The sequence below is a fragment of the Coregonus clupeaformis genome, unplaced genomic scaffold (genome assembly GCF_020615455.1).
Source record: "Coregonus clupeaformis isolate EN_2021a unplaced genomic scaffold, ASM2061545v1 scaf0032, whole genome shotgun sequence".
In the NCBI taxonomy this organism is placed as follows: Eukaryota; Metazoa; Chordata; class Actinopteri; order Salmoniformes; family Salmonidae; genus Coregonus; species Coregonus clupeaformis.
Window position 1 is genome coordinate 1,082,815 of NW_025533487.1, and position 144,179 is coordinate 1,226,993.

At 46.0% G+C, this 144,179-nt stretch overlaps 1 protein-coding gene and 2 long non-coding RNA genes across 3 annotated transcripts; 1 reads left to right on the forward strand and 2 right to left on the reverse strand.

Annotated features, from left to right (window-relative positions):
* The first annotated feature begins 22,426 nt into the window (after window positions 1–22,426).
* LOC121544574 (N-lysine methyltransferase SMYD2-A) lies at window positions 22,427–91,135 on the forward strand. Its single transcript, XM_041854531.2, has 12 exons — window positions 22,427–22,961; window positions 25,034–25,097; window positions 50,665–50,775; window positions 51,079–51,139; window positions 63,169–63,293; window positions 71,142–71,209; window positions 71,355–71,457; window positions 82,375–82,485; window positions 83,829–83,949; window positions 89,167–89,341; window positions 90,371–90,479; window positions 91,000–91,135. Exons 1-12 carry the CDS (start codon window positions 22,777–22,779, stop codon window positions 91,081–91,083), a joined length of 1,317 nt encoding a protein of 438 aa, XP_041710465.1. The 5' UTR covers window positions 22,427–22,776; the 3' UTR covers window positions 91,084–91,135.
* On the reverse strand, window positions 84,004–85,538 carry LOC121544575. The gene is made up of 2 exons (XR_006658083.1): window positions 84,889–85,538; window positions 84,004–84,728 (listed from the first exon to the last, which is right to left on the reverse strand). It is a non-coding gene; the product is annotated as an uncharacterized LOC121544575 (long non-coding RNA).
* LOC121544576 lies at window positions 85,864–89,148 on the reverse strand. Its single transcript, XR_006658082.1, has 2 exons — window positions 86,044–89,148; window positions 85,864–86,011 (listed from the first exon to the last, which is right to left on the reverse strand). It is a non-coding gene; the product is annotated as an uncharacterized LOC121544576 (long non-coding RNA).
* Window positions 91,136–144,179: the final 53,044 nt, after the last annotated feature.

Genomic DNA, 144,179 nt, shown 5'->3' on the forward strand with positions numbered 1-144,179 from the left:
ACCGGGCTGGGCCCATTCCAGAACCGCCCTAACCTTCTCCTGGTCCATCCTGATCTCTCCCCTGGAGATGATGTACCCGAGGAAGGATGTAGTGTGGGCGTGAAATTCGCACTTCTCGGCCTTCACAAACAGGCGATTCTCCAACAATCGCTGCAGAACCTGCCTGACATGCTGGACGTGGCTGGAAGGTTCCTTCGAGAAGATAAGAATGTCATCCAGGTAAACAAACACAAAGAGACCGATCATATCTCTCAGGACGTCATTCACCATACTCTGGAACACTGCTGGAGCATTGGTCAGTCCAAACGGCATCACCTGATACTCGAAGTGACCCATCGGTGTATTGAAACCCGTCAACCACTCGTCCCCCTCTCTGATCCAGACCAGGTGATACGCATTGCGTAGGTCTAGCTTGGTGAACACAGTAGCACCCTGTAAGGAGTCGAAGGCAGAGCTCATCAAGGGCAGGGGATACTTGTTCTTGACCGTGATATCATTCAACCCCCGATAATCAATACACGGTCGAAGAGAGCCATCCTTCTTACCCACAAAGAAGAATCCTGCCCCCAGGGGTGATGATGAAGGACAAATGAGACCAGCCGCTAGGGACTCCTTGATGTAGGTCTCCAAAGCCTCACGTTCAGGTCGGGAGATGCTGTATAACCATCCCTTGGGATAGACAGCTCCAGGGAACAGGTGTATGGCACAGTCATATGGTCGGTGGGGAGGGAGTGACAGAGCCCTCTGCTTACTGAACACTTCCCCCAAATCGTGATATGTCTCGGGAACCAGGGACAAATCTGGGGGTCTAGCCTCAATCACCTGACTGGGAACAGAATGGGAACAGGCAGTCTTGAGGCAGTTAGCATGACACTCAAGGCTCCAACTAGTTACCTTGCCAGTCACCCAATCGAACGTGGGATTGTGTTCTTTCAGCCAGGGGTATCCAAGGACCAGAGGAACATGGGAAGAAGGCAGAATGAAGAATGAGATCACCTCAGAATGATTCCCTGACAACAGCATCTTAACCGGTTCAGTCCTCATCGTGATACGTGCCAGACTACTGCCGTTCAGAGTGGTAGCTTCAATGGCTTCCGGTAATCGCTCCTTGGAAAGCCCCAGCTGTTCCACCACTTCGGCATCAATAAAGCTTCCATCGGCACCTGAATCGACAAAAGCGTTAATCGCTAGACTCTGATTCCTGTTCATGAGGGTAGCCGGGAAACGGGGTCTGACAGAGGTATTGAGAGGTTGAAACTGGCTCGCTAAAAGTCCTCCCAACCTTAGCGAGCCGAGCAGTTTGACGACCGCCGGGAACAAGTGGACGGGACCCATTGCTTCTCCCTCCTTCTCTCTCGAACTCGGTTATCCACCCGAATAGACAAGGCTACCAAGCTGTCCAGGTCACTAGGCTCCGGATAGGAGATCAACTCATCCTTGAGCTGCTCCGACAGCCCCTGGTAAAAGGCCGCTTGCAGAGACTCCTCATTCCACCCACTCTCCACGGCCAAAGTCCTGAACTCGATCACGAAGTCGGCAACGCTGCGAGTTCCTTGGCGAAGCGAAAACAGGCGCCTAGCTGCGTCCATACCTCGGACGGGATGGTCAAATAGCTTCCTCATCTCGGCCGTGAACTCCTGGTATGAGGCCATGCAGGTGTCCTGTTGTTCCCAAATGGCTGAAGCCCACTCCAGAGCTCGACCACGCAGCAACTCAATGACAAAGGCTATCCTAGCCTTGTCTGTGGCATAAGAGTGGGGCTGTAGATCGAACACTAATCCACACTGCATAAGGAAAGAACGGCATCTTCCCAACTCCCCCTCATATTTATCAGGCGTCGGAACCTCGGGCTCACGGAAGGGCACAGCTCCAGAAGCGGCAGGCGAGATGGGTGAAACCGGTCGTGGATTCTCCACCGGCAACCTGAGCTGAGCCTGGATCTTCGTCAGACTGGTAGAAAAGTTCAGAACGGACAAAGCTATCTCCTGTAGCGCCGTGCTATGTTGTCCCAACATCTTCTCCTGATGGGTAATGGCATGGCGAACAGAGTCCAGGTCCGCTGGGTTCATTTCAGGCCGGATCGTTCTGTCACGGTTTACTAAGCCAGAACCCAGAAGCAGACCAGGACAAGGTGAGTTGAAACGAAGGTGAGTATTTATTTAACAGATTCAAAAAAACAATGTAGAATAATCCAGGGGACAGAGCGGACGGCGGAGATGAGTTGGTGGAGGTGCAGTGGTAGATCCAAGAATGGCTCGGCAGCCGCCGACAACCAGGCAGGGGTTGGGTGAAGGTTCCGGGGGATTGACTGCAGATAGAAACAAAACGGAGGTAAGTACACGGCAAGCCAACAAGGTGCAAAACAACAAAACTAACGCTAGAAACTCCAAGGCTGATACACTGACAAACATACTGTTCATGGCTAACGATCCGGCAGGGAATGGATGTCAGGTCAGGGCTTAAGAAGGGTGATGATCAGGACCAGGTGTGCAGACCGCTGATGAGATGCAGGTGCGGTTAATCGGGAGATCTCCCGCCTAGCAACGTCGCCCGGCAACCAGGCCGGGAGTGTTCACGAACCCTCAGGAAACTGGAGATTCCGAACAGAAAAATGGCAACACAGGCAGGAACCGACTCAGGATGCAGGGTTCATGACAAAAGCTTTATTTACACACAGTAACCCATAATATCCAAGTGGAAAAACAAATCTCTGAAAATTTATTACAATTCTAACAGCAAAATACCCTGTTTGGGTAGCAGGTTAGGAGACTTAACATAGCAGGTCCTCTGTAGCTCAATTGGTAGAACATGGCGCTTGTAACGCCAGGGTAGTGGGTTCGATTTTCCAGATTGACTGACCTTCATGTCTTAAGTACTGATGGACTGTCGTTTCTCTTTGCTTATTTGAGCTGTTCTTGCCATAATATGGACTTGGTCTTTTACCAAATAGGGCTATCTTCTGTATATCTTCTCTCTATTCGGTCTCCTCTCCCTTCCCCCCCTCTATTCGGTCTCCTCTCCCTTCCCCCCCCTCTATTCGGTCTCCTCCTCTCTATGTTGACTCCCTCCCCCCTCTATTCGGGTCTCCTCTCCCTCCCCCCTCTATTCGGTCTCCTCTCCCCCCTCTATTCGGTCTCCTCTCCCCCCTCTATTCGGTCTCCTCTCCCTTCCCCCCTCTATTCGGTCTCCTCTCCTCTCCCCCCCTCTATTCGGTCTCCTCTCCCCCTCTATTCGGTCTCCTCTCCCTTCCCCCCTCTATTCGGTCTCCTCTCCCTTCCGCCCCTCTATTCGGTCTCCTCTCCCCCCTCTATTCGGTCTCCTCTCCCCCCTCTATTCGGTCTCCTCTCCCTTCCCCCTCTATTCGGTCTCCTCTCCCTTCCCCCCTCTATTCGGTCTCCTCCCCCTCTATTCGGTCTCCTCTCCCCCCTCTATTCGGGTCTCCTCTCCCCCTCTATTCGGGTCTCCTCTCCCCCCTCTATTCGGTCTCCTCTCCCCCCTCTATTCGGTCTCCTCTCCCCCCTCTATTCGGTCTCCTCTCCCCCCCTCTATTCGGTCTCCTCTCCCCCTCTATTCGGTCTCCTCTCCCCCCTCTATTCGGTCTCCTCTCCCCCTCTATTCGGTCTCCTCTCCCCCCCTCTATTCGGTCTCCTCTCCCCCCTCTATTCGGTCTCCTCCCCCCCTCTATTCGGTCTCCTCCTCTCTATGTTGACTCCCCTCCCCCCTCTATTCGGTCTCCTCTCCCTCCCCCCTCTATTCGGTCTCCTCTCCCCCCCTCTATTCGGTCTCCTCTCCCCCCTCTATTCGGTCTCCTCTCCCTTCCCCCCCTCTATTCGGTCTCCTCTCCTCCCCCCCCTCTATTCGGTCTCCTCTCCCCCCCTCTATTCGGTCTCCTCTCCCTTCCCCCCCTCTATTCGGTCTCCTCTCCCTTCCCCCCTCTATTCGGTCTCCTCTCCCCCCTCTATTCGGTCTCCTCTCCCCCTCTATTCGGGTCTCCTCTCCTTCCCCCCTCTATTCGGTCTCCTCTCCCTTCCCCCCTCTATTCGGTCTCCTCTCCCCCCTCTATTCGGTCTCCTCTCCCCCCTCTATTCGGTCTCCTCTCCCCCCTCTATTCGGTCTCCTCTCCCCCCTCTATTCGGTCTCCTCTCCCCCCTCTATTCGGTCCCCTCTCCCCCCCTCTATTCGGTCTCCTCTCCCCCTCTATTCGGTCTCCTCTCCCCCCCTCTATTCGGTCTCCTCCCCCCCTCTATTCGGTCTCCTCCTCTCTATGTTGACTCCCCTCCCCCCTCTATTCGGTCTCCTCCCCCCTCTATTCGGTCTCCTCTCCCCCCCTCTATTCGGTCTCCTCTCCCCCTCTATTCGGTCTCCTCTCCCTTCCCCCCTCTATTCGGTCTCCTCTCCCCCTCTATTCGGTCTCCTCTCCCCCCTCTATTCGGTCCCCTCTCCCCCCTCTATTCGGTCTCCTCTCCCCCCTCTATTCGGTCTCCTCTCCCCCCCTCTATTCGGTCTCCTCTCCCCCTCTATTCGGTCTCCTCTCCCCCCTCTATTCGGTCTCCTCTCCCCCCCTCTATTCGGTCTCCTCTCCCCCCTCTATTCGGTCTCCTCTCCCCCCCTCTATTCGGTCTCCTCTCCCCCTCTATTCGGTCTCTTCTCCCCCCCTCTATTCGGTCTCCTCCTCTCTATGTTGACTCCCCTCCCCCTCTCTATTCGGTCTCCTCTCCCCCCAGGCAGCAGCGATTTCATGTTCTTTTTCAAGAGGGGAGTTATGCAGCTATTCTTTTTTAAAATAAGTTCTGGTCTGTATAGCTTCCAATTGGTGTGTCGATCTCGTCATACTTGTATTAATAATCGTATCGGTTTTATCATACTTATCCATGGAACTGAGTGGACAAAACATTAAGAACTCTTTCCATGACATAGACTGACCAGGTGAAAGCTATGATCTCTTATTGATGTCACTTGTTCAATCCACTTCAATCATTGTAGATGAAGGGGAGGAGACCGGTTAAAGAAGGATTTTTAAGCCTTTGTGTATGTGTGCCTTTCAGAGGATGCTGGGTTTTTCATGCTCAACAGTTTCCCGTGTTTTAAAAAAGGTCCACCACCCAAAGCAAACTTGAAACAACTGTGGGAAGCATTGGCGTCAACGAGGGCCAGCATCCCTGTGGAACGCTTTCGACACCTTGTAGAGTCCATGCCCCAATGAATTGAGGGTGTTCTGAGGGCAAAAGGGGGTGCAACTCAATAATGTTTTGTACACTCAGTGTACTTGTACTGGTGTAAAGGGTTAAAGGAGCAGTTCACTCTTTTAGAACCAAATCTGTATTTTGGATGTATATGTTTAAGAAATGTCCAGACACTTTTTTTATTTTTATTTTAACTTTTTTTGTGATTTGACTTCCTCACACTCAGTATGGGGGCTTGAATAAAACGTGAACAAAAGCTCCAAAAACGTTCCCTGCATGTTGTTTTGAGTGACGTCTTCGTCAACATCGCAGAACGTTTCCTGTAATGTTTTCACCTCGTCAGACGGCAACAGCCTAGCAGGCTGCAGACACTCAAACAAGGAGATGATGTGATCCAGAAACTGCCTAGCAACCACTGGTCCTCACTAGACAGGTGCTCTGCATGTCTATTCTTTCATTAGCGTTTTTTTTTTTCTCTCCAGGTTTTGAAGCGATATCTTTGTTTGTGGGGCCACATAGTGCTGGAATGAGGTGTCTGTTTTGTTCTCAATTCTATCAGAAATTGTGGCCCTCATTTGAAGGTCCTGTGTCAAGGTCCTCACTGTTATAGGAAGACTGGTGTGTGTGTGGACAGCTGCAGAATAATTGGCCCACACATGACACGGTCTCCTCTCCCCCCCCTCTATTCGGTCTCCTCTCCCCCCCTCTATTCGGTCTCCTCTCCCCCCCCTCTATTCGGGTCTCCTCTCCCCCCTCTATTCGGTCTCCTCTCCCCCCTCTATTCGGTCTCTTCTCCCCCCTCTATTCGGTCTCCTCCTCTCTATGTTGACTCCCCTCCCCCTCTCTATTCGGTCTCCTCTCCCCCCCTCTATTTTGACTCTTCTCCTTCGCTAATGCTATTTTTCTCTTGTGTCCCTCCTTTCCGGCCTCTCTCCTTCTCCCTCTTTTGTGTCCCTCTCTTCCCATTCCCCTAATTGCTTTTGTAATATTTGTTACCAGTATTTTGTTGGACCATGTTTATTTGTTTTAATCTTTCATTTGTTTGCGATTGGGTTTGAAGATAACGACTCCTCAACCCAAGAGGCCCCTGGAGCAGCTGTGAGAAGGCGGCAGTGTGGCATCATTTGGTCATATTTAAAGGCCTAAAGAAGGTTCACAACAAAAACAGATTGTCTGTTATCCTTTCAGCTGCTGCTCAATGCTCGACATGTTCCAACCAACAGTTCTTTGTCTGTGTTGTGACAGTAGGCTGTTGACATGTTCAAACCAACGTAGCTCTTTGTCTGTGTTGTGACAGTAGGCTGTTGACATGTCCGAACCAACGTAGCTCTTTGTCTGTGTTGTGACAGTAGGCTGTTGACATGTCCGAACCAACGTAGCTCTTTGTCTGTGTTGTGACAGTAGGCTGTTGACATGTCCGAACCAACGTAGCTCTTTGTCTGTGTTGTGACAGTAGGCTGTTGACATGTCCGAACCAACGTAGCTCTTTGTCTGTGTTGTGACAGTAGGCTGTTGACATGTCCGAACCAACGTAGCTCTTTGTCTGTGTTGTGACAGTAGGCTGTTGACATGTCCGAACCAACGTAGCTCTTTGTCTGTGTTGTGACAGTAGGCTGTTGACATGTCCGAACCAACGTAGCTCTTTGTCTGTGTTGTGACAGTAGGCTGTTGACATGTCCGAACCAACGTTGCTCTTTGTCTGTGTTGTGACAGTAGGCTGTTGACATGTCCGAACCAACGTAGCTCTTTGTCTGTGTTGTGACAGTAGGCTGTTGACATGTCAGAACCAACGTAGCTCTTTGTCTGTGTTGTGACAGTAGGCTGTTGACATGTTCCAACCAACAGTTCTTTGTCTGTGTTGTGACAGTAGGCTGTTGACATGTTCGAACCAAAGTTGCTCTTTGTCTGTGTTGTGACAGTAGGCTGTTGACATGTCCGAACCAACGTTGCTCTTTGTCTGTGTTGTGACAGTAGGCTGTTGACATGTCCGAACCAACGTAGCTCTTTGTCTGTGTTGTGACAGTAGGCTGTTGACATGTCCGAACCAACGTCGCTCTTTGTCTGTGTTGTGACAGTAGGCTGTTGTCATGTCCGAATCAACGTAGCTCTTTGTCTGTGTTGTGACAGTAGGCTGTTGTCATGTCCGAACCAACGTCGCTCTTTGTCTGTGTTGTGACAGTAGGCTGTATAACATAAGCATGGCACAAACAGGCAGCAGCGATTTCATGTTCTTTTTTCAAGAGGGGAGTTATGCAGCTATTCTTTTTTAAAATAAGTTCTGGTCTGTATAGCTTCCAATTGGTGTGTCGATCTCGTCATACTTGTATTAATAATCGTATCGGTTTTATCATACTTATCCATGGAACTGAGTGGACAAAACATTAAGAACTCTTTCCATGACATAGACTGACCAGGTGAAAGCTATGATCTCTTATTGATGTCACTTGTTCAATCCACTTCAATCATTGTAGATGAAGGGGAGGAGACCGGTTAAAGAAGGATTTTTAAGCCTTTGTGTATGTGTGCCTTTCAGAGGATGCTGGGTTTTTCATGCTCAACAGTTTCCCGTGTTTTAAAAAGGTCCACCACCCAAAGCAAACTTGAAACAACTGTGGGAAGCATTGGCGTCAACGAGGGCCAGCATCCCTGTGGGAACGCTTCGACACCTTGTAGAGTCCATGCCCCAATGAATTGAGGGTGTTCTGAGGGCAAAAGGGGGTGCAACTCAATAATGTTTTGTACACTCAGTGTACTTGTACTGGTGTAAAGGGTTAAAGGAGCAGTTCACTCTTTTAGAACCAAATCTGTATTTTGGATGTATATGTTTAAGAAATGTCCAGACACTTTTTTTATTTTTATTTTAACTTTTTTTGTGATTTGACTTCCTCACACTCAGTATGGGGCTTGAATAAAACGTGAACAAAAGCTCCAAAAACGTTCCCTGCATGTTGTTTTGAGTGACGTCTTCGTCAACATCGCAGAACGTTTCCTGTAATGTTTTCACCTCGTCAGACGGCAACAGCCTAGCAGGCTGCAGACACTCAAACAAGGAGATGATGTGATCCAGAAACTGCCTAGCAACCACTGGTCCTCACTAGACAGGTGCTCTGCATGTCTATTCTTTCATTAGCGTTTTTTTTTTTCTCTCCAGGTTTTGAAGCGATATCTTTGTTTGTGGGGCCACATAGTGCTGGAATGAGGTGTCTGTTTTGTTCTCAATTCTATCAGAAATTGTGGCCCTCATTTGAAGGTCCTGTGTCAAGGTCCTCACTGTTATAGGAAGACTGGTGTGTGTGTGGACAGCTGCAGAATAATTGGCCCACACATGACACGCATAGAGAGAGACACTTCAGGCCGCTTTAAGGCGTGGTCTACTGCTGCCCTATTGTTACAGTAGGGGCCAAGGTATTTCATTTATCAGGACATGGATACATCTAGAAGAGTCCTCTTCACAAAAATAGCTATAAAATTACTATCTGGTCTACTCAAGAACAGACACACACACACACACACACACACAGAGAGAGAGAGAGAGAGAGAGAGAGAGAGAGAGAGAGAGAGAGAGAGAGAGAGAGAGAGAGAGAGAGAGAGAGAGAGAGAGAGAGAGAGAGAGAGAGAGAGAGAGAGAGAGGAAGTTATTTTTGTTTAAAGCCTATCCCAAACCTTAACTCTTCGCCTTAACCATTCGCCGTTAATGCCTAAACTCAAACCTTCAACAATTTGAAATTTGACGTTTGGAAGAACTTTGAAATTTGAGAAACTTGGATGAACGTCTAATTCTGACGCGAGACTGTGAGAGCCAGTTGCACCTGATGTTGGTCCATGTAGCATCACACACACAGACAAACATACAGTCAAGAAACATACCAATACACACACACACACCTACACACACACCTGCACACACACACACACACACACACACACAAAGATGTTTCATTAAGGTACATCATAAACTCATTTATAAAGGTAATCTGATGAGGCTTACACAGATATAATCCCCCCAAAAACTCCCTCCTCATCTTCAGGCCCAGTCAATCACACAAACACCAGCTCCTAACTCTCTCTCACACAAACACCAGCTCCTAACTCTCTCTCACACAAACACCAGCTCCTAACTCTCTCTCACACAAACACCAGCTCCTAACTCTCTCACACAAACAGGTCTGGATAGTTGAAGGAGAAAAATAATAAAATAATAATATCTGATCAAGAAGACAGGGTGGTGCTTTTCTTGATGAAGTGGTTTAGGGCCAAGCTAAGCCCAGTGCACTTGTTTGTCGGGGGGAGGGATTTTCTTCATTTCTTATCATTTTCTTTATTCCAAAGATGCTGGACCATCTAATCCATCTCAGAGTTCTCCTCCTGTCCATACGCTACTGCCCTCCAAATCACAGTCATCATCTAGGGGTTGGAACCAGACTCTATGGGACTTTAAGTAGAGAAGGGAGGAGGGGGGAGGAGAAGAGAGGGGAGGAGCGGAGCGGAGCGAGAACTCAGGTTTCAAAGAAACTCTTATTAATTAAGACAAGGAATAAAACGATCACACACGCACAAGTGCACTCACACACACACACACACAAACACACACTGCTCCTGAAATAATACCAAGTACAGAAAAATAACTGTCTATCCTCATCAGCTCAACCATCAACTAAAACAACTGACAACTACACATCTAAGATGTGTGCTCCTTCAGGATGTGTCGTTTTCTGTCTTAGTCCAACAAAAATTGCTGCAATGGGACAACGAACGCTCCAATCTACGACTGTAACATCCCGTCTGCCCAGAAGGTGGCAGCAGATAGCTTTGTTATAAGAAGGTGAAGGACATTCGATCCTGCAGGAGTGCATTTCTTTTATTTAAACTGTATTTAAGCAGGGAGTCCCCCTGAGCCCAAAGCCTCTTGTGTGTCTCTGTGTGTGTAGTTGCGCATCATTAGTTTACTCTGTGCTGTTTATGTACTGTTGTGTGTCCTGCTGGATTTGAGCTTAAACAATCACAATGTGATGTCAACTTCTTATCTCCTCGCATCCAAAAAATAAAATGTCCTAAATAATATTCCATCATATTTTCCTGTTTTGGCCTGAGATGAAAGATGGCATCTTGAGAGCTTTGGACGATAAGGTTCTATCTACCTTGTCCTGTTTAATGTTCTCTACCAGTCGCTTTGGATAAAAGCGTCTGCTAAATGGCATATTATTATTATTATTATATAGTACTCTAAATACCACAATTCATGTTGTTAAGTTCAAAAGAATACAAGATGAAAATGGTGTGTGTGTGTTTTTGGTTTTTCTGTCCTTGTGGGGACCAGAAGTCCTCAGGAGGATAGTAAAACAAGGAACATTTGGACAAGTGGGGACATTTTACTGGTCCCCACAAGGAAAGACACTATTTTAGACTTAGAGGTTAAGGGTTACAATTAGGGTTAGAGGTTAGGAGTTAGGGTTAAGGTTGGTGTTAGAGTTAGAGATTACAGTTAGGTTTAGGGTTAGGGTTAGGAGTTAGGGTTAAGGTTGGTGTTAGGGTTAGAGATTACAGTTAGGTTTAGGGTTAGAGGTTAGGAGTTAGGGTTAAGGTTGGTGTTAGGGTTAGAGATTACAGTTAGGTTTAGGGTTAGAGGTTAGGAGTTAGGGTTAAGGTTGGTGTTAGGGTTAGAGATTACAGTTAGGTTTAGGGTTAGAGGTTAGGAGTTAGGGTTAAGGTTGGTGTTAGGGTTAGAGATTACAGTTAGGTTTAGGGTTAGGGTTAGGAGTTAGGGTTAAGGTTGGTGTTAGGGTTAGAGATTACAGTTAGGTTTAGGGTTAGGGTTAGGAGTTAGGGTTAAGGTTGGTGTTAGGGTTAGAGATTACAGTTAGGTTTAGGGTTAGGGTTAGGAGTTAGGGTTAAGGTTGGTGTTAGGGTTAGAGATTACAGTTAGGTTTAGGGTTAGGGTTAGGAGTTAGGGTTAAGGTTGGTGTTAGGGTTAGAGATTACAGTTAGGTTTAGGGTTAGGGTTAGGAGTTAGGGTTAAGGTTGGTGTTAGGGTTAGAGATTACAGTTAGGTTTAGGGTTAGGGTTAGGAGTTAGGGTTAAGGTTGGTGTTAGGGTTAGAGATTACAGTTAGGTTTAGGGTTAGGGTTAGGAGTTAGGGTTAAGGTTGGTGTTAGGGTTAGAGATTACAGTTAGGTTTAGGGTTAGGGTTAGGAGTTAGGGTTAGGTATAGTTTTAGGGTTAGGGGTTAGGGTTAGGCTTATGGTTCAGTTTAGGGTTATGGTTAGGTTAAGGGTTTGGGTTAATAGGATTTTGGAAGGGAATCAATGATTTGGTCCCCACGAGGATAGCAATACAAGAGTGTTCAAAGCTGTCATCAAGGCAAAGGGTGGCTACTTTGTAGAATCTCAAATATAAAATGCATTTTGATTTGTTTAACACTTTTTTGGTTACGACATGATTCCATATGGGCTATTTCATAGTTTTGATGTCTTCACTATTATTCTACAATCTAGGAAATAGTCAAAATAAAGAAAAACCCTTGAATAAGTAGGTGTGTCCAAACTTTTGACTGGTACTGTATATCTTACATAACCACGTTTTCACAAATTTGATGATACACTACATGGCCAAAAGTAGGTAGTAGTGAATTCGGCTATTTCAGCCACACCCTGTGATGCGTGATTTGAAGGAGTCAGGCGCAGGAGGGTAAATCACAGTATACAGAGTTTATTCCGTAATACAGCGTTAACCAGTCCAGTGCGCAAAACAGGCGCACTGGAACAAACAGGCACACGGGGAAAATACCCCGGCAATACAAAATAAACTGAGCTCAACTAAGCTACTATTTTCTCACAATAAACAATCACCCACAAGGACAAGGGGGCAGAGGGAACACTTATACACGTACTAATGATAGGATATGAACCAGGTGTGTGTAATAGACAAGACAAGACAAATGGAATGATGAGATATGGAGCAGTGGCTAGAAGGCCTGTGACGACGAACGCTGAAGCCTGCCTGAACAAGGAGAGGAGGCAGCGTCGGAGGAAATCCTGCCAGTACACCCCCACTTGACGCGCAGCTCCAGCAGCACGCCGACACCGGCCTCGGGGACAGCCAGGAGGACGCGGAGCAGGGCGAGCCGGATCCTCAGGATCCCGCAACAGGGAGGGATTGAGGATATCCCTCACCGGGACCCAGCACCGTTCCTCCGGACCGTACCCCTCCATGAGGTACTGAAGGCCCCCCACCCGACGCCTCAAATCCAGGATGGAACGGACGGAGTACGCCGGGGCCCCCTCGATGTCCAGAGGAGGCTGAGGGACCACCCGCACCTCAGACTCCTGGAGCGGACCAGCCACCACCGGCCTGAGGCGAGACACATGAAACGAGGGGTTAATACGATAATCATGGGGGAGTAATAACCTATAGGTAACCTCGTTGATTCTCCTCAGGACTGAATGGCCCCACATACCGCGGGCTCAGCTTCCGGCAGCAGGGCAGGCGGCGGGGCAGATTCCAGGTCGAGAGCCAGACCCAATCACCCGGTATGAAGACCGGGGCCTCACTGCGGTGGCGGTCAGCGTTGGCCTTCTGACGATGCACGGCGCGTTGGAGGTGGATGTGATCAGCGTCCCACCTCTCCTCTGCAAACCGAAACCAGTCATCCATCGCAGGAGCCTCGGTCTGGCTCTGATACCACAGTGCCAGAACAGGCTGATAACCTAAAACACATTGGAATGGCGATAGGTTAGTGGAGGAGTGACGGAGAGAGTTCTGGGCATATTCGGCCCATGGCAAGAATACCGACCAGTCCCCCGGCCGGTCCTGGCAGTAGGACCACAGGAACCTCCCCACATCCTGATTTACCCGTTCCACCTGCCCATTAGACTCGGGGTGGAAACCAGAGATCAGGCTGACCGAGACCCCCAGACGCTCCATGAACGCCTTCCAGACCTTGGACGTGAACTGGGGACCCCGGTCAGACACTATATCGTCTGGTACCCCGTAGTGCCGGAAGACGTGAGTAAACAGGACCTCTGCAGCTTGCAGGGCCGTGGGGAGACCGGGCAGAGGAAGGAGGCGGCAGGCCTTGGAAAAGCGGTCCACAACGACCAGGATGGTGGTGTTACCTTGAGAGAGGGGAAGATCGGTAAGGAAATCAACACTCAGGTGAGACCATAGTCGTTGTGGAACTGGTAAAGGCTGTAACTTACCCGCTGGGAGGTGCCTAGGTGCCTTACTCTGGGCGCACACTGAGCAGGAGGAGACGTACACCCTCACGTCCTTAGCCAAGGTAGGCCACCAGTACTTTCCGGTCAGGCAGCGCACTGTACGACCGATACCTGGGTGACCAGAGGAGGGTGACGTGTGTGCCCAGTAGATCAGACGGTCACGGATAAGAGCAGGCACGTACTGCAGCCCAGCTGGACACTGAGGTGGAGATGGATCTGTGCGTAACGCCTGCTCTATATCCGTGTCCATCGCCCATACTACCGGCACCACAATGCAGGAGGCCAGGAGTATGGGGGTGTTGTCTCTGGGCCTCTCCTCTGTGTCATACAGCCGTGACAATGCGTCTGCCTTCACGTTCTTAGTACCCGGGATGTATGATAGTGTGAAATCAAACCGGGTGAAGAATAGGGCCCACCTGGCCTGGCGAGGATTCAGCCTCCTCACTGCCCGGATGTACTCCAGGTTACGGTGGTCCGTCCAGACGAGGAAAGGGTGTTTCGCCCCTTCGAGCCAATGCCTCCACACGGTTAGGGCTCTGACAACAGCCAACAGCTCCCGATCACCAACGTCGTAGTTCTGCTCCGCCGGGCTGAGCTTCTTGGAGAAGAAGGCAAAGGGGCGGAGCTTGGGTGGCATTATGCCTTGGCATAAAGGTCATTTTCCAACAGTCGGGCCAGCACTTTGCGAACCAGGGACACATGCTCGGCACGCGTAGTGGAATACACCAGAAAAGTCATCAATGTAGACCACTACACTGCGACCAAGCATGTCCCGAAACACCTCGTTCACAAAGGACTGGAAGACGGATGGAGCATTCATCAAACCGTAGGGCATCACCAGGTATTCATAATACCCAGAGGTTTATCGCGCAATCCCCTGCCCGATGAGGTGGTAACTTGGTCGCCTGCGTTTTGGAAAACGCGTGCGACAAATAGAGGTATTCGAGGGGAATGCGCACGGTGGAAGTACTGTCTGGACCAGTTGCCCAGCTGGTCTCGACAGATCGGGTCCTCTCCTCTCCAGGCGTTGGACGACCTGGAGAACCCGATCCATCGCTTCTCCCAAGCTGGCTAGCATTGTTGAATGCTCCTGGACCCGTGCCACGACTCCAGGTATGCGCTCCTCTCCCGCTGATGGGTGATTATGTGATGTGTGATTTGAAGGAGTCAGGTGCAGGAGGGTAAATCACAGAATACGGAGTTTATTCCGTAATACAGCGTTAACCAGACCAGTGTGCAAAACAGGCCCACTGGAACAAACAGGCACACGGGGAAAATACCCTGGCAATACAAAATACACTGATCTCAACCGAGCTACTATCTCCTCACAATAAACAATCACCCACAAGGACAAGGGGGCAGAGGGAACACTTATACACGTACTAATGAGGGGATATGAACCAGGTGTGTGTAATAGACAAGACAAGACAAATGGAATGATGAGATATGGAGCAGTGGCTAGAAGGCCTGTGACGACGAACGCCAAAGCCTGCCCGAACAAGGAGAGGAGGCAGCTTCGGAGGAAGTCGTGACACACCCATTGCTGACAGGTGTATAAAATCAAGCACACAGCCATGCAATCTCCATAGACAAACATTGGCAGTAGAATGGCCTCACTGAGAGCTCAGTGACTTTCAACGTGGCACCGTCAATCCTACAATGTGATTTTCTGGATTTTTTTTCTCAATTTGTCTGTCATAGTTGACGTGTACCTATGATGAAAATTACAGGCCTCTCTCATCTTTTTAAGTGGGAGAACTTGAACAATTGGTGGCTGACTAAATACTTTTTTCCCCCACTGGACTACTCTGGCTCCGGAGTGAAGCAGCTGACCAGAGCTGGACTAGGCACCGGTAGAGCGGACTGCTCTGGCTCCGGAGTGAAGCAGCTGACCGGAGCTGGACTAGGCACCGGTGGAGCGGACTCCTCTGGCACTGGAACGGGCCGTACCGGGCTGGGGACACGCACCACTGGTTTGGTGCGAGGAGCAGGTACGGGCCGTACCGGGCTGGGGACACGCACCACTGGTTTGGTGCGAGGAGCAACAATGGGCCGTACTGGTCTGTGAAGGCGCACTGGCGGCACAGTGCGTAAAGCCGGCGCATAGCCTGGTGCCTGCACGGTCACACGCTCCTCAAAGCGAGTGCGGGAAGTTGGCTCTGCTAAACCTGGCTCCGCCAGCCTCTGCTCTAAGGCAAGAGCTCTCTGCTGCTGGGGGATTAACTCCTCTCTCAGCTCCTCCTGTTGCCTGGCCAGCTCCTCTCTCCGTGCATCCACTGACTCCTTCTCCCTGTGGGCCTCCTGCAGCGCCTCCTTCTGAAGGGAGAGCTTCTGCTCCCTCTTCTCTATCAGCCCCCGTAAGGTGGTGGTCTCCTCTCTCAGAGTGCTGAGCTGCAGGTCTTTCAGGGCCTCCTGCTGCTTCGCCCACCACCCCCTGTGCCCCCCCCCCCAAAATGGTTTAATTGGGGCTGCCTCTCGGACTTCCTTAGTGATCGGGACCTTTTGAGTCACCGTTCTTTCTCCCTCGCTGTCTCCGTCTGCTCCCAAGGAAGGCGAACCATACCTGCCTGGATCTCCTCCCACGTCCATGATCCTTTTCCGTCTAATATCTCCTCCCATGTCCATGATGTCTGCTCCTCCTGTTCGCGCTGCTTGGTCCGTTGGTGGTGGGATCTTCTGTCACGTCCGTTGAGTACAGGATTGGACCAAGGTGCACCGTGGTATGCGTACATGTTCATTTATTAAATAAACATTGAACAAAACAACAAAAGCAACGTAACGTGAAGTTCTAAAGGCTAACATCAAACAAGCCAAAACACACAGAAACAAGATCCCACAACATAGGTAGGCAACATGGCTGCCTAAGTATGATCCCCAATTAGAGACAACGATCGACAGCTGCCTCTGATTGGGAACCACACCCGGCCAACATAGAAATATTTAACATAGATATGTCAACATTCACACCCTGACCAAACTAACTAGAGAATTACAGGGTTCTCAAGGTCAGGGCGTGACACAGACAGAAATACTTCTCAGTTTCATCAGCTGTCCAGGTGGCTAGTCTCAGACGATCCAGCAGGTGAAGAAACCAGATGTGGAGGTCCTGAGCTGGCGTGGTTACACATGGTGTGCGGTTGTGAGGCCGGTTGGACGGACTGCCAAATTCTCTAAAACGACGTTGGAGGCGACTTATGGTAGAGAAATTAACATTAAATTCTCTGGCAGCAGCTCTGTTGGACATTCCTGCAGTCAGCATGCCAATGTCACGCTCCCTCAAAACTAGAGACATCTGTGGCATTGTGTTGTGAGACAAAACTGCACATTTTAGAGTGGCCTTTTATTGTCCCCAGCACAAGGTGCACCTGTGTAATAATCATGCTTTTTAATCAGCTTCTTGATATGCCACACCTCTCAGGTGGAGGGCAAAGGCGAAATGCTCACTAACAGGGATGTAAATAAATTTGTTGAAAAAATGAGAGACATACGTTTTTTTTGTATGTATGGAAATTATCTGGGACGAGTTGTTGTTCAGTATTTAGTTAATCAATAGATTTTTGGTTTATATGTCCTGCCTTGGTATAGGCTCCGAGATCAGGCAATGATCTTGAACTCCTAATATCACACAGCAATACCATAGCCTACCCATACTGTCAAATATTTTACATAAACTACCAGTCTATTTATTGTGTTGGCAGGATGTTTTAATCTTTAGCAGTAATGTATGCTGTATTTGGAAAAGGACTGTGTCAGTTTCTAAAAGAGAAAAGTATGGCTAATGTTGTGGACCTGTCAGCAGAACGTTTGATTTCAACAATGTTAAACATCGACTTTTCACCAACCCAAATATGATTGACTGGCCGCGATTCTGAAACGTTGTCTAAGGCAGGCAAAAAATTTTTTATTCAATTACAGTACTTACAGTAGGTTACTAAAGCCTAATTCAATGTAAATTATCAACTGTTCACCTGCTAAATTCAACTGTATACCGGTATTATAAACCGCGCTACCTATGATATTGCAAAACTTGAAATATAGCCTATCTATTTACTAGGCTACTAGGTCCAATTAAATGAGATGCGCATGGTCATTTGTTGTATGGCTCCTACGGGAATATGAACCAATCACGGCCAGAAAAGGTGCAACATTTATTCTGCAATGGTTATGAGCATTTAAAAAAAAAATGTTTAATTATTTTAGATTGTAAAAACAAAACATTGATTTTCAATCTTCTCACTAACGGCAAACGACTGCATTCTTGTTAGTATGTTTTCCTGTTTTTTTGTTTTTTTTATGAATAAGCTTTTCATCATATCCCCCATTTGCACAAAATACTTACAGTCGTGGTTAAAAGTATTGAGAATGACACAAGTATTGGTCTTCACAAAATTTGCTGCTTCAGTGTTTTTAGATATTTTTGTCAGATGTTACTATGGTATACTGAAGTATAATTACAAGCATTCCATAAGTGTCAAAGGCTTTTATTGACAATTACATTAAGTTTATGCAAAGAGTCAATATTTGCAGTGTTGACCATTCTTTTTCAAGACCTCTGCAATCCGCCCTGGCATGCTGTCAATTAACTTCTGGGCCACATCCTACATTTTACATTACATTTTAGTCATTTAGCAGACGCTCTTATCCAGAGCGACTTACAGGAGCAATTAGGGTTAAGTGCCTTGCTCAAGGGCACATTTACGTCATTTAGCAGACGCTCTTATCCAGAGCGACTTACATCCTGACTGATGGCAGCCCATTCTTGCATAATCAATACTTGGAGTTTGTCAGAAGTTGTGGTTTTTTGTTCGTCCACCCGCCTCTTGAGGATCGACCACAAGTTCTCAATGGGATTAAGGTCTGGGGAGTTTCCTGGCCATGGACCCAAAATGTCGATATTTTGTTCCCCGAGCCACTTAGTTATCACTTTTGCCTTTTGGCAAGGTTCTCCATCATGCTGGAAAAGGCATTGTTTGTCACCAAACTGTTCTTGGATGGTTGGGAGAAGTTGCTCTCTGAGGATGTGTTGGTGCCATTCTTTATTCATGGCTGTGTTCTTAGGCAAAATTGTGAGTGAGCCCACTCCCTTGGCTGAGAAGCAACCCCACACATGAATGGTCTCAGGATGCTTTACTGTTGGCATGACACAGGACTGATGGTAGCGCTCACCTTGTCTTCTCCGGACAAGCTTTTTTCCGGATGCCCCAAACAATCGGAAAGGGGATTCATCAGAGAAAATGACTTTACCCCAGTCCCCAGCAGTCCAATCTCTGTACCTTTGCAGAATATCAGTCTGTCCCTGATGTTTTTCCTGGAGAGAAGTGGCTTCCTCGCTGCCCTTCTTGACACCAGGCCATCCTCCAAAAGTATTTGCCTCACTGTGCGTGCAGATGCACTCACACCTGCCTGCTGCCATTCCTGAGCAAGCTCTACACTGGTGGTGCCCCGATCCCTTAGCTGAATCAATTTTAGGAGACGGTCCTGGCGCTTGCTGGACTTTATTGGGCGCCCTGACACCTTCTTCACAGCAATTGAACCTCTCTACTTGAAGTTCTTGATGATCCGATACATGGTTGATTTAGGTGCAACCTTACTAGCAGCAATATCCTTGCCTGTGAAGCACTTTTTGTGCAAAGCAATGATGATGGCACGTGTTTCCTTGCAGGTAACCATGGTTAACAGAGGAAGAACAATGATTTCAAGCACCACCCTCCTTTTAAAGCTTCCAGTCTGTTATTCTAACTCAATCAGCATGACAGAGTGATCTCCAGCCTTGTCCTCGTCAACACACTCACCAGTGTTAACGAGAGAATCACTGACATGATGTCAGCTGGTCCTTTTGCGGCAGGGCTGAAATGCAGTGGAAATGTTTTTTGGGGATTAAGTTCATTTTCATGGCAAAGAGGGACTTTGCAATTAATTGCAATTCATCTGATCACTCTTCATAACATTCTGGAGTATATGAAAATTGCCATAATAAAAACAGAGGCAGCAGACTGTGAAAATTAATATTTGTGTCATTCTCAAAAGTTTTGACCACGACTGTACTTTCCAGCTTGCAATACAATATTTCAACCACTAGCAGATATGCGTACATATGGTCTAAAGTTTGCGGGGAGGTGAGCACATTCTATCGTCAAGTTAAAATTTTTATAAATGGCAACTTTTCTGTGAAAACTGGCACACACACGTTTTGGGGTAAATTTTGTGCATACACACCATTTATAAATGAGGCCCCTGGTGCTATGGGTAGCTACAGCTCAATCAAGGGGCCAGGGTTCAGGTATAGACGCAGGGTTTCCACTGCACCTACAGTTGTCCTTCGCTACTGCAGTTTAACTGACACCCGGCCCAGAAAGACAATTTCCATAGATGGCCACATAGAGAAGTCAGATTTGATTAGCCTTTAGAACTTCACGTTACGTTGCTTTTGTTGTTTTGTTCAATGTTTATTTAATAAATGAACATGTATGCATACCACGCTGCACCTTGGTCCAATCCTGTACACAACGGACGTGACAGTTACATTAGAAGTGCCCATCCAAGGAGGCTCAAGGTCATTGGCCACAGATAAAATGACGTCAAATCACTTTATATCTACCATAGCTTTGATTGGATTGATCATGTCAACATCTTACTTTCAAAATCGTAGCTAGCAAGCTAGACAAGCAGTCATCATCATGAATCACTTCGACAATCTACTGGCAAATCCTTTTCATGTGAAGAGAAATTATAGATAAAATGTATCGGTGCTCATCAGCCATTGGACATAAACATTACACAACAAGTTGGACATCGCAAATTCAACAATGAGTGGTTTGGAGGGAATCAGTGGCTAACTGCAAGCATTGCAATGCAATCACTAGTCTGCTATTCAGTGGAGTGGGTGTGTGGACAAGTCTGGGTTTAAGGGTATCTTTTTCCAAGCTTTAAAGGATAAACATTAATGCTGTCAATCTAGCATGACTTCTGCCGTGTTCAAAACAACTGGAAACTCGGAACTGGGTAATCTCAGACAACTAGGAACTCTGAAAAAAACGAGCTCCGACTGGGAAAATAAGTTTTGAACGGTCATCCAACTCGGAATTCCAAGTCGGGAACTCTGGCCTGTTTTCAAGAGCTCCGACCTGAAGATCACTGACGTCATGATTCAACCTTGTTTTTTTTCGTGTTCCCAGTTGTCTTGAAAGAACCATAAATCCAGAGAATGCCAGACTTTGATGATAAAGTTTGATGACAAAATTTGCCCACAAGGACCGCCACGCCAACTTCCTGTTCAGGTGAGCGCAGCACAACAAGGTGAGTCCAAAAATGTATTGTATGCTGCTGCATAAATGATGTAATATGCCAGGGAGATATGTATACTGTAGCTAAGAAATTAATACTAAGTGTATGTTGTGTAGTAAGCTGTTAGTAGCCCATGTGCCTCACCCTAATAATTTGGTCCCTTTCCCCCTCATAACTTAGCCTACTGTTCTGACTTGGTGGTGCACATGTAGCCTATAGCCCGTTTTAGCTTATATGCCCCCGTTATTTATCCTACAGTTCTGACTTGGTGTACAGGGAGAATGCTGTAAGAATGACCCATGTTCTGAATTTTGTCACTGTACATTCCAAAAGTGCTGAACAAAATTGTTATATTGACTAAGTCCATCCTAGCTCGCTCATGAATGTCTTAATCGAAATTACGGATTGCCTCTTATCCGCTCATCTTCCCCTTATGCCGACACTGTCAGCTACCGTTCACCAGCGCGATCAGAGACCTTTGTGCCCAGAAACCTTCTGTGCCCAATCCATGAATTTGTGTCCCCTTTCTCAGTCTTAGCTAGCCACTCACTACACTTTAGCTAGCTAGTTAGCAGAGCAGTAGATCAAAAAAATAGTTTTGTTTTACTTAGCCTCCTAGATCATTGTTTGTACAGTATGTTGACTTTGATGTCTACTTCAGGCCTTATGGCATTCTTCAAGGATGAGCATCAGCACATTAAAAGGGGGAGAAGCCCACTAGAAGTCTGGCCATGTGGAGAAGTGCAGCTACAGTGAGGAGCAATTTACCGGTTTGGTCAGGGCCACCGTGAGGGGTAAAGTTTATCCTGTGTCGGTGAGCGTAGCTATTAAGTTTAAGCATCTTAGCAATACAATGTTTTCTATACAGAGGTCCACATTCGACAAGGAAAGAGCCACTTAAGTAATTATATAATCATTAACCAGATTACCCCGGATAGCAGACTTAGATGAGTGATAACTCAGTTCTAGAATGTTGTCATTGAAGAGAATGAATCTAAAAATCTATTGACGTTCAGAATTTACTTAGTTTAGACATCCGGCCTGTATTGTAGTTTTATGACCAGAGACAAATCTTCAAAGGCACAGTATTTATTTATTTATTTATTTATTCGGAGTGGTACATGCATTCACACAGTCTTGATTTACAGGATCCTTCCCACTATATGATTGATATGTCAAGAGATAAAATCCAAAGTTATCAATAAAAGTTTTTGGAAAAACTGCACTTGTCCTCATGCGAAAATGACAGTTTATTAAATATTCTACAGCTATAATATCATCAATCTAATCAGGGCTTTTGACACTTTAAAACGGTGTTTTGGCATTGGGCCATTTATCAAAATGTCTTGTTAACAGGAAGCAGCGACAGCATCATTTTCAACTTAAGTTTTAGGAATATAAATGTAACTTTCAACATTAATTTCCAATGGTATTGTGCTGCTGAATGAGTCCAAAAAAATCACTCAAACTGGGTTGCCCTGCCTACCAAGATAGACCACACCATGTCGTTTCCAATGGTAGGCTAGTGAAAGTGTGATAATACCACAGATAGATAGAACAATGAGCTAGTTATAAAACATATTTGGTATTATCTCCAGCAACGTCTGAAGCTATACGGACATTATGCCGCTTTCATCTTCTAGTCGTAAATAGGAAACTCCGATTTACTAACGAGTTGAACACGGCACGTGTATAAGTACAACCCGTTAGCAAGTCTGCAATATCCGAGTTTCCTAGTTCCGACTAGCACTTGAACGTAGCATTAGGACCTCGGTATGCTGTAGCTCTGTCGTAGTCAATGACTGGTCGTAGTACTGACAAGCTAAGCATATGATGCTAGGCTAGCTAGCTGATGATAGCTTTTCTGTTTGGTATTGGTGAGAGGCTGTAGTCAGTGTGTGTGTGTAGCCAAAGCCAGCTAGCCGCAGACAGACAAGCAACGACGCTAGCAAGTCTGATAATTGTATTTTTGCAATAGGACACAGCCAACGTTATCTAGCTCGCTGTCTTGCAAACGTCAGCACGCTCGGGTAGTCAACAAGCAAGTGAAAAGTAGCGTAGCTAGTCACCTAGCTCAACAGACCACGGCATTAAAGATGAGTGGCATAACGAAGAACGAGGGGATAGCGGGGACAGAGAGGTTCGCTAGCCCGGGGAAGGGCAGGGGACTGCGGGCTGTGAAACACTTTGCTGTCGGAGACCTCGTGTTCGCCTGTCCTGCCTATTCCTACGTGCTGACGGTGAACGAGAGAGGAGCGCACTGTGAATACTGCTTCACCAGGTATGGCACCGGACAACTGTCAGAACATGACGGGTTTGGGTTCTAGAATAGAAATGAGATTAAGAGTTTTATTTGTGTTTCTCTCCAACTACTGGCCGAACTCATTCTGCACGAATAGGATCTTTCGCTCTCTTGTCACTTGATTATTGGGGCTGTTATGTTGTCGATTTTTCTACAGTAAGGTGTTCTCAAACCATAACGTTGTAGCAATAATTCGACATCCTTGAAGGCATTGTGACTGGAAGTGGTTGTCACTCCCTACCATGTGGGTTCAGCATGACTTTCAGCAGCTGACAAAACACAGTTGTTTCTTCTGAGCAGGCCCATTCAGTATCATGTCGCGTTCACGTACTAGTCGGAAAAAAGGGGCATAACTCAGGCGGACAGATTTTGGGTGGAGTAAATCCTTTCGCTTCGCAGCTTCCTCCCTGTTTACACTCAGTTGAAGTCAAAGGACACACACACAGTTTGCTTGCACTTGGGTTTGAAAATAAATGGATGAAAGACGATCTTAAACCCAGCCCAGTTCTTTCACGTCAGTGGAGAGGGGAGGTGGTGGAGAGCCTGAGGAGAGGAGGAGACCACTGATAGAGGACTGGAGAGAGGAGGAGACCACTGATAGAGGACTGGAGAGAGGAGGAGACCACTGATAGAGAACATCGAGGAGAGGACTGGAGAGAGGAGGAGACCACTGATAGAGAACATCAAGGAGAGGACTGGAGAGAGGAGACCACTGATGGAGAACATCGAGGAGAGGACTGGAGAGAGGAGGAGACCACTGATGGAGAACATCAAGGAGAGGACTGGAGAGAGGAGGAGACCACTGATAGAGAACATCGAGGAGAGGACTGGAGAGAGGAGGAGACCACTGATAGAGAACATCAAGGAGAGGACTGGAGACACAGGACTGCTGCAGCTGCATTGCAGGGACAGACACACCCCCTGTCTCTCTCTCTCTGACACTCACACACCTCTCTCAGCACCTGCATCACTATTGAAGCAATTTTGAGTTTCATTACAGGACTGATAAAATCAGTCACAGGCTCACTCAGAAATGCTAAATAGATGTGAGGTCTTGTTCAGGGTTGGGGTCAAATCAGTAAGTACACTGAAATTCAAATTCTCTTCAATGGTTCTCAATGAGGAAGATTTGGAATTGCATTTGGAATTTGATTTAGTTTCTGAATTTATTGGAATTATATTGACCCAACCCTGGTCTTGTTTAGTCTGAAGGCTACAGGCTGAGACCGAGATTGGAGTGGAAACCACTTTAGTTTGTTGGGACACACCGTGAGGCTGAGACAGAGTGGAGCGGAAACCACTTTAGTTTGTTGGGACACACCCTGAGGCTGAGACGGAGTGGAGCGGAAACCACTTTAGTTTGTTGGGACACACCGTGAGGCTGAGACAGAGTGGAGCGGAAACCACTTTAGTTTGTTGGGACACACCGTGAGGCTGAGACAGAGTGGAGCGGAAACCACTTTTAGTTTGTTGGGACACACCGTGAGGCTGAGAGAGTGGAGCGGAAACCACTTTAGTTTGTTGGGACACACCGTGAGGCTGAGACGGAGTGGAGCGGAAACCACTTTAGTTTGTTGGGACACACCGTGAGGCTGAGACAGAGTGGAGCGGAAACCACTTTAGTTTGTTGGGACACACCGTGAGGCTGAGACAGAGTGGAGCAGAAACCAAACCATTGTAGATGGTTGGAACACACCAGAGAATATATCTGGTTTGGTTCTGGAATCATTCCTGACTCTCTCTAGGACAGGATAGGCCTTTTTATATGTAGCCTACACAGACCCACACACACCACAGCCTCGCTTGTTTCTGGAGACATGCCCAGATTTATATATAGAAAAGTGACCTTTCTCTGCACCATCTGCCCTTAACAGAGAGATGGGTGAGAACCCACACTAGAACGTGTGTGTGTGTGCGTGTGTGTGTGTGTGTGTGTGAGAGAGGGAGAGAGCGCGAGAGCATAGTGTGTAGGTAATGTCTTTCTTTTCTTGATGTCTCGCTCATCTCAACAACAAAATTTGACAATTTTCTCCCCCTCGCTCTCTCTGCAGGAGGGAAGGCCTCTCCAAATGTGGCAAGTGTAAACAAGCTTACTACTGCGAGATCGACTGCCAGGTATAGTGTGTGTCGTATTGTTTGTGTGTGAGAGAGATTACTATGTGACGGTGTATATGTTAGGGTTGGGCGGTATCCAGATTGTCATACCTTCATACCGACCTTGTAACATCCCAGGATGTTCGGAAATACCAGCACTGAACACAAAGGTCGCTATTTTCAAACCCCACTGAGCCTCTGAGAACCGAAGGTTAAACAATGCTAACAAGTACATGTCAAATCCCATAGCGAATGCTAACTAAATGCTAACGAGCACATTGCGAACATTTTATACAGTCTCTGACCTAAACTATTTGCAGGACATCCCAGCTCGTAAAGTTATACAAGTAACTCAAAAATGCTAGTCACAGTTTGTTGCACAAAACAAATATTAGACAGCAAGGCTCTTGATCCAGAAGGGGATTCTCTGCTGATACCAGGTGAAGCTTGATTTAGCAAGAAGCTAAGCACTTAGCTAGATAGCTAACTAGCTCCGAAATTAGCAAACCAAATGCACAACTGCAGAGCATTTAGCACATTTTAAGACGGTTAACTGATTTATTGAAATTTCTGAAAAATGTTGGGCTCATCCACCACCGCAGCTTTTTCTTTTGTTACGTTCTACACACATTTTACATGTCTTTTTTTTTTTCACAGTAGTTACATAGCAAGAATAAAGTAATATGATATACAGTACCAGTCAAAGGTTTGGACACACATTTACATTTAAGTTATTTAGCAGACACTCTTATCCAGAGCGACTTACAAGTTGGTGCATTCAACTTAGGATAGCCAGTGGGACAACCACCTCTTGATCACAGTAAGTACACTTCTTCAAACAAGCAGCTGTGAGCAAAGTCAGTGCAATCAGGGACAACTACATCTCGATCACAATAAGTACATTCCTTTAAACAAGTCACACCTACTCATTGTTACGAGAATTTCTATCTCTAATTCAACCTAAGCTTGAATCATTACCAGAGGTTGTAAGGCTCTGGTTTTAATCATAAATGATTCAAGGTCCACAACCCACAAGGATTATCTGTATCTTTATTCATGGAGAGCTCTGCCGCCCAAAACACATACATACTGTTTTATACTCCTTCCACACAAAGGCACCCTGCTCCGCCCACCTCTAGGAGGCCCCCTGTAACCCATTTTCTCAGTCCCCTTCACCCTGGAATGTTTAGTCCCGCCCCCCTCTGTTAGTAGGTTGACAATACATTATAATTCTAACACAGTTCACACATTTATACTGTATTTGGGGTGAAATCCTTTAGTCATTATTCTTAAAATACAAATTAATCTAACACTCATTCAAGGGTTTTTCTTAATTTTTTACTATTTTCTACATATTAGAATAATAGTGAAGACATCAAAACTATGAAATAACACATATGGAATCATGTAGTAACCAAAAAAGTGTTTAAAAAAATCAAAACATATTTTAGATTCTTCAAAGGAGCCACCTTTTACCTTGATGACAGCATTGCACACTATTTGGGAGGCTATTTGAAGAATCTCAAATATAAAATGTATTTTGATTTGTTTAACACTTTTTTTTTGGTTACTACATGATTCCATATGTGTTATTTCATAGTTTTGATGTCTTCACTATTATTCTAATATGTAGAAAATAGTAAAAATAAAGAAAAACCCTTGAATGAGTAGGTGTGTCCAAACTTTTGACTGGTACTGTATATCTTAACAATAATCTAACAACGGTACTCATCTTCCCAATATTCTACTATATTCACTTCACCAATAACCAATAATAGTCCTCACCAATAACAGCAATGACAATAATAATGATAGGAATATTAATACAAATTTCACCATTACTGCTGTTGGACTATGAATATGATCAAAACAGTAACGACCATCATTAACCCCCTTAATCACTACCAATTATTCCCTTGTGATCTTCGCCAATTAGTAATATTAATAATTATACTAATATTGGTATTAATCATAAACATGATACAATTTATCTTTATCTTGGCCAGGTCACAGTTGTAAATGAGAACTTGTTCTCAACTGGCTTCTTACCTGGTTAAATAAAGGTGAAATAAAAATAAAATAAAAATGATCACATTAGCGGCAACGACAACAACAACGCAATCATCATCCTCACTGTCATCATCCGGGGGCCAAATGGTACTAGCCACACAGACGAACAGCAATGCGCAAATATCCAGCAGCTCATTTATCATATTATATTACTTTGCAAGTTGGCAGTTGGTCGAACACAACAAAAGAAAGGCATATCAGACCATTTCGATTAGATCCGTTTGCCAATAAAAATTCAGCAAAAACATTATATAAACTAACTTATTCTCAATCCTCCAATCACAATGGAGGAAAGGCATTTGTTCAGTTCATTTAGATCCGAATGTCAGTTAAAGGAGAGAAAGAAATGGAACATGAACCGTTCTTAATGTTCATTTACGTTTGGCAGAAGAAGAAAAAAAATCGATCGTCTGTGGAACCTGCAGTAACTGATGATGGGTATCCGATTTATACATCACAACACCCATGAAAAGAATACCTCATATTATTATTATTATTATTATTATTATAATATATTATATTATAATCTCCCTTGACACTAAAGGAGACATGGGGCCAAATAATAATGAAGCCCAGTATGCAGATCTGGTCATTATAGTGATTTTGTTATACATGTATATTTTAACTGTGGATCTATATAAAATATTATTCCAGGGTCGCTGTTCCAACGCTCAGGGGTGGAGAGAGAAAGTACTGGTTTAAAATGTACTTTCTTAATCCAGTTACTACTGGCTTTACTAATGGAATTCAGCCTACCATTAGTTTGACCCAGTGTTAATTTACCAACCAACCCTGGCGACCATAGACTTAACCGATTACCAATGTGCATCGGAGCAATATTAAATCCTTAAAACATTTTAAATAACTATTTTGGTTTTTGGTTAGAAAAGTTTTTTTTGAACTTTTGATAGTGTTAGAATAGTAATAGTAATTGTGTATATAGAATATATACTGCAGTATAGAACCTGGACAAAGTGTTCACCTTCATACTGTATCAAATAAAATAAAATAAAATTTTATTGGTCACATGCGCCGAATACAACAGGTGCAGACATTACAGTGAAATGCTTACTTACAGCCCTTAACCAACAGTGCATTTATTTTAAACAAAAAAAGTAAGAATAAAACAACAACAAAAAAAGTGTTGAGAAAAAAAGAGCAGAAGTAAAATAAAGTGACAGTAGGGAGGCTATATATACAGGGGGGTACCGTTGCAGAGTCAATGTGCGGGGGCACCGGCTAGTTGAGGTAGTTGAGGTAATATGTACATGTGGGTAGAGTTAAAGTGACTATGCATAAATACTTAACAGAGTAGCAGCAGCGTAAAAGGATGGGGTGGGGGGCAGTGCAAATAGTCCGGGTAGCCATGATTAGCTGTTCAGGAGTCTTATTGCTTGGGGGTAGAAGCTGTTGAGAAGTCTTTTGGACCTAGACTTGGCACTCCGGTACCGCTTGCCGTGCGGTAACAGAGAGAACAGTCTATGACTAGGGTGGCTGGAGTCTTTGACAATTTTGAGGGCCTTCCTCTGACACCGCCTGGTATAGAGGTCCTGGATGGCAGGAAGCTTTGCCCCAGTGATGTACTGGGCCGTACGCACTACCCTCTGTAGTGCCTTGTGGTCGGAGGCCAAGCAGTTGCCATACCAGGCGGTGATGCAACCAGTCAGGATGCTCTCGATGGTGCAGCTGTAGAATTTTTTTGAGGATCTGAGGACCCATGCCAAATCTTTTTAGTCTCCTGAGGGGGAATAGGCTTTGTCGTGCCCTCTTCACGACTGTCTTGGTGTGTTTGGACCATGATAGTTCGTTGGTGATGTGGACACCAAGGAACTTGAAGCTCTCAACCTGTTCCACTACAGCCCCGTCGATGAGAATGGGGGCGTGCTCAGTCCTCTTTTTTTTCCTGTAGTCCACAATCATCTCCTTTGTCTTGGTCACGTTGAGGGAGAGGTTGTTGTCCTGGCACCACACGGCCAGATCTCTGACCTCCTCCCCTATAGGCTGTCTCATCGTTGTCGGTGATCAGGCCTACCACTGTTGTGTCGTCGGCAAACTTAATGATGGTGTTGGAGTCGTGCCTGGCCATGCAGTCATGGGTGAACAGAGAGTACAGGAGGGGACTGAGCACGCACCCCTGAGGGGCCCCCGTGTTGAGGATCAGTGTGGCAGATGTGTTGTTACCTACCCTTACCACCTGGGGGCGGCCCGTCAGGAAGTCCAGGATCCAGTTGCAGAGGGAGGTGTTTAGTCCCAGGATCCTTAGCTTAGTGATGAGCTTTGAGGGCACTATGAGGTTGAACGCTGAGCTGTAGTCAATGAATAGCATTCTCACGTAGGTGTTCCTCTTGTCCAGGTGGGAAAGGGCAGTGTTTCAATCTTCTATCCAGTGTTTGAATTGGGCAGGAGCTCACCGGACCTGAGCACCGTCACCACAAATGTTCCACTGCTCCAGCTCCTTCCATAGAACACCAGCTCAAAAGCACCGCGGACCCCCTGCACCCAAAACACCCCCTGCACCCAAAACAAGCACCAGCACCCATTTGGCATTTCAGTCCAAGTAAACCACTGCTTCTATCTCATCATTACCTTTTATTAAATTAGTCAATATTCTCTATCAAAATCATATTCGTTCCGATTCACATCCACTAGGAGAGTAGCCACAATATAACAATGTTCCGACCTTTTAATCCCAATCCTTGCATTTCAGTTTAGAATACAGACAAGAATAAACAGCAAACTATTCATTTTACATTTTAACGCCAGTGTGTCAAATATTCTGCCTATCATCACCTGTTTTCATTTGAACTCAAACTTAAATCTACGTCTGCATAGTCCAAGAGTCCAGATGCAGTCAAAAATTAAGTTCAAAATTTCATAGGACTGTGAGGGCACTTTGCCAAAAAAACAACAGTTCTATTTTTACCTAAAGTTGCTGAGGATTAAAAAAAGAAAGTGTGTCTCATGGGGGAGTTGTAAGTTGATAGAGAATGGTGTGTCCTTCAACTCCCTACCCCTTTCCAACACCGCCAACTTAATCTTGTAGTGCAAGACTCTAGCAACAACGGGTCGGGGTTTCTGGGGAACCCTTCAGCCAAAACGATGCGCCCTTTGGAAATCAATCTTATCCACCAGATTGCGTTTCATGAAATCCTTCACCTTTTCTTCGGTTGCCAGATAGTTTTCAGTCTCCTTCACTCCCGTTATGACAATATTATTTCTCATGCTTCTGCATTTTTAGGTGAAGTAGCTCCGCTTTCATTTTAGTGTTATCACTCAGGAGATTCTCTGTCCTTGATTGTAGGGAGTCGCTTTCAACTCGCTTTTGTTTTCAGCCCTTATTTCTTCCATTTAAATTGTTGCTGTAATTCATTCCTATCTTGAGGGCCTCCATGTCTTCCATTACTCTGGGAAATACATCAAGCGTTTGTAGCTGTATTTCCTCCTGGTCAACATCTTTAATAGTTCTAAGATATCTAGCGGACATTTAGTTGTGAATTCCATGGTGCAACTACATCACCTGGCGCGTGCTGCACCACAGTGAGTGACTCCCAAGGCTCCGGGTCTCTCGTCGTTGTGTGCTTGTAAACGAACACCAAGTGACCGGGGACCACCGGTAAAGCTTCATAATGGAAAAAGTATGTGACAGGTGACATGAAACTCAATCTTCTTTATTTCCTAACGTATTGCACAAGTTGACTGCAGGCATTTACTTAAAAAGTAGCTACAAATATTCAAATGTATTTAATAACGTCTGAGATATAGTTTAAACAATATTGACGGCATTGAAAAACCATCCCGTGTCTATTTCCAATTACCCCGGTATGTACAGGATACCACACAAGCCTAGGAAAGTATTCAGAGCCCTTGACTTTTTACACCATTTTGTTACGTTACAGCCTTATTCTAAAGTGGATTACATTTATTTTTTCCTCATCAATCTACACACAATACCCCATAATGACAAAGTGAAAACAGGTCTTTTAAATATTTTTGCACATTTATTTAAAAAATATATATAAATGCCTTATTTACATAAGTATTCAGACCCTTTGCTATGAGACTCGAAATTGAGCTCAGGTGCATCCTGTTTCCATTGATCATCCTTGAGATGTTTCTACAACTTGATTGGATCCACCTGTGGTAAATTCAATTGATTGGACATGATTTGGAAAGGCACACACCTGTCTATATAAAGGTCCCACGTTTTACGGGCTCCTAACCAATTGTGCTATTGTGTGTGTTTTTTTTCGCATTATTTGTAACTTATTTTGTACATAATGTTTCTGCCACGGTCTCTTAAGACCGAAAAGAGCGTCTGGATATCAGAACAGCGATTACTCACCTCATACTGGACGAAGATCTTTTTCTTTAACGAGTCGGACGCAAAGGATTTACTTCAGACACCCGACAAGGCCAAAATCCCCGTCATTCGCAGGAGAAGGAGACAGAGATATCAGGGATATAGGTCGGGGTGCCTTGTAAGGATCCGACGGCGAGTGGGTAATCTGCCTCTACCATCAGTCCTATTAGCCAACGTACAATCATTGGATAACAAAATAGACAAGCTACGATCACAAATATCCTACCAACGGGACATTAAAAACTGTAATATCTTGTGTTTCACCGAGTCGTGGCTGAACGACAACATGGATAACAAACAGCTGGCGGGATATACGCTGTAGACCATACTACACTGCAAAAAAAAATAAAGGGAACACTTAAACAACACAATGTAACTCCAAGTCAATCACACTTCTGTGAAATCAAACTGTCCACTTAGGAAGCAACACTGATTGACAATAAATGTCACATGCTGTTGTGCAAATGGAATAGACAACAGGTGGAAATTATAGGCAATTAGCAAGACACCCCCCAATAAAGGACTGGTTTTGCAGGTGGTGACCACAGACCACTTCTCAGTTCCTATGCTTCCTGGCTGATGTTTTGGTCACTTTTGAATGCTGGCGGTGCTTTCACTCTAGTGGTAGCATGAGACGGAGTCTACAACCCACACAAGTGGCTCAGGTAGTGCAGCTCATCCAGGATGGCACATCAATGCGAGCTGTGGCAAGAAGGTTTGCTGTGTCTGTCAGCGTAGTGTCCAGAGCATGGAGGCGCTACCAGGAGACAGGCCAGAACATCAGGAGACGTGGAGGAGGCCGTAGGAGGGCAACAACCCAGCAGCAGGACTGCTACCTCCGCCTTTGTGCAAAATGACCTCCAGCAGGCCACAAATGTGCATGTGTCTGCTCAAACGGTCAGAAATAGACTCCATGAGGGTGGTATGAGGGCCCGACGTCCACAGGTGGGGGTTGTGCTTACAGCCCAACACCGTGCAGGACGTTTGGCATTTGCCAGAGAACACCAAGATTGGCAAATTCGCCACTGGCGCCCTGTGCTCTTCACAGATGAAAGCAGGTTCACACTGAGCACGTGACAGACGTGACAGAGTCTGGAGACGCCGTGGAGAACGTTCTGCTGCCTGCAACATCCTCCAGCATGACCGGTTTGGCGGTGGGTCAGTCATGGTGTGGGTTGGCATTTCTTTGGGGGGCCGCACAGCCCTCCATGTGCTCGCCAGAGGTTGCCTGACTGCCATTAGGTACCGAGATGAGATCCTCAGACCCCTTGTGAGACCATATGCTGGTGCGGTTGGCCCTGGGTTCCTCCTAATGCAAGACAATGCTAGACCTCATGTGGCTGGAGTGTGTCAGCAGTTCCTGCAAGAGGAAGGCATTGATGCTATGGACTGGCCCGCCCGTTCCCCAGACCTGAATCCAATTGAGCACATCTGGGACATCATGTCTCGCTCCATCCACCAACGCCACATTGCACCACAGACTGTCCAGGAGTTGGCGGATGCTTTAGTCCAGGTCTGGGAGGAGATCCCTCAGGAGACCATCCGCCACCTCATCAGGAGCATGCCCAGGCGTTGTAGGGAGGTCATACAGGCACGTGGAGGCCACACACACTACTGAGCCTCATTTTGACTTGTTTTAAGGACATTACATCAAAGTTGGATCAGCCTGTAGTGTGGTTTTCCACTTTAATTTTGAGGGTGACTCCAAATCCAGACCTCCATGGGATGATACATTTGATTTCCATTGATAATTTTTGTGTGATTTTGTTGTCAGCACATTCAACAAAGAAAAAAGTATTTAATAAGATTATTTCATTCATTCAGATCTAGGATGTGTTATTTTAGTGTTCCCTTTATTTTTTTGAGCAGTGTATTTACCAAGAGAGTTTTCATCTATATTTTTCGTAGCTGTCTATTTACCACCAGAAACCAATGCTGGCACAATTTTATTTATTTATTTATTTATTTAACCTTTATTTAACTAGGCAAGTCAGTTAAGAACAAATTCTTATTTACAATGACGGCCTACACCGGCCAAATCCTAACCCGGACGACGCTGGGCCAATTGTGCACCGCCCTATGGACTCCCAGTCACGGCCGGTTGTGATACAGCCTGGAATCGAACCAGGGTCTGTAGTGACGCCTCTACCACTGAGATGCAGTGCCTTAGACCGCTGCGCCACTCAGGAGCACTAAGACCGCACTCAATGAGCTGTATAAGGCCATAAGCAAACAGGAAACGCTCATCCAGAGGCGGCGCTCCTAGTGGCCGGGGACTTTAATGCAGGGAAACTTACATCCATTTGACCAGCATGTTAAATGTGCAACCAGAGAAAAAAAATAACTCTGGACCACCTTTACTCCACACACAGAGCCGTGTACAAAGCTCTCCCTCGCCCTCCATTTGGCAAATCTGACCATAATTCTATCCTGATTGCTGCTTACAAGCAAAAACTAAAGCAGGAAGCACCAGTGACTCGGTCAATAAAGAAGTGGTTAGATGAAGCAGATGCTAAGCTACATGACTGTTTTGCTAGCACAGACTGGAATATGTTCCGGGATTCTTCCGATGGCATTGAGGAGTACACCACATCAGTCACTGGCTTCATCAATAAGTGTATCGATGACGTCGTCCCCACAGTGACCGTACGTACATACCCCAACCAGAAGCCATGGATTACAGGAAACATCCGCACTGAGTTAAAGGGTAGAGCTTCCGTGGGACTCTAACCCGGACGCTTATAAGAAATCCATCTATGCCCTCTGATGAACCATCAAACAGGCAAAGGGTCAATACAGGACTAAGATTGAATCGTGCTCCGACGCTTATCGGTTGTGGCAGGGCTTGCAAACTATTACAGACTACAAAGGGAAGCACAGCCTCGAGCTGCCCAGTGACGTGAGCCTACCAAACGAGCTAAATTACTTCTATGCTCGCTTTGAGGCAAGCAACACTGAAGCATGCTTGAGAGCCCCAGCTGTTCCGGACGACTGTTTGATTTAGCTCTGTGCCCAAGAACACTAAGGTAACCTGCCTAAATGACTACAGACCCGTAGCACTCACGTCTGTAGCCATGAAGTGCTTTGAAAGGCTGGTCATGGCTCACATCAACACCATTATCCCAGAAACCCTAGACCCACTCCAATTTGCATACCGCCCCAACAGATCCACAGATGATGGAATCTCTATTGCACTCCACACTGCCCTTTCACACCTAGACAAAAGGAACACCTACGTATGAATTCTTTTCATTGACTACAGCTCAGCGTTCAACACCATAGTGCCCTCAAAGCTCATCACTAAGCTAAGGATCCTGGGACTAAACACCTCCCTCTGCAACTGGATCCTGGACTTCCTGACGGGCCGCCCCCAGGTGGTAAGGGTAGGTAACAACACATCTGCCACGCTGATCCTCAACACGGGGGCTCCACAGGGGTGCGTGCTCAGTCCCCTCCTGAACTCCCTGTTCACCCATGACCAGGCACGACTCCAACACCATCATTAAGTTTGCCGACGACACAAGTGGTAGGCCTAATCACCGACAACGAGACAGCCTATAGTGAGGAGGTCAGAGACCTGGCCGTGTGGTGCCAGGATAACAACCTCTCCCTCAAAGTGATCAAGACAAAGGAGATGATTGTGGACTACAGGAAAAGGAGGACTGAGCACGCCCCCATTCTCATCGACGGGGCTGTAGTGGAGCATGTTGAGAGCTTCAAGTTCCATAACATGGTTCAAACACACCAAGACAGTTGTGAAGAGGGCACGACAAAGCCTATTCCCCCTCAGGAGACTGATAAGATTTAGTCATAGACTGTTCTCTCTGCTACCGCACGGCAAGCGGTACCTGAGCGCCAAGCCTAGGTTCAAAAGGCTTCTTAACAGCTTCTACTCCCAAGCCATAAGACTCCTGAACAGCTAACCAAATGGCTACCTGGACTATTTGCATTGTCCCCCCCCACCCAACCACCCCATCTTTTACGCTAATGCCACTCTGTTTATTAACTATGCATAGTCACTTTAACTCTACCTACACGTACATATTACCTCAATTACCTCGACTAGCCGGTGCCCCAGGCCTATTTCTAACTATTTTAGAGTGCAAGATGCAAGAAAATGGATCTTCGCTCTACTCACTAATGATTGCAACTTGTCATAATATTTAGAAATGTTTTGTTGTAATGAATAAGCATGTCATCATATCTCCCATTTTCACAAAACACTAGGCTACTGCCTGCTTACAATGCAATACTTCAACTATTAGAAACTGCGTACTAAACTGGTCTGAACTGGTCTAAAGATTGCGGGAGAGAGCTAAGCATGTTCTCACGTCAATTTCAGTTTTGATAAATGCCAACTTTTGCGTGTGAACTGGCGCACGCATGTTTCGGGGTATATTTTGTACGTACACAACGTTTATAAATTAAAAAGTGTTCACCCCTGTGTGTGTGTGTGTTCCAAAGAAATGGAGCCCCCTAAGGAAAGTTCACACCACCAGTCCTACCACAACTACTAGGCTGCGTTCAACAGCACTGGGCCTTCCTCTGAAACAGAGCTGCGTTCAACAGCGCTGGGCCTTCCTCTGAAACAGAGCTGCGTTCAACAGCGCTGGGCCTTCCTCTGAAACAGAGCTGCGTTCAACAGCGCTGGGCCTTCCTCTGAAACAGAGCTGCGTTCAACAGCGCTGGGCCTTCCTCTGAAACAGAGCTGCGTTCAACAGCGCTGGGCCTTCCTCTGAAACAGAGCTGCGTTCAACAGCGCTGGGCCTTCCTCTGAAACAGAGCTGTGTTCAACAGCGCTGGGCCTTCCTCTGAAACGTAATGGCCCATGGCTGTGTTCAACAACCCTGTATTACAGGGCTAGGCAACCCAGTTCCTGGAGTGCCGCAGGTACACTGAACAAAAATATAAACGCAACATGCAACAATTTCAAAGATTTTACTGAGTTACAGTTCATATAAGGAAATCAGTCAATTGAAATAAATAAATTAGGCCCTAATCTATGGATTTCACATGACTGGGAATACAGATATGCATCTGTTGGTCACAGATACCTTTTTAAAAAAAGGTAGTGGCCTGGATCAGAAAACCAGTCTATATCTGGTGTGACCACCATTTGCCTCATGCAGCGTGACATATCTTCTTTGCATAGAGTTGATCAAGCTGTTGATTGTGGAATGTCCCACTCCTCTTCATTGGCTGTGTGAAGTTGCTGGATATTGGCGGGAACTGGAACACGCTGTTGTAGACGTCGATCCAGATCATCCCAAACATACTCAATGGGTAACGTCTGGTGAATGCAGGCCATGGAAGAACTAGGAAATGTTCCGCTTCCAGGAATTGTGTACAGATCCTAGCGACATGGGGCAGTGCATTATGCTGAAGCAACATGAGGTGATGGCGGCGGATGAATGGCACGACAATGGGCCTCAGGATCTTGCCACGGTATCTCTGTGCATTCAAACTGCTGTAGATAAAATGCAATTGTGTTCGTTGTCCGTAACTTATGTCTGCCCGTGCAATAACCCCACCGCCACAATGGGGCACTCTGTTCACAACGTTGACATCAGCAAACCGCTCTCCCACACAATGCCATAAACGCTATCTGCCCGGGACAGTTGATTCTGGGATTCATCCATGAAGAGCACACTTTTCCAGCATGCCAGTGAAGTCGGTTACGACACCGAACTGCAGTTAGGTCAAGACCCTGGTGAGGTTGACGAGCATGCAGATGAGCTTGTGCAGAAATTATTCAGTTGTGCAAACCCACAGTTTCATCAACTGTCCGGTGGCTGGTCTCTGACGATCCCGCAGGTGAAGAAGCAGGATGTGGAGGTCCTGGGCTGGCATAGTTACACGTGGTCTGCGGTTGTGAGGCCGGTTGGACGTACTGCCAAATTCTCTAAAACAACGTTGGAGGCGGCTTATGGTAGAGAAATTAACATTGAATTCTCTGGCAACAGTTCTGGTGGACATTGCTGCAGTCAGCATGCCAATTTCACGCTCCCTCAACTTGAGATATCTGTGGCATTGTGTTGTGTGACAAAAGTGCACATTTTAGAGTGGCCTTTTATTGTCCCCAGCACAAGGTGTTGTTTAATCAGCTTCTTGATATGCCACGCCTGTCAGGTGGATGGATTATCTTGGCAAAGGAGAAATGCTTAATAACAGGGATGTAAACAAATTTGTGCAACATCTTTAGAGAAATAAGCTTTTTGTGCGTATGGAACATTTCTAGGATCTTTTATTTCAGCTCATGAAACATGGGACCAACACTTTACATGTTGCGTTTATATTTTTGTTCAGTGTAATTATGTTAATATAGAGAAACTCTTGAATTAACTATCAGTAGTTATCATTAACTGTTGTACCATTTTAATCACTACTATATCAACAATAGTCTAATCAATAGTCAATTACTAATTCTCATTCTGAATAGTCGTTAGCGCTGGAGCTGCAAAAACCCAGTCACTCCCAAATGACTTCAAGGCCACAAATAATGAATTCATTGTTTTATTTACTAAATAAGTTGAAAATGAGGTAGTTAAAAGATATTATATAAAGACCGGGTACAATGGGATACAACACAGCTATTGAGGTGAGAGGCTCCTTAGATCAATATGAATGGGCTTTGAACTCAACACAGGGAAATACAACAACACATTCACAGGACTTCTGAGAACGACATGATCTCATTCATGAAAATATAAAGTGTGAGAGGACTTCGTCACCAACCAGGAACAGACCTGAACTAGGCTACCAATTAGCATCCGATGTGGACAGTGCCGGGACAGTATTGATCATGGGTTTTGTAAATTAGACCTGCGATTTTACAATACTCAATGACTTCCACCACTTTACACACACAATTCCACTTTCAGAGGAAACTAAGAATGTAGTAGGGTAAATTACTTGTATGTCAGTGTTGCCTCTCTCTGTTCTCAGTCCAAGAAAGTAACGTCTATTAGAGCTTTTCTAATGCAGTGAATTCTTCCTCTGATCCCAGCCGGGATGGATTGTGAACTCAATCAGTTAGTCTCGAATGCAAACAGGATCCCCTCTGGGATGATTTGGCTCTGTCTGAGTAGGATAGGGAAAGTCGATAGGTGTGTGTGTGTGTGTGTGTGGTTTCCAAGGAGATGTAGGTCATTCATTCAACTGGTGTGGTCGCGCTGCAAAGAAACTTGAGGTCGTATGGGGTCATCAGAAAGGGGAGGCAGGCATAACCACCGTCCTTAAGGAGAAATCCATCTTAGTGACCTGCATGGGGACGGAACGACATATCAGTGTTATATTGCAGACAAATTTTATTTCTGCCAAGTATATAGGATAATTAAGCAGTAAGGTACAAGGGGGTGTGGCATATGGCCAATATGAAGTCTTTCAATTAGGTTTAGAACTACACATATAATTACATTACACATGCCATTACACATGCCCTGTTACAGTGTAGAGTCTCTGAGTCATGCACAGAGCCAGACCACCTGGTTTACATTGGCTATGTATGGGTTGAGTAAGTTGGCCAGATATATGATTGATTGTGTGGGGAAAAACAATAACGTTCCAAAATAAAATCTTCTGAATGATCTAAAGGATCAATTTGAGGTCCAATCATTTATTCCCTTTGTAATGCACGCTAAGATCAAGTTAACCTAGTAGGTAGCAGGTTCGCTTCAGAGCATTCGTTGCTATGGTTTCTGATCAGGCTATACGTCGAGCTCTCTTTCTGGATCCAAAAATCCGGAGTTTTCTCAAATTCTGGTTTGACAGATCGCACTAATATGGATTTCTGGAATACCCATCTGGTCCAGGTTGGTTAAATCAAACACATGAAGTTGATAGCTCAGTGTAGACCAGGGCCCTGTTTTCCAATAGCCCAGTGTAGACCAGGGCCCTGTTTTCCAATAGCCCAGTGTAGACCAGGGCCCTGTTTTCCAATAGCCCAGTGTAGACCAGGGCCCTGTTTTCCAATAGCCCAGTGTAGACCAGGGCCCTGTTTCCCAATAGCTCAGTGTAGACCAGGGCCCTGTTTTCCAATAGCCCAGTGTAGACCAGGGCCCTGTTTCCCAATAGCGATGGAACTTCGGCTTACAAGTTTTTTTTTTTTTACGGACAAAGAATTACCATGCGTTTCCCAAAATAGCATGCAGAGAGAATGGTGCGTCATGGGAGCATGGGCCCGGTTTCCCGATACACTAGGGGTGTGAACGTTAAAATGTTTAAACGAAGTTGGAATCCTTAACGTTAACAAAAATCCCTAACCACTTAATTAAAATCACAGTGCAGTTATCACAAAACATATTATTATTTTAGTCGATAGGCTATAAAGCACCGGAAAAGTTGTGTAATTCAAATAAGGTGAACTTTAGGCTACTTTGGTGAATTTGTGAGGCATGACATTGCGAGATACAGATTACCAAAACATATGAGCATTCTTCTGCCTGCCCCCCTCTCTTCCTGGCGTTCCGCCTGGTCCTCCCCTCTCTCCCTGGCGTTCTGCCTGGCCCTCCCCTCTCTCCCTGGCGTTCTGCCTGGCCCTCCCCTCTCTCCCTGGCGTTCTGCCTGGCCCTCCCCTCTCTCCCTGGCGTTCTGCCTGGCCCTCCCCTCTCTCCCTGGCGTTCTGCCTGGCCCTCCCCTCTCTCCCTGGCGTTCTGCCTGCCCCTCTCTCCCTGGCGTTCTGCCTGGCCCCTCCTCCCTCTCCCTGGCGTTCTGCCTGGCCCTTCCCCTCTCTCCCTGGCGTTCTGCCTGGCCCTCCTCTCTCTCCCTGGCGTTCCCGCCTCCCCTCTCTCCCTGGCGTTCCGCCTGGCCCTCCCCTCTCTCCCTGGCGTTCTGCCTGGCCCTCCTCTCTCTCCCTGGCGTTCCGCCTGGCCCTCCCCCTCTCTCCCTGGCGTTCCGCCTGGCCCTCCTCTCTCTCCCTGGCGTTCCGCCCCTCCCCTCTCTCCCTGGCGTTCCGCCTGGCCCTCCCCCTCTCTCCCTGGCGTTCCGCCTGCCCCCCTCTCTCCCTGGCGTTCTGCCTGGCCCTCCTCTCTCTCCCTGGCGTTCCGCCTGGCCCTCCCCCTCTCTCCCTGGCGTTCCGCCTGGCCCTCCCCTCTCTCCCTGGCGTTCTGCCTGGCCCTCCCCCTCTCTCCCTGGCGTTCTGCCTGGCCCTCCCCTCTCTCCCTGGCGTTCTGCCTGGCCCTCCCCCTCTCTCCCTGGCGTTCTGCCTGGCCCTCCCCCTCTCTCCCTGGCGTTCTGCCTGGCCCTCCCCCTCTCTCCCTGGCGTTCTGCCTTGCCCTCCCCTCTCTCCCTGGCGTTCCCGTTGCCCCCTCTCTCCCTGGCGTTCTGCCTGGCCTCCCCCTCTCTCCCTGGCGTTCCGCCTGCCCCCTCTCTCCCTGGCGTTCCGCCTGGCCCTCCTCTCTCTCCCTGGCGTTCCGCCCCTCCCCTCTCTCCCTGGCGTTCTGCCTGGCCCTCCCCTCTCTCCCTGGCGTTCTGCCTGGCCCTCCCCTCTCTCCCTGGCGTTCTGCCTGGCCCTCCCCCTCTCTCTCTGGCGTTCTGCCTGGCCCTCCCCCTCTCTCCCTGGCGTTCTGCCTGGCCCTCCCCTCTCTCCCTAGCGTTCCGCCTGCCCCCCTCTCTCCCTGGCGTTCTGCCTTGCCCTCCCCTCTCTCCCTGGCGTTCCGCCTGCCCCCCTCTCTCCCTGGCGTTCCGCCTGCCCCCCTCTCTCCCTGGCGTTCTGCCTGGCCCTCCCCTCTCTCCCTGGCGTTCCGCCTGCCCCCCTCTCTCCCTGGCGTTCCGCCTGGCCCTCCTCTCTCTCCCTGGCGTTCCGCCCCTCCCCTCTCTCCCTGGCGTTCCGCCTGGCCCTCCCTCTCTCTCCCTGGCGTTCTGCCTGGCCCTCCCCTCTCTCCCTGGCGTTCTGCCTTGCCCTCCCCTCTCTCCCTGGCGTTCCGTCTGCTCCCCTCTCTCCCTGGCGTTCTGCCTGGCCCTCCCCTCTCTCCCTGGCGTTCTGCCTGGCCCTCCCCTCTCTCCCTGGCGTTCTGCCTGCCCCCCTCTCTCCCTGGCGTTCCGCCTGGCCCTCCTCTCTCTCCCTGGCGTTCCGCCCCTCCCCTCTCTCCCTGGCGTTCTGCCTGGCCCTCCCCCTCTCTCCCTGGCGTTCTGCCTGGCCCTCCCCTCTCTCCCTGGCGTTCTGCCTGGCCCTCCCCTCTCTCTCTGGCGTTCTGCCTGGCCCTCCCCTCTCTCCCTGGCATTCTGCCTGGCCCTCCTCTCTCTCCCTGGCGTTCTGCCTGGCCCTCCTCTCTCTCCCTGGCGTTCTGCCTGGCCCTCCCCTCTCTCCCTGGCGTTCCGCCTGCCCCCCTCTCTCCCTGGCGTTCCGCCTTGCCTCCCCCCTCTCTCCCTGGCGTTCTGCCTGGCCCTCCCCTCTCTCCCTGGCGTTCTGCCTGGCCCTCCCCTCTCTCCCTGGCGTTCTGCCTGGCCCTCCCCTCTCTCCCTGGCGTTCCGCCTGCCCCCCTCTCTCCCTGGCGTTCCGCCTGGCCCTCCTCTCTCTCCCTGGCGTTCCGCCCCTCCCCTCTCTCCCTGGCGTTCCGCCTGGCCCTCCCTCTCTCCCTGGCGTTCTGCCTGGCCCTCCTCTCTCTCCCTGGCGTTCTGCCTGGCCCTCCTCTCTCTCCCTGGCGTTCTGCCTGGCCCTCCTCTCTCTCCCTGGCGTTCTGCCTGGCCCTCCTCTCTCTCCCTGGCGTTCTGCCTGGCCCTCCTCTCTCTCCCTGGCGTTCTGCCTGGCCCTCTCTCTCCCTGGCGTTCTGCCTGGCCCTGTAAAGTTACCAATTGTCGCTATGGACATGTTACTGTAGCTGCGTTCTATGTCTGTAAAGGGTCGTGGTAGATATATGTAGTCCCCTGTAGCTCAGTTGGTAGAGCATGGCGCTTGCAACGCCAGGGTTGTGGGTTCGTTTCCCATGGGGGATAAGAGTGTCGGCTAAATGACTAAAATGCAAATGTATATAACATCAATGCCCAGCCCTAGCAGTTATACACATGTAATAGGACCATTATCCTTCATCGACGTGAAATTGTATGATTTTTTTTTCTTTATCGTTTTAACAGAAAACCGTTTATTAATTTATACTGGCCCTTTGATAAATTCTGAGCATTAATGAAAGATCTGCAAAATAATTGCTGCCGTAATACAACGTTCAGTGCCAAAATGACGAGTACTGTGGTTTCTAGTCGGATCTAGCTCATATGTGGCATGTTGATTCATTTTTTTTTTTCTTCATCTGAATTTGTCTTTTGCGTTTGAACAGTTTAAGCTACAAAATATTATGTCCTCATTCCTGAAAGCCATGACTCTCAGGAACACCTGCCTTCTGTTTCCCTCTCTGATACTCTGAAGGACTCTTTAGAATGGAGTGTGTCAAGCTACGACTCTCTGTTTCCCTCTCTGATACTCTGAAGGACTCTTTAGAATGGAGTGTGACAAAAAAAAACAACCTAATGACTGACTGAGGGAAATGAATTCAAAGCACACTTCCTTCAGACTGGAATTTGGTATTACCTGATTTGATATATCTCTGTGTTGTTTAATGAGATGATTTAGATTTCAGATTATTAAAAAAACGACCTAATTTGCATTTTAAGAAGCTTTTTAATAGTTGTTTAAACTAAACTAAATAATGGTGAGCGAGATTCTGAGCCTGCCTGGCAGGGTTGGTCCTACAAAGCCAGAGCCCCCTGATGGGAGAGCATAATAGACAAGGAAATTCTCAAAGCTGCTAATGAGAACCTTGACGACCTTTTACCTAGCCGGTGGGGATTCCGGTGGGGTACGCCCACCCAGGTAGTGGCAGTGCTGGCAACACTGGCTGCAGTAACCCATGGGGAGGGGGTCACACTCGGACAATCAGAGAGGGGGTTTATCATTGTGGCCCAGGTGGCACAAAATAATCAAAGGTCTGACCGCATGGAGATGCTTGGGAAAATGGTTACAACAGGGGATCAGAGTGTTTGTGTCTCAGGTGAAGAGGGTGGATCTGATCTCCATCACCTAGGACTTGACATAGATTAAGTAGATTAATCAAATCTCACATTGTTATCAATTTCTGCTCAATCTGCATGCTTTCTCAATCAGCTTTAACTGTATGTGCACTCGTAGATCAAGTTATTTCTCGAGTTGGGCTCTGGGATATAACAGCCGTTGAGTATCGGATTTTATGGTGGATTGTGGAGGAGGGGGGTTGAGTGTGTTGGAGTATGTGAGTATGTGCGTGTGTGCTTGTCTGGCATCTGTTGTGGGGGGTGGGGATGTTGGGGGGGTATGGGATGGACCGCGGGAATTATTTGCTAGGATAATAATTGCTTGTCAATGAATTAAATGTAATACAATGGCAATCCGGGTTATATGTTAAGAATCCTATGCGTGAACTGCCGACATTATTACGCATATTAATTGATAATGATGGAAAATAGGATATGCATAATTTAAAAAAAATTGAGGTGAAAGCATTGGAAATACTTTTGGCGGTTAATCTGCTTCTGTTTTGTGGGTGGCACTGTGTGCTGTTTTTGATGGATGGGTCCTGGCCTCTCGGGGCCTTAGGGATACGGAGGGACGTGGGTGGGATGCTGATCACTGGGATGACGGCTCAACTTGGGATGGGGAGGGGCTTTAGCGGGGGAATTAGTGGAGAACAATTGAAGGGTTACTCCGTAGCAATGCAAATATCACGGTACAGCTATATGGACACTCAATCATTACGCTATTTTTATTGGTAAATTTACAAACATATATAATGATAAATAGACTTGAAACTTGTATCTCATTATGGTGTATGGTGAAATAAGTATAGCCAGTTATAATTGTAATGGCTTAGCTGATAATAACAAAAGAAGAACAATATTTACATGGCTCAAAGAGAAGGAATATAATATCTATTGTATACAGGAAACTCATTCAACAATTCGAGATGAAGTAGCGTGGAAAAAGAATGGGGGGGAAATATACTTCTCCCCATGGGCAAAGAAATTCAAAAGGGGGTGATGATATTAATTAATAGTAATTTCGATCCGAATGTGCAAATTGTCCAAATAGATACGCAAGGTAGATGGATTATTTTAAATATGGTATTGGACCATAAACAGATATGGCTCATTAAACTTTACGGACCAAATAATGATGATCCACAATTCTTTGACAATATATATAATAAATTATCAAGCCTGCAAGCAACTCAAGACAATATTATTATGGTGGGGGATTATAATACTGTTTTAAATAGCTCAATGGACCGAAAAGGAAATCACACCACAAACAATCACCCACATGCTCTTAAGGAAATTGTGAATGTCATGGATACATTAGAACTAGTAGATATATGGAGGCTTAAATATGCTGATCTAGTGAGATATACATGGCGGAGACTGAATCAAGCTAGTCGTCTTGACTTCTTTCTTATCTCATTCTCGTTGGCACCAAAAGTAAAAAAGTGTTGATAGGGGACAGAATGCGGTCGGACCATCATATAATAGGCATATACATTTCTCTGACTGAATTTCCACGTGGGCGAGGATATTGGAAATTTAATCAAAGCCTATTGGATGATAATTTATTTATAATTAGAACAAAGGAATTTATAACTGACTTTTTCCAACATAACATAGGTACAGCGAATCCCCTTATTGTATGGGACACCTTTAAATGTGCCTTTAGAGGCCATGCAATTCAGTACTCATCTCGAAAACAAAAGCAATTTAGGTCAAAAGAGTTTATACTAAGAAAGGAAATAGAAAGTCTAACAGAACAGATAGATGGCAATAAAAACTGTAACATAGAGGCTCAGGAATAAATTAGAGGAAAAACTAAAAGAAATGGAAAAACTTATTCAAGAAAGATCAAGTGTAATATATTATAAAAATAAAGCAAACTGGATGGAATATGAGAAAAATGCACAAAATTCTTTTTTAATCTTCAACATAGGAATGCTACCAAAAGAACTTAATGAAACTGGTTACAATTGACGGAGTCACCCATAATTCACCTAATGATATTTTGAAGGAAGAAACAAAGTACTTTAAGCATATGTTTTCTTTTCAGTACGCCTCCATCTCCCTCTAACTGAAGCTAATTGTAGAGATTTTTTTTCTATTGATAATGTCAAATTAACAGCCACACAGAAAGACTCATGTGAAGGTGAAATTACAGAGGAGGAACTTCTGGATGCAATTAAAGACTTTAAGTCCGGGAAAACTCGGGTTGGATGGCATACCAATCGAGGTATACCAAACCTTTTTTGATATACTAAGAGGACCGTTATTAGCATGTTTTAACCACTCCTATGTAAATGGTAGATTATCTGACACTCAAGAAGAAGGTCTGATCTCATTATTACTGAAACAGGATACATGTGGAAAATATAAAGATCCAGTCCATTTACAAAATTGGAGGCCCCTCACACTTCAGTGTTGTGATGCAAAAATCCTAGCAAAATGTATAGCGCATAGAATTAAAAAGGTATTGTCGGATATTATTCATTCTAATCAGACAGGTTTTTTACATGGAAGATACATTGGAGATAATATAAGGCAAGTATTGGAAACAATAGAACACTATGGAAAATATGGGAAACCAGGCCTGCTATTCATAGCAGACTTGAAAAGGGCATTTGATAAAGTTCGACTGGGATTTATATATAAATGCCTGGAGCATTTCAATTTTGGAGAATCTCTTATAAAATGGGTCAAAATCATGTATAGTAACCCTAGGTGTAAAATAGTAAATAATGGCTATTTCTCAGAAAGTTTTAAACTGTCAAGAGGAGTGAAACAAGGTTGTCCACTATCGGCATATCTATTTATTGTGGCCATCGAGATGTTAGCTATTAAAATCAGATCCAATAATAATATCAGAGGATTAGAAATACAGGGCTTAAAAACAAAGGTGTCATTGTACGCAGATGATTCATGTTTTCTTTTAGATCCACAACTAGAATCCCTCCACAGCCTCATAGAGGATCTAGATACATTTTCTAACCTCTCTGGATTAAAACCAAATTATGACAAATGTACTATAATACGTATTGGATCACTAAAAATACAATTTTTACATTACCATGTAGTTTACCAATAAAATGGTCTGATGGTGATGTGGATATACTGGAATACATATCCCAAAGGAAATAAATGATCTCACTTCAATAAATTTTAATAGAAAGTTAGCAAAAATAGATAAGATCTTACTACCATGGAAAGGAAAATACCTGTCAATTTGTGGAAAAATCACCCTGATTAACTCTTTAGTATTATCCCAGTTTACCTATTTGCTTATGGTCTTGCCTACGCCTAGCAAACAGTTTTTTAAATTATATGAGAGAAAAATATTCAATTTTATTTGGAACGGCAAGCCAGACAAAATTAAAAGAGCATATTTATATAATGAATATGAATTCGGAGGACAGAAATTATTAAATATTAAAGCATTAGACCTATCACATAAATCTTCAGTCATCCAAAAGTTATACTTAAATCCGAACTGGTTCTCAAGCAAATTAGTAAGATTGTCTCACCCACTGTTCAAGAAAGGCCTTTTTCCCTTTATTCAGATTACAACCTCTCACTTTCAGTTATTTGAAAAGGAAATAATCTCCCAAATGTCACTATTTCTAAAACAAGCCATAGAAAGTTGGTTGCAATTTCAATTTAATCCTCCAGAAATGACAGAACAAATAATGCAACAAATATTGTGGTTAAATTCAAATATACTAATTGACAAAAAAAGCTTTATTTTTTGACAGAATGTTTAAAAAAGGTATAATCTTCGTAAATGATATCATCGGTAGGACTGGTGGAGTTATGTCGCACATGCAGCTAACAAAAATATATGGAAATGTCTGCTCTACCCAAAATTACAACCAAATAATTGCAGCCTTACATAAAAGTGGAAGAGGAAAGTTGAAGGGGGAGAAAGTAAGGAACTTGTCTGTCGGCCTTGCATTAAAGAACATAATTGGTTAAGGGAAAACTGTGATAAATAAAAAAAGTATATCAGTTTCACTTAAGGACCAAAGGATTGACAGCCGTCCCATATAGATTACAAAATAGTTGGGAAGAGATCTTTGACATACCGATCCCATGGCATAGTGTTTATGAACTGACACATAAAACGACATCGGATTCAAAAATTAGAATCTTTCAATTTAAATTATTATATAAAATTCTTGCTACCAATAGAATGTTATTTATATGGGGGATACAATCTTCCCAGCTCTGCAGATTTTGCTGTGAAGAGATAGAATCATTAGATCATTTGTTTTGGTTCTGTCCATTTGTAGCTTTGTTTTTTGGACACAGGTCCAGGAATGGCTAAAGGATTGCAATATTTACCTGGAACTAACCTTGCAGATAGCATTACTGGGTGATCTGAAAAGTCATAGTCAATCAATCAATAATATAATAATACTTTTAGCAAAAATGTTTATTTTTAATTCACAATCTGTAGAAGCAATGAGAATAGAAAGGTTCAGAACTTTTGTAAAACATCACAGTACGTTGAAATATATATGGCAAATAGAAATCCTATATGGATGGTGTTAAGAGATAGATGGGAGGTATTGAATAGAGTTGAAGGATGGGACTAATAACAAATAACAACAAATAATAACAAAGATAGCTACTAATGTAAGCATACTGTGTCCATAATAAGTATATAGGTTGTATGTTGGGAGCTTTTGGGAAAGAGCACAGTTAGAAAGATATGGCATTTAGAAGCAAACCGGATGGACATCATGAAAATGATCGGAGAGGTTGAGAGTAGAAGAAGTTCACGAGCAAAAAAATCAATAAATAAATAAATAAATATATATATATATATATATATATATATATATATATATATATATATAGAATTATTGTAAAATTAACTCTGTCCATAAGGTGTAGATAGTAAGTATAGACCGGAAGTAGAGGCCTGGGCGTTGTTGTTCACTAATTTACTCCAAGTAGGGAAAGGATGGTGGGGTTGAAAAGTAATAAAGGGGAATATATATATAAAAAAATATAAAAAAAACATGGGGGATTGGAAGTGATGCAGACAATTACATTGATAGAAGATACAATCTATCTGCAATATTAAGCTGATCCATTAATAAATAAATAAAATAAAATAAAAAATAATAATAATGGTGAGCGAGCATTGCAGCGTTTCCTTTTCAACAACCGACTCCCGTTTGGTTGAGCGTCCTCCACCTCATTCCTAATTACTTTTAGCAATGTTTAATTTGAAGAAAAGTGCTTTATTGGTGGTAATGTGATGCTTTTCTATACAGATATCTTATATATATTTATTATTATATATCTTATCTTATTTTCTTCCCAAGACTAATCGCATGTGGAAAATGTCTGGCTTCATGTTCCCTGCAAGGAACCTTTTTTTTTTTTTTTTTTTTACATCTGGCCCCCATACGAATATACACTACATGACCAAAAGTATGTGGACACCTGCTTGTCGAACAACTCATCCCAAAATTATGGGCATTAGTATGGAGTTGGTTCAGATATGCATCTGTTGGTCACAGAGACGTAAAATAAATAAATAAATGGGCCTCAGGATCTCGTCACGGTATTTTGGTGCATTCAAATTGCCATCGATAAAATGCAATTGTGTTCGTTGTCCATAGATTATGCCTGCCATCAACTTGAGACATCTGTAGCATTGTGTTGTTTGACAAAACTGCACATTTTAGTGGCCTTTTATTGTCCCCAGCACAAGGTGCACCTGTGTAATGACCATGCAGTTTAATCAGCTTCTTGATATGCCACAGTTGTCAGGTGGACAGATTATCTTGGCAAAGGAGAAATGCACACTAAAAGGGCCGTAAACAAATTTGTGCACAACATTTGAGAGAAATAAGCTTTTTGTGCATATGGAACATCTCTGGGATCTTTTATTTCAGCTCATGAAACATGGGACCAACACTTTACATGTTGCGTTTTATATTTTTGTTCAATGTATTTTAATGCAGTAATCTTGGTTTTCATTTGAAACATATATTATTTTTATATGTCACTTGTTTGTATCAATTGTGGCAAAGACATTGGCAACTTTGTATTTGTAGTCAACTTCGTTCTGAAGTTATCGGCGGTCACAGAGAGACCGAAATAATCACATGGTTAATCCATGTTTAGCAGAGATCTGAGTATAAAGTGATGCGGAGGGCAAAAAGCATTGAAAGACGCACTTAGCTGTTCTACGGGTGGTCTGGGGCAGGCGTTAGATTACGAGCGTTTTTCAAGTGCAACGTTAACGATTGTTTTGGGAAACAGCTTGGAGATTTGGAACGATGCTCCTACAAAGGTTTTAACGATGAACTTAGCCTTAAGATGCTTTTGGGAAACCTGGCCCAGCGCTCTCCAACCCTGTTCCTGGAGAGCTACCCTCCTGTAGGTTTTCACTCCAACTCCAATCAAGCGCAGCTGATCCTAATAATAAACTGGTTGATAAGATGAACCAGGTTAGTTACATCTGGGGTTAGAGTGTAAACCTACAGGAGGGCAGCTCTCCAGGAACAGGGTTGGAGAGCCCTGGTGTAAACCTACAGGATGGTAGCTCTCCAGGAACAGGGTTGGAGAGCCCTGGTGTAAACCTACAGGAGGGTAGCTCTCCAGGAACAGGGTTGGAGAGCCCTGGTGTAAACCTACAGGATGGTAGCTCTCCAGGAACAGGGTTGGAGAGCCCTGGTGTAAACCTACAGGAGGGTAGCTCTCCAGGAACAGGGTTGGAGAGCCCTGGTGTAAACCTACAGGATGGTGGCTCTCCAGGAACAGGTGTAGGGTATGGTACTGATGACAACACCAGGGTTGTGGATTTGATTCCAGAATAGGCCATATATACTAAAGATGTCAACATCAATTCTGTAAGTCGCTCTGTCTGGATAAAAGCTTCTGCTAAATTACCATTATTATTAGTACAGCATTTAGGAAGATGTGAATCAGACAGGAAATAGTTATTGTGGTTGCCATGACAATCTATAAAGCCTCTGGCTCTCTGTCAGAAAATGTTTTAGAACAGATAGTAGTTTGTTTGCCAAGGCAAGGGGGGGCGACGCAACAGATGGCTTGCCTGTGGACTTGTGTCCTTGAGTAAAGCATGTCTCTAATATATTCTGTCTCTCTCTTTACACACACCTACCTGTGTACCCCTAGAAGGGAGACTGGCCCATGCACAAGTTGGAGTGTACAGCCATGTGTTCCTATGGGGAGAACTGGTGTCCATCAGAGACCGTCAGATTGGTGGCCAGAATCATCATGAAACAGGTGGGTGTGGGTGGGTGTGTGTGGGTGGGGGATGTGTATGTGTGTGTGTGTGTGGGTGGGGATGTGTGTGTGGGTGGGGATGTGTGTGTGGGTGGGGATGTGGGTGGTGTGTGTGTGGGTGTGTGTGTGTGTGGGTGGGGATGTGTGTGTGTGGGTGGGGATGTATGTGTGGGTGGGGATGTGTGTGTGGGTGGGGGATGTGTGTGTGTGTGTGGGTGGGGATGTGTGTGTGTGTGTGTGTGGGTGGGGATGTGTGTGGATCTATTCCCCCTAAATGTGTTCTGCTTTGTCTCTCTTCTCCAGAAAGTAACAACAGAGCGGACACAGTCAGAGAGGCTGTTACTCCTCAGCGAGTTTGAAGCTCGTAAGTACACAGATTAGACACACAGTATCAAAACTCCCAAAGGTTTTTCAGAAATCCTAGTTGGAAGATTCCCGGAATCATGAGGGAATAAGCAGGAATTCCGGAGTCCTCCAACCGGGATTTCTGGAAAACCAGGGAATATAACTGCTTTATGATGCTACTGTAGCTATAACTGCTTTATGTTGATGCTGCTGTAGCTATAACTGCTTTATGTGATGCTGCTGTAGCTATAACTGCTTTATGATGATGCTGCTTTAGCTATAACTGCTTTATGTTGATGCTGCTGTAGCTATAACTGCTTTATGTTGATGCTGCTTTAGCTATAACTGCTTTATGTTGATGCTGCTGTAGCTATAACTGCTTTATGTTGATGCTGCTGTAGCTATAACTGCTCTATGATGCTGCTGTAGCTATAACTGCTCTATGATGCTGATGTAGCTATAACTGCTTTATGATGCTGATGTAGCTATAACTGCTTTATGATGATGCTGTAGCTATAACTGCTTTATGATGATGCTGAAGCTTTAACTGATTTATGTTGATGCTGTAGCTATAACTGCTTTATGTGATGCTGCTGTAGCTATAACTGCTTTATGTTGATGCTGCTGTAGCTATAACTGCTTTATGTTGATGCTGCTGTAGCTATAACTGCTTTATGTTGATGCTGAAGTTTTAACTGATTTATGTTGATGCTGCCGTAGCTATAACTGATTTATGTTGATGCTCCTGTAGCTATAACTGCTTTATGTTGATGCTGCTGTAGCTATAACTGCTTTATGTGATGCTGCTGTAGCTATAACTGCTTTATGTTGATGCTGCTGTAGCTATAACTGCTTTATGATGCTGCTGTAGCTATAACTGCTTTTTGTTGATGCTGCTTTAGCTATAACTGCTTTATGTTGATGCTGCTGTAGCTATAACTGCTTTATGTTGATGCTGCTGTAGCTATAACTGCTTTATGTTGATGCTGCTGTAGCTATAACTGCTTTATGATGCTGCTGTAGCTATAACTGCTTTTTGTTGATGCTGCTTTAGCTATAACTGCTTTATGTTGATGCTGCTGTAGCTATAACTGCTTTATGTTGATGCTGCTGTAGCTATAACTGCTTTATGTTGATGCTGCTGTAGCTATAACTGCTTTATGATGCTGATGTAGCTATAACTGCTTTATGATGATGCTGTAGCTATAACTGCTTTATGATTATGCTGAAGCTTTAACTGCTTTATGTTGATGCTGCCGTATCTATAACTGCTTTATGTTGATGCTGCCGTAGCTATAACTGCTCTATGATGCTGCTGTAGCTATAACTGCTCTATGATGCTGATGTAGCTATAACTGCTTTATGATGCTGCTGTAGCTATAACTGCTCTATGATGCTGATGTAGCTATAACTGCTTTATGATGCTGATGTAGCTATAACTGCTTTATGATGATGCTGTAGCTATAACTGCTTTATGATGATGCTGAAGCTTTAACTGCTTTATGTGATGCTGCTGTAGCTATAACTGCTTTATGTGATGCTGCTGTAGCTATAACTGCTTTATGTTGATGCTGCTGTAGCTATAACTGCTTTATGTTGATGCTGCTGTAGCTATAACTGCTTTATGTTGATGCTGAAGTTTTAACTGATTTATGTTGATGCTGCCGTAGCTATAACTGATTTATGTTGATGCTCCTGTAGCTATAACTGCTTTATGTTGATGCTGCTGTAGCTATAACTGCTTTATGTGATGCTGCTGTAGCTATAACTGATTTATGTTGATGCTGCTGTAGCTATAACTGCTTTATGTTGATGCTGCTGTAGCTATAACTGCTTTATGTGATGCTGCTGTAGCTATAACTGATTTATGTTGATGCTGCCATAGCTATAACTGATTTATGTTGATGCTCCTGTAGCTATAACTGCTTTATGTTGATGCTGCTGTAGCTATAACTGCTTTATGTGATGCTCCTGTAGCTATAACTGATTTATGTTGATGCTGCTGTAGCTATAACTGCTTTATGTTGATGCTGCTGTAGCTATAACTGCTTTATGTTGATGCTGCTGTAGCTATAACTGCTTTATGTTGATGCTGCTGTAGCTATAACTGCTTTATGTTGATGCTGCTGTAGCTATAACTGCTTTATGTTGATGCTGTAGCTATAACTGATTTATGTGATGCTGCTGTAGCTATAACTGCTTTATGTTGATGCTGCTGTAGCTATAACTGCTTTATGTTGATGCTGCTGTAGCTATAACTGCTTTATGATGCTGCTGTAGCTATAACTGCTTTATGTTGATGCTGCTGTAGCTATAACTGCTTTATGATGCTGCTGTAGCTATAACTATAATAGCTATAATGATATTGATAATCAGCAAAAATCCAAGATGGCAGCATGTCAAGTCGTTTGTCAAGTCGTTTGTTTGTGACTAGTACATTTTAACCTACTAATAATCTATTTATTTATGGTTGCGTAACTTCGTTGTTGCGTAGTGCAAACTATTTTATTTTTGCTGGTGTAAAGATCACGGGTCCTCCTCAACTCGGAACTTCATTACTTGAAGTTTACCAAAGTAACCCTATCTCTGGCTGGCCTGAGTTCCTCGTTAGTCCGCGGAGTGTCTTGTCCGAGCTGCTCCTTGCTCTTCGCCTGGCTGTCAGTGGCAGCTCAACCCGTTCTCTCTATCGCCCTCAACACCCAATCTACTCACACGCGCAAACACTCACATTGACTCACATACACGCTGTCCCTCTCTCCACTTACCTTCGTTGGCCTCTTGTTTTTTGGTCAGAGAAAATGACAATTTACGTGGTATTGCTTTGTGCACTGACTTTATTGAACTCTGGAGAAAAACGAACATTGTCGCAGGGTGAGTACATCTGACAATGTACTCTCGCGTCCATTAGACATTTTGTCTGCAGGAACTCGCTCTTTTTCACTCGGTCCACTCGTCCAAGTGCCGATGCATTTGTGGCATGATGTGAACAGTACGAATTTGTGTCACTACCAAAGTCTAATGGTTTTAAATGACTGTTTTGTATTGTCTGGAAACTCACTTGTAGAATTCGCTTGCAGTAGGTCTCTTAAAAAAGAGAAGCCGTGCAAGGTTATTAAACAGAGGTGCCTAGTTATTCTTCTGTTGTTGATATCAGGTAATGTGCAACCTAACCCTGGCCCTGATATGCAATGTCTCCAAACCCCCTCTGATTTTAAATCAAGATCTGGTTTTGGTATTTTTCATTTAAATGTACGCAGCCTGTTGTCAAAAATTGATGGGGTTAGGATTTGGGCTAAATCAACTGATGCTGATGTAATTGTGTTTTCGGAAACCTGGCTCAGCAAGTCTATTTTTGATAAGGATATTTGTATAAGTGGTTACAATGTTTATCGTGCAGATCGGGTTAAGAAAGGTGGGGGGGTGTGGCTATATATGTAAAATCTAAATTCCATGTAAGTGTGGCAAAGTCTGAAACTATTTGTAAACAGTTGGAATTTCTTGCTTTGAATATTGAGGTTTCAAAGGGCCTCTCTATAACTGTGATTGGCTGTTATAGACCCCCCTCTGCTCTTGGTGATGCATTTTCTTCTTTGACGCACCTTATGTCTAAACTTCTTTACAGTGAAATGATCTTGATTGGTGATCTCAACTGGTGTTGGTTAAAGCCGGTGTCTGATGATTTAAAAATGTTTTGTAATTCTATGAATCTTACCCAGTTGATTAATTCACCCACTCGCCCAAATCTTAAATGCCCTGATAAATCTACCCTGATTGATTTGATATTGACAAATGTTCCACATAAATATTCTGCGGTTGGTGTTTTTGTAATGATTTAAGTGACCATTGTGCTGTTGTTGCTGTTAGAAATACTAAGGTTCCAAAAGACAAATCCACGTTTTATTCGTAAGAGAAATTTGAAGTGTTTTAATGAGCAGGCTTTCTTTCATGATTTGTTTTATTTTGACTGGAGCAAGATTGAGCTTATCCCTGATGTGGAAACTGCCTGGATATTCTTTCATGATGGTTTTTTCCAAATAGTAAACAAACATGCACCATTCCGCAGGTTCAGGGTTAAAGGGCGGGATAATCCATGGTTTTCTTCTGAGCTGTCTTGTATTATTCACGACCGTAATCTAGCCTGGGCTAAAGCAAGGAAATCTTGTTCTGATGCTGATTGGCTTATTTTTAGGCAGTTAAGAAACAAGTGTTATTTTCTTCTCAGGAAGGCCAAGTCTGAATATTTTATGTCTGTTACCACTGATAACCTGAATGACCCTAGAAAGTTTTGGAATGCTATTAAGTCTATGTCTGGTAACAGTAATGTTAATGAATTACCGTCATGTGTTTTGAAGGACTCTTGCTATATATGACAAAACTGAAATGCTGAATTGTTTCAATGAGCACTTTGTATCATCTGGTAGGCTGTTTGATTCAGTGTCCTCTGTCTCTGTACAACCCTGTGTGGATGAACCAGTGTCCTCTGTCTCTGTACAACCCTGTGTGGATGAACCAGTGAGAGCTGGTCAAACTTTTAGTTTTCTGCCATTCTCAGTGCAGGTGGTACATAAAGCCCCTGAAATCCTTAGATCAAAGAAAGCCTGCAGGTCCTGATCTTTTGGATCCCTGCTTTTAAATCTGGCAGCTGATTTCATAGCTGAACCACTTACATATCTGTTCAATCTAACCTCTGGAATGTAATGAAATTCCAAAGATCTGGGAAATCAGCATTTGTCCGACCACTTTTAAAGGGGGAGATCAAACTCTTTAAATAATTATAGGCCAATCTCAAAGCTGTCACCCCTGGTGAAAATACTTGAAACCCTTGTAAGTGAACAGCTAAAAGAGTTTTTATTTACTAACTCTATTTTATCAATGTATCAATCGGGCTTCAGGAAGAAGCATAGCACAATTACAGCAGCCATGAAGGTTTTAAATGATATCACTGAAGCCCTTGACAAAAAACAGCACTGTGTCTCACTTTTATTGATCTCTCTAAGGCTTTTGATACAGTTGATCATGCTATACTAAGGCAGAGATTGTTGAGTGTAGGTCTTTCGAGCATGCAGTTGCATGGTTTGCTAACTATCTGTCTGATAGAACTCAGTGCACTCAATTTGATGGGCTTATGTCTGTTAAATTGTCTGTCCTGAATGGTGTGCCCCAGGGCTCTGTACTTGGTCCTCTCTTATTCACTATTTATATTAATGATTTAGACAAAAATGTCCAAAATGCACAACTTCATTTTTATGCTGATGATACTGTTATTTACTGTTGTGCCTCATCTCTTACAAAAAGCTTTCCAGAACTTGCAAACTGCTTTTTATACTGTTCAACATACCTTGTGTCAATTGAGGCTTATCCTCAATACTGACAAAACTAAACTAATGGTGTTTTCTAATGCAAGAAATAGACCTCTGAACCTTTCACCTGTTACTACCTGTCAGGGCAAGGAGATTGAGGTTGTAACCTCATATAAATATCTTGGAATTCTAATTGATGACGGCCTCTCTTTTAAATTGCATATTCAACAACTTACAAATTTTTTTAGCTGAAATTGGGATTTTATTTTAGGAATAAGGCCTGTTTTTCTTTTGAAGCCAGAAGGAGGCTAGTATCAGCTACATTTATGCCGTTACTAGACTATGGGGATATTTTATATATGAATGCTTCCGCTCAGTGTTTGAGATCAATTGACACTCTTTATCATGGTACTTTGAGATTTATTTTAAACTGCAAAACCCTTACGCACCACTGTACTTTGTATACCAGGGTTGGCTGGCCTTCTCTAGTCACTCGTAGGCTCAGTCACTGGTATACTTTTATTTACAAAGCCATTTTGGGTTTACTACCTTTTTATTTGGGCATTTTTATTGTTCAGAAATGTGGTGGGTACTCTCTTCGTTCACTGGACTTTATCCTGCTAACTGTTCCAAATGTCCGAACTGAATTTGGTAAAAGGTCTTTATGTACTCTGCGCCATCGTCTTGGAACACCTTACAAAATAATTTTAAACTGGAAGAACTTGTCCCGATTGGTGTTTTTAAATCTCTGATGAAGGATTTTGAGGCTGATTCCCTGACCTGTCAATGTCTTTAATTTGCTGTTTTTGATATTGTTATACTCTTGTGAATTCATGAATGGTTTTTACTAGATTACTTGTAGTTTTTCATGTTGTCTGTCTGTAATTTTTTGTAATGACTTGGTGCTGCCTATCTTGGCCAGGACGCTCTTGAAAAAGAGATTTTAAATCTCAATGAGCCCTTCCTGGTTAAATAAAGGTTAAATAAAATAAAATAAATAAATAACTGCTTCATGATGATGCTGAAGCTTTAACTGATTTATGTTGATGCTGCTGTAGCTATAACTGCTTTATGTTGATGCTGCTGTAGCTATAACTGCTTTATGTTGATGCTGCTGTAGCTATAACTGCTTTATGTTGATGCTGCTGTAGCTATAACTGCTTTATGTTGATGCTGCTGTAGCTATAACTGCTTTATGTTGATGCTGCTGTAGCTATAACTGCTTTATGTTGATGCTGCTGTAGCTATAACTGCTTTATGTTGATGCTGCTGTAGCTATAACTGCTTTATGTTGATGCTGATGTAGCTATAACTGCTTTATGATGATGCTGTAGCTATAACTGCTTTATGATGATGCTGAAGCTTTAACTGCTTTATGTTGATGCTGCCGTATCTATAACTGCTTTATGTTGATGCTGCCATAGCTATAACTGCTTAATGTTGATGCTGCTGTAGCTATAACTGCTTAATGTTGATGCTGCTGTAGCTATAACTGCTTTATGTTGATGCTGCTGTAGCTATAACTGCTTTATGTTGATTCTGCTGTAGATATAACTGCTTTATGATGCTGCTGTAGCTATAACTGCTTCATGATGCTGCTGTAGCTATAACGGCTTTATGTTGATGCTGCTGTAGCTATAACTGCTTTATGTTGATGCTGCTGTAGCTATAACTGCTTTATGCCGATGCTGCTGTAGCTATAAGTGCTTTATGATGCTGCTGTAGCTATAACTGCTTTATAATGCTGCTGTAGCTATAATGGCTCTATGATGATGCTGAAGCTTTAACTGCTTTATGTTGATGCTGCTGTAGCTATAACTGCTTTACGTTGATGCTGCTGTAGCTATAACTGCTTTATGTTGATGCTGATGTAGCTATAACTGCTTTATGATGATGCTGTAGCTATAACTGCTTTATAATGATGCTGAAGCTTTAACTGCTTTATGTTGATGCTGCTGTAGCTATAACTGCTTTATGATGCTGCTGTAGCTATAACTGCTTTATGATGATGCTGAAGCTTTAACTGATTTATGTTGATGCTGCCGTAGCTATAACTGATTTATAATGCTGCTGTAGCTATAACTGCTCTATGTTGATGCTGCTGTAGCTATAACTGCTTTATGTTGATGCTGCTGTAGCTATAACTGCTTTATGTTTATGCTGCTGTAGCTATAACTGCTTTATGTTGATGCTGCTGTAGCTATAACTGCTTTATGTTGATGCTGCTGTAGCTATAACTGCTTTATGTTGATGCTGCTGTAGATATAACTGCTTTATGTTGATGCTGATGTAGCTATAACTGCTTTATGATGATGATGTAGCTATAACTGCTTTATGATGATGCTGAAGCTTTAACTGCTTTATGTTGATGCTGCCGTATCTATAACTGCTTTATGTTGATGCTGCCGTATCTATAACTGCTTTATGTTGATGCTGCCATAGCTATAACGGCTTTATGATGCTGCTGTAGCTATAACTGCTTAATGTTGATGCTGCTGTAGCTATAACTGCTTTATGTTGATGCTGCTGTAGCTATAACTGCTTTATGATTCTGCTGTAGCTATAACTGCTTCATGATGCTGCTGTAGCTATAACGGCTTTATGTTGATGCTGCTGTAGCTATAACTGCTTTTTGTTGATGCTGCTGTAGCTATAACTGCTTTATGCTGCTGTAGCTATAAGTGCTTTATGATGCTGCTGTAGCTATAACTGCTTTATAATGCTGCTGTAGCTATAATGGCTCTATGATGATGCTGTAGCTATAACTGCTTTGTTGATGCTGCTGTAGCTATAACTGCTTTATGTTGATGCTGCTGTAGCTATAACTGCTTTATGTTGATGCTGCTGTAGCTATAACTGCTTTATGTTGATGCTGCTGTAGCTATAACTGCTTTATGTTGATGCTGCTGTAGATATAACTGCTTTATGTTGATGCTGCTGTAGCTATAACTGCTTTATGATGATGCTGTAGCTATAACTGCTTTATGATGATGCTGAAGCTTTAACTGCTTTATGTTGATGCTGCCGTATCTATAACTGCTTTATGTTGATGCTGCCGTAGCTATAACGGCTTTATGATGCTGCTGTAGCTATAACGGCTTTATGATGCTGCTGTAGCTATAATGGCTCTATGATGATGCTGTAGCTATAACTGCTTTGTTGATGCTGCTGTAGCTATAACTGCTTTATGTTGATGCTGCTGTAGCTATAACTGCTTTATGTTGATGCTGCTGTAGCTATAACTGCTTTATGTTGATGCTGCTGTAGCTATAACTGCTTTATGATGCTGCTGTAGCTATAACTGATTTATGTTGATGCTGCTGTAGCTATAACTGCTTTATGATGCTGCTGTAGCTATAACTGATTTATGATGCTGCTGTAGCTATAACTGCTTTATGTTGATGCTGCTGTAGCTATAACTGCTTTATGATGCTGCTGTAGCTATAACTGATTTATGATGCTGCTGTAGCTATAACTGCTTTATGTTGATGCTGCTGTAGCTATAACTGCTTTATGTTGATGATGCTGTAGCTATAACTGCTCTATGTGATGCTGCTGTAGCTATAACTGCTCTATGATGCTGCTGTAGCTATAACTGCTTTATGATGCTGCTGTAGCTATAACTGCTTTATGATGCTGCTGTAGCTATAACTGATTTATGATGCTGCTGTAGCTATAACTGCTTTATGATGCTGCTGTAGCTATAACTGATTTATGATGCTGCTGTAGCTATAACTGATTTATGTTGATGCTGCTGTAGCTATAACTGCTTTATGATGCTGCTGTAGCTATAACTGATTTATGATGCTGCTGTAGCTATAACTGCTTTATGTTGATGCTGCTGTAGCTATAACTGCTTTATGATGCTGCTGTAGCTATAACTGATTTATGATGCTGCTGTAGCTATAACTGCTTTATGTTGATGCTGCTGTAGCTATAACTGCTTTATGATGATGCTGCTGTAGCTATAACTGCTTTATGTTTATGCTGCTGTAGCTATAACTGCTTTATGTTTATGCTGCTGTAGCTATAACTGCTTTATGTTGATGCTGCTGTAGCTATAACTGCTTTATGTTGATGCTGCTGTAGCTATAACTGCTTTATGTTGATGCTGCTGTAGCTATAACTGCTTTATTTGATGATGCTGTAGCTATAACTGCTTTATTTGATGATGCTGTAGCTATAACTGCTTTATGTTGATGCTGCCGTAGCTATAACTGCTTTATGTTGATGCTGCTGTAGCTATAACTGCTTTATGTTGATGCTGCTGTAGCTATAACTGCTTTATTTGATGCTGCTGTAGCTATAACTGCTTTATGTTGATGCTGCTGTAGCTATAACGGCTTTATTTGATACTGCTGTAGCTATAACTGCTTTATGTTGATGCTGCTGTAGCTATAACTGCTTTATGTGATGCTCCTGTAGCTATAACTGATTTATGTTGATGCTGCTGTAGCTATAACGGCTTTATTTGATGCTGCTGTAGCTATAACGGCTTTATTTGATGCTGCTGTAGCTATAACTGCTTTATTTGATACTGCTGTAGCTATAACTGCTTCATAATGCTGCTGTATCTATAACTGCTCTATGATGCTGCTGTAGCGTCTAGAAGTGTTCTAAATGCTCTATAGATGCAGTAAAGAGGTAAATGGAACTCGACCAAAACAATGGCCATGGAAACGCGTGGGGGAAAGATCCCGAGTCTCCTCATTGCCCCCAGCAAAATCACCCTACATGTAGACTATTGTTTATGTATTTCACACTATGTTGAGCTAGAAATCTGGAGTATAATGCTTGTATGGATGTCAACCCCAACACATGTTCATGTCATCGTTACCAATCAACTGCATTACAGTTAAAAATACATTTGACTTCCACCACCGATTTCTGTATGCTAGCTATGCTAACCAGCTTATACGAACAGGAGTTAGCATTTAGCAGGCACTTCTTCTAAACCTGAAAAGGAACAACTTTTACATGTTATGCAGCGAAAACAGCCAAATATATCCAAATCGGACTTAACTGACGGATTTGACGAATGTCCACTTTGTTAGATCAGATTTGTTTAATTTGTGCCAATCTTGTCAATGGAACGTCTGCGTTCCATTGACTCCTTTACCGCATCTGTGATGATGCTGTAGCTTCTAGAAGTGTTCTAACTGCTCTATGATGATGCTGTAGCTTCTAGAAGTGTTCTAACTGCTCTATGATGATGCTGTAGCTTCTAGAAGTGTTCTAACTGCTATATGATGATGCTGTAGCTTCTAGAAGTGTTCTAACTGCTCTATGATGATGCTGTAGCTTCTAGAAGTGTTCTAACTGCTCTATGAGTGATGCTGAGCTTCTAGGAAGTGTTCTAACTGCTATATGATGATGCTGTAGCTTCTAGGAGTGTTCTAACTGCTCTATGATGATGCTGTAGCTTCTAGAAGTGTTCTAACTGCTCTATGATGATGCTGTAGCTTCTAGAAGTGTTCTAAATGCTTTCTAAAGACTAATATACAGAGTGAATGAGAGGTGGAGGGGGAGCCACCGGGCTGTCACATGGTGTGACCTACAGTAGGACTAGAGCTAGTCACATGGTGTGACCTACAGTAGGACTAGAGCTAGTCACATGGTGTGACCTACAGTAGGACTAGAGCTAGTCACATGGTGTGACCTACAGTAGGACTATTAATAGATGATCTATAGTACAGGCTCACTGCCACCTGAGGAAGGAGAGGACCCGCACACACCCAACACACCCAACACACCCAACACACACACGGTACTGAGAGAAAGGAGTATGGACAGAGTCTGTGTGGGACTGGACCCAATCCAACATGGAGGAGGCCTCTCCTTTCCTCTAGTCTAGCTGTACATAGAGGTGTATCAGGGGGTTTCTGCTCAGACTACAGGCTGCTGGCATATATCATGACCCCTCACATTGGTCACATACCTCAGAAACACATTGGCTAGCAGGTGCACCCCTCCAGCCCCCCTTCCTTCCAAGAACGTATCCCCCACTGACTGATGGCAGCACGTGGCTAAAAGAACTGAACCACCAAACTGGTAGTGCTTTAGGCTGGTGCAGCAGACTTCTAGGTTCTCACAGGTCTGTCCTAGGCTGTCTGTCTGTCTGTCTGTCCTAGGCTGTCTGTCTGTCCTAGCCTGTCTGTCTGTCTGTCTGCCTGTCTGTCCTAGCCTGTCCTGTCTGGCAACAGCTCTGGTGTACATTCCTGCAGTCAGCATGCCAATTGTACGCTCCTTCAAAACTTGAGACATCTGTGGCATTGTGTTGTGTGACAAAACTGCACATTTTAGAGTGGCCTTTTATTGTCCCCAGAACAAGGTGCACCTGTGTAATGATCATGCTGTTTAATCAGCTTCTTGATATGCCACACCTGTCATGTGGATGGATTATCTTGGTAAAGGAGAAATGATCACTAACAGGGATGTAAACAAATTTGTGCACAACATTTGAGAGAAATACGCTTTATGTGCGTATGGAACAATTTTGGGATATTTTAGTTCAGCTCATGAAACATGGGACCAACACTTTACATGTAGAGGTTATATTTTGTTCAGTATAATAATGTGACCTGAAATGGGAAGATTAATGTTTGTCTTTGCCTCTCCTCCCCCTCTACCACCACCTCTCTCTCCTCTCTCCTTCTCTCCTCTTCTCTCTCTCTCTATCTCTCTTCTCTCTCTCTTCTCTTCTCTCCTCTTCTCTTCTCTTCTCTCTTCTCTCTCCTCTCTCTCACAGACCTGGATAAGTTGGACATTGAGAAGAATGAGATGAATCAGACAGACATAGCAGCACTGCATCATTTCTACTCTAGACACATAGACTTCCCTGATGACCAAAGCCTCACTGTGCTCTTCGGACAGGTAAGGAGGATTAGGGGGTCGTTTTCATCACTATGTAGTCACAGTCAAATCAAATTGTATTGGCCACATGCGCTGAATACAACAGGTGTAGACATTACAGTGAAATGCTTACTTACAGCCCTTAACCAACAATGCATTTATTTATTTTTTTATAAAAAAAAGTAAAATAAAACAACAACAAAAAAGTGTTGAGAAGAAAAAGAGCAGAAGTAAAATAAAATAACAGTAGGGAGGCTATATATACAGGGGGGTACCGGTGCAGAGTCAATGTGCGGGGGCACCGGCTAGTTGAGGTAATATGTACATGTGGGTAGAGTTAAAGTGACTATGCATAAATAATTAACAGAGTAGCAGCAGCGTAAAAAGATGGGGTGGGGGGGCAGTGCAAATACTCTGTGTAGCCATGATTAGCTGTTCAGGAGTGTTATGGCTGCTTGACCTAGACTTGGCACTCCGGTACCGCTTGCCGTGCGTTAGCAGAGAGAACAGTCTATGACTAGGGTGGCTGGAGTCTTTGACATTTTTAAGGGCCTTCCTCTGACACCGCCTGGTATAGAGGTCCTGGATGGCAGGAAGCTTGGCCCCAGTGAAGTACTGGGCCGTACGCACTACCCTCTGTAGTGCCTTGCGGTCGGAGGCCGAGCAGTTCCCATACCAGGCAGTGATGCAACCAGTCAGGATGCTCTCGATGGTGCAGCTGTAGAATTTTTTGAGGATCTGAGGAACCATGCCAAATCTTTTCAGTCTCCTGAGGGGGAATAGGCTTTGTCGTGCCCTCTTCACGGCTGTCTTGGTGTGTTTGGACCATGTTAGTTTGTTGGTGATGTGGACACCAAGGAACTTGAAGCTCTCAACCTGTTCCACTACAGCCCTGTCGATGAGAATGGGGGCGTGTTCAGTCCTTTTTTTTTTTCCTGTAGTCCACAATCATCTCCTTTGTCTTGCTCACGTTGAGGGATAAGTTGTTATCCTGGCACCACGGCCAGGTCTCTGACCTCCTCCCTATAGGCTGTCTCATCGTTGTCAGTGATCAAGCCTACCACTGTTGTGTTGTCGGCAAACTTAATGATCGTGTTGGAATCGTGCCTGGCCATGCAGTCATGGGTGAACAGGGAGTACAGGAGGGGACTGAGCACGCACCCCTGAGGGGCCCCCGTGTTGAGGATCAGTGTGGCAGATGTGTTGTTACCTACCCTTACCACCTGGGGTGGCCCGTCAGGAAGTCCAGGATCCAGTTGCAGAGGGAGGTGTTTAGTACCAGGATCCTTAGCTTAGTGATGAGCTTAATGCTGAGCTGTAGTCAATGAATAGCATTCTCACGTAGGTGTTCCTCTTGTCCAGGTGGGAAAGGGCAGTGTGGAGCGCTGGTGCTCTCATGCATGCTTCAGTGTTGCTTGCCTCTAAGTGAGCATAGAAGTGGTTTAGCTCGTCTGGAAGTCTTGTGTCACTGGGCAGCTCGCGGCTGTGCTTCCCTTTTGTAGTCTGTAATAGTTTTCAAGCCCTGCCACATCCGACGAGCGTCAGAGCCGGTGTAGTACGATTCAATCTTAGTCCTGTACTGACTCTTTGCCTGTTTGATGGTTCTTCGGAGGGCATAGCGGGATTTCTTATAAGCGTCCGGGTTAGAGTCCCGCTCCTTGAAAGCGGCAACTCTACCCTTTAGCTCAGTGCGGATGTTGCCTGTAATCCATGGCTTCTGGTTGGGGTATGTCACTGTGGGAACAACGTCATTGATGAAGCCAGTGACTGATGTGGTGTACTCCTCAATGCTATCTGAAGAATCCCGGAACATGTTCCAGTCTGTGCTAGCAAAACAGTCCTGTAGCTTAGCATCTGCGTCATCTGACCACTTTTTTATTAACCGAGTCACTGGTGCTTCCTGCTTTAGTTTTTGCTTAAAAGCAGGAATCAGGAGGATAGAGTTATGGTCAGATTTGCCAAATGGAGGGCGAAGGAGAGCTTTGTATGCGTCTCTGTGTGTGGAGTAAAGGTGGTCTAGAGTTTTTTATTTTTCCTCTGGTTGCACATTTAACATGCTGGTAGAAATTAGGTAGAACTGATTTAAGTTTCCCTGCATTAAAGTCCCGGCCACTAGGAGCGCTGCTTCTGGATGAGCGTTTTCCTGTTCACTTATGGCCTTATACAGCTCATTCAGTGCGGTCTTAATGCCAGCATTGGTTTGTGGTGGTATATAGATAGCTATGAAAAATATAGATAAACTCTCACAGGTAGCCTGACTGGTGCGATTCACGTGGTACAGAGGTAGCCTGGCTGGGGAGACTCACGTGGTACAGAGGTAGCCTGGCTGGGGAGACTCAGGTGGTACATAGGTAGCCTGGCTGGGGAGACTCACGTGGTACAGAGGTAGCCTGGCTGGGGAGACTCACGTGGTACAGAGGTAGCCTGACTGGGGAGACTCACGTGGTACAGAGGTAGCCTGACTGGGGAGACTCACGTGGTACAGAGGTAGCCTGGCTGGGGAGACTCACGTGGTACAGAGGTAGCCTGGCTGGGGAGACTCACGTGGTACAGAGGTAGCCTGGCTGGGGAGACTCAGGTGGTACAGAGGTAGCCTGGCTGGGGAGACTCAGGTGGTACAGAGGTAGCCTGACTTGGGAGACTCACGTGGTACAGAGGTAGCCTGACTGGGGAGACTCACGTGGTACAGAGGTAGCCTGGCTGGGGAGACTCACGTGGTACACAGGTAGCCTGACTGGGGAGACTCACGTGGTACAGAGGTAGCCTGGCTGGGGAGACTCACGTGGTACAGAGGTAGCCTGGCTGGGGAGACTCACGTGGTACAGAGGTAGCCTGGCTGGGGAGACTCCGGTGGTACAGAGGTAGCCTGGCTGGGGAGACTCAGGTGGTACAGAGGTAGCCTGGCTTGGGAGACTCAGGTGGTACACCGCTTGGAGAGCTGTGACACACTGATCTGGACAGGAGGCCGTTGTAAAAGCAGTATTCAAGCAGGAATGTGCTGATCTTTGATTGGTTCTCTCAAACTTGTTTTTCTTTCCTGTGGGTTGAGACCTCCACTTTGTTTGGCTTTGAAACGGTTGTATTGGAGGTGGGCGGGGCTCAGAGGCTGTGTAGTTGTCCATGTGGTGTTTGAGTGAGAGACACAGAGGAGAACCAATCAGTAAAAAAGCACAGCCCCCTTCATTGTCGACGCATCGTGCTGACAACATCAAGGAGCCTTAAAGACTCTGAAGTCAGGAAGACTTTGAGTTTGTTGTTAGCCAGACTAACTCACAGGTGGCCACACCGTGCATTGTCAGCGCTTTGACATCGTAGTTGCTCTAGATTGGCTGTCCTCTCTCTCCCCCCCTCTCCCTCTCTCTCCCCCCTGTCCCCCTCTCTCCCCCTCTCCCTCTCTCTCCCCCTGTCCCTATCTCTCCCTCCCTTCTCTCTCCTCCTCTCCCTCTCTCTCCCCCTGTCCCCCCTCTCTCTCCCCCTCTCCCTCTCTCTCTCCCCCTCTCCCTCTCTCTCCCCCTGTCCCTCCCCCCGCCCCTCTCTCTCCCCCGTCCCCTCCTCCCCCCGTCCCTCTCCTCCTCCCGTCCCTCTCCCCCCTGTCCCTCTCCTCTCCTCTCTCCCTGTCCCTCTCTCCCCCTCTGCCCTCTCTCTCTCTCCCCCTGTCCCTCTCTCTCCCCCTGTCCTCTCTCCCCCCCGTCCCTCTTTCACCTCTCTCTTCCCCTTGTCCCTCTCTCTCCCCCCGGCCTCTCCTCCCCCTGTCCTCTCTCTCCCCTGTCCCTCCTCTCTCTCCCCCTGTCCCTCCTCTCCCCCTGTCCCTCTCTCTCCGTCCCTCTCCTCTCTCTCTCCCCTGTCCCTCTCTCCCCTGTCCCCCTCTCTCTCCCCCTGTCCCTCTCTCTCCCCTGTCCTCTCTCTCTCCCTCCTCTCCCCCTCTCTCTCTCTCCCCCTGTCCCTCTCTCCCCCGTCCCTCTCTCTCCCCCCTGTCCCTCTCTCTCCCCCTGTCCCTCTCTCCCCCCTCTCTCCCCCTGTCCTCTCTCTCCCCCGTCCCTCTCTTCTCCCCCTGTCCCTCTCTCTCCCCCCGTCCCTCTCTCTCCCCTGTCCCTCTCTCCCCCCTGTCCCTCTCTCCCCCTGTCTCTCTCTCTCTCCCCCTGTCCCTCTCTCTCTCCCCCTGTCCCTCTCTCTCCCCTGTCCCTCTCTCTCCCCCCTGTCCCTCTCTCTCCCCCTGTCCCTCTCTCTCCCCCTGTCCCTCTCTCTCCCCCTGTCCCTCTCTCTCTCCCCCCTGTCCCTCTCTCCCCCTGTCCCCTCTCTCTCCCCCTGTCCCTCTCTCTCCCCCCTGTCCCTCTCTCCCCCCTGTCCCTCTCTCTCCCCCCTGTCCCTCTCTCCCCCTGTCCCTCTCTTCCCCCGTCCCTCTCTCCCCCCCTGTCCCTCTCTCCCCCCTGTCCCTCTCTCTCCCCCCTGTCCCCTCCTCTCTCCCCTGTCCCTCTCTCTCCCCCCCTCCCCGTCCCTCTCTCTCCCCCTGTCCCTCTCTCTCCCCCTGTCCCTCTCTCTCCCCCTGTCCCTCTCTCCCCCCTGTCCCTCTCTCTCCCCCTTCCCTCTCTCCCCCCCTTGTCCTCTCTCTCCCCCTGTCCCTCTCTCTCCCCCTGTCCCTCTCTCTCCCCCTGTCCCTCTCTCCCCCCTGTCCTCTCTCTCCCCCTGTCCCTCTCTCTCCCCTGTCCCTCTCTCCCCCCTGTCCCTCTCTCTCCCCCTGTCCCTCTCTCCCCCCGTCCCTCTCTCTCCCCCCTGTCCCTCTCTCTCCCCCCTGTCCCTCTCTCCCCCCTGTCCCTCTCTCCCCCTGTCCCTCTCTCTCCCCCTGTCCCTCTCTCTCCCCCTGTCCCTCTCTCCCCCCTGTCCCTCTCTCTCCCCCTGTCCCTCTCTCTCCCCCTGTCCCTCTCTCCCCCTGTCCCTCTCTCCCCCTGTCCCTCTCTCTCCCCCCTGTCCCTCTCTCTCCCCCCTGTCCTCTCTCTCCCCCTGTCCCCTCTCTCTCCCCCCTGTCCCTCTCTTCCCCCCTGTCCCTCTCTCTCCCCCCTGTCCCTCTCTCCCCCCTGTCCCTCTCTTCCCCCTGTCCCTCTCTTCCCCCTGTCCCTCTCTCTCCCCCCTGTCCCTCTCTCTCCCCCCTGTCCCTCTCTTCCCCCTGTCCCTCTCTTCCCCCCCTGTCCCTCTCTCTCCCCCTGTCCCTCTCTCCCGTCCCTCTCTCTCCCCCTGTCCCTCTCTCTCCCCCTGTCCCTCTCTCTCCCCTGTCCTCTCTCTCCCCCCTGTCCTCTCTCTCCCCCCTGTCCCTCTCTTCCCCTGTCCCTCCCCGTCCTCTCTCTCCCCCTGTCCCTCTCTCCCCCTGTCCCTCTCTCTCTCCCCCTGTCCTCTCTCTCCCCCTGTCCCTCTCTCTCCCCCTGTCCTCTCTCCCCCTGTCCCTCTCTCCCCTGTCCCTCTCTCTCCCGTCCCTCCTCCCCGTCCCTCTCTCCCCCTGTCCCTCTCTCTCCCCCTGTCCCTCTCTCTCCCCCTGTCCCCTCTCTCCCCCTGTCCCTCTCTCTCCCCCCTGTCCCTCTCTCTCCCCTGTCCCTCTCTCCCCCCTGTCCCTCTCTCTCCCCCTGTCCCTCTCTCTCCCCCCCTGTCCCTCTCTCTCCCCCTGTCCCTCTCTCTCCCCCCTGTCCCTCTCTCTCCCCCCTGTCCCTCTCTCTCCCCCTGTCCTCTCTCTCCCCCTGTCCCTCTCTCCCCCTGTCCCTCTCTCCCCCCTGTCCCTCTCTCCCCCCCTGTCCCTCTCTCTCCCCCCTGTCCTCTCTCTCCCCCTGTCCCTCTCTCTCCCCCTGTCCCTCTCTCCCCCCTGTCCCTCTCTCCCCCGTCCCTCTCCCTCCCCCTGTCCTCTCTCTCCCCCTGTCCCTCTCTCTCCCCCCTGTCCCTCTCTCCCCCCTGTCCCTCTCTCTCCCCCTGTCCCTCTCTCCCCCCCTGTCCCTCTCTCCCCCCTGTCCCTCTCTCCCACCCTGTCCCTCTCTCTCCCCCCCGTCCCTCTCTCTCCCCCCTGTCCCTCTCTCTCCCCCTGTCCCCTCTCTCTCCCCACCCTGTCCCTCTCTCTCCCCCCTGTCCCTCTCTCCCCACCCTGTCCCTCTCTCCCCCCTGTCCCTCTCTCCCCCCTGTCCCTCTCTCCCCCTGTCCCTCTCTCCCCCTGTCCCTCTCTCCCCCTGTCCCTCTTCCCCCTGTCCCTCTCTCTCCCCCCTGTCCCTCTCTCTCCCCCTCTCTCTCTCTCCCCCTGTCCCTCTCTCTCCCCCCGTCCCTCTCTCTCTCCCCCTGTCCCTCTCTCTCCATCCTCTGTCCCTCTCTCTCCCCCCGTCCCTCTCTCCCCGTCCCTCTCTCCCCCTGTCCCTCTCTCTCCCCCTGTCCCTACCACTCCATCCTCTGTCCCTTTCCCTCTCTCTCTCCCCCTGTCCCTCTCTCTCTCCCCCCTGTCCCTCTCTCTCCATCCTCTGTCCCTCTCTCTCTCTCTCCATCCTCTGTCCCTCTCTCTCTCCCCCTGTCCCTCTCTCTCTCTCCCCCCTCTGTCCCTTTCTCTCCATCCTCTGTCTTCCTTTCCCCTCCCCTCTTTCTCTCTCTCCTCCCCCGATCTCTCTATCTCTCTCCACCTGTCTTGTTGTTAACACAGACAGACATAAGCCTCCATAACACCAGACTTTTCCCCCACTCAGGACAGACCTGAGGGATCTAACCTATAGCGTTTAGTTTCATTACATTAGTCAGGACAGACCTGAGGGATCTAACCTATAGCGTTTAGTTTCATTACATTAGTCAGGACAGACCTGAGGGATCTAACCTATAGCGTTTAGTTTCATTACATTAGTCAGGACAGACCTGAGGGATCTAACCTATAGCGTTTAGTTTCATTACATTAGTCAGGACAGACCTGAGGGATCTAACCTATAGCGTTTAGTTTCATTACATTAGTCAGGACAGACCTGAGGGATCTAACCTATAGCGTTTAGTTTCATTACATTAGTCAGGACAGACCTGAGGGATCTAACCTATAGCGTTTAGTTTCATTACATTAGTCAGGACAGACCTGAGGGATCTAACCTATAGCGTTTAGTTTCATTACATTAGTCAGGACAGACCTGAGGGATCTAACCTATAGCGTTTAGTTTCATTACATTAGTCAGGACAGACCTGAGGGATCTAACCTATAGCGTTTAGTTTCATTACATTAGTCAGGACAGACCTGAGGGATCTAACCTATAGCGTTTAGTTTCATTACATTAGTCAGGACAGACCTGAGGGATCTAACCTATAGCGTTTAGTTTCATTACATTAGTCAGGACAGACCTGAGGGATCTAACCTATAGCGTTTAGTTTCATTACATTAGTCAGGACAGACCTGAGGGATCTAACCTATAGCGTTTAGTTTCATTACATTAGTCAGGACAGACCTGAGGGATCTAACCTATAGCGTTTAGTTTCATTACATTAGTCAGGACAGACCTGAGGGATCTAACCTATAGCGTTTAGTTTCATTACGTTAGTCAAGACAGACCACTAACATTCCTCGTCTGCTACAACAGGGAGTAGAGATATTTGTCATTACACCTCTGCTCTCTCTCTCTCTGCCTCCCTCTTGCTCTCTCTCACTCTTTCTCTCTGTGTGTCTCAGTCAGTGGTGGACTGATATTTAGACTGACTGGGGTCTTGTGCAGGATGGTCGGCTCATGTTAATGTTACAGTATCTCTTCTTCTCACCCCCTGTACCCCTTCCCAACTTTCTTCCACCTCTCTCTACCAACCCCCTGTACCTCCACATTTCCTCCTCCACTGCCCCTCACCCAACCCCCCCTCTCCCACCTTTCTCTCTACCTCCCCCTGTAGGTAAACTGTAATGGCTTCACCATAGAGGATGAGGAGCTGTCTCACCTGGGCTCTGCTGTGTTCCCTGAGTAAGTCTACAATGTCATCACTGGACCCATTCACACCAATGCAATGGCAGTACAGAAACTGTACACAAAATCATTTAGGATGGAAGACACAAAACTCATTTGATTCATCTCTCTTTCTCTCTCTCTCTCTCCCCCTCCCCCCCAGTGTAGCGTTGATGAACCATAGTTGTAGTCCTAACGTCATCGTAACCTATAAGGGGACAGTAGCAGAGGTACGAGCCGTGCAGGACATCCAGCCTGGAGACGAGGTGAGACCTGGCCTCACACACACACACACACACACACACACACACACACACTATGTTATTCTATCCTCATGGGGACCTCAAATGAATTTCCATTAAAAATCATATTTTCCTTAACCCTTAAACATAACCCCTAATTCTAATCCCTAAGCTTAAAATAGCCTTTGTTCTCATGGGGATGTGGGAAAATTCTAAATCCTATTTTTGCAAACCCTAAACCTTACTCCTAAAGCTAACCACTAACCCCTTACCCTAATTCTAAACCTAACCCTAATTAATTGTAACCCTAAACCCTAACCCCTAAGTTTAAAATGGGGGACATGGGAAATGTTAGTTTTTAACAGCTAGGACAGCTATTTCATGTCCCGGAATCCCGCTTAACTGTGAGGTTAAAGAATGCTTGAAAGAGCTGCTAAGCTGCTAACGTTAGCCATCAAGCTAACGAAGTTAGTCCCAGATGAGTTTTCCAATGGAGCCCTCTTTGTCTGGAGAAGTAAATGAACGGTTACAGCGCTGTAGGAGCTGCATCTACTACGCTTTGTTTCAGGACAAACTGGATCACTCAGAGTTCCAATGCTGCAATGGTTTGCTTGCCGAGGATTATAGGCTTGAGGTGGCTTCCTTGATCACACAGGTCGCCAGCCTACGTAAGAAACTGGGGGGAGAGTGGAATGTTTACCTTTTCTACGCCGGTGGCTGGACGGCTGGTTGGATGCATATCCGTCTTGTTGTTATCCGACTGGCCGTTGTTGCCCGGAGTTCGTTCGCCAGGGGAGCCATCTCCTGCCTCTCTTCCCCCATCTGATAGCGGAGTCGAAGGAGCACAGCAAGAGGAGCACGGCAATCAACGATGGTCGCATGTCGTGAGCCGTGGAAGCCGAAGACAGCGGCCTCCCGCAAAGCAGTCTACACTCCCAACGAGAGTCCCGGAGCGGATACAAACAACGGCGCCTGATCTTCCTGCACCTTGGTCGCTGGGGGTACTCCTACTCTTTCCCCTACGATTTCGAAGTCGACGTCGGCAACCTTCCGTCCCTGCTCTGGATCGAGCGGGGCTTCTCCATCTGTCGGAGACCTGCACCATCCTGTGAAGCGTGGGAGTGGGTGGATTTCCTCGTCCTTCTCGCCAGCAGTGATTTTGGGCAGCTCCATGGTAAGAAATGTGACTGTTGCTGGTGCAAAAACAATGTCCTATCCCAGAGCTTGAGTAAATGACATTACTAAGCTGCTCCCGAATGTACTACGCCAGGACATGGAAATCGATTCTATCGTAGTCCATGTGGGTTTTAATGACATTATGAAGGGCAGCTCTGAACAGTTGAAACTGGATTTCAAAGAGCTGATTGACTCTCTCTGCTACACACTAATAAAATACCCATCATATCTGGCCCTGTGCCCTCTCTGAATCATGGCATTGAACGCTTTAGCAGGATTATTTCTCTTCACAACTGGCTACGTGATTATTGCAGCTCAATGGGTGTAACCTTTGTTGACAATTTCGATACCTTTTGGAAACAAAACACGTTTTATAAGGAGTATGGGATCCACCCAAATCATTTGGGTTCCTGGATCTTTTCACAGCATTATAAGGCTGCGTTGAGACAATGTCATCAATGACCCAAGCCCAGTTAATCCCTACCATTGTGATGCTGAGTCATAATGCTTTAGCAAATGTACATTATACCAGGGGCGTTGGTAGACACAATGTAAGTAACCTAATTTATGTCCCTCTAACTGCCCTGAATGCCTCCGCTGATCCTACAGCTATTGTATGCAGCAATCATGTGCCTATGAACCAGATTTATGCTGTTAGCACTGAGGCGGTGTTCCCTAGTAGGAAGTCCACTTGTGTGCAGCTCACCCTGCATGAACATATCTACTTCTGCTAAGCTTCCCAGTAAAGCAAAGAAAACAAGCAAGCATCCCAGAAAAGTTCTCAAAATAGCCCACGTTAACATACGAAACAAGGTTCATGAAATTAATAACTTGCTAGTAACAGATGACGTTCATATTCTGACTATCTCTGAAACTCACTTAAACAATACCTTTGATGATACAGTGGTAGCAATACAAGGTTGTAACATTTACAGAAAAGACAGAAATGCCAATGGTGAAGGTGTTGCTGTTTATATTCAGAACCACATTCCTGTAAAGCGTAGAGAGGATCTCATGTTAAATACTGTTGAAGTAATATGGCTACAGGTTCATCTGCCTCACCTAAAGCCCATTCTGGTGGGAAGCTGCTATAGACCACCTAGTGCTAACAGTCAGTATCTGGATAACGTGTGAAATTTTTGATAATGTATGTGATATCAACAGAGCGGTATATTTTCTGGGTGATTTTAAATATTGACGGGCTTTCATCAAGCTGCCCACTCAAGAAAAAGCTTCAAACTGTAACCAGTGCCTGCAACCTGGTTCAGGTTATCAGTCAACCTACCAGGGTAGTTACAAACAGCACAGGAATTAATTGTATTGATCACATCTTTACTAATGCTGCAGAAATGTGCTTGAAAGCAGTATCCAGATCCATCGGATGTAGTGATCACAATATAGTAGCCATAATAAGGAAAACCAAAGTTCCAAAGGCTGGGCCTAATATAGTGTATAAGAGGTCATACAATACGTTTTGTAGTGATTCCTATGTTGTTGATTTAAATAATATTTGTTGGTCCATGGTGTGTAATGAGGAGCAAACTGACGTTACACTTCACACATTTATGAAATAGCTTATCCCAGTTACTAATAAGCATGTACCCATTTAAGAAAATGACTGTAAAAACTGTTAAATCCCTGTGGATTGATGAGGAATTGAAAAATTGTATGGTTGAGAGGGATGAGGCAAAATGAATGACAAATAGGTCTGGCTGCACAAACGATTGGCAAACGTACTGCAAATTGAGAAATCATGTGACTAAACTTAATAAAAAGAAGAAGAAACTACATTATGAAACAAAGATAAATGACATAAAGAATGATAGTAAAAAGCTTTGGAGCACCTTCAATGAAATTTTTGGAAAAAGGCAAACTCAGCTCCATCATTCATTGAATCAGATGGCTCATTCATCCCAAAACCGACTGATATTGCCAACTACTTTTTAATGATTTTTTCATTGGCAAGATTAGCAAATTTAGGAATGACATGCCAGCAACAAACGCTGACACTACACATCCAAGTATATCTGACCAAATTATGAAAGACAAGAATTGTAATTTTGAATTCCGTACAGTGAGTATGGAAGGTGAAAAGATTGTCTATCAACAATGACAAGCCACTGTGGTCTGACAACTTGGATGGAAAATGACTGAGGATAATAGCAGACGATATTGCCACTCCTATTTGCCATATCTTCAATTTAAGCCTACTAGAAAGTGTGTGCCCTCAGGCCTGGAGGGAAGCAAAAGTTATTCCGCTACCTAAGAATAGTAAAGCCCCCTTAACTGGCTCAAGTAGCCGACCAATCAGCCTGTTACCAACACTTAATAAACTTTTGGAAAAAACTGTCTTTGATCAGATACAATGCTATTTTACAGTAAACAAATAGACAACAGACTTTCAGCACGCTTATAGGGAAGGACATTCAACAAACACAGCACTTACACAAATGACTGATTGGCTGAAAGAAATTGATGATAAAAAGATTGGGTGCTGTTTTGTTAGACTTCAGTGCGGCTTTAGACATTATCGATCATAGTCTGCTGCCGGAAAAACTTATGTGTTATGGCTTTACACCCCCTGCTATATTGTGGATAAAGAGGTTACCTGTCTAACAGAACACAGAGGGTGTTCTTTAATGGAAGCTTCTCCAACATAATCCAGGTAGAATTAGGAATTCCCCAGGGCAGCTGTCTAGGCCCCTTACTTATTTCAATCTTTACTAACAACATGCCACTGGCTTTGAGTAAAGCCAGTGTGTCTATGTATGCGGACGACTCAACACTATACACGTCAGCTACTACAGCGACTGAAATGACTGCAACACTTAACAAAGAGCTGCAGTTAGTTTCAGAATGGGTGGCAAGGAATAAGTTAGTCCTAAATATTTCAAAAACTAAAAGCATTGTATTTGGGAGAAATCATTCACTAAATCAATCAATTTTTATTTTATATAGCCCTTCTTACATCAGCTAATATCTCGAAGTGCTGTACAGAAACCCAGCCTAAAACCCCAAACAGCTAGTAATGCAGGTGTAGAAGCACGGTGGCTAGGAAAAACTCCCTAGAAAGGCGAAAACCTAGGAAGAAACCTAGAGAGGAACCAGGCTATGAGGGGTGGCCAGTCCTCTTCTGGCTGTGCCGGGTGAAGATTATAACAGAACCATGCCAAGATGTTCAAAAATGTTCATAAGTGACAAGCATGGTCAAATAATAATCAGGAATAAATTTCAGTTGGCTTTTCATAGCCGATCATTAAGAGTTGAAAACAGCAGGTCTGGGACAGGTAGGGGTTCCATAACCGCAGGCAGAACAGTTGAAACTGGAATAGCAGCAAGGCCAGGCGGACTGGGGACAGCAAGGAGTCACCACGGCCGGTAGTCCCGACGTATGGTCCTAGGGCTCAGGTCTCTCAGTTGGCTTTTCATAGCCGATCATTAAGAGTTGAAAACAGCAGGTCTGGGACAGGTAGGGGTTTCGTAACCGCAGGCAGAACAGTTGAAACTGGAATAGCAGCAAGGCCAGGCGGACTGGGGACAGCAAGGTGTCATCATGCCCGGTAGTCCTGACGTATGGTCCTAGGGCTCAGGTTCTCAGAGAGAAAGAGAGAACGAGAGAATTAGAGAGAGCATACTTAAATTCACACAGGACACTGGATAAGACAGGAGAAGTACTCCAGGTATAACCAACTAACCCCAGCCCCCGACACATAAACTACTGCAGCATAAATACTGGAGGCTGAGACAGGAGCGGTCCGGAGACACTGTGGCCCCATCCGAAGAAACCCCCGGACAGGGCCAAACAGGAAGGATATAACCCCACCCACTCTGCCAAAGCACAGCCCCCGCACCACTAGAGGGATATCCTCAACCACCAACTTACAATCCTGAGACAAGGCCAAGTATAGCCCACAGAGGTCTCCACCACAGCACAAACCAGGGGGCGCCAACCCAGACAGGAAGATCACGTCAGTAACTCAACCCACTCAAGTGACGCACCCCTCCCAGGGACGGCATGAAAGAGCACCAGCAAGCCAGTGACTCAGCCCCTGCAACAGGGTTAGAGGCAGAGAACCCCAGTGGAGAGGGGAACCGGCCCGGCAGAGACAGCAAGGGCTGTTCGTTGCTCCAGAGCCTTTCCGTTCACCTTCACACTCCTGGGCCAGACTACACTCAATCATATGACCTACTGAAGAGATAAGTCTTCAGTAAAGACTTAAAGGTTGAGACCGAGTCTGCGTCTCTCACATGGGTAGGCAGACTGTTCCATAAAAATGGAGATCTATAGGAGAAAGCCCTGCCTCCCGCTGTTTGCTTAGAAATTCTAGGGACAATTAGGAGGCCTGCGTCTTGTGACCGTAGCGTGCGTATTGGTATGTACGGCAGGACCAACTCGGAAAGATAGGTAGGAGCAAGCCCATGTAACGCTTTATAGGTTAACAGTAAAACCTTGAAATCAGCCCTTGCCTTAACAGGAAGCCAGTGTAGGGAAGCTAGCACTGGAGTAATATGATCAAATTTCTTGGTTCTAGTCAGGATTCTAGCAGCCGTATTTAGCACTAACTGAAGTTTATTTAGTGCTTTATCTGGGTAGCCGGAAAATAGAGCATTGCAGTAGTCTAACCTAGAAGTAACAAATGCATGGATAAATTTTTCTGCATCATTTTTGGACAGAAAATTTCTGATTTTTGCAATGTTACGTAGATGGAAAAAAGCTGTCCTTGAAACAGTCTTGATATGTTCGTCAAAAGAGAGATCAGGGTCAAGAGTAACGCCGAGGTCCTTCACAGTTTTATTTGAGACGACTTTACAACCATCAAGATGAATTGTCAGATTTAACAGAAGATCTCTTTGTTTCTTGGGACCTAGAACAAGCATCTCTGTTTTGTCCGAGTTTAAAAGTAAAACGTTTTCAGCCATCCACTTCCTTATGTCTGAAACACAGGCTTCTAGCGAGGGCAATTTTGGGGCTTCACCATGTTTCATTGAAATGTACAGCTGTGTGTCATCCGCATAGCAGTGAAAGTTAACATTATGTTTTCGAATAACATCCCCAAGAGGTAAAATATATAGTGAAAACAATAGTGGTCCTAAAACGGAACCTTGAGGAACACCGAAATGTACAGTTGATTTGTCGGAGGACAGACCATTCACAGAGACAAACTGATATCTTTCCGACAGGTAAGATCTAAACCAGGCCAGAACTTGTCCGTGTAGACCAATTTGGGTTTCCAGTCTCTCCAAAAGAATGTGGTGATCGATGGTGTCAAAGGCAGCACTAAGGTCTAATAGCACGAGGACAGATGCAGAGCCTCGGTCTGACGCCATTAAAAGGTCATTTACCACCTTCACAAGTGCAGTCTCAGTGCTATGATGGGGTCTAAAACCAGACTGAAGCATTTCGTATACATTGTTTGTCTTCAGAAAGGCAGTGAGTTGCTGCGCAACAGCTTTTTCTAAAATTTTTGAGAGGAATGGAAGATTCGATATAGGCCGATAGTTTTTTATATTTTCCGGGTCAAGGTTTGGCTTTTTCAAGAGAGGCTTTATCACTGCCACTTTTAGTGAGTTTGGTACACATCCGGTGGATAGAGAGCTGTTTATTATGTTCAACATAGGAGGGCCAAGCACAGGAAGCAGCTCCTTCAGCAGTTTAGTAGGAATAGGATCCAGTATGCAGCTTGAAGGTTTAGAGGCCATGATTATTTTCATCATTGTGTCAAGAGATATAGTACTAAAACACTTAAGTGTCTCTCCCGATCCCAGGCCCTCGCAGAGTCTGTGCAGATCCAGGACAGCTAAGCCCTGGAGGAATACGCAGATTCAAAGAGGAGTCCGTAATTTGCTTTCTAATGGTCATGATCTTTTCCTCAAAGAAGTTCATGAATTTATTACTGCTGAAGTGAAAGCCATCCTCTCTTGGGGAATGCTGCTTTTTAGTTAGCTTTGCAACAGTATCAAAAAGAAATTTTGGATTATTCTTATTTTCCTCGACTAAACCCTAAACCTCAACTAAATGTTGTAATAAATAATGTGGAAATTGAGCAAGTTGAGGTGACTAAACTGCTTAGAGTAACCCTGGATTGTAAACTGTCATGGTCAAAACATATTGATACAACAGTAACTAAGATGGGGAGATGTCTGTCCATAATAAAGTGCTGCTCTACCTTCTTAACAGCACTATCAACAAGGCAGTTCCTACAGGCTCTAGTTTTGTCGCACCTGGACTACTGTTCAGTCGAATGGTCAGGAGCCACAAAGAGCACGGCTGGCCCTTGGATGTACACAGAGAGCTAACATTTAATAATATGCATGTCAATCTCTCCTGGCTCAAAGTGGAGGAGAGATTGACTTCATCTCTACTTGTATTTGTGAGAGGTATTGATATGTTGAAAGCACCGAGCTGTCTGTTTTAAACGACTAGCACACAGCTCAGACACGCACACATACCCCAAAAGACATGCCACCAGAGGTCTCTTCACAGTCCCCAAGTCAATGACAGACTATGGGAGGTGCACAGTACTACATAGAGCCATGACTTCATGGAACTCTATTCCACATCAGGTAACTGATGCAAGCAGTAGAATCAGATTTAAAAAACAGATACAAATACACCTAATGGAACAGCGGGGACTGTGAAGAGACACACACAGGAACAGACACACACATAGACACACACGACAACATATGCACTATACACACACGTACACATGGATTTTGTGTTGTAGATACGTGGTAGGGGAGTAGGGACTTGAGAGCACCGCAGGAAGGAAGAGTAATTGGGGTCCATAATAAATACAAATACACTAAACCTGAGCCTGGAGATAAGGTGAGACCTAAACACACACACACACACTAAACAACACACACACTCACACACCATACCACACACACACTAAACCTGACCTCTAACCCTGGCCTTGTTCATATGAACCCTTCCTCTCTCCGTGGAGGTCGTATTAACCCTTCCTCTCTCCGTGGAGGTTCGTATTAACCCTTCCTCTCTCCGTGGAGGTCGTATTAACCCTTCCTCTCTCTGTGGAGGTCGTATTAACCCTTCCTCTCCCCGTGGAGGTCGTATTAACCCTTCCTCTCTCCGTGGAGGTCGTATTCACCCTTCCTCTCTCCGTGGAGGTCGTATTAACCCTTCCTCTCCCCGTGGAGGTCGTATTAACCCTTCCTCTCTCCGTGGAGGTCGTGATAACCCTTCCTCTCTCCGTGGAGGTCGTATTAACCCTTCCTCTCTCCGTGGAGGTCGTATTAACCCTTCCTCTCTCCGTGGAGGTCGATTAACCCTTCCTCTCTCCGTGGAGGTCGTATTAACCCTTCCTCTCCCCGTGGAGGTCGTATTAACCCCTTCCTCTCTCTGTGGAGGTCGTATTAACCCTTCCTCTCTCCGTGGAGGTCGTATTAACCCTTCCTCTCTCCGTGGAGGTCGTATTAACCCTTCCTCTCTCCCGTGGAGGTCGTATTAACCCTTCCTCTCTCCGTGGAGGTCGATTAACCCTTCCTCTCCCCGTGGAGGTCGTATTAACCCTTCCTCTCTCCGTGGAGGTCGTATTAACCCTTCCTCTCCCGTGGAGGTCGTATTAACCCTTCCTCTCTCTGTGGAGGTCGTATTAACCCTTCCTCTCCCCGTGGAGGTCGTATTAACCCTTCCTCTCCCCGTGGAGGTCGTATTAACCCTTCCTCTCTCTGTGGAGGTCGTATTAACCCTTCCTCTCCCCGTGGAGGTCGTATTAACCCTTCCTCTCTCCGTGGAGGTCGTATTAACCCTTCCTCTCTCCGTGGAGGTCGTATTAACCCTTCCTCTCCCGTGGAGGTCGTATTAACCCTTCCTCTCTCCGTGGAGGTCGTATTAACCCTTCCTCTCTCCGTGGAGGTCGTATAACCCTTCCTCTCTCCGTGGAGGTCGTATTAACCCTTCCTCTCTCCGTGGAGGTCGTATTAACCCTTCCTCTCCCCGTGGAGGTCGTATTAACCCTTCCTCTCTCCGTGGAGGTCGTATTAACCCTTCCTCTCTCCGTGGAGGTCGTATTAACCCTTCCTCTCTCCGTGGAGGTCGTATTAACCCTTCCTCTCTCCGTGGAGGTCGTATTAACCCTTCCTCTCTCCGTGGAGGTCGTATTAACCCTTCCTCTCTCCGTGGAGGTCGTATTAACCCTTCCTCTCCCCGTGGAGGTCGTATTAACCCTTCCTCTCTCCGTGGAGGTCGTATTAACCCTTCCTCTCTCTGTGGAGGTCGTATTAACCCTTCCTCTCTCCGTGGAGGTCGTATTAACCCTTCCTCTCTCCGTGGAGGTCGTATTAACCCTTCCTCTCTCCGTGGAGGTCGTATTAACCCTTCCTCTCCCCGTGGAGGTCGGTATAACTCCTTCCTCTCCCCGTGGAGGTCGTATAACCCTTCCTCTCTCCCGTGGAGGTCGTATAACCCTTCCTCTCTCCGTGGAGGTCGTATTAACCCTTCCTCTCTCTGTGGAGGTCGTATTAACCCCTTCCTCTCTCCGTGGAGGACGTATAACCCTTCCTCTCTCCGTGGAGGTCGTATTAACCCTTCCTCTCTCCGTGGAGGTCGTATTAACCCTTCCTCTCTCCGTGGAGGTCGTATAACCCTTCCTCTCTCCGTGGAGGTCGTATTAACCCTTCCTCTCCCCGTGGAGGTCGTGATAACCCTTCCTCTCTCTGTGGAGGTCGTATAACCCTTCCCTCTCTCCGTGGAGGTCGTATTAACCCTTCCTCTCCCCGTGGAGGTCGTATTAACCCCTTCCTCTCCCCGTGGAGGTTGTATTAACCCTTCCTCTCTCCGTGGAGGTCGTATTAACCCTTCCTCTCTCCCCGTGGAGGTCGTATTAACCCTTCTCTCCCCGTGGAGGTTGTATTAACCCTTCCTCTCTCTGTGGAGGTCGTATTAACCCTTCCTCTCCCCGTGGAGGACGTATAACCCTTCCTCTCTCCGTGGAGGTCGTATTAACCCTTCCTCTCCCCGTGGAGGTCTGATAACCCTTCCTCTCCCCGTGGAGGTCGATTAACCCTTCCTCTCCCCGTGGAGGTCGTATTATCCCTTCCTCTCCCGTGGAGGTCGTGATAACCCTTCCTCTCCCCGTGGAGGTCGTATTAACCCTTCCTCTCCCGTGGAGGTCGTATTAACCCTTCCTCTCCCCGTGGAGGTCGTATTAACCCTTCCTCTCCCCGTGGAGGTCGTATTAACCCTTCCTCTCCCCGTGGAGGTCGTATTAACCCTTCCTCTCCCCGTGGAGGTCGTATTAACCCTTCCTCTCTCCGTGGAGGTCGTATTAACCCTTCCTCTCTCCGTGGAGGTCGTATTAACCCTTCCTCTCCCCGTGGAGGTCGTATTAACCCTTCCTCTCTCCGTGGAGGTCGTATTAACCCTTCCTCTCTCCGTGGAGGTCGTATTAACCCTTCCTCTCCCCGTGGAGGTCGTATTAACCCTTCCTCTCCCCGTGGAGGTCGTATTAACCCTTCCTCTCCCGTGGAGGTCGTATTAACCCTTCCTCTCCCCGTGGAGGTCGTGATCACCCTTCCTCTCTCCGTGGAGGTCGTATTAACCCTTCCTCTCCCGTGGAGGTCGTATTAACCCTTCCTCTCCCCGTGGAGGTCGTATTAACCCTTCCTCTCCCCGTGGAGGTCGTATTAACCCTTCCTCTCTCCGTGGAGGTCGTATTAACCCTTCCTCTCTCCGTGGAGGTCGTATTAACCCTTCCTCTCCCCGTGGAGGTCGTATTAACCCTTCCTCTCTCTGTGTAGATCTTCAACAGTTACATTGACCTGCTCTACCCGACGGACGACAGGAACGAGAGACTGAGAGATTCTTACTTCTTTACCTGCGTGTGTGATGAGTGTGCCACCCGGTCTAAGGTACAGTACAATAACCTGATGACTATAGACGTACAGACCAGACCAAAATAGGTCACTGTAACTAGCACATAGCCTATGAAAACCCTATTACTACCAGTACTACCACTACCAATACTACTGATGTCACTAACACTTCTATTTCACAACCAGAACTAGGTTCACAGGAACAGGGTTGGAGAGCCCTGGTGTAAACCTACAGGAGGGTAGCTCTCCAGGAACAGGGTTGGAGAGCCCTGGTGTAAACCTGCAGGAGGGTAGCTCTCCAGGAACAGGGTTGGAGAGCCCTGGTGTAAACCTGCAGGAGGGTAGCTCTCCAGGAACAGGGTTGGAGAGCCCTGGTGTAAACCTACAGGAGGGTAGCTCTCCAGGAACAGGGCTGGAGAGCCCTGGTGTAAACCTACTGGAGGGTAGCTCTCCAGGAACAGGGTTGGAGAGCCCTGGTGTAAACCTACAGGAGGGTAGCTCTCCAGGAACAGGGTTGGAGAGCACTGGTGTAAACCTACAGGAGGGTAGCTCTCCAGGAACAGGGTTGGAGAGCCCTGGTGTAAACCTACAGGAGGGTAGCTCTCCAGGAACAGGGTTGGAGAGCACTGGTGTAAACCTACAGGAGGGTAGCTCTCCAGGAACAGGGTTGGCGAGCCCTGGTGTAAACCTGCAGGAGGGTAGCTCTCCAGGAACAGGGTTGGAGAGCCCTGGTGTAAACCTACAGGAGGGTAGCTCTCCAGGAACAGGGCTAACTTCCAGGACTAGACAACTCCTCAGACTGGGTGGGTCACACACTGTGACTGCAGTAACGGTGTGGGACGCACTGCAGTAACGAAGACTGCAGCACTCTGTTATTGGTCTGAGTGTGTCCTCATTGTGTGCAAACTAGAATACATGCATTCCCCTCTGGAGCCATTCTAGCCCTGTTTTACCCCAAACCCTCATTTTTTTCTCTCTCTCGCTCTCTCCTTCCTTTCTCTCTCTCTCTCCTTCCTTTCTCTCTCTCTCTCCTTCCTTTCTCTCTCTCTCTCCTTCCTTTGTCTCGCTCTCTCCTTCCTTTGTCTCGCTCTCTCCTTCCTTTCTCTCGCTCTCTCCTTCCTTTCTCTCGCTCTCTCCTTCCTTTCTCTCTCTCTCCTTCCTTTCTCTCGCTCTCTCCTTCCTTTCTCTCTCTCTCCTTCCTTTCTCTCTCTCTCTCTCCTTCCTTTCTCTCGCTCTCTCCTTCCTTTCTCTCGCTCTCCTTCCTTTCTCTCTCTCCCCTTCCTTTCTCTCTCCCCTTCCTTTCTCTCTCCCCTTCCTTTCTCTCTCTCTCCTTCCTTTCTCTCTCTCCCCTTTCTTTCTCTCTCTCCCCCTCTTTTTAGGATGGCGCTAAGATGGAGCTTCATAAGATGAACTCTCCCCCACAGCCAGAGGAGGTTCGAAAGATGGTTCACTACGCCAGGAATGTTATTGAAGAGTTCCGTAGGGCCAAGCACTACAAGAATATCCTTTCCTTTCTCTACTGTACACCTCTTCGTTTCTATACCTTCCCTACTGTACACCTCTTCGTTTCTATACCTTCCCTACTGTACACCTCTTCGTTTCTATACCTTCCCTACTGAACACCTCTTCGTTTCTATACTTTCTCTACTGTACACCTCTTCGTTTCTATACCTTCTCTACTGTACACCTCTTCGTTTCTATACCTTCTCTACTGTACACCTCTTCGTTTCTATACCTTCTCTACTGTACACCTCTTAGTTTCTATACCTTCTCTACTGTACACCTCTTCGTTTCTATACCTTCCCTACTGAACACCTCTTCGTTTCTATACTTTCTCTACTGTACACCTCTTCGTTTCTATACCTTCCCTACTGTACACCTCTTCGTTTCTATACCTTCTCTACTGAACACCTCTTCGATTCTATACCTTCTCTACTGAACACCTCTTCGTTTCTATACCTTCCCTACTGTACACCTCTTCGTTTCTATACCTTCTCTACTGAACACCTCTTCGTTTCTATACCTTCTCTACTGAACACCTCTTCGTTTCTATACCTTCCCTACTGTACACCTCTTCGTTTCTATACCTTCTCTATTGTACACCTCTTCGTTTCTATACCTTCTCTACTGAACACCTCTTCGTTTCTATACCTTCCCTACTGTACACCTCTTCGTTTCTATACCTTCTCTACTGTACACCTCTTCGTTTCTATACCTTCTCTACTGAACACCTCTTCGTTTCTATACCTTCCCTACTGTACACCTCTTCGTTTCTATACCTTCTCTATTGTACACCTCTTCGTTTCTATACCTTCTCTATTGTACACCTCTTCGTTTCTATACCTTCTCTACTGAACACCTCTTCGTTTCTATACCTTCCCTACTGAACACCTCTTCGTTTCTATACCTTCCCTACTGTACACCTCTTCGTTTCTATACCTTCTCTACTGTACACCTCTTCGTTTCTATACCTTCTCTACTGAACACCTCTTCGTTTCTATACCTTCTCTACTGTACACCTCTTCGTTTCTATACCTTCCCTACTGTACACCTCTTCGTTTCTATACCTTCCCTACTGTACACCTCTTCGTTTCTATACCTTCTCTACTGAACACCTCTTCGTTTCTATACCTTCTCTACTGTTGTACACCTCTTCGTTTCTATACCTTCCCTACTGTACACCTCTTCGTTTCTATACCTTCCCTACTGAACACCTCTTCGTTTCTATACCTTCTCCACTGTACACCTCTTCGTTTCTATACCTTCTCTATTGTACACCTCTTCGTTTCTATACCTTCTCTACTGAACACCTCTTCGTTTCTATACCTTCCCCACTGTACACCTCTTCGTTTCTATACCTTCTCTACTGAACACCTCTTCATTTCTATACTTTCTCTACTGTACACCTCTTCGTTTCTATACCTTCTCTACTGTACACCTCTTCGTTTCTATACCTTCTCTACTGTACACCTCTTCGTTTCTATACCTTCCCTACTGAACACCTCTTCGTTTCTATACTTTCTCTACTGTACACCTCTTCGTTTCTATACCTTCCCTACTGTACACCTCTTCGTTTCTATACTTTCTCTACTGTACATCTCTTCGTTTCTATACCTTCCCTACTGAACACCTCTTCGTTTCTATACCTTCCCTACTGTACGCCTCTTCGTTTCTATACCTTCCCCACTGTACACCTCTTCGTTTCTATACCTTCCCTACTGAACACCTCTTCGTTTCTATACCTTCTCTACTGTACACCTCTTCGTTTCTATACCTTCCCTACTGTACACCTCTTCGTTTCTATACCTTCCCTACTGTACACCTCTTCGTTTCTATACCTTCTCTACTGAACACCTCTTCGTTTCTATACCTTCCCTACTGAACACCTCTTCGTTTCTATACCTTCTCTACTGAACACCTCTTCGTTTCTATACCTTCCCTACTGTACACCTCTTCGTTTCTATACCTTCTCTACTGAACACCTCTTCGTTTCTATACCTTCTCTACTGAACACCTCTTCGTTTCTATACCTTCCCTACTGTACACCTCTTCGTTTCTATACCTTCCCTACTGTACACCTCTTCGTTTCTATACCTTCTCTACTGAACACCTCTTCGTTTCTATACCTTCTCTACTGTTGTACACCTCTTCATTTCTATACCTTCCCTACTGTACACCTCTTCGTTTCTATACCTTCCCTACTGAACACCTCTTCGTTTCTATACCTTCTCCACTGTACACCTCTTCGTTTCTATACCTTCTCTATTGTACACCTCTTCGTTTCTATACCTTCTCTACTGAACACCTCTTCGTTTCTATACCTTCCCCACTGTACACCTCTTCGTTTCTATACCTTCCCTACTGAACACCTCTTCGTTTCTATACTTTCTCTACTGTACACCTCTTCGTTTCTATACTTTCTCTACTGTACACCTCTTCGTTTCTATACCTTCTCTACTGAACACCTCTTCGTTTCTATACCTTCCCTACTGTACACCTCTTCGTTTCTATACCTTCCCTACTGAACACCTCTTCATTTCTATACTTTCTCTACTGTACACCTCTTCGTTTCTATACCTTCTCTACTGTACACCTCTTCGTTTCTATACCTTCTCTACTGTACACCTCTTCGTTTCTATACCTTCCCTACTGAACACCTCTTCGTTTCTATACTTTCTCTACTGTACACCTCTTCGTTTCTATACCTTCCCTACTGTACACCTCTTCGTTTCTATACTTTCTCTACTGTACACCTCTTCGTTTCTATACCTTCCCTACTGAACACCTCTTCGTTTCTATACCTTCCCTACTGTACACCTCTTCGTTTCTATACCTTCCCCACTGTACACCTCTTCGTTTCTATACCTTCCCTACTGAACACCTCTTCGTTTCTATACCTTCTCTACTGTACACCTCTTCGTTTCTATACCTTCCCTACTGTACACCTCTTCGTTTCTATACCTTCCCTACTGTACACCTCTTCGTTTCTATACCTTCTCTACTGAACACCTCTTCGTTTCTATACCTTCCCTACTGAACACCTCTTCGTTTCTATACCTTCTCTACTGAACACCTCTTCGTTTCTATACCTTCCCTACTGTACACCTCTTCGTTTCTATACCTTCTCTACTGAACACCTCTTCGTTTCTATACCTTCTCTACTGAACACCTCTTCGTTTCTATACCTTCCCTACTGTACACCTCTTCGTTTCTATACCTTCTCTATTGTACACCTCTTCGTTTCTATACCTTCTCTACTGAACACCTCTTCGTTTCTATACCTTCCCTACTGTACACCTCTTCGTTTCTATACCTTCTCTACTGTACACCTCTTCGTTTCTATACCTTCTCTACTGAACACCTCTTCGTTTCTATACCTTCCCTACTGTACACCTCTTCGTTTCTATACCTTCTCTATTGTACACCTCTTCGTTTCTATACCTTCTCTACTGAACACCTCTTCGTTTCTATACCTTCTCTACTGAACACCTCTTCGTTTCTATACCTTCCCTACTGAACACCTCTTCGTTTCTATACCTTCCCTACTGTACACCTCTTCGTTTCTATACCTTCTCTACTGTACACCTCTTCGTTTCTATACCTTCTCTACTGAACACCTCTTCGTTTCTATACCTTCTCTACTGTACACCTCTTCGTTTCTATACCTTCCCTACTGTACACCTCTTCGTTTCTATACCTTCTCTACTGTACACCTCTTCGTTTCTATACCTTCTCTACTGAACACCTCTTCGTTTCTATACCTTCTCTACTGTACACCTCTTAGTTTCTATACCTTCCCTACTGAACACCTCTTCGTTTCTATACCTTCTCTACTGTACACCTCTTCGTTTCTATACCTTCCCTACTGTACACCTCTTCGTTTCTATACCTTCTCTACTGAACACCTCTTCGTTTCTATACCTTCTCTACTGAACACCTCTTCGTTTCTATACCTTCTCTACTGTACACCTCTTCGTTTCTATACCTTCTCTACTGTTGTACACCTCTTCGTTTCTATACCTTCCCTACTGTACACCTCTTCGTTTCTATACCTTCCCTACTGAACACCTCTTCGTTTCTATACCTTCTCCACTGTACACCTCTTCGTTTCTATACCTTCTCTATTGTACACCTCTTCGTTTCTATACCTTCTCTACTGAACACCTCTTCGTTTCTATACCTTCCCCACTGTACACCTCTTCGTTTCTATACCTTCCCTACTGAACACCTCTTCGTTTCTATACCTTCTCTACTGTTGTACACCTCTTCGTTTCCACATATACTTTGCTCTCTCCATCCCCACACTCACTTTATCTACGTCCTTCTCTTTCTCTACTTTCTTTCCTCTGTCCCTCTCACCTTCTCCCCCTCTACCCCTCAAATCAAATCAGTTTATTTGTCACGTGAACAATATAGTGGGTGGAAATGGTACAGTGATTAATTGGCGCTCTTCCTCAACAGCACAACATAAAGGAAAGTAGCAAAGCTAATCAATAAGACAAGTCGATTTATAAAAATAAAAAAAAGAGTACAACAATCGGTAAAAATAACAAAAGTTTACCCTTTAAATATAACTCTGGAAGAGTAATTTTATCTGTGCTCTTTTGGCTGGTCCCACTTTAGTGCCTGGATACAGTGTGGGAGGGGGAGGTTTGATTGACAGTGGGGCGTGTGCTGCGCTGTAGAAATGTCAGGTATTCAGTTCCTGTGCTGTATGTGACCCGTGTAGAGAGTAGTAGGTCCAGTGCCACTCCACTCAGCAACCTTATGAATGGACCTTCAATAGCTTCTCAAGACTAGAAGCAATCTGCCCTTTTACCCACAAATCACTCCTGCAAGGCCAATGTTATGAACGTTCCGTTTGTCCCCCCCCCCTTTATACCCAAACTGTGAGCTCATTGGACTGGCGTAAGTAGTATTGAGTCCTTAACCCTCTAGCACCACCTAGTGATCTATGTGTTGTATTGAGTCCTTAGCACTCTAGCACCCCCTAGTGATCTATGTGTTGTATTGAGTCCTTAGCACTCTAGCACCCCCTAGTGATCTATGTGTTGTATTGAGTCCTTAGCACTCTAGCACCCCCTAGTGATCTATGTGTTGTATTGAGTCCTTAGCACTCTAGCACCCCCTAGTGATCTATGTGTTGTATTGAGTCCTTAGCACTCTAGCACCCCCTAGTGATCTATGTGTTGTATTGAGTCCTTAACACTCTAGCACCCCCTAGTGAGCTGCTGGAGATCTGCGAGTTGAGCCAGGAGAAGATGGGCTCTGTATTTGCAGACACTAACGTGTACATGCTGCATATGATGTACCAGGCCATGGGAGTGTGTCTGTACATGCAGGACTGGGACGGAGCCATGAGCTACGGAGAGAAGATCATTCAACCATACAGGTGACCACAACACACAGCAGACGCTTTTATTCAAAGCTACTTAGTCATGTGTACAAGTAACGCTCCCTTTGAGTAAAGGAACGCTCCCTTTGAGTAAAGGAACGCTCCCTTTGAGTGAAGGAACGCTCCCTTTGAGTGAAGGAACGCTCCCTTTGAGTGAAGGAACGCTCCCTTTGAGTGAAGGAACGCTCCCTTTGAGTGAAGGGAACGCTCCCTTTGAGTAAAGGAACGGCTCCTTTGAGTAAGGGAGCGCTCCTTTGAGTAAAGGGAAAGCTCCCTTTGAGTAAAGGAAAGCTCCTTTGAGTGAAGGAACGCTCCCTTTGAGTAAAGGAACGCTCCCTTTGAGTAAAGGAAAGCTCCCTTTGAGTGAAGGAAAGCTCCCTTTGAGTAAAGGAACGCTCCCTTTGAGTAAAGGAACGCTCCCTTTGAGTAAAGGAACGCTCCCTTTGAGTAAAGGAACGCTCCCTTTGAGTAAAGGAACGCTCCCTTTGAGTGAAGGAACGCTCCCTTTGAGTGAAGGAACGCTCCCTTTGAGTGAAGGAACGGCTCCTTTGAGTGAAGGGAACGGCTCCTTTGAGTAAAGGGAACGCTCCTTTGAGTAAAGGAACGCTCCCTTTGAGTAAAGGAACGCTCCCTTTGAGTAAAGGAACGCTCCCTTTGAGTAAAGGAACGCTCCCTTTGAGTAAAGGAACGCTCCCTTTGAGTGAAGGAACGCTCCCTTTGAGTGAAGGAACGCTCCCTTTGAGTGAAGGAACGCTCCCTTTGAGTGAAGGAACGCTCCCTTTGAGTGAAGGAACGCTCCCTTTGAGTGAAGGAACGCTCCCTTTGAGTAAAGGAACGCTCCCTTTGAGTAAAGGAACGCTCCCTTTGAGTAAAGGAACGCTCCCTTTGAGTAAAGGAACGCTCCCTTTTATTTTCAATGCATTCTTCCTCAGGTGGGTAAACGTGCACCCAAAATAAATAAAAGTGCGTAAACGCCATTTACATTCCACTACACCACTGATTCTTTAATCTCTCCTGTGTGTCCAGTATCCACTACCCAGCCTATTCTCTGAACGTGGCCTCCATGTACCTGAAACTGGGCCGACTATACCTGGGACTGGAGAGGAAGAACCAGGGAGTCAAGGCGTTAAAGAAGGTAACGCCTCATCATTCACCAGGGTATTCAGGAAGTACACTGACATTCCAATTCTCTATAATGCTTTTCAATGAGGACAATTTGGAATTGGAATTTGGTTTACTTTCTGAATTGAAATGGCGCGCGCGCACACACAAACACACACACACACCTTCAGTTATTCTTGGTTCAACCTGGGCCTTAATCAATTGAATCAGGTGTGTTACTGCAGAGATGGAATAAAACCCTGCAAACCCTGTAGCTCTCTGGCAGAGTCAGAGATCCCTGATCTAGAGTTCCCACTAGATGTCCAAGCTGCAAAGTCAAAATTGGCTAAATCGTAGAAATGTATGAAAACAAAAACATTATTTTAAAGATTAGGCATAAGCTTATCAGTGTGGTTAAGGTTAGGTTTCAAATCAGATGTAAAAAAATATATAATTTTTTGAAATGGGCAGGGTTTATGTCTTTGCAACCTGGCCAGATAGTGACGACCAACAAACGTTGATGGGTAACGTGTCACTTCCTGTTTCCTGTCCAGGCGATCGCCATCATGGAAGTGGCTCATGGGAAGGATCACCACTACGTAACAGAGGTCAAACAAGAGGTGGAGGAGCTGAAGTAAGGAGGAGGAGGAGGAGGAGGTGAAGAAGAGGAAGGAGTGAGGAGGTGGAGGAGTGAGGAGGTGGAGGAGTGAGGAAGAAGGAGTGAGGAAGAAGGAGTGAGGTGGTGGAGGAGTGAGGTGGTGGAGGAGTGAGGTGGTGGAGGAGTGAGGAGGAGGAGGTGGAGGAGTGAGGAGGAGGAGGTGGAGGAGTGAGGTGGGCGAGAGCAAAGGGCTTCTCCAAACCCTGGGTCAAAAAATATAGCTGCACGGTATGCATCCTATATCTCTGTTTTTACATGTCTCTCTCTCTCTCTCTCTCTCTCTCTCTCTCTCTCTCTCTCTCTCTCTCTCTCTCTCTCTCTCTCTCTCTCTCTCTCTCTCGCTCTCTCTGTCTCTCTCTGTCTCTCTCTCTCTCTCTCTCTCTCTCTCTCTCTCTCTCTCTCTCTCTCTCTCTCTCTCTCTCCGTCTCTCTCTCTCTCTTCTCTCCGTCTCTCTCTCTCTCTCTCTCTCTCTCTCTCTCTCTCTGTCTCTCTCTCTCTCTCTCTCTCTCTCTCTTTCTCTCTGTCTCTATCTCTCTCTCCGTCTCTCTCTCTCTCTCTCCCTCTCCTCCTCGTCTCTCTCTCTCTCTCTCTCTCTCTCTCTCTCCCTCTCTGCTCTCTCTCTCTCTCTCTCTCTCTCTCTCTCTCTCTCTCTCTCTCTCTCTCTCGTCTCTCTCTCTCTCTCTCTCTCTCTCCTCTCTCTCTCTCTCTCTCTCTCTCTCTCTGTCTCCCTCTCTGTCTCTCTCTGTCTCTCTCTCTATCTCTCTCTCTGTCTCTCTCTGTCTCTCTCTCTCTCTCTCTCCTCTCTCTCTCTCTCTCTCTCTCTCTCTCTCTCTCTCTCCATCTCCCTCTCCGTCTCTCTCTCTCTCTCTCTCTCTCCATCTCCTCTCTGTCTCTCTCTCTATCTCCCTCTCCGTCTCTCTCTCCATCTCCCTCTCCGTCTCTCTCTCCATCTCCCTCTCCCTCTCTCTCTCTCTCTCTCTCTCTCTCTCTCTCTCTCTCTCTCTCTCTCCATCTCCCTCCGTCTCTCCTCTCTCTCTCTCTCTCTCTCCATCTCCCTCTCCGTCTCTCTCTCCATCTCCCTCTCTCTCTCCATCTCCCTCCTCCGTCTCTGTTGTTTAACTCAGTGATGTCAAATCAGGTGTTTTGTGTCATACAGGCAGGCACTTAACCAGTCAGTGAAAAGAGACAATGTGGCACCAGTATTTCTGTTCATCGGTTGTTTTTGCTGAACTGGCTGCTTCATGCACTGTGAGGTCTTAGACAGTACATGATGAGGGTGTTTTGATGTACTGGGTAGCAGTATTGCTGTAACTGGCAATGACAGTTGTAGTTTTTAGTATCTGCCTCAACTGTTATGAAAAGAGAACTCATGAATTTACAAATCATGTTTGTATTAACCAATGACGGGTTTCTCTCCTCTCATGCAAGGTAGCAAAGTGAGAGAACAATGCAAAAATATAAATAATAATTGTTATGAGTATGTCCAGACTTAAATCATTTGCGTTTGTCTTACAGCACAGACCTTGTTGAACAACTTTTGTCCTTTTGCCTGTTTTATGAAATCAGAAGTGTTGCATGTTTTCTCTTTCATATAGTATCTTTGTACCGACCTGAAGGGAAGCAGGGTCGGCCTCAATTCCATTTCAATTCTGAAAGTAAACCAAATTCCAAATGTTTCTCATTGGTCGAGAATTGAAATGTCAGCGTACTTCCTGAATTGACTAGAGTTGATATGGAATTGGGCCCAACCCTGAAGGGAAGTAATTTTCCACGTTGTTGATTCAATGTCATCACATAGATTTTTTTTGTTGTTGTTGAAATTACGTGGAAACAACGTTGATTAGCCAGTTTGTGCCTAGTAAGATAACTGTAACCCCCAATCTTAACCCATTAGGGGAATGAAAACATACCTGGCCCTGGATCACTGGTTGGGGCAGCGTTTCCCAAACTCTGTCCTGGGGTCCCCCAAGGGGTACACGTTTTGGTTTTTGCCCTAGCACTACAGCCAATTTTCCAAATAATCAACACGTTGTCAAGCTTTGCTTATTTGAGTCAGCTGTGTAGTGCTTTGTAGCTCAGTTGGTAGAGCATGGCGCTTGTAACGCCAGGGTAGTGGGTTCGATTCCCGGGACCACTCGTACATAAAATGTATGCATGCATGGATAAAAGCAGCTGCTAAATGGCATATATTAGTGCTAGGACAAAAAACCAAAACGTGCAGCTCTTGGGGTCCCCAGAACTGAGTTTAGAAAATGCTGGTTTAGAGACAACTGCTGCTTACTTCCCCTCTCTTCTGTGGTAAATGTTGTTTCAATGTTCGTTTGGTTCGAGTGTGTTGGACATCAGGCATGGACTACCCAAATAAATATGTTTTGTTTATTCACTTGGGGGTGTGTGGTCTACAAACTTTAAAATGTGAAAACTCATTTTATTCAGTTTGATCTGTTTATTAATTTTATGAGGATACTCAGATGAACCCCAAAAAAAGGAAGAAGCCAGGTACTTTCTGGGGAAATGGAAGCAGAAGTTGCACACCTCACACACTGGTCGAGTTCCTACCCGACTAGATGTGCAGACGTTGTATTGCATCAACCTGCCACATCATCGACTGTGCAGTCAGGCATCAGATGGCTATATCGTGATGCGGTTAGTATATTTTGTTAAATACCTATCCAGGCGTTGTAAAATGTGGTTGCAATCTAGTCGGGAAGGAATTCAACCATTCTGTTGGAGGAGGGTGGACTGGCGAGACGTGTTTCAGGGTGATGACTCTCCTCTGTTCTCTACGGGTCTGTGTCTTCACCCCTTCACCTGTCGTAGAAATATTTGACTCAAAAGTAGTCAACTCAAAAATATATCTCGAGAGACTGGAGCTTGTGAATCCAGAAATTAGACGTTATTATTTGCGTAACAAAGCCGAGCCACTCCAGGGAACGGCTGTCTCTCTTTTGGCTCAGAGATCTCTTTTATACACACACAAATGCACAGTCATGTATACATCGCTTACAAAGCTACTCCCCTTAAGATCACTGATTAACATATTTAACTGCCACGCCACTATTATCTTTGAAAATTCCAACAACACATGTTGTTTACTCCAAACGGCCATGGGCACTCTTGCCTCTTTCCCTTTATCTCATTATATTGGTGGCGTGGCTCAGACACTTTTTAAAATAATATACATACATTCATTAAAGCATGTTTACACACTGTGTAGGCTATATGCCTTATTTAGACATTATTATTATTATTATTATTATTATTAGACATGCATCTGGACTTATAAAATGCCAATCATGTTTACTATATTTTTATCTTTGACATTTCCCAACATTTTCTTTAATGATACATAAAATATGACCATACACCCCGTGTGATTCCGCCGCCCTCTGCTCGCCCCATCAGTGGACACTGGTAGAGCATGGCGCTTGCAACGCCAGGGTTGTGGGTTCGATTTCCACAGGGGACCAGTACAGAGGGGGGAAAAAGTATGAACATTTATGCACTCACTACTGTAAATCTATCTGGATAAGAACGTCTGCTAAATGACTCACTACTGTAAATCTCTGGATAAGAGCGTCTGCTAAATGACTCACTACTGTAAATCTATCTGGATAAGAACGTCTGCTAAATGACTCACTACTGTAAATCTATCTGGATAAGAACGTCTGCTAAATGACTCACTACTGTAAATCTATCTGGATAAGAACGTCTGCTAAATGACTCACTACTGTAAATCTCTGGATAAGAGCGTGTGCTAAATGACTCACTACTGTAAATCTCTGGATAAGAGCGTCTGCTAAATGACTCGAATGTAAGATGACACAAAGGGCGCGTTCCTCTGCCCAGGTGTTGCTGATGCATGCCAGATCTTACAACGCCTGGATAGGTATTTCAAGTATCACGTGTTATAGCAATTTGACAGTCGATGACGTGGTACGCAAGCGTTGGTTGTTGCGTCGCCTTAGCTGCGGAACACACCCAAACTCTACACACACAGCTTTGTTTCTTTGCTCAGTCGCAGTTGCCCCTCCCTCGCATTCCTGCCCCTCCCTCGCATTCCTGCCCCTCCCTCGCATTCCTGCCCCTCCCTCGCATTCCTGCCCCTCCCTCGCATTCCTGCCTCACCCTCGCATTCCTGCCCCTCCCTCGCATTCCTGCCCCTCCCTCGCATTCCTGCCCCTCCCTCGCATTCCTGCCTCACCTGGGACAGCTTTAGAGATTCCTGTTTTTCTACAGTCAAAAGACTACAATAGCCACAAGGCTGTTGACAAGCGAGGCAACCAAGACTACAATAGTCTGTTGTTTTAACATAGAAGTCAACCTATTTCCTGTGGTTTCGAAATGATTAAAGGTCAACTGCTCCTAAAAAGCAATTTCTCGTTTTGAAAACGGCCTATATGTGGCATCTACGAGTCAAACATTTTATTCTATTCAAAACTGACTACAAAGTGTAAATAGGATAATTTGGTCATAAAGTCAGTGTTGTCCAAAACTGAGATTTTTCGAGATGATAGGAAGAAAATGTATGTCACGGAATGAAGGGTAGCGTATGGGTTGGGTTTATTTCAATCCTGCCCACAGCTGGCAGCACCCAAGTAATCATCAATTCAGAGCGTAACTGCAATGACATGTGATGTCCCTATAGGCCCAGTTAGGGACCATCAGTAAATTACACAATGCACTGTATATGGGACAATATAAAACATTTTCAATAGCTCCAAATTTCAATTACTTAAAAACCTCAAGCAAACTATACATTTGTAGAAATTCATATACAAATATTGAAAGCATTTAATGACAACTAAAAGATGTGCAACATTAAAATATTGTCCCATTTACATTGTGTAATTTATTGACGGTCCCTAACTAGCCTGTACTGAACGACATATTTCCCCAAAACATTCTTGAACAGTCTTTTGAGGTATGTTTTCTCCAGTTTGGTGGGTGTGGCCAGGTGTGGCTTGGAGCAACGATTGGTTTATTTTTTAAAATTTCTACTTCAAATGCAGCAGACTTTGTTAACGTGTATTAAATAATTCAAATAAATTGACTCACCCACATAAGTATACCTGGATGCACATGTATCAACATGGTTTTCTTTGTTTGGGCTAATGGCTAATGGCTAATGGCTAATTGCTTCTACCTGAGCGCATGGCACGTGGTAATTGTCTGCAATTCCCAGTATAGATGGTGATAATTATCATGAATTCCCGCGGAACATTCCTTTGATCTTTGAGCAGAATTGCTGCGTGAGCCTGGCGGGGGAGAGGGCTGTGACCAGAGGGAGTACAGCTACGCCTGGAAGTGACTTTTCACAGCTGGTTAGGAGAGCATTTTAGCTAACCCTAACCCAGGGTTTTCCAAAGGGCTGTACGTTTTGGTTTTTGTCCTAGCAATACACAGCTGACTCAAATAATCAACTAATCATCAAGTGTTGATTATTTGAATCAGCTGTGTAGTGCTAGGGCAAAAACCAAAATGTGCACCCCGTGGGGGCCCAGCACCGAGTTTGGGAAACGCTGCCCTAACCCTTTTTCTTACCTTAACCTATGTCTCTTAACCTGCCACGTTAATTCTCCTAACCTGCTAGTAAAAAGTCCCTTCCGGTCGCAGCTGTACTCCCTCTAGGGGAGAGCAACTACAGCGCTGCGCGTTCACGGCCATTTCGCTGACCCAGGCAGCGACTCCACTTCCGTCGGCAGCGTCATTATTTTTGACAGCTGGGAAAAATAATCTGCTATGAACCCAGCGTGAACCGGCAGTAAATCACCATTGGTTTAATGCATCGCCTTGCCTGAGTACCAAATGGGCAGTAATTCACCATTGGTTTAATGCATCACTTCGCCTGAGTACCAAATGGGCCGTAATTCACCATTGGTTTAATGCATCACCTCACCTGAGTACCAAATGGGCCGTAATTCACCATTGGTTTAATGCATCACCTCACCTGAGTACCAAATGGGCAGTAATTCACCATTGGTTTAATGCATCACCTCACCTGAGTACCAAATGGGCAGTAATTCACCATTGGTTTAATGCATCACCTCACCTGAGTACCAAATGGGCAGCGGAACATGACCAGCACAATTTCAACAAACAAGACTCTACATCACATATCACCAGCAGCTGGCACTGTTTCCCATAAAGAGTGTGTGTGTGTGTGGACGTGGTTAATTATGCTTAACCAGAAGTCCCCACAAGAATAGTAAACAAACTAAAATCTGACCAATTAGGGAAAATTTTTTGGGGTCCCCACAAGGTAAAATTGTATTTCTAGGGGGTTTAGGGTTAAGGTTATAATTAGTGTTAGGTTTAGGTTTAGGAGCTAGGGTTAGTTTTAGGGTTAGGAGCTAGGTTTTTTAAATTTTATTTCACCTTTATTTAACCAGGTAAGCCAGTTGAGAACAAGTTCTAATTTACAACTGCGACCTGGCCAAGATAAAGCAAAGCAGTGCTGTAAAAACAACAACACAGAGTTACATATGGGATAAACAAAAACGTACAGTCAATAACACAATAGAAAATCTATATACAGTGTGTGCAAATGTAGTAAGTTATGGAGGTAAGGCAATAAATAGGCCATAGTGCAAAATAATTACAATTTAGTATTAACACTGGAATTATAGATGTGCAGAAGATGATGTGCAAATAGAGATACAGGGTGCAAATGAGCAAAATAAATAACAATATGGGGATGAGGTAGTTGGGTGGGCTAATTACAGATGGGCTGTGTACAGGTGCAGTGATCGGTAAGCTGCTCTGACAACTGATGCTTAAAGTTAGTGAGGGAGATAAGAGCCTCCAGCTTCAGAGATTTTTGCAGTTCGTTCCAGTCATTGGCAGCAGAGAACTGGAAGGAATGGCGGCCAAAGGAGGTGTTGGCTTTGGGGATGACCAGTGAGATATACCTGCTGGAGCGCATACTACGGGTGGGTGTTGCTATGGTGACCAATGAGCTAAGATAAGGCGGGGATTTGCCTAGCAGTGATTTATAGATGACCTGGAGCCAGTGGGTTTGGCAACGAATACAGTGGGGGAAAAAAGTATTTAGTCAGCCACCAATTGTGCAAGTTCTCCCACTTAAAAAGATGAGAGAGGCCTGTAATTTTCATCATAGGTACACGTCAACTATGACAGACAAAATGAGGGAAAAAAATCCAGAAAATCACATTGTAGGATTTTTTATGAATTTATTTGCAAATTATGGTGGAAAATAAGTATTTGGTCAATAACAAAAGTTTCTCAATACTTTGTTATATACCCTTTGTTGGCAATGACACAGGTCAAACGTTTTCTGTAATTCTTCACAAGGTTTTCACACACTGTTGCTGGTATTTTGGCCCATTCCTCCATGCAGATCTCCTCTAGAGCAGTGATGTTTTGGGGCTGTCGCTGGGCAACACGGACTTTCAACTCCCTCCAAAGATTTTCTATGGGGTTGAGATCTGGAGACTGGCTAGGCCACTCCAGGACCTTGAAATGCTTCTTACGAACCCACTCCTTCGTTGCCCGGGCGGTGTGTTTGGGATCATTGTCATGCTGAAAGACCCAGCCACATTTCATCTTCAATGCCCTTGCTGATGGAAGGAGGTTTTCACTCAAAATCTCACGATACATGGCCCCATTCATTCTTTCCTTTACACGGATCAGTCGTCCTGGTCCCTTGGCAGAAAAACAGCCCCAAAGCATGATGTTTCCACCCCCATGCTTCACAGTACTTTACCTCCATAACTTGCTACATTTGCACACACTGTATATATATGTATTTCTGTTGTATATTTGACTTTGTTTTGTTTTACCCCATATGTAACTCTGTGTTGTTGTTTTTATCGCACTGCTTTGCTTTATCTTGGCCAGGTCGCAGTTGTAAATGAGAACTTGTTCTCAACTGGCTTACCTGGTTAAATAAAGGTGAAATAAAAAAATAAAATAAAAACAGTAGGTATGGTGTTCTTTGGATGCAACTCAGCATTCTTTGTCCTCCAAACACGACGAGTTGAGTTTTTACCAAAAAGTTATATTTTGGTTTCATCTGACCATATGACATTCTCCCAATCCTCTTCTGGATCATCCAAATGCACTCTAGCAAACTTCAGACAGGCCTGGACATGTACTGGCTTAAGCAGGGGGGACACGTCTGGCACTGCAGGATTTGAGTCCCTGGCGGCGTAGTGTGTTACTGATGGTAGGCTTTGTTACTTTGGTCCCAGCTATCTGCAGGTCATTCACTAGGTCCCCCGTGTGGTTCTGGGATTTTTGCTCACCGTTCTTGTGATCATTTTGACCCCACGGGGGTGAGATCTTGCGTGGAGCCCCAGATCGAGGGAGATTATCAGTGGTCTTCTATGTCTTCCATTTCCTAATAATTGCTCCCACAGTTGATTTCTTCAAACCAAGCTGCTTACCCATTGCAGATTCAGTCTTCCCAGCCTGGTGCAGGTCTACAATTTTGTTTCTGGTGTCCTTTGACAGCTCTTTGGTCTTGGCCATAGTGGAGTTTGGAGTGTGACTGTTTGAGGTTGTGGACAGGTGTCTTTTATACTGATAACAAGTTCAAACAGGTGCCATTAATACAGGTAACGAGTGGAGGACAGAGGAGCCTCTTAAAGAAGAAGTTACAGGTCTGTGAGAGCCAGAAATCTTGCTTGTTTGTAGGTGAGCAAAACTTATTTTCCACCATAATTTGCAAATAAATTCATAAAAAATCCTACAATGTGATTTTCTGGAGAAAAAAAATCCCAATTTGTCTGTCATAGTTGACGTGTACCTATGATGAAAATTACAGGCCTCTCTCATCTTTTTAAGTGGGAGAACTTGCACAATTGGTGGCTGACTAAATACTTTTTTTCCCCACTGTATGTAGTGAGGGCCAGCCAACGAGAGCGTACAGGTCACAATGGTGGGTAGTATATGGGGCTTTGGTGACAAAACGGATGGCACTGTGATAGACTACATCCAATTTGCTGAGTAGAGTGTTGGAAGCTAATTTGTAAATGACATTGCCAAAGTCAAGGATCGGTTGGATAGTCAGTTTTACGAGGGCATGTTTAGCAGCATGAGTGAAGGAGTCTTTGTTGCGAAATAGGAAGCCGATTCTAGTTTTAACTTTGGATTGGAGATGCTTAATGTGAGTCTGGAAGGAGAGTTTACGGTCTAACCAGACACCTAGGTATTTGTAGTTGTCCACATATTCTAAGTCAGACCCGCAGAGAGTAGTGATTTTAGTCTTGCTCAAATCTAAGGTCATCAATCCTTTAAAAATAATTTACTAAAGTGATATGATTAATCATGTTACTTCCCTTCATTTAAATTGCCTAACACCAAATTACACTTTGGATTCAGACACCAAATTATCAATGGAATCCTTAACTTTATGACACAGTCAAAAGTTTGGACACACCTAATCATTCAAGGGTTTTTCTTGATTTTTTACTATTTTCTACATTGTAGAGTGTGCAAAGCTGTCATCAAGGCAAGGGGTGGCTACTTTGAAGAATATCAAATATAAAATATATTTTGATTTGTTGAACACTTTTTTTGGTTACTTCATGATTCCATATGTGTTATTTCATAGTTTCGATGTCTTCACTATTATTCTACAATGCAGCTTCTACATGCAGCTTCTTCACCTGCGGGATCGTCTGTGACCAGTCACCCGGACAGCTGATGAAGCTATGAGTTTGCACAGCCGAAGAATTTCTGCACAAACTGTCAGAAACCGTTTCAGGGAAGCTCATCTGCGTGCTCGTCGTCGTCACCAGGGTCTTGACCTGACTGCAGTTTGGCGTCATAACCAACTTCAGTGGGCAAATGCTCACCTTCGATGGCCACTGGCACGCTGGAGAAGTGTGCTCTTCATGGATGAATCATGGTTTCAACTGTACCGGGCAGATGGCAGAAAGCGTGTATTGCGTTGTGTGGGCGAGTGGTTTGCTAATGTCAATGTTGTGAACAGAGTGCCCCATGATGGAGGTGGGGGTATGGGCAGGCATAAGCTATGGACAACGAACACAATTGCATTTTATCGATGGCAATTTGAATGCACAGAGATACTGTGACGAGATCCTGAGGCCTATTGTAGGTGCCATTCATACGCCGCCATCACCTCATGTTTCAGCATGATAATGCATGGCCCCGTGTCGCAAGGATCTCTACACAATTCCTGGAAGCTGAAAATGTTGCAGTTCTTCCATGGCCTGCATACTCACCAGACAAGTCAGCCATTGACCATGTTTTGGGATGCTCTGGATCGACGTGTACGACATCGTGTTCCAGTTCCCACCAATATCTCGCACAGCCATTGAAGAGGAGCGGGACAACATTCCACAGCCCACAATCAACAGCCTATGTGAAGGAGATGTGTCACGCTGCATGAAGCAAATGGTGGTCACGCCAGATACTGACTGGTTTTCGGATCCACGTACTTAACTTTTTTCTTTAGGTGTCTGTGACCAACTGATGCATATCTGTATTCCCAGTCGTGTGAAATCCATAGATTAGGGCCTCATTTATTTATTTCAATTGACTGATTTCCTTATATGAACTGTAACTCAGTTAAAAGCTTAGAAATTGTTGCATGTTGTGTTTTATATTTTTGTTCAGTGTAGATAACCGCCATGGAAGAGCTGTCAGTAAAGGGAGAGTGCAGGCTACTGGACAGGTCAGGTCATTTTGTGGGAGGACATTATGAAAAGATTCTCCATTTCCAGTCCCTAGAGGGGAAAACTTTTGAGGACAGAGAGATAATAGCAACATTCAGTGCTGTATAACGAAGTCTGTTTCTTTGTGATGTTTCTGTCCTCAGTTATGGAAAGCTGTGAAAGCCTGTTTGCAGATAAAGAGAGATGTCGAGACTAAAGGGTATATCCTCTATGTCTATGGGTTACACAGTATGTGTAGGCCTACCCATGTTTTAATGTTGTACACAAAAAAAAACACAGTGAAACATCACACACAATGTATAAAACCTATTACAACCCTGCTGGAGGTCTGCTGGGTGTGCAGGGTTCTGTTCCAGCCCAGCAATAACACACCTGATTCAACAGAAGTCTGCTCACCCAGTAGAGGAAGGTTGTCGTTTTTTATTTTATTTTTTTCACCTGAAATGATGCTTTAGTAATAATAACCTACCGGTTACTACTCAATGATCTAGTGTTGTTTAGACTAAGGTGCCTAATCAAATCTAATGACACAACGTTAACGTCCTCAATTTCGATGTTACATCAACAAATAGCATTCAATTCAGTCATTTTTGTCTCTCTTGTCAACAGTAAGAGGACAACACATATATTACTTAATTTGTTTTTTCTTTGGAAATGAAACGAAGGTCAAGAGGTCGACACGTGAGCTTGCGTAAACAAAGTGATGCGGTGTGCAGCTCATTTCTTTTTAAGAGATTCGATTACATTTTTTAATATAGGGCGCACATTCAATAAGGCAGCAACTGTAATTAAATTGGCTACATTCTCTCGTTGGCCAGAGTGGCTGCACCCCACTTACTTCGACACAGTTAGATCCGTATTCAAGGAATACATCAAGGTATTTTATTTTCCTCCTATTTTGAAAAGGTTCTTGTTGCACTGGCGTTTCTTTTGCAACTGCTGAATATTCTTTTGAAATGAGAAATCGGTCCATTTAGCCTCTCTCTGTTTTTGAAAGTTAGTTTACATTAGCCTCGCAGCAGTCCTCAGCATTAGCCTCGCAGCAGTCCTCAGCATTAGCCCGCCTAGCAACGGTAGCTAACATAGCCTAGCCTAGCCTAGCCTACACATTAAAAAAAACAGACAAAAACAAATTATTCTTTAGATTTATTTTTCAAATTATCTTTCTCAAAAAGGTTTTGATAATCCCATACAATAACCTGTATTTTTATTTTATATATTTTTTAAAAATGTGACAAAAATGTGACAAATAAATACATTTTTGTCCTGAATACAAAGCATTATGTTTGGGGCAAATCCAACACATCACTGAGTACCACTCCTATTTTCAAGCATGGTGGTGGCTGCATAATGTTATGGGTATGCTTGTCATTGGCAAGGACTAGGGAGTTTTTTAGGATAAAAATAAATGGAATACAGCTAAGCACAGGCAAAATCCTAGAGGAAAACTTGGTTCAGTCTGCTTTCCAACAGACACTGTGAGACAAATTCACCTTTCTGGAGGACAATTGCCTAAAACACAATGCCAAATATACACTGGACTTGCTTACCAAGAGGCTACGGCTGAGGACTGTACAAGAAGTCCCGCTACGACCTCCGCAGAGTCATCAAACGAGCAAAAGGACAATATAGGAATAAGGTGGAATCATGTTACACAGGCTCTGATCCCCGCCGCATGTGGCAGAGGCTACAGTCCATTACGGATTACAAAGGAAGACCCAGCCGTGATCTGCCCAACGATGCCTGTCTACCTGACGAACTCAATGCATTTTATGCACGCTTCGACAATAACAACACCGTGCGTGAGGGCCCCCACCGACCCAGAGGACTGGGTGATCTCACTCTCCGAGGCCGACGTGAGTAAGGTGTTTAATCAGGTCAACAGGGGGCCGGAAGGTATTCCAGGGTGCGTTCTCAGAGCATGCGCAGATCAGCTGGCAGGCAGATTCAGGGTAATTTCAGATTAGATTAGCAGATTCAGGGTAATTTTCAACCTCTCCTCGTCCCAGTCTGTCATCCCCTCATGTCTTATGACCACCATCATTCCTGTTCCCAAGAACTCTAAGGCTTCATGCCACAATGACTACCGCCCTGTAGCACTCACTGCTGTAATCATGAAGTGCTTTGAAAGGCTGGTTATGGCACACATCAACTGCATCATCCCAGACACCCTAGACCAGGGGTCTCCAACCCTGTTCCTGGAGAGCTACCGTCCTGTAGGTTTTTGCTCTAACCCCAGTCGTAACTAACCTGTTTCAGCTTATCAACCAGCTAATTATTAGAATCAGGTGAACTAGATTAGGTTTGGAGTGAAAACCTACAGGACGGTAGCTCTCCACTTCAATTTGCCTACCGCCCCAACAGATCCATACACGTCGCAATCTCAATTGTCCTCACCCACCTAGATAAGAGGACTACCTATGTGAGAATGCTGTTCTATGATAAGTATGCGTTCAACACCGTTGCCCCTTCCAATCTCGTCACCAAGTGTAGGACTCTGGGACTGAATACCTCCCTCTGCAACTGGATCCTGGACTTCCTGACGGGCCGCCCCCAGGTGGTGAGGGTAGGCAACCTCACCTCCGGCATGCTGACCTTCAACACGGGGGGCCCCACGGTGGTGTGCACTTAGTCCCCTCCTGTACTCCCTGTTCACCCATGACTATGTGGTCACGCACGACTCCAACATCATCATCAAGTTTGCAGACGACACGATGGTGGTAGGCCTGATCACCGGCGACTATGAGTCAGCCTACAGGGAGGTGTGGTGCCAGGACAACAACCGCTCCCTCAACGTTAGTAAGACTAGGGGGGGGGGGCGAGCACATCTCCATCAACATTGACGAGGCTGCAGTGGAGCGGGTCGAGCGCTTCAAGTTTCTCGGTGTCCAAATCACTAAGAACCTAGAATGGTCCAAACACACCAACTTAGTCGTGAAGAGGGCACGACAATGCATCTTTCCCCTCAGGAGGCTGAAAAGATTTGGCATGGGCCCTCAGATCCTCAAAAAGTTATACAGCTGCACCACTGGCAGCATCACCGCTTGGTATGGCAACTGCTTAGCATCCGACCGTAAGGCGCTACAGAGGGCAGTGCGTACGGCCCAGTACATCACTGGGGCCAAGCTTCCTGCCATCCAGGACCTCTATACCAGGCAGTGTCAGAGGAAGGTCCTAAAAATGGTCAAAGACTCCAGCCACCCAAGTCATAGACTGTTCTCTCTGCTACCGCATGGCAACCGATACCGAAGCGCCAAGTCTGGGACCAAAAGGCTCCTGAATAACTTCTACCCCCAAGCCATAAGACTGCTAAACAGTATATCAAATGGCTACCTGGACTATTTGCATTGCCACCCCACCCCCACCCCCTCTTTTACGCTGCTGCTACTCTGTTTATTATTTATGCATAGTCACTTTAACTCTACCCACATGTACATATTACCTCAATTACCTCAACTAACCAGTGCCCCAACACATTGACTCTGTACCGCTACCCCCTGTATATATATAGCCTACTGTTATTTTATTTTACTGCTGCTCTTTAATTTAAATTTTTTTTACTTATCTATTTTTTACTTAACACTTTTTATTTTCTTAAAAACTGTGTTGTTGGTTAAGGGCTTGTAAGTAAGCATTTCACTGTAATGTCTACACCTGTTGTATTCGGCGCATGTGGCAAATACAATTTTATTTAATTTAATTTAATTTGATAGGGCGTTGGGCCAGTAACCAGGTCGCCAGTAATATAGGGCGGCAGGTAGCCTAGCGGTTAAGAGCGTTGGGTCAGTAACCAGGTCACCAGTAATATAGGGCGGCAGGTAGCCTAGCGGTTAAGAGCGTTGGGCCAGTAACCAGGTCGCCAGTAATATAGGGCGGCAGGTAGCCCTAGCGGTTAAGAGCGTTGGGTCAGTAACCAGGTCACCAGTAATATAGGGCGGCAGGTAGCCTAGCGGTTAAGAGCGTTGGGCCAGTAACCAGGTCACCAGTAATATAGGGCGGCAGGTAGCCTAGCGGTTAAGAGCGTTGGGCCAGTAACCAGGTCGCCAGTAATATAGGGCGGCAGGTAGCCTAGCGGTTAAGAGCGTTGGGCCAGTAACCAGGTCGCCAGTAATATAGGGCGGCAGGTAGCCTAGCGGTTAAGAGCGTTGGGCCAGTAACCAGGTCACCAGTAAAATAGGGCGGCAGGTAGCCTAGCGGTTAAGAGCGTTGGGCCAGTAACCAGGTCGCCAGTAATATAGGGCGGCAGGTAGCCTAGCGGTTAAGAGCGTTGGGCCAGTAACCAGGTCGCCAGTAATATTGGGTGGCAGGTAGCCTAACGGTTAAGAGCGTTGGGCCAGTAACCAGGTCGCCAGTAATATAGGGCGGCAGGTAGCCTAGCGGTTAAGAGCGTTGGGCCAGTAACCAGGTCGCCAGTAATATAGGGCGGCAGGTAGCCTAGCGGTTAAGAGCGTTGGGCCAGTAACCAGGTCGCCAGTAATATAGGGCGGCAGGTAGCCTAGCGGTTAAGAGCGTTGGGCCAGTAACCAGGTCGCCAGTAATATAGGGCGGCAGGTAGCCTAGCGGTTAAGAGCGTTGGGCCAGTAACCAGGTCGCCAGTAATATAGGGCGGCAGGTAGCCTAGCGGTTAAGAGCGTTGGGCCAGTAACCAGGTCGCCAGTAATATAGAGCGGCAGGTAGCCTAGCGGTTAAGAGCGTTGGGCCAGTAACCAGGTCGCCAGTAATATAGGGCGGCAGGTAGCCTAGCGGTTAAGAGCATTGGGCCAGTAACCAGGTCGCCAGTAATATAGGGCGGCAGGTAGCCTAGCGGTTAAGAGCGTTGGGCCAGTAACCAGGTCGCCAGTAATATGGGGCGGCAGGTAGCCTAGCGGTTAAAAGCGTTGGGCCAGTAACCAGGTCGCCAGTAATATAGGGCGGCAGGTAGCCTAGCGGTTAAGAGCGTTGGGCCAGTAACCAGGTCGCCAGTAATATAGGGCGGCAGGTAGCCTAGCGGTTAAGAGCGTTGGGCCAGTAACCAGGTCGCCAGTAATATAGGGCGGCAGGTAGCCTAGCGGTTAAGAGCGTTGGGCCAGTAACCAGGTCGCCAGTAATATAGGGCGGCAGGTAGCCTAGCGGTTAAGAGCGTTGGGCCAGTAACCAGGTCACCAGTAATATAGGGCGGCAGGTAGCCTAGCGGTTAAGAGCGTTGGGCCAGTAACCAGGTCACCAGCTAATATAGGGCGGCAGGTAGCCTAGCGGTTAAGAGCGTTGGGCCAGTAACCAGGTAGCCAGTAATATAGGGCGGCAGGTAGCCTAGCGGTTAAGAGCGTTGGGCCAGTAACCAGGTCGCCAGTAATATAGGGCGGCAGGTAGCCTAGCGGTTAAGAACGTTGGGCCAGTAACCAGGTCGCCAGTAATATAGGGCGGCAGGTAGCCTAGCGGTTAAGAGCGTTGGGCCAGTAACCAGGTCACCAGTAATATAGGGCGGCAGGTAGCCTAGCGGTTAAGAGCGTTGGGTCAGTAACCAGGTGACCAGTAATATAGGGCGGCAGGTAGCCTAGCGGTTAAGAGCGTTGGGCCAGTAACCAGGTCACCAGTAATATAGGGCGGCAGGTAGCCTAGCGGTTAAGAGCGTTGGGCCAGTAACCAGGTCACCAGTAATATAGGGCGGCAGGTAGCCTAGCGGTTAAGAGCGTTGGGCCAGTAACCAGGTCGCCAGTAATATAGGGCGGCACTTAGCCTAGCGGTTAAGAGCGTTGGGCCAGTAACCAGGTCGCCAGTAATATAGGGCGGCAGGTAGCCTAGCGGTTAAGAGCGTTGGGCCAGTAACCAGGTCACCAGTAAAATAGGGCGGCAGGTAGCCTAGCGGTTAAGAGCGTTGGGCCAGTAACCAGGTCGCCAGTAATATAGGGCGGCAGGTAGCCTAGCGGTTAAGAGCGTTGGGCCACTAACCAGGTCGGCAGTAATATAGGGCGGCAGGTAGCCTAGCGGTTAAGAACGTTGGGCCAGTAACCAGGTCACCACTAATATAGGGCGGCAGGTAGCCTAGCGGTTAAGAGCGTTGGGCCAGTAACCAGGTCACCACTAATATAGGGCGGCAGGTAGCCTAGCGGTTAAGAGCGTTGGGCCAGTAACCAGGTCGGCAGTAATATAGAGCGGCAGGTAGCCTAGCGGTTAAGAGCGTTGGGCCAGTAACCAGGTCGCCAGTAATATAGGGCGGCAGGTAGCCTAGCGGTTAAGAGCGTTGGGCGAGTAACCAGGTCACCAGTAATATAGGGCGGCAGGTAGCCTAGCGGTTAAGAGCGTTGGGCCAGTAACCAGGTCACCAGTAATATAGGGCGGCAGGTAGCCTAGCGGTTAAGAGCGTTGGGCCAGTAACCAGGTCGCCAGTAATATAGGGCGGCAGGTAGCCTAGCGGTTAAGAGCGTTGGGCCAGTAACCAGGTCGCCAGTAATATAGGGCGGCAGGTAGCCTAGCGGTTAAGAGCGTTGGGCCAGTAACCAGGTCGCCAGTAATATAGGGCGGCAGGTAGCCTAGCGGTTAAGAGCGTTGGGCCAGTAACCAGGTCGCCAGTAATATAGGGCGGCAGGTAGCCTAGCGGTTAAGAGCGTTGGGCCAGTAACCAGGTCGCCAGTAATATAGGGCGGCAGGTAGCCTAGCGGTTAAGAGCGTTGGGCCAGTAACCAGGTCGCCAGTAATATAGGGCGGCAGGTAGCCTAGCGGTTAAGAGCGTTGGGCCAGTAACCAGGTCGCCAGTAATATAGGGCGGCAGGTAGCCTAGCGGTTAAGAGCGTTGGGCCAGTAACCAGGTCGCCAGTAATATAGGGCGGCAGGTAGCCTAGCGGTTAAGAGCGTTGGGCCAGTAACCAGGTCACCAGTAATATAGGGCGGCAGGTAGCCTAGCGGTTAAGAGCGTTGGGCCAGTAACCAGGTCGCCAGTAATATAGGGCGGCAGGTAGCCTAGCGGTTAAGAGCGTTGGGCCAGTAACCAGGTCGCCAGTAATATAGGGCGGCAGGTAGCCTAGCGGTTAAGAGCGTTGGGCCAGTAACCAGGTCGCCAGTAATATAGGGCGGCAGGTAGTCTAGCGGTTAAGAGCGTTGGGCCAGTAACCAGGTCACCAGTAATATAGGGCGGCAGGTAGCCTAGCGGTTAAGAGCGTTGGGCCAGTAACCAGGTCGCCAGTAATATAGGGCGGCAGGTAGCCTAGCGGTTAAGAGCGTTGGGCCAGTAACCAGGTCGCCAGTAATATAGGGCGGCAGGTAGCCTAGCGGTTAAGAGCGTTGGGCCAGTAACCAGGTCGCCAGTAATATAGGGCGGCAGGTAGCCTAGCGGTTAAGAGCGTTGGGCCAGTAACCAGGTCGCCAGTAATATAGGGCGGCAGGTAGCCTAGCGGTTAAGAGCGTTGGGCCAGTAACCAGGTCGCCAGTAATATAGGGCGGCAGGTAGCCTAGCGGTTAAGAGCGTTGGGCCAGTAACCAGGTCGCCAGTAATATAGGGCGGCAGGTAGCCTAGCGGTTAAGAGCGTTGGGCCAGTAACCAGGTCGCCAGTAATATAGGGCGGCAGGTAGCCTAGCGGTTAAGAGCGTTGGGCCAGTAACCAGGTCGCCAGTAATATAGGGCGGCAGGTAGCCTAACGGTTAAGAGCGTTGGGCCAGTAACCAGGTCGCCAGTAATATAGGGCGGCAGGTAGCCTAGCGGTTAAGAGCGTTGGGCCAGTAACCAGGTCACCAGTAATATAGAGCGGCAGGTAGCCTAGCGGTTAAGAGCGTTGGGCCAGTAACCAGGTCGCCAGTAATATAGGGCGGCAGGTAGCCTAGCGGTTAAGAGCGTTGGGCCAATAACCAGGTCACCAGTAATATAGGGCGGCAGGTAGCCTAGCGGTTAAGAGCATTGGGCCAGTAACCAGGTCGCCAGTAATATAGGGCGGCAGGTAGCCTAGCGGTTAAGAGCGTTGGGCCAGTAACCAGGTCACCAGTAATATAGGGCGGCAGGTAGCCTAGCGGTTAAGAGCGTTGGGCCAGTAACCAGGTCACCAGTAATATAGGGCGACAGGTAGTCTAGCGGTTAAGAGCGTTGGGCCAGTAACCAGGTCACCAGTAATATAGTGCGGCAGGTAGCCTAGCGGTTAAGAGCGTTGGGCCAGTAACCAGGTCCCCAGTAATATAGGGCGGCAGGTAGCCTTGAGGTTAAGAGCGTTGGGCCAGTAACCAGGTCGCCAGTAATATAGGGCGGCAGGTAGCCTAGCTGTTAAGAGCGTTGGGCCAGTAACCAGGTCGGCAGTAATATAGAGCGGCAGGTAGCCTAGCGGTTAAGAGCGTTGGGCCAGTAACCAGGTCGCCAGTAATATAGGGCGGCAGGTAGCCTAGCGGTTAAGAGCGTTGGGCCGAGTAACCAGGTCACCAGTAATATAGGGCGGCAGGTAGCCTAGCGGTTAAGAGCGTTGGGCCAGTAACCAGGTCACCAGTAATATAGGGCGGCAGGTAGCCTAGCGGTTAAGAGCGTTGGGCCAGTAACCAGGTCGCCAGTAATATAGGGCGGCAGGTAGCCTAGCGGTTAAGAGCGTTGGGCCAGTAACCAGGTCGCCAGTAATATAGGGCGGCAGGTAGCCTAGCGGTTAAGAGCGTTGGGCCAGTAACCAGGTCGCCAGTAATATAGGGCGGCAGGTAGCCTAGCGGTTAAGAGCGTTGGGCCAGTAACCAGGTCGCCAGTAATATAGGGCGGCAGGTAGCCTAGCGGTTAAGAGCGTTGGGCCAGTAACCAGGTCGCCAGTAATATAGGGCGGCAGGTAGCCTAGCGGTTAAGAGCGTTGGGCCAGTAACCAGGTCGCCAGTAATATAGGGCGGCAGGTAGCCTAGCGGTTAAGAGCGTTGGGCCAGTAACCAGGTCACCAGTAATATAGGGCGGCAGGTAGCCTAGCGGTTAAGAGCGTTGGGCCAGTAACCAGGTCACCAGTAATATAGGGCGGCAGGTAGCCTAGCGGTTAAGAGCGTTGGGCCAGTAACCAGGTCGCCAGTAATATAGGGCGGCAGGTAGCCTAGCGGTTAAGAGCGTTGGGCCAGTAACCAGGTCGCCAGTAATATAGGGCGGCAGGTAGCCTAGCGGTTAAGAGCGTTGGGCCGGTAACCAGGTCGCCAGTAATATAGGGCGGCAGGTAGCCTAGCGGTTAAGAGCGTTGGGCCAGTAACCAGGTCGCCAGTAATATAGGGCGGCAGGTAGCCTAGCGGTTAAGAGCGTTGGGCCAGTAACCTGGTCGCCAGTAATATAGGGCGGCAGGTAGCCTAGCGGTTAAGAGCGTTGGGCCAGTAACCAGGTCGCCAGTAATATAGGGCGGCAGGTAGCCTAGCGGTTAAGAGCGTTGGGCCAGTAACCAGGTCGCCAGTAATATAGGGCGGCAGGTAGCCTAGCGGTTAAGAGCGTTGGGCCAGTAACCAGGTCGCCAGTAATATTGGGCGGCAGGTAGCCTAGCGGTTAAGAGCGTTGGGCCAGTAACCAGGTCGCCAGTAATATAGGGCGGCAGGTAGCCTAGCGGTTAAGAGCGTTGGGCCAGTAACCAGGTCGCCAGTAATATAGGGTGGCAGGTAGCCTAGCGGTTAAGAGCGTTGGGCCAGTAACCAGGTCGCCAGTAATATAGGGCGGCAGGTAGCCTAGCGGTTAAGAGCATTGGGCCAGTAACCAGGTCGCCAGTAATATAGGGCGGCAGGTAGCCTAGCGGTTAAGAGCGATGGGCCAGTAACCAGGTCGCCAGTAATATAGGGCGGCAGGTAGCCTAGCGATTAAGAGCGTTGGGCCAGTAACCAGGTCGTCAGTAATATCACCACACCGGTAAGAGCAAGAAAAATGTCCCTGATGAAATGCAGTATAGGTCTTTTCAAATGTTGCCCTTTTATTTAACAACATAAGTATCAAAATGAATACACAGGACGTTATGCAAGCTAGTTAGCTAGCTAGGCACTCTACAGTTAGCTTGCAAGCTAAACTGGCTAGCTAGATAACTAAATCAAAATAGCAAGCTAGTCATCAAAGATCTTCATTGCGGTCAGGTTGTGCAGATCAGTAAAAAGCTAGCTAGCTAAATCATTCATGTTATTCCTGAGCTTGCTAGATAGCTAGCTAGATAAGCACCACACACATGTATTTTCTTATCTCATCTCTTATCTGCACATTTACAGTACATAGTGTCCATCTAAGGTCTAAGAGCTTAAAGATGCTTTTGTAAAATGTCAGTAGTTTTGAAAGTAGTGCTCAAGAGCCAGAAGTGGTCCCCGTTTTTTGTGCACTACGTCATCCATTTGTGCACTACGTCATCCATTTGTGCACTACGTCATCCATTTGTGTACTACGTCATCCATTTTGTGTGATATGTTACAAATTTGTTGTGCTTAAGATCCCGGAATGCATATTTAAACTAATAAAGGTGTCACGACTTCCTCCGAGGCCGAGGCTGCCTCCCCTCCTTGTTCGGGCCCCGGCGTACTCGGTCCGTTCCATCCTGGATTCGAGGCGTCGGGTGTAAGTGGGGGGTACTGTCACGACTTCCGCTGAGGCTGCCTCCCCTCCTTGTTCGGGCAGGCTTCGGCGCTCGGCGTCACCGGCTTACTAGCTACTGCCGCTCCCATTCTCATCACTCCACTTGTCATGTCTTGTCAATCACACACACCTGGTGCTCATCCCCTAATTAGTCTGTGTATAAGTGTTCCCTCTGCCCCCTTGTCTTTGTGAGTGATTGTTCTATGTGGGAGGAGAGTAGCTCGGTTGAGATACTCTCTCATTTATTTTGCCAGGGTTGATTTTCCCCTGTGTCATTACATTTATTGTATTTTCTGAGACTGTGTTTAGTCAGGGAGGATTGTTTCCCCTGTACCTGTTTCGATTGCCGTTGTAGGCGCATTGCATGTCTGGAAGGAATAAATCTGCATCCGGTTATTTTACTCCTGCGCCTGACTCCGTCCATCATTCACCACAAAAAGGTAATGACAGCATCAAGGTGAGTTCACAATCAAACTTGGTGTACAGAAACTGGCCATGTTGTGAGTGATCAGTAATGTCCTATACATGTACTACACAGTGGGTCTGGGCAGGATGTGATGTCGTTGATGTTTGTATGATGTCGTCCTTTGTATTTGTATGTTTTGTATTGTTTATAAAATATCAAATAAAAGAAAGTAATGTACTATACATGTGATTAGTAATGTACTGTACATGTGATTAGTAATGTACTGTACATGTGATTAGTAATGTACTGTACATGTGATTAGTAATGGACTATACATGTGATTAGTAATGTACTGTACATGTGATTAGTAATGGACTGTACATGTGATTAGTAATGGACTGTACATGTGATCAGTAATGGACTGTACATGTGATTAGTAATGTACTGTACATGTGATCAGTAATGGACTATACATGTGATCAGTAATGGACTATACATGTGATCAGTACTGTACATGTGATCAGTACTATACATGTGATCAGTACTGTACATGTGATCAGTACTATACATGTGATCAGTACTATACATGTGATCAGTAATGTACTATAAAGGACATAGGGTGCCATTTGGGACACTTTTTGTTTGATGGATGTAGTATGTCCCACTGTTGGTTAGTCTTGATGGATGTAGTATGTCCCACTGTTGGTTAGTCTTGATGGATGTAGTATGTCCCACTGTTGGTTAGTCTTGATGGATGTAGTATGTCCCACTGTTGGTTAGTCTTGGTGGATGTAGTATGTCCCACTGTTGGTTAGTCTTGATGGATGTAGTATGTCCCACTGTTGGTTAGTCTTGATGGATGTAGTATGTCCCACTGTTGGTTAGTCTTGATGGATGTAGTATGTCCCACTGTTGGTTAGTCTTGATGGATGTAGTTGGATGTCCCACTGTTGGTTAGTCTTGATGGATGTAGTATGTCCCACTGTTGGTTAGTCTTGATGGATGTAGTATGTCCCACTGTTGGTTAGTCTTGATGGATGTAGTATGTCCCACTGTTGGTTAGTCTTGATGGATGTAGTATGTCCCACTGTTGGTTAGTCTTGATGGATGTAGTATGTCCCACTGTTGGTTAGTCTTGATGGATGTAGTATGTCCCACTGTTGGTTAGTCTTGATGGATGTAGTATGTCCCACTGTTGGTTAGTCTTGATGGATGTAGTATGTCCCACTGTTGGTTAGTCTTGGTGGATGTAGTATGTCCCACTGTTGGTTAGTCTTGGTGGATGTAGTATGTCCCACTGTTGGTTAGTCTTGGTGGATGTAGTATGTCCCACTGTTGGTTAGTCTTGGTGGATGTAGTATGTCCCACTGTTGGTTAGTCTTGATGGATGTAGTATGTCCCACTGTTGGTTAGTCTTGATGGATGTAGTATGTCCCACTGTTGGTTAGTCTTGATGGATGTAGTATGTCCCACTGTTGGTTAGTCTTGATGGATGTAGTATGTCCCACTGTTGGTTAGTCTTGATGGATGTAGTATGTCCCACTGTTGGTTAGTCTTGATGGATGTAGTATGTCCCACTGTTGGTTAGTCTTGATGGATGTAGTATGTCCCACTGTTGGTTAGTCTTGATGGATGTAGTATGTCCCACTGTTGGTTAGTCTTGATGGCTGTAGTATGTCCCACTGTTGGTTAGTCTTGATGGATGTCAGGTGTCTCTCTGTTGGTTAGGCATGCACTCTCCTGGGTGACTCAGCTGTTCAGCACGGCCAAGGGCCTGTCAATCACCGTACCAAAACGTTTTGCAACGGAAAACGAAAACATAAAAAAAGAGTTTCTTATTGGATAAATACAGATAGTTCCTTCCCTGTTTCAGTATGTTTTTTTTCCCTTTTGCTGCCTAATGAACACAACCCAGGATTCTGCTTTCAACAGGGGAATATACCAGAGGGCTGTAGCTAGAGGCTAAAAGACTGAATTGGGTGATCAGTTTTCCACCAGGATCCCATTTTCACTGTTTATTAGTGAGCACAGTGACATGGTGCGTGGGATGGAGGTTGGGGCAAATGCCGTGTTCACGTGCTATCGGAAACTCGGAACCTCTGAGTTAAAATTAACGTAAGTTATTTCCTTAGAGCTTCCTATTGGTTGATTCTGATACTTTCCAAGTGGGAAACTCGGGATCATCTTCCTACAGCCAGTTAGCAAGTCGGAAATTTTAGTTTCCTAGTTCTGACTAGCATGTGAACGCTGCATAAGACTGGGTCTGGTGCATGGTTTGGAGTTCGGGGATTAGAGGCCTGCATGGGTATGAATTTTAAGCCCGAACCCTACCCAGGCCGTGACGTTCAGGCCCTACCTTACCCAGGCCGTGACGTTCAGGCCCTACCTTACCCAGGCCGTGACGTTCAGGCCCTACCTTACCCAGGCCGTGACGTTCAGGCCCTACCTTACCCAGGCTGTGACGTTCAGGCCCTACCTTACCCAGGCCCGATTGCTTCTGCCAGATTTAAGGCCCGGCCATGTTATGATCTTAGTCAGATATGACTGTCCTGCGCAGCAGAGCACTAGCAAATGGCTCAACTTCAAAATGTTAGTGATCAGTGTAGTGATACCCAAGCCCTGCCCGTACCCTAGTTATTGATGAAAAAAATAGGCCCTGCCCGGCCCCAACCCGATGTATAATGTCGGGGCCGTCGGGCTCGTCAGGCTCGGGTTGAGTAGCAGAGCTCTACAGGGGATGAAGCTGAGTCTGGGGCTGGTGCCTTGGTTGGAGGCTGGGACTTGGGCTTGTTCTGCTCCCTGCAAAATACAGGCTGTGTTTTATTGCTCTCTGTAATCTGTCCTCATTTTACATGTTAATCCCATTACTAATGTTCTGCACAGGATGGAAGATGAGTTACTGTTTTAAATGACCTGAGTGACAGGGAATTACACCCCCTGTTCTGTCTCCGACAATGTAAATGTACCCCTACACGCACTTACACGAATGCACACACGCACACACACACACACACACAAACGCACGCTCACACACACACACACACACACACACACACAGGAGGAGGAAGATCAGCCAAACTGGATCAGCCACCAACCAACCACCACCAACCGTTCTGCTGAAGCAGGGATACATTGAGCTCAGCTTTCTCTGAAACAGACAAAAGCAATGTTTCATATCAATGTCGGAAAAATGGAAATGTGTAGAAATTGAGTTGAAATAAATATGAGCTACAAAGGCTTCCATGTTTTCTCTGATGATTTCCCCGTATATGAACCTTTACTCCAGTCAAGTTGTCATTTTCTCTGTGGTATAGTAGAGATTGTCACGATCGTCGTATACAGATGAGGACCAAGGCGCAGCGTTGCAGATGAACATACTCTTTATTTATGATACACGATCAAAAAACAACAAAACGATAACGTGACAGTCAATGGTCAAACACGAACAAGATCCCACAACCACTGTGGGCAAACAGCCTGTTTAAATGTGGTTCCCAATCAGAGACAACCAGCCACAGCTGACACTCGTTGCCTCTGATTGAGAACCACACTGGCCAACATAGAAATGGAATACATAGATCTACACACCCTGGCTCAACATAAGTGTCCCCAGAGCCAGGGCGTGACAGTACCCCCCCCTAAAGGCGCGGACTCCGACCGCGCCAACTAAATACCACAGGGGAGGGACCGGGTGGGCACTCCGCCTTGGCGGCGGATCCGGCTCCAGGCCTGATCCCCACTCCCTCTCCAACCCCCCAAAGTACCCCTGGTCCGGTCTGGCCCCGCTGGCCGGAGCTGGACTGCACACTGATGGAGCGGATTGCTCTAGCTCCGGCGTAACGCATCTGACCGGTGCCGGACCAGGCACCAGTGGAACAAGCACGGGCCGTGCCGGACTGACGACGCACACCACTGGCTTGGTGTGAGGAGCAGGAGCGGGCCGAACCGGGCTGGCGACGCGCACCATTGGCTTGGTGCGGGAAGCAGGAGCGGACCGGACCGGGCTGACGATGCGCACCCCTGGTTTAGTGCGTGGAGCAGCAACGGGCCGGACCGGGCTGACGATACGCACCCCTGGCTTGGTGCGTGGAGCAGGAACGGGCTGGACCGGGCTGACGACTCGCACCCCTGGCTTGGTGCGAGGAGCAGGAACAGGCCGGACCGGGCTGGCGACGCACACCATAGGCTTGGTGCGGGGAGCAGGAACAGGCCGGGCCGGGCTGGCGAAGCGCAACATAGGCTTGGTGCGAGGAGCAGGAACAGGCCGGGCCGAGCTGGCGACGCGCACCGTAGGCTTGGTGCGAGGAGCAGGAACAGGCCGGGCCGAGCTGGCGACGCGCACCGTAGGCTTGGTGCGAGGGGCAGGAGCAGGCCGGGCCGGGCTGGCGACGCGCACCGTAGGCTTGGTGCGAGGGGCAGGAACAGGCCGGGCTGGGCTGGCGACGCGCACCGTACACTTGGTGTGGGGAGCAGGAACAGACCGGACCGTACTGGGGACACACACCACTGGCCCTACACCGGGATCTGGAACGGGCCGGACCGGACTGGTAACACACCCCAGTACCTCTCGCCGTGCCTCTACACATTCCATCCCCTCTTCAACCAATGGCCCCCGTAACCTGGCGGCCTCCTCTGCCAACCCGCTGAACCGCTCTATCGCGGCCTCCTGCTGCCCCGACGTCGTGAGCCCCCCCCTAAAAAAATTCTGGGAGTCTCTCTTCCCCGTGGGCCAGGCCTCTATAGTTCTCGCCCAACTCTCGCTCTTCTGCTTCCAACTCCCGCCATTCAGCTCCTCATTTGGCTTGACCCAGTCGAAGCTCTTCCTCCACTGTTCCCAAGTCCACCCTCTCTGCTCCTCACTAGGCTTGACCCAGTCGAGGTTGCCACGGAGATCTGCTGGCGATTCCCCTGGCGATGGCTCCTGGACACGCTGCTTGGTCCAGTTTTGGTGGGATCTTCTGTCACGATCGTCGTATACAGATGAGGACCAAGGCGCAGCGTTGCAGATGAACATACTCTTTATTTATGATACACGATCAAAAAACAACAAAACGATAACGTGACAGTCAATGGTCAAACACAAACCAACACGAACAAGATCCCACAACCACTGTGGGCAAACAGCCTGTTTAAATGTGGTTCCCAATCAGAGACAACCAGCCACAGCTGACACTCGTTGCCTCTGATTGAGAACCACACTGGCCAACATAGAAATGGAATACATAGATCTACACACCCTGGCTCAACATAACAGTGTCCCCAGAGCCAGGGCGTGACAGAGATTGTATTCTTTACCGTCGTGTGGGTAAGAAACGATTCCCTCGCTGAAGCTGAATTTCCATGTTGGGTTTTGAACGTTTAGAAGAAATGGGGTCACTGATATTCAAATGAGCGTGACTTCTGTACAAACTTTTTTCATCTTTCTGGTATTTTCTGTCACAGAAAGTAGCTAGTGAAGATATCAAGACACTTAAATGATGGTGTGTGAGACTTTGAAAAAAGGAAATTAGGAAAACCACTCTCACATCTGAGATTGCTTGTTAAAGGTACAGAACGTGGGAATAATTTGATGACTGTCACGTAAACTGATGTGGATGCAGTGGAGTCAAGCGCAGGACAAGGAGGCTAAGTCCAAAATGACTTTACTTATAATGCTCAAAGACAAAACAAACGGCCTCAAAACAACGGAGGCGAACGATTACGCGTAAAACACTAAACATCAAACGATACACCAATCGGACAGGCGTACAATTACACACAACTGCAAACAAACCAAAAGGGAAACTTATAGGTGACATAATCAATACTCAATACGAAACAGGTGCACACACACAAGACCAGACCAAACAAACATCGAGAACATCCAGCGGTAGCAGCTAGTACTCCGGGGACGACGAACGCCGAAGCCTGCCCGAGCAAGGAGGAGGAGCAATCTCGGCAGAATCCGTGACAATGACATCTCAACTAAAAGAAAAATGGAAACCTGTCCAGTGCTTTTGCCTGCATAATTCAACCGTATTAACAAAGTGATACTGGCAAGAGAGTTTTTCTTTTGAGATTTTAAAAATATAAAGGGATACGTTACATTACATATACTGCGTGTACAAAAGTCTTTCAGCAGATTTTGTGCTTTTTTTGTGTTGCTTCATTTGTGTGAAAAGACAACTTTTTTTAGCAACTTCATTCAGAGGAAAATACAGTTTTGGGGGGCAAACTTCGGAACAATCTTTTGAAAGTTATTAGAGCAATGCATGACGGGCAATGGTGTTCTACACTACCTTTGTTTTGTGTCCAACATTTATTTATATATATATATATATATATATATATATATATATATATATATATATATATATATATATATATATATAAAGGTGTTAATAACCCAATATTGTTAATCAACCAGGTTTTCACCTAAATAATTATAACATAATAGTAGCCTTACGATGTTGTTTTTCTGTATTAGTGCCAATACTGTTTTCGATGCTTGTTTTCACTTAATACTTTGGGATACTGGTGCACTTGTAGTCAGAAAGGACCTTTCTTCCTGTAGGCAACAGTAGGCCTAGACGAATTTCTTCACAACGCATTTCATATTTCATGGAGACTACATTACACAATTTTCTTCATAATGCATTTAATACAAGGCTCCACTTTTTCGTGTACATTACACAATTTTCTTCATAATGCATTTAATACAAGGCTCCACTTTTTCGTGTACATTACACAATTTTCTTCATAATGCATTTAATACAAGGCTTCACTTTTTCGTGTTCATTACACAATTTCTTTCATAATGTATTTTATACAAGGCTATGTCGAATTTTATGAGGGTTGCCATATTGGAGAAAAAAACAAAAAATATTACACCTTCTTTTATCGAGGAAGGTACAGTGAGGGGAAAAAAGTATTTGATCCCCTGCTGATTTTGTACGTTTGCCCACTGACAAAGACATGATCAGTGTATAATTTTAATGGTAGGTTTATTTGAACAGTGAGAGACAGAATAACAACAAAAAAATCCAGAAAACGCATGTCAAAAATGTTATAAATTGATTTGCATTTTAATGAGGGAAATAAGTATTTGACCCCTCTGCAAAACATGACTTAGTACTTGGTGGCAAAACCCTTGTTGGCAATCACAGAGGTCAGACGTTTCTTGTAGTTGGCCACCAGGTTTGCACACATCTCAGGAGGGATTTTGTCCCATTCCTCTTTGCAGATCTTCTCCAAGTCATTAAGGTTTCGAGGCTGACGTTTGGCAACTCGAACCTTCAGCTCCCTCCACAGATTTTCTATGGGATTAAGGTCTGGAGACTGGCTTGGCCACTCCAGGACCTTAATGTGCTTCTTCTTGAGCCACTCCTTTGTTGCCTTGGCCGTGTGTTTTGGGTCATTGTCATGCTGGAATACCCAACCACGACCCATTTTCAATGCCCTGGCTGAGGGAAGGAGGTTCTCACCCAAGATTTGACGGTACATGGCCCTGTCCATCGTCCCTTTGATGCGGTGAAGTTGTCCTGTCCCCTTAGCAGAAAAACACCCCCAAAGCATAATGTTTCCACCTCCATGTTTGACAGTGGGGATGGTGTTCTTGGGGTCATAGGCAGCATTCCTCCTCCTCCAAACACGGCGAGTTGAGTTGATGCCAAAGAGCTCGATTTTGGTCTCATCTGACCACAACACTTTCACCCAGTTCTCCTCTGAGTCATTCAGATGTTCATTGGCAAACTTCAGACGGGCATGTATATGTGCTTTCTTGAGCAGGGGGACCTTGCGGGTGCTGCAGGATTTCAGTCCTTCACGGTGAAGTGTGTTACCAATTGTTTTCTTGGTGACCATGGTCCCAGCTGCCTTGAGATCATTGACAAGATCCTCCCATGTAGTTCTGGGCTGATTCCTCACCGTTCTCATGATCATTGCAACTCCACAAGGTGAGATCTTGCATGGAGCCCCAGGCCGATCGAGATTGACAGTTCTTTTGTGTTTCTTCCATTTGCGAATAATCGCACCAACTGTTGTCACCTTCTCACCAAGCTGCTTGGCGATGGTCTTGTAGCCCATTCCAGCCTTGTGTAGGTCTACAATCTTGTCCCTGACATCCTTGGAGAGCTCTTTGGTCTTGGCCATGGTGGAGAGTTTGGAATCTGATTGATTGATTGCTTCTGTGGACAGGTGTCTTTTATACAGGTAACAAACTGAGATTAGGAGCACTCCCTTTAAGAGTGTGCTCCTAATCTCAGCTCTTTACCTGTATAAAAGACACCTGGGAGCCAGAAATCTTTCTGATTGAGAGGGGGTCAAATATTTATTTCCCTCATTAAAATGCAAATCAATTTATAACATTTTTGACATGAGATTTTCTGGATTTTTTTGTTGTTATTCTGTCTCTCACTGTTCAAAATAAACCTACCATTAAAATTATAGACTGATCATATCTTTGTCAGTGGGCAAACGTACAAAATCAGCAGGGGATCAAATACTTTTTTCCCTCACTGTATGTAAATGTGATATTTCAGTTTTTTATTTTCAATACATTTGCAATAAAAAAAATCAACTGTTTTGTCATTATGGGGTATTGTGTTTTTTAAATTCCGTTTTAGAATAAGGATGAAATGTAACAATGTGGGAAAAGTCAAGGGGTCTGAATACTTTCCAAATGCACTGTAGATAGAAATACTTATTTCACCATTTACCATAATGAGACACAAGTTTCAAATATATTTATCATAATATACAGTACCAGTCAAAGGTTTGGACACACCTACTCATTCAAGGGTTTTTCTTTATTTTTAAAATGTTTTAAATTGTAGAATAATAGTGAAGACATCAAAACTATGAAATAACACATATGGAATCATGTAGTAACCAAAAAAGTGTTAAACAAATCAAAATATATTTTATATTTGAGATTCTTCAAATAGCCACCCTTCGCCTTGATGACAGCTTTGCCCACACTTGGCATTCTCTCAACCAGCTTCATGAGGTAGTCACCTGGAACTAATTTCAATTAACAGGTGTGCCTTTTAAAAGTTAATTTGTGGAATTTCTTTCCTTCTTAATGCATTTGAGCCAATCAGTTGTGTTGTGACAAGGTAGGGGTGGTATACAGAAGATGGCCCTATTTGGTAAAAGACCAGGTCTATATTATGGCAAGAAAAGCTCATATACATTTCAAGAACTTTGAAAGTTTCTTCAAGTGTAGTCGCAAAAACCATCAAGCGCTATGATGAAACTGGCTCTCATGAGGACCGCCACAGGAATGGAAGAACCAGAGTTACCTCTGCTGCAGAGGATAAGTTCATTAGAGTTAACTGCACCTCAGATTGCAGCCTAAATAAATGCTTCACAGAGTTCAAGTAACAGACACATCTCAACATCAACTGTTCAGAGGCGACTGCGTGAATCAGGCCTTCATGGTCGAATTGCTGCAAGGAAACTACTACTAAAGGACACCAATAAGAAGAACAGACTGGCTTAGGCTAAGAAACAGGAGCAATGGACATTAGACAGGTGGAAATTTGTCCTTTGGTCTGGAGTCCAAATTGAGATTTTTGGTTCCAACCGCCGTGTCTTTGTGAGACGCGGTGTGGGTGAACGGATGATCTCCGCATGTGTATTTCCCACTGTAAAGCATGGAGGAGGAGGTGTTTTGGTGATGGGGTGCTTTGCTGGTGACATTGTCTGTGATTCATTTAGAATTCAAGGCACACTTAACCAGCATGGCTACCACAGCATTCTGCAGCGATACGCCATCCCATCTGGTTTGGGCTTAGTGGGACTATCATTTGTTTTTCAACAGGACAATGACCCAAAACACACCTCCAGGCTGTGTAAGGACTATTTGACCAAGGAGAGTGATGAGTGCTGCATCAGATGACCTGGCCTCCACAATCACCCGACCTCAACCCAATTGAGATGGTTTGGGATGAGTCGGACCGCAGAGTGAAGGAAAAGCAGCCAACAAGTGCTCAGCATATGTGGTTACTCCTTCAAGACTGTTGGAAAATCATTCCTCATGAAAGCTGGTTGAGAGAATGCCAAGAGTGTGCAAAGCTGTCGTCAAGGCAAAGGGTGGATACTTTGAAAAATCTAAAATATATTTTGATTTGTTTAACACTTTTATGGTTACTACATGATTCCATATGTGTTATTTCATAGTTTTGATGTCTTCATTATTATTCTACAATGTAGAAAATAGTAAAAATAAAGATTAACCCTTGAATGAGTAGGTGTGTCCAAACTTTTGACTGATACTGTATATATATACAGTGGGGAGAACAAGTATTTGATACACTGCCGATTTCGCAGGTTTTCCTACTTACAAAGCATGTAGAGGTCTGTAATTTTTATGATAGGTACACTTCAACTGTGAGAGACGGAATCTAAAACAAAAATCCAGAAAATCACATTGTATGATTTTTAAGTAATTAATTTGCATTTTATTGCTAGACATAAGTATTTGATACATCAGAAAAGCAGAACTTAATATTTGGTACAGAAACCTTTGTTTGCAATTACAGAGATCATACGTTTCCTGTAGGTCTTGACCAGGTTTGCACACACTGCAGCAGGGATTTTGGCCCACTCCTCCATACAGACCTTCTCCAGATCCTTCAGGTTTCGGGGCTGTCGCTGGGCAATACGGACTTTCAGCTCCCTCCAAAGATTTTCTATTGGGTTCAGGTCTGGAGACTGGCTAGGCCACTCCAGGACCTTAAGATGCTTCTTACGGAGCCACTCCTTAGTTGCCCTGGCTGTGTGTTTCGGGTCATTGTCATGCTGGAAGACCCAGCCACGACCCATTTTCAATGCCCTGGCTGAGGGAAGGAGGTTCTCACCCAAGATTTGACGGTACATGGCCCTGTCCATCGTCCCTTTGATGCGGTGAAGTTGACCCCCAAAGCATAATGTTTCCACCTCCTTGTTTGACGGTGGGGATGGTGTTCTTGGGGTCATAGGCAGCATTCCTCCTCCTCCAAACACGGTGAGTTGAGTTGATGCCAAAGAGCTCAATTTTGGTCGCATCTGACCACAACACTTTCACCCAGTTCTCCTCCGAGTCATCAGATGTTCATTGGCAAACTTCAGACGGGGATGTATATGTGCTTTCTTGAGCAGGGGGACCTTGCGGGCGCTGCAGGATTTCAGTCCTTCACGGCGTAGTGTGTTACCAATTGTTTTCTTGGTGACTATGGTCCCAGCTGCCTTGAGATCATTGACAAGATCCTCCCGTGTAGTTCTGGGCTGATTCCTCACCGTTCTCATGATCATTGCAACTCCACGAGGTGAGATCTTGCATGGAGCCCCAGGCCGAGGGAGATTGACAGTGCTTTTGTGTTTCTTCCATTTGCGAATAGTCACACCAACTGTTGTCACCTTCTCACCAAACTGCTTGGCGATGGTCTTGTAGGCCATTCCAGCCTTGTGTTGGTCTACAATCTTGTCCCTGACATCCTTGGAGAGCTCTTTGGTCTTGGCCATGGTGGAGAGTTTGGAATCTGATTGATTGATTGCTTCTGTGGACAGGTGTCTTTTATACAGGTAGCAAACTGAGATTAGGAGCACTCCCTTTAAGAGTGTGCTCTAATCTCAGCTCGTTACCTGTATAAAAGACACCTGGGAGCCAGAAATCTTTCTGATTGAGAGTGGGTCAAAAACGTATTTCCCTCATTAAAATGCAAATCAATTCATAACATTTTTGACATGCGTTTTTCTGGATTTTGTTGTTGTTATTCTGTCTCTCACTGTTCAAATAAACCTACCGTTAAAATTATAGAGAGATAATTTATTTGTCAGTGGGCAAACGTACGAAATCGATCAAATACTTTTTTTCCCTCACTGTATTTGATTGGGGAATGGGGATACATTTTTATGATGGGAAATTATAATACACACCATAATACACACACACACACACACACACTCACACAAACACTTACACACACTCACTTTGTTTGTACTCATCTTATAGCCAACTCTTGACTTTTGTATGAATTATTTTAAATAAAATATTTGTATCTATTTGTCTATGTATTCATTATCTTTAACTGGTTAAATGTTTGTAGTTTGCATGTTTTCAGTGATGATTAACATGGTTAAATAGTCGTAAATCTCTGCTTGATTTAGCTTTTGGTATATGTGGCATTTTTATACATATTCTGTATTTCCACTGAAGAAAGCAATAATTAATCAACACACTACTGTAAATAAAATGGACACTACCTGTTATAAAACGAAACATTTCTCTCCGTAAATAAATGGTGAGAAATGCTCAGTCTGAAGCCATTTGGCTATGGGTTTCACAGCCCTATAATAGTGATACAAGTTATAACACCTTAAAAAAGGTTTATTTACAACCTCTGGGCAAAGTGATACAGGAGAATCTGACATATGACCCCTAACTTGAGTTCAGTCTTCGCCAATGAGAACCAAGAGGGGCCTAGCTTCGTCCTTCATGACTGGGAAAGGCCTCGATTCTAGGCCGTAGATAAAATCCTAAATCCATCTCATTAGATGAGAACAGGATGGATCAACAGTGATTTCATATTACTGGTTTGCGTTCTAAAAGAAAGGATAGTTGTGTTTTGCTGCATAACACACTTACATTATTTGTCAACTCGTATGATGTTGATCATTGTCAGGTTATTTGATGTGTAAGCTTCGGTAACAAAAGAACATCATGGCTGTAATAACGCTTTAAACAGGTAGTTTAAGCCCAGACCTCAATCCAGTTGAGAATCTGTGGTATGACTTAAAGATTGCTGTACACAAGCGGAACCCATCCAACTTGAAGGAGCTGGAGCAGTTTTGCCTTGAAGAATGGGGGAAAAATCCCAGTGGCTAGATGTGCCAAGCTTATAGAGACATACGCCAAGAGACTTGCTGCAAAATGTGGCTCTACAAAGTATTGACTTTGGGGGGGTGAATAGTTATGCACGCTCAAGTTTTCTGTTTTTTTTGTCTTATTTCTTGTTTGCTTCACAATCAAAAATATTTTGAATCTTCAAAGTGGTAGGCATGTTGTGTAAATCAAACGATACAACCCCCCCAAAAAATCATTGTAAGTCCGGGTTGTAAGGCAAATAAATTGGAAAAATGCCAAGGGGGGTGAATACTTTCGCAAGCCACTGTAAGTGTAAGCCAACATAATTCATTATTTTACATTAACCTGTTTAACTGCATTGATATGGCTTAATTGATCATAGTCCAGACTCGTTATAGTTGTAAATGCCATGCAGGTGCATCAGGGGAATTTAACCCAAACAGATTTTTTTTGACACATTTATTGATGAATTCATTTCCCATCTTGAAAATGTATCCCCATTCCCAAATCAAATACCTTCATCGGTACCACAAAAAAACAGACAAATACAGCTTTTTTACTCCAATCTGGCAACCCTCATAAAATCCAACATAGCACCAGCGTAGAAAACAGTATTCTATAGATATACAGGCTCAGCTTACTGTATATGTATAGATCTCCCCGCCTCTCCTCCTCCCCTCCTCTCCTCTTCTCCTCCCCTCCCCTCCCCTCCCCACCTCTCCTCCTCCCCTCCCCTCCTCTTCTCCTCCCCTCCCCTCCTCTTCTCCTCCCCTCCCCTCCCCACCTCTTCTCCTCCCCTCCCCTCCCCACCTCTCCTCATCTCCTCTCCTCTCCTCTCCTCTCCTCTCCTCTCCTCTCCTCCTCCTCCTCCTCCCCCTCCTCTCTTCTCCTCCTCCCCGCCTCTCCTCCCCTCTCCTCCTCTCCTCTCTCTGATACCAAAGTTCACACACTCTAGAACAGATAGATTCTACCCTAAATAACCACTTTTTCTAAGGGCCCAATTCCCATAGGGCTCTGGTCAAAAGTAGTGCACTATATAGTTTTCATGCTGTTGATTAACCTTGTAGGCGGGACTTAACGTGTCTGCCACCGTCCAGTCACCATCTGTCTATAATGTAATGGAGATGTTGAACTGAGATTATAATATATTCCACATAGCAGATACTGTTAGCCTATGTGGGAATCAAACCCACAACCCTGGCGTTGCAAGCGCCACGCTCTACCAACTGAGCTACACGGGGACCATGGCGTTGCTGGGACCATAGGTTTACCCACTGAGCCGCACAGGACCAGTTCTGATCAGTAGATTAATGAATCTGTTTACTGCAGTGATACAGCAGAGCCAAGAGGACTTTACAGTATTCATCAAAATCCATGTGATGAAAACAATACAATCTGAAATCGTGTTTAAGCCTTTTATGGGCAGGCAAAGAAAAACACCAGAATGGCGCTTATCCCTAGCTTCAAACAATAACGTGATTTCCTCTTCCAACTGCCGGCTCCATCACCTCCAGTGTTTTGGCATTTCAGTGAAGAAGGTTTATATAAGAAAGACGTCTTTCAGTCAGAGCTTCTCTGAGTCTGAGCATGCCCGTGTATGGACAGTATGACCCAATGAATAGGAGGGTGACTCAATTAATAGATGATTCGCTCACTCTCTCGCTCTCTCGCTCTCTCTCTCTCTCTCACCTCTCTCTTCCCCCCCCCCTCCCTCTCTCTCTCTTTCCCCCCTCCCTCTCGCTCACCATCTATCTTTCGCGTTTCCCCTCTCTCCCCCCCCCTCTCTCTCTCTCCCTTCACTCTTCCTCCTTCTGCCTCTCCATCCCCCTTCTCTCTCTCTCTCTGTGTGTTCGTGTCTCATTGATGTCTGCGAGAAGAGGGGGAATGTAGGAAGCAGTGAGTGGGAGGAGAGGAAGTGATAGAACCGAGCAGACAGAGGGAGGGAGGGAGGGAGGGAGGGGGGGGGAGGGAAGGGAGGGAGGGAGGGAGGAGGGAGGAGGGAGGGAGGGAGGAGGAGAGGGAGGGAGGGAGGGAGGGAGGAGGGAGGGGAGGGAGGGAGGGGAGGGAGGGAGGGAGGGAGGTGCGTAGAACATGATCAGCATTCATTCATACACACACACATTCATTTATATCCTCACATATGCACTGAGTGTACAAGGTGTCGAAAGCGTTCCACAGGGATGCTGGCACCATGTTGACTCCAATGCTTCCCACAGTTGTGTCAAGTTGGCTGGATGTCCTTTGGGTGGTGGACCATTCTTGATACACACAGGAAACTGTTGAGCGTAAAAAACCCAGCAAGATTGCAGTTCTTGACACAAACCGGTGCGCCTGGCACCTATTACCATTCCCCGTTCAAAGGCACTTAAATCTGTTGTCTTGCCCATTCACCCTCTGAATGGCACACATACACAATCCATGTCTCAATTTTCTCAAGGCTTAAAAGTCCTTCTTTAACCTGTCTCCTCCCCTTCATCTACACTGATTGAAGTGGATTGACATCCATAAGGGATCATAGCTTTCACCTGGATTCACCTGGTCAGTCAATGTCATGTTCCTAATGTTTTGTACACTCAGTGTATATCTTTCTGTTGTGTTACGTAAGCGGCTTCCTTCCTGCCTTCAGCACATTACAACACTAAATCCTCGACTACGTCCCAAATGGCACCCTATTCCCTATATAGTGCACTACTTATGAAGGGAAAAGGGTGCCATTTGGGACGCATTCTTAGTCCTCTACCATTGTCTTTGATATGACGTTTGATATGAGGGGAGTTCCTTACTAATTAGTGACCTTTTAATTCATCAATCAAGTACAAGGGTGGAGCAAAAACCCGCAGACACTCGTCCCTCTGCGGAATGAGTTTGACACGTGTGACGTAGTGCATCAAGGAAATGGGGGTGTCTCATTTGAGACAATGCCTCAGATACATCGTAGCTCTAACCCTATGGGGAATATGGAATGATTTGTAAAGCAGCCCAGCCTGTGTGTCGCTGGGATGGGTAGACTAGAGGGGAGATTCAGAAGGGAGCTTGGCAGAACAGGAGGGTTGGAGATGTAGAAATAGAATCTCATTTTATTTCTGTGGTTGGAGCCCCTGATTCATAATACTGACTGAGAAGTGAAGCCTGGCCTGAAGACAAGCCAAGCAGAGGGAATGTAAAGCACAGCTGTAACATTATTTACTAAGCGTCTCAGAGTAGGAGTACTGATCTGGGATCAGTGCGCCCCTGTCTTTGCCTGAAGACTCGAACTGAATTATTCCGCTGCTCTATCGTTCGCTACATACTAAAGTCTGAGACTGCCATCATCATCACCAGGCACGCGTCCATCCAACCTTTTTATGCGAGTAAAGTACATGTCGGATAAAGAATGCCACGATAGCCTTGATGGAAACAGCAAATTTGTCGGTAAACTTTCCAAATGTAGACAAAACCAAATACGCTGGACTAGGGGGGGATCTTTTTGTGTCGTAACATTTATTATGTGAGAACTGGTGAAGTATGCAGTTTATTAGGCTATATTTGAAATAAGTTATGATGACCTCCCGAGTGGCGCAGTGGTCTAAGGCACTGCATCGCAGTGCTAGCTGTGCCACTAGAGATCCTGTCGTAGCCGGCCGCGACCGGGAGACCCATGGGGCGGCGCACAATTGGCCCAGCGTCGTCCAGGGTAGGGGAGGCCGGCAGGGATGTAGCTCAGTTGGTAGAGCATGGCGTTTGCAACGCCAGGGTTGTGGGTTCGATTCCACCGGGGGCCAGTATGAAAAATAAAAACAATAATGTATGCACTCACTAACTGTAAGTTGGTCTGCTAGATGACTAAAGTGTAATATGCCTCCTCTTACAGATCACTGCTTGGCAGCAGCCCACCTTTTATGTAACCATAAACAACAAGAGAATGTCTCCCTTTTCACCTCAGTAATATCAATCATATAAATTGCCATTGATTTTTTAAATCTCAAGATATTTTAATTGAGGGCCAGTGTGTCAGTCATTCAGACCATATATACAGTGGGGGAAAAAAGTATTAAAACAGCCCCAAAGCATGATGTTTCCACCCCCATGCTTCACAGTAGGTATGGTGTTCTTTGGATGCAACTCAGCATTCTTTGTCCTCCAAACACAACGAGTTGAGTTTTTACCAAAAAGTTCTATTTTGGTTTCATCTGACCATATGACATTCTCCCAATCCTCTTCTGGATCATCCAAATGCACTCTAGCAAACTTCAGACGGGCCTGGACATGTACTGGCTTAAGCAGGGGGACACGTCTGGCACTGCAGGATTTGAGTCCCTGGCGGCGTAGTGTGTTACTGATGGTAGGCTTTGTTACTTTGGTCCCAGCTCTCTGCAGGTCATTCACTAGGTCCCCCCGTGTGGTTCTGGGATTTTTGCTCACCGTTCTTGTGATCATTTTGACCCCACGGGGTGAGATCTTGCGTGGAGCCCCAGATCGAGGGGAGATTATAAGTGGTCTTGTATGTCTTCCATTTCCTAATAATTGCTCCCACAGTTGATTTCTTCAAACCAAGCTGCTTACCTATTGCAGATTCAGTCTTCCCAGCCTGGTGCAGGTCTACAATGTTGTTTCTGGTGTCCTTTGACAGCTCTTTGGTCTTGGCCATAGTGGAGTTTGGAGTGTGACTGTTTGAGGTTGTGGACAGGTGTCTTTTATACTGATAACAAGTTCAAACAGGTGCCATTAATACAGGTAACGAGTGGAGGACAGAGGAGCCTCTTAAAGAAGAAGTTACAGGTCTGTGAGAGCCAGAAATCTTGCTTGTTTGTAGGTGACCAAATACTTATTTTCTACCATAATTTGCAAATAAATTCATTAAAAATCCTACAATGTGATTTTCTGGAGAAAAAAAATCTCAATTTGTCTGTCATAGTTGACGTGTACCTATGATGAAAATTACAGGCCTCTCTCATCTTTTTAAGTGGGAGAACTTGCACAATTGGTGGCTGACTAAATACTTTTTTTCCCCACTGTAACTAAAAATGCAAGTAGGCCTGCTGCCATAGAATTACATATGGTATCCAATTGAATAGGATCTCTGTGCCTACCAGCCGCTTAGTGTAGTGTGTATGTCATCCTTTTGCACCGTGTTGTCAGAGTTACCACACCGTACCGCAAGCAAATACTGTACCACCAATTGGGGTTGTGTTGCAAATAAAGAATATTGTGGTTGTGTGGCAAATAAAGAATCTTAAAGTACGAAAAATGTATGCACTCACTAACTGTAAGTCACTCTGGATAAGAGCGTCTGCTAAAATGACTCAAATGTCAATGTAGATGTCACCATGACCACTGAACAGTCAGGCTTGTGGTTGTACTTCATTAGTTCTTTTTTTTTTTTCAAAGGGGATCGGAGTGTTCAGTGGTCATGGTGACATCTACATTGACATTTGAGTCATTTTAGCAGACGCTCTTATCCAGAGTGACTTACAGTTAGTGAGTGAGTACATTTTTTGTTTTTGTTTTTTTGAAAGAACAGGGAAGGTAGTAGCAAGAAGAGGGTCAGAGACTGTAAAGAATAACTATAATAATAACTAGGTGGTTATTTTAATAACTATAATAATAACTAGGTGGTTATTTTAATAACTATAATAATAACTAGGTGGTTATTTTAATAACTATAATAATAACTAGGTGGTTATTTTAATAACTATAATAATAACTAGGTGGTTATTTTTAATAACTATAATAATAACTAGGTGGTTATTTTAATAACTATAATAATAACTAGGTAGTTATTTTAATAACTATAATAATAACTAGGTGGTTATTTTAATAACTATAATAATAACTAGGTGGTTATTTTAAGTAGTGTTATAAAGAATAACTATAATAATAACTAGATGGTAATTTCTTTAAAAAGTATTTTTGTGGTAGTGGAAGAAGTGTTCCGGTTTTAGATTTGAAAAGCAGAGCAGTAGATTAAGATTTCAAACTCTTTTTAAGTTTTTGTTTGTTGTTAGGAAAGTGGTCTATAGATCTATAGTGGACAGCTGAGCCTGTATATCTATAGATCTATAGTGGACAGATATATATTGATCCACAATAAATGACAAACCAATCAATTAACCAGGACAGCATGGATTACAATATGACGGAGCTCGAACCCCCGCCGCCAGCTCACCTCTACATCAGACTCTGGCAGCCTGTTTGTGGTAGTTCTGTACAGTATGTGCTGGGTAAAGACATAGCATTTATACAGTGCTTTCAGAAAGTATTCATACCCCTCGACTTATTCCACATTTTGTTGTCTTACAGCCTGAATTCAAAATTGATTAAATATATTTTCTTACCCATTTACAAACAATACACCATAATGACAAAGTAAAAACATGTTTTAGAAATGTTTGCAAATTTATTGAAAATGAAATACATAAGTATTCACACCCCTGAGTCAATACATGTTAGAATCACCTTTGGCAGCGATTTCAGCTGTGAGTCTTTCTGGGTAAGTCTCTAAGAGCTTTGCACACCTTGATAGTACGATATTTGACCATTATTCTTTTCAAAATTCTTCAAGCTCTGTCAAGTTGGTTGTTGATCATTGCTAGACAGCCATTTTCAGGTCTTGGCATATAATTTCAAGTAGATTTAAGTCAAAACTGTAAGTAGGCCACTCAGGAACATTCAGGTGAATTTGTCTCCTAGTGTCTGTTGGAAAGCAGACTGAACCAGGTTTTCCTCTAGGATTTTGCCTGTGCTTAGCTCTATTCCATTTATTTTTATCCCCCCAAAAACTGCCTAGTCCTTGCCGATGAGAAGCATACCCATAACATGATGCAGCCACCACCATACTTGAAAATATGAAGAGTGGTACTCAGTGTTGTGTTGGGTTGGATTTGCCCCAAACATAACGCTTCGTATGCAGGACATAAAGTGTATTTCTTTGCCACATTTTTTGCAGTTTTACTTTAGTGCCTTATTGCAAACAGGATGCATGTTTTGGGATATTTTTATTCTGTACAGGTTTCCTTCTTTTCACTCTGTCAATTGGGTTTGTATTGTGGAGTAACTACAATGTTGTTGATCCATCCTCAGTTCTCTCCTATCACAGCCATTAAAGTCTGTAACTGTTTTAAAGTCATGGTGAAATCCCTGATAGGTTTCCTTCCTCTCCGGCAACTGAGTTAGGAAGGACGCCTGTATCTTTGTAGTGACTGGGTGTATTGATACACCATCCAAAGTATAATTGATAACTTCACCACGCTCAAAGTCAATGTCTGCTTTTTATTGTATTTTTACCCATCTACTAATAGGTGACCTTCTTTGCAAGGCTTGGAAAACCTCCCTGGTCTTTGTGGTTGAATCTGTGTTTGACTGATGGACCTTACAGATACTTGTATGTGTGGGGTACAGAGATGAGGTAGTCATTCAAAAATCATGTTAAACACTATTATTGCAGACAGAGTGAGTCCATGCAGCTTATTATATGAATGTGACTTGATAAGCTCCTACATTTATTTAGGCTTGCCATAACAAAGGGGTTGAATACTTATTTACTCATGACATTTCAGCTTTTCATTTTTTAAAATTAATTTGTAAAATGTCTAAAAACATAATTCCACTTTGACATTATGGGGTATTGCGTGTAGGCCAGTGACACAAAATATCAATTTTATCAATTTTTATATGCAGGCTGTAACACAACAAAATATGGAAAAAGTCCAGAGGTGTGAATACTTTCTGAAGGCACTGTATCTATCTGCTCAACCTCGTTGTAAAAGTCGATATGAGGAGAGAAAATAAAGTGAGCTCACTGAAAAATGAATGAATCCAAAAACAGCATACTCACTTCCTGGATGTCCTTCTCTGTTGCTGTGTTGCTGTGTCCCAATGGCACCCTATTCCCTATGTAGTGCACTATTTTTGACCAGTGCCCCTATGTGCCCTGGTCAAAAGTAGTGCACTATATAGGGAATAGGGTGTCATTTTGGGATGTACCTTGTGCCTCCCCATTGCAGGTAAATAATAGCGAGAGGGAAAGCCAGTCATTAAACTTTAAAACGTCTCCATCCCTGAGCTTTCAATGTTTCTTAGTGTTTTAGCTCTGAGTCCCTTAGGGTCTGAAGAAAGGGAAATTCAGCTGCTATGGCCCAGTTTAGTCTGCTATTTCCAGTTTCAAGTTTCAAGTTTATTTGTCACATGCACAAGTCCTTGCCTCTGAAAATAACTTTTAAAGAACACCTTTTCTTTAAAAGTGTGGAAGCATCTAAAACCAACTTTGTTTTAAAAGGCAATGCATCATCAATAAGACAGCAATATGCTCTATGCAGGAGTCACAGTGGGTTGATGTGTGAGATGCATGCAAGGATGACAGACAGACAGCCAGACAGACAGCCAGACCGTAACAGACAGGCAGACAGACTAACAGACAGACAGACAGGTAGACTAACAGACAGACAGACAGTGTAGTGTATATTAACTAGGTGAAAGAAAAATCTCTCTCGCTCTCTCTCTCTCTCTCTCTCGCTCTCTCTCTCTCTTTCTCTCTGTCTCTCTCTCTCTCTCTCTCTCTCTCTCTCTCTCTCTCTCTCTCTCTCTCTCTCTCTCTCTCTCTCTCTCTCTCTCTCTCTCTCTCTCTCTCTCTCTCTCTCTCTCTCTCCCCTTTATTAATTTATTTCTCTACTAACATGCCCTGCAGGGGAGGAGGAATCTAGAGCAATGCTCTCCGCTCCTGCGGATAAAGGGAAACATGTATACCAAGTAAAAAGAGGAAAGGTGAAATGAAAAGGAAAACGACTCTTAAAGAGTCCTGGTATTAAATCTGTTGTTTCTCTGTCTGAATCTATAGTTTGCTCCTAGAAGGGAACAGAGAATCTGTCCTTGCAAAGGTCTGGAGCATTTTAACAACAATGCCTGCTTTCCATCTAGTCAAGGTCATTGATGGGTCATTCCAGCTGTAATGTTACCTTTACATTTGAGTCATTTAGCGGACACTCTTATCCAGAGCGACTTACAGTAAATAGAGACATACATCGTCATACTGCCCCCCGTGGGAATCAAACCCCCAACCCTGACGTTGCAAGTGCCATGCTCTACCAACTGGGCCACACAGGACCTTTCTAATCTCATGCACTCACTGCGTCCCAAATGGAACCCTATTCCCTTTATAGTGCGCTACTGGTCAAAAGTAGTGCACTACTTAGGAAATAGGGTGCCAATTTGGGACACTAACACTGACTGGGCGGTGCTGATTCATTCACTGTGTCTCGGTCAGAGGGCCTGTATTCAGAGCCTGTATTCAGAGCCTGTATTCAGAGCCTGTATTCAGAGCCTGCCCATATGTATAGTATGTTATAAATGCAGTATTATTACTACATTTAAATACTGTAGTATTGACTGTAGTGTTTTAGCTGACTTTACTGTAGTATTCACTGTAGAGATTTTGCGGACATGATTGTAGTATACTGTAGTATTTACTAAAGTGTTTTTGTTTTATTATCTTTCTCCTTGAGGAAACCTACTGGACAAATACTAAAAGAACACATTTTCCATAACCTGTAGGTAGGTAGGTAGTACTGGAGTCTGAACTGATATTTCAGAGCTTCTGCTCTTTTCTATATACCTGCAGGGAACACAATATACTGTATGATCTATACTTGGCATGTAGGTTTCTCACTTATGGGGGAGGGGAATATGTGGGGTATATGCAAATTAAATACTGTAGTATTTACTCTATTTTAAAAACAGTAGTGTATTTGCACTGTATTTGCAGACACCGTAGTGTTTTTGCGGACATTACTGTAGTATTTACTACAGTGTTTGTTTGAGGATAATACTGTAGTATTTACTATAGTATTCTACAGTACACTGCAAAATTCTATAGTAAGTACTGCACATGATCGAGGGATAGTACAGTGTGTAGTATAGTATTCTACAGTATAGTAAAACATTCTAAAGTAAGCACTAAACATGATCAAGGGATACTACAGTGTGGAGTATTGTATACTACGGCGTACTACAGTTTTCTATAGTATTCTATTGTAAACTGTAATATTTTTTGTATTGGGTGTATTCAGAGAGATAGTATTCAGAGCCTGTAGTCAGATCCTGCATTCAGAGCCTGTATTCAGAGCCTGCATTCAGAGCCTGTATTCAGAGCCTTTATTCAGAGCCTGTATTTAGAGCCTGTATTCAGAGCCTGCATTCAGAGCCTGTAGTCAGAGCCTGCATTCAGAGCCTGTAGTCAGAGTCTGCATTCAGAGCCTGTATTCAGGGCCTGTAGTCAGAGCCTGTAGTCAGGGCCTGCATTCAGAGCCTGTAGTCAGAGCCTGCATTCAGATCCTGCATTCAGAGCCTGTATTCAGAGCCTGCATTTAGAGCCTGCATTCAGAGCCTGCATTTAGAGCCTGCATTTAGAGCCTGTATTCAGAGCCTGTATTCAGAGCCTGTATTTAGAGCCTGTATTCAGGGCCTGTAGTCAGAGCCTGTAGTCAGGGCCTGCATTCAGAGCCTGTATTCAGAGCCTGTATTTAGAGCCTGTATTCAGAGCCTGCATTCAGAGCCTGTAGTCAGAGCCTGCATTCAGAGCCTGTAGTCAGAGTCTGCATTCAGAGCCTGTATTCAGGGCCTGTAGTAAGGGGCTGTAGTCAGGGCCTGTATTCAGAGCCTGTATTCAGAGCCTGTATTTAGAGCCTGTATTCAGAGCCTGTATTTAGAGCCTGTATTCAGAGCCTGCATTCAGAGCCTGTAGTCAGAGCCTGTAGTCAGAGTCTGCATTCAGAGCCTGTATTCAGGGCCTGTAGTCAGAGCCTGTAGTCAGGGCCTGCATTCAGAGCCTGTAGTCAGAGCCTGCATTCAGATCCTGCATTCAGAGCCTGTATTCAGAGCCTGCATTTAGAGCCTGCATTCAGAGCCTGCATTTAGAGCCTGCATTTAGAGCCTGTATTCAGAGCCTGTATTCAGAGCCTGTATTCAGAGCCTGTATTTAGAGCCTGTATTCAGGGCCTGTAGTCAGAGCCTGTAGTCAGGGCCTGCATTCAGAGCCTGTAGTCAGAGCCTGCATTCAGAGCCTGCATTCAGAGCCTGTATTCAGAGCCTGTATTCAGAGCCCGTATTCACCAGGGAGGTTGGTTAGTTAGTTAATTAGTTAGTTAGTTAGTTAGTTAGTTAGTTAGTTAGTTAGTTAAATCAAATCCAATGTATTGGTCACATACACATGGTTAGCAGATGTTATTGCGAGTGTAGCGAAATGCTTGTGCTTCTAGTTCCAACAGTGCAGCAATGTCTAGCGAGTACTGACCCCGTGTAGCTCAGTTGGTAGAGCATGGCGCTTGCAACGCCAGGGTTGTGGGTTCGTTTCCCACGGGGGGGCCAGTATGAAAAATTTATGCACTCACTAACTGTAAGTCGTTCTGGATAAGAGCGTCTGCTAAATGACAAAAAATGTCAATGTAAGTCATATCTAACAGTTCCACAACAAAAACCTAATAAACACAAATCTAAGTAAAGGAATTTGTTAGTTAGTTAGTTAGTTAGTTAGTTAGTTAGTTAGTTAGTTAGTGAGTGAGTTAGTTCTCCCCAGGGGACTGCTCTGATCTCTGGGCTGATCCTGCACTAGAGATAAGACAAACCAATCCGTGAATCAATGAAGGTCTAAGCCAACCTGTCTTTACCAGTCTAGTGGATGGGATAGGTCAGCCCTAACATCACTCCTCACCAATACACTCCTCACCAATACACTCCTCACCAATACACCCCTCACCAATACACTCCTCACCAATACACTCCTCACCAATACACTCCTCACCAATACACTCCTCACCAATACACTCCTCACCAATACACTCCTCACCAATACACCCCTCACCAATACACTACTCACCCCTACGCTCCTCACCCCTTAACCCTATACTCCCCCCCTACACCATTATCACAGCATCCCAAGCCGCGTCCTCGGAGGATGTGCAGACCAGCTGGGCTGGAGTGTTTACGGACATATTCAATCTCTCCCTATCCCAGTCTATCCCAGCCAGCTGGTCTGCACATGAACTGAGGACACGGCTTGGGATGCCGTCTGGGCCGGCAGCCTTGAGAGGGTTTACACGCTTAATGTCTTCCACAATAAGAACAGGGGTGATTTTTACTCGGGTCACAGAGCTGCTGGAGAAGATATAGGAGATGGAGAAGTGTTTCGAAGTGAAGAGGAGGACTGGAGTTTCCTGAAGGAACTACCAGTGCCAATAAGACAAGGCATGGAGATTGTTGTTCCAACTTGTAATGATTCATTGAGTTTGTTCTGGTCTGGCTGGTTGAAAAAATTACTAGTCCAGTTAGTAATACGGTGTAATGAATAATCGATTCAGTCAACACTTCAACAGGTATCACACTAGTAATTCTGTTTTCTAACTGACAAGGCACTCACATTATAAAATGTTTCCAGTTTTACACATTATGTTAAAGATATGACCGCCTGGTGTGGCAATGGGGGTATTGTGTGTAGATTGATGAGGGGAAAAAACAATTGAATCCATTTTAGAATAAGGCTGTAACGTAACAAAATGTGGAAAAAGTCAAGGGGTCTGAATACTTCCAAATGCACTGTATATACTGTACATATATATATATGATGGGATGTATAGACATTATGTCACGGTTTCGGCCGAGGCTGCTCCTCCTCCTGGTTCGGGCAGGCTTCGGCGGTCGTCGTCCCCGGAGTACTAGCTGCCACCGATCTATGTTTCATGTTCGTTTGGTTTTGTCTGGATGTTGTACACCTGTGTCTTGTTAGTCCTCGTTAGTGTCCTATTTAGTTCTCGTTGTGTGTGCTTGTCGTTGTGTGTGATTGCGCTTCTGTTTCGTGTTTGGAGCTACATTTTCCCTCCAGTGTTTTGGAGAGGTTATTTTGCACATGTTTGTGCGCCGTTTGTTTTGTCGCCTGTGTGCGCCGTGTATTCGCCTTCGGGCTTATTGTGCTTCTGTCTTTGATATATATTGCACTAAAGCCTTTGGACTGAGCCTCTGCGTCCTGCGCATGATTCCTACACCACACCCACCTTCAGCACGCCTTGACAGAATCACACACCACAATGGAATCAGCAGGATCGGCAGTGACACCTGTGTCGCTCGAGGAGCATCTCCGTGGGCAAGAGGGCCAGATACGACAACTGGAGACCGCTCTACAGGAGGTAATCAACACCTTGCACCGATGGGAGGCCAGCAGGGTACCCACACCTCCACCTACCCTGCCCACGGCATCGGTCGGTCCACCAGTCCCAGGTTCGGAACCCAGGGGGATTCGGCTCTCGCTCCCGAGGGCGTATGACGGAACAGCTGCCGGGTGTCAGGGGTTCCTCCTGCAGGTGGAGCTCTACCTGGCCACTGTACACCCGGTGCCCTCGGGATACGAGAGCGTTTCCGCCCTCATCTCCTGTCTCACGGGCAAGGCGTTGGAGTGGGCTAACGCCGAGTGGAGGAAGATGGACGCCAACACCATCACCTACGCGTCTAGTCCATTTGAGACAGGGGAAGAGGAGCGCTCAGGTGTTCGCTCTAGAGTACCGGACTCTAGCGGCGGATGCAGGGTGGAATGAGCGGGCTCTCATCGACCATTTTCGATGTAGCCTACGAGAGGACGTTCAACGTGAGTTGGCCTGCAGGGATACCCATCTTACCTTCGACCAGTTGGTCGATATGTCCATCCGTCTGGACACCCTGCTGGCCACCCGTGGACGTCCCGAGGGGAGTCCGTCCATTCCGCCCTCCGGCACCTCCGAGCCGAGCCCTATGGATCTCGGGGGTGCCGGCGCTAGAGAACGGAGGAGGAGGAGCCCGAGGGGGCCTGTCTCCTGCACCAAGTGCGGTCGTGGAGGGCACACTGCGGCCAGGTGCTGGGGAGGGTTCTCCGGGGAGAAGACAACAGGCCACGCACTGGGGGGGCCTCCCAGGTGAGTAGACGTCCCCCTTACCCAGAGCTTTCTGTTGCGCACTTTTGTATACCTGTTTGTTTTCCACAGGTTGCACCTCATTCCCAGCATAAGGCGCTAGTAGATTCAGGCGAAGCTGGGAATTTTGTTGATCGAAAGTTTTGTTTTGAGTTAGGGATCCCTCTCCTACCTGTTGACAAACCTTTTCCCGTTCATGCCTTAGATAGCCGCCCGTTGGGGTCGGGGTTGATCAGGGAGATCACAGCGCCACTTCGGATGTGTGCGCAGGGGGGTCATGAGGAGACTATACAGCTGTATCTGATCGACTCTCCTGCGTACCCGGTGGTGCTGGGGATTCCCTGGTTAAGCACCCATAACCCTGCTATTTCGTGGCAACAGAGGGCTCTCGATGGGTGGTCTGCTCAGTGCGAGGGGCGATGTCTGGGTGTTTCCGTGGGGGCGACTTCGGTGGAAAGTCCAAACCAAGTGCCCGCACTGCACATTCCGCCTGAATATGGGGATTTAGCTCTCGTGTTTAGCAAAACTAGGGCGACGCAGTTGCCTCCTCATAGACAGGGGGATTGTGCGATTGATCTCCAGGCAGGAGCAGCGCTCCCACGGAGCCATGTGTATCCTTTGTCTCAAGAGGAGAGAAAAGCTATGGAGACTTACATAGCCGAATCTTTGAGACAGGGATACATTCGGCCCTCCACTTCTCCCGCCTCCTCGAGCTTCTTTTTTGTGAAAAAGAAAGATGGAGGGTTGCGCCCGTGCATTGATTACCGTGGTCTCAATCAGATTACTGTGAAATACAGTTATCCACTCCCTCTGATTGCGACCATGACGGAGTCATTGCATGGAGCGCGGTTTTTCACAAAACTGGATCTCAGGAGCGCGTATAACTTGGTGCGCATTAGGGAGGGTGACGAATGGAAGACAGCGTTTAGTACCACGTCAGGTCATTTCGAATATCTTGTCATGCCATATGGGTTGATGAATGCTCCATCAGTCTTCCAATCCTTCGTAGATGACATTTTCAGGGATATGCAGGGACAAGGGGTGGTCGTGTACATTGATGACATTCTGGTGTACTCGTCTACCTGAGCCGAGCATATAACCCTGGTGCGTCGTGTATTGAGGAGGCTGTTGGAGCACGACCTATATGTCAAGGCAGAGAAATGTCTGTTTTTCCAGGAGTCGGTCTCCTTTTTGGGTTATCGGTTGTCCGCGTCAGGGGTGAGAATGGAGGTGGATCGTGTGTCCGCTGTGCGTAATTGGCAAACCCCAACTACTGTAAAAGAGGTGCAGCAGTTTTTGGGCTTTGCGAATTACTACCGGAGGTTTATCCGGGGGTTTTGGACAGGTGGCAGCTCCCATCACGTCCCTTCTGAAGGGGGGTCCGGTGCGCCTGCAGTGGTCAGCCGATGCGGACAGGGCCTTTAGGAGACTGAAGGACCTGTTTACGTCGGCTCCGGTGCTGGCGCATCCGGATCCCGCATTACCCTTTCAGGTCGAGGTAGACGCGTCTGAGGCTGGTATAGGGGCCGTCTCTCTCAACGGTCCGGCACGCCACCTAAACTCCGCCCCTGTGCTTTTTACTCAAAGAAGCTCAGCCCGGCGGAGCGTAACTATGACGTTGGGTACAGGGAGCTGTTAGCTGTAGTTCAAGCCCTTAAGGTGTGGAGGCATTGGCTTGAGGGGGCTCAACACCCTTTCCTCATTTTGACTGACCATCGGAACCTGGAGTACATCCGGGCAGCGAGGAGACTGAACCCTCGCCAGGCTCGATGGAGTATGTTTCTCACCAGGTTCGTATTTAAAATCACGTACATCCCTGGGTCCCAGAATGGTAAGGCGGATGCGCTGTCCCGGCGGTATGACACGGAGGAGAGGTCCGTTGAGCCCACTCCCATACTACCGGAGTCTTGCCTTGTGGCACCGGTGGTGTGGGAGGTCGATGCCGAAATCGAGCGAGCGTTGCGTGCACGACCCCAGCCCTCCACAGTGTCCTGAGGGTCGGAAGTACGTTCCGCTCGAGATTCGGGATCGACTCATTTACTGGGCTCACACGTCACCCTCCTCTGGACATCCGGGTATCGGCCGGACGGTGCATTGCCTTAGCACTAAATACTGGTGGCCCACTTTGGCTAGGGATGTGAGGGTTTATGTCTCCTCCTGCTCGGTGTGTGCCCAGTGTAAGGCGCCCGACATCTGCCCAGGGGTAAGTTACAACCCCTGCCCGTTCCACAACGACCATGGTCCCACCTATCGGTGGATTTTGTGACAGACCTTCCCCTCTCTCAGGGGAATACCACCATCCTGGTCGTTGTGGACCGGTTCTCTAAGGCCTGTCGTCTTCTCCCTATGTCGGGTCTTCCTACTGCCCTACAGACCGCTGAGGCCCTATTTACCCACGTCTTCCGGCATTACGGGGTACCCGAGGATATAGTGTCTGATCGAGGCCCCCAGTTTACCTCTCGTGTTTGGAGAGCGTTCATGGAGCGTTTGGGGGTCTCGGTTAGCCTTACCTCAGGGTACCACCCGGAGAGTAACGGGCAGGTAGAACGTGTCAACCAGGATGTGGGTAGGTTTCTGAGGTCGTATTGCCAGGACCGGCCGGAGGAGTGGGCACGGTACATTCCCTGGGCCGAGATGGCCCAGAACTCTCTCCGCCACTCCTCTACTAACCTAACCCCCTTCCAATGTGTGTTGGGTTACCAGCCGGTTCTGGCACCTTGGCAGCAGAGCCAGATCGAGGCCCCTGCGGTGGATGATTGGATGAGGCGCTCGGAAGAGACGTGGAACGCTGCCCACGTCCACCTGCAGCGGGCCGTCCTTCGTCACAAGGCGAGCACCGATCTCCACCGCAGTGAGGGGCCGGTGTACGCACCCGGAGATCGAGTCTGGCTCTCTACCAGGAACCTACCCCTCCGCCTGCCCTGCCGGAAGCTGGGTCGGCGGTTTGTGGGGCCCTTTAAAGTCCTGAGAAGATTGAACGAGGTGTGTTATAGGTTACATCTACCTGTTGAGTATAAGAATATTAACCCCTCGTTCCATGTGTCTCTTCTCAGGCCGGTGGTAGCTGGTCCACTCCAGGACAATGAGATAGGGGAGACTCCTCCGCCCCCACTGGACATCGAGGGGGCTCCGGCGTACACCGTTCGGTCCATCTTGGACTCTAGACGCCGGATGGGGGGTCTCCAGTCTCTCGTGGAGTGGGAGGGGTACGGCCCGGAGGAGCGGTGCTGGGTGCCGCGGAGGGACATCCTAGACCCATCTCTCCTGTCGGAGTTCCACCGGGACCATCCCGCGCGCCCTGCTCCGCGTCCTTCTGGTCGTCCCCGAGGCCGGGGTCGGCGCACGGCTGGAGCCGCGCGTCAAGGGGGGGGTACTGTCACGGTTTCAGCCGAGGCTGCTCCTCCTCCTGGTTCGGGCAGGCTTCGGCGGTCGTCGTCCCCGGAGTACTAGCTGCCACCGATCTATGTTTCATGTTCGTTTGGTTTTGTCTGGATGTTGTACACCTGTGTCTTGTTAGTCCTCGTTAGTGTCCTATTTAGTTCTCGTTGTGTGTGCTTGTCGTTGTGTGTGATTGCGCTTCTGTTTCGTGTTTGGAGTTACATTTTCCCTCCAGTGTTTTGGAGAGGTTATTTTGCACATGTTTGTGCGCCGTTTGTTTTGTCGCCTGTGTGCGCCGTGTATTCGCCTTCGGGCTTATTGTGCTTCTGTCTTTGATATATATTGCACTAAAGCCTTTGGACTGAGCCTCTGCGTCCTGCGCATGATTCCTACACCACACCCACCTTCAGCACGCCTTGACACATTATGGACAGTATATGGATAGAATATATAGTATATCTGTAGAATATGTGGATAGAATAGTATAATGTACAGCAATAGTTAAATAGGATGGTCTTGACTAGAATACAGTATATACATATGAAATGGGTAAAACAGTATGTAAACATTATTAAAGTGACCAGTGTTCCATGTCTATGTACATAGGGCAGCAGTCTCTAAGGTGCAGGGTTGAGTAACCGGGTGGTAGCCGGCTAGCGACAGTGACTAAGTTCAGGGCAGGGTACTGGAGGCCGGCTAGTGATGGCTGTTTAACAGTCTGATGGCCTTGAGATAGAAACAGTTTTTCAGTCTCTCGGTCCCAGCTTTGATGCACATGTACTGATGATAGCGGGGTGAACAGGCCGTGGCTCGGGTGACTGAAGTCATTGATGATCTTCTTGGCCCTCCTGTGACACCGGGTGCTGTAGATGTCCTGGAGGGCAGGCAGTGTGCCCCCGGTGATGAGTTGGGCAGACCACACCACCCTCTGGAGAGCCCTGCGGTTGCGGGCGGTGCAGTTGCCGTACCAGACGGTGATACAGCCCGACAGGACGCTCTCAATGATGTATCTGTAAAAGTTTGTGAGGGGCCAAGCTGAATTTCTTCAGCCTGTTGATGGGGGTGTGCTGTTTCCTGAAGTCCACGATCAGCTCCATTAATTCAATGACAAAAGCAAGACTCTCCTTACAACAGATTCCTTTTATTTGCAAATGTGTAAAACGTCTATGGGCTTTAGAATAGGTTTGACTGCTTTAAAGCAACACCGCCATCTGTCTTAAAGTAGTCAACTAAATGTCCCTGTAAAGAACACTGCTGAGCTGGTTAAACAGGAGATTGGTTAAACAGGAGATTGGTTATACAGGAGATTGGTTATACAGGAGATTGGTTATACAGGAGATTGGTTAAACAGGAGATTGGTTATACAGGAGATTGGTTATACAGGAGATTGGTTA

Bases quoted from the DNA above. Each gene is read 5' to 3' on its own strand.
- LOC121544574 (XM_041854531.2), top strand. From the start codon at position 22,777: ATGAGTGGCATAACGAAGAACGAGGGGATAGCGGGGACAGAGAGGTTC. The intron at 25,098-50,664 runs GTATAGTGTGTG...GTGTACCCCTAG, and splicing joins ACTGCGAGATCGACTGCCAG to AAGGGAGACTGGCCCATGCA. The intron at 90,480-90,999 runs GTAACGCCTCAT...TTTCCTGTCCAG, and splicing joins GAGTCAAGGCGTTAAAGAAG to GCGATCGCCATCATGGAAGT.